At 47.9% G+C, this 121,896-nt stretch overlaps 2 protein-coding genes and 1 long non-coding RNA gene across 3 annotated transcripts; all 3 read left to right on the top strand.

Annotated features, from left to right (window-relative positions):
- Nucleotides 1-3,606: 3,606 nt before the first annotated feature.
- LOC144158753 (P protein-like) lies at nt 3,607-47,829 on the top strand. Its single transcript, XM_077689846.1, has 17 exons — nt 3,607-3,961; nt 14,211-14,499; nt 15,221-15,305; nt 15,910-16,159; nt 18,519-18,675; nt 19,636-19,707; nt 23,676-23,798; nt 25,356-25,480; nt 26,334-26,472; nt 34,225-34,360; nt 35,072-35,285; nt 37,712-37,866; nt 40,006-40,133; nt 41,864-42,028; nt 42,147-42,237; nt 42,793-42,886; nt 47,105-47,829. The coding sequence occupies exons 1-17, from the start codon at nt 3,681-3,683 to the stop codon at nt 47,190-47,192; spliced, it is 2,592 nt and encodes an 863-aa protein (XP_077545972.1). The 5' UTR covers nt 3,607-3,680; the 3' UTR covers nt 47,193-47,829.
- Nucleotides 47,830-62,551: 14,722 nt separating this feature from the next.
- Nucleotides 62,552-65,646, top strand: LOC144158752 (uncharacterized). The gene is made up of 2 exons (XR_013320179.1): nt 62,552-62,851; nt 64,250-65,646. It is a non-coding gene; the product is annotated as an uncharacterized LOC144158752 (long non-coding RNA).
- Nucleotides 65,647-70,614: 4,968 nt separating this feature from the next.
- LOC144157791 (putative thiopurine S-methyltransferase) lies at nt 70,615-103,809 on the top strand. The gene is made up of 8 exons (XM_077688550.1): nt 70,615-70,856; nt 72,290-72,382; nt 81,601-81,730; nt 83,784-83,836; nt 85,220-85,294; nt 95,654-95,739; nt 97,794-97,838; nt 103,670-103,809. The coding sequence occupies exons 1-8, from the start codon at nt 70,765-70,767 to the stop codon at nt 103,774-103,776; spliced, it is 681 nt and encodes a 226-aa protein (XP_077544676.1). The 5' UTR covers nt 70,615-70,764; the 3' UTR covers nt 103,777-103,809.
- The last annotated feature ends 18,087 nt before the right edge of the window (nt 103,810-121,896 follow it).

Genomic DNA, 121,896 nt, shown 5'->3' with positions numbered 1-121,896 from the left:
GCCCACATGAAGTGGACAAGTGGGGCGGGGGCGCCACAAAGGAGGCAATTCGGATAGGGATACAGAGCGGGGTAGATGCGATGGAGTACTGCCCGGAAAATGAGGGTATTCGTTTGCAGAGTCGCCAGAGGCGTTTCTGGTAGTTGGTGAGCCCTGGATGAGCGGGGGAATAATGGCGGTGGGCGAGACGGTAATGCATGACGATGTCGCGATAGGTGATTAGTCGGTCCCTCGCGTATCCGGCAGCATGGTACGGGGAGGAGGCTAGCCCCGGCACGGATAATGTAAGCCCCCGTGCCACATTATGGCACGCCTCGTTTCCTTCCAGGCCAGGAGGAGCAGGAGGAAAAAAAAAGAAAAGGCCCATCTCCCCGCGAGGGGGACTCGAGTAAATGCGTCGCATAGGGGGTGGGTGTATTGCGTTAACGTTTAGTGTTTGGGGAGTTGGTGGTAGTGAATGCGTTGTATCAGCAGCTTCTTGACGTAGTTTGAATGAGTCAAGGATATAAGGCGCGTTCGTAGCCTTTCATTCTGTGTCGGTTTTGTGGCGCAGTGGGAAGAGCACCATGTACCTCGCGTTCCGCCCACAGGTAGTGAATGCGTTGTATCAGCAGCTTCTTGACGTAGTTTGAATGAGTCAAGGATATAAGGCGCGTTCGTAGCCTTCCATTCTGTGTCGGCTTTGTGGCGCAGTGGGTAGAGCACCATGAACCTTGCGTTCCCCCCGCAGGGTCGTGGGATCGAAACCAGGCGCCGGTAAGTATTATTTTTTTTATATAGTGTAGGGGGAGGGGCGCGGACCTGTTGTTGAGAGCGAGGAGGGTAGCGTGATGCGGGAGGGAGGAGTGGGGGAGAGGGCGCACCTGGAACGGCTGTTGCGGACGCCGAGGCACGCCGACAACGTCGGGTGACATCGTGAGTTAAAGAAATGCTCTGCATTTAAAAACTCTATTCAGATGTAATATTAAGCGTCGAGAATCGAGAGTTATAGCAGATCAAAAAACGGTTGCGGTACGGTAACGTCTACCGTTTGGACGCCACCGCGCATGCGCAGAACCCTATCGTAAACCGGAGTGACTTGGCCGGATGGTACCGAGATGTACCGTGTCCGTCGTTCCAAAGCGGACGGCCGCTTTGGAAGAGTTTGGTAGACATACGCTTGGCTCACGCCTTCTCGAACGGATTTTAAATACCAGATCGTTTAAGAGAAATGAGGTTGCCACAAAAGAAATCCGCGCAATTCTGACAGCTCAAGCAGCAAGCGAAACACGGTCCTGACCCACCTGCCGTGGCTTGTGTCGTCGAACGACACATGTGCGATAGCTTGTTTTAGGTTAAATAAAGGCGATCCGGCCCCATAACTAGTAATAACAGCAACATGGGGCCCGTATACAAATCGGCGAGTGAGGAACAGGCGGTATCAGTGCGAGGGACTCTCAAATACATCTAAAAACTAGAAGCAGCCAGCCGAATGTATTGAGAGCCCAGCTTGCCCTGCTGGCGCCATCTATTGAGATGGAGTAGAGGTAAAATGTCCGCTTCATGTTCACGCAGTCGCTAGTTCGAATCTCCGTTGGGGCGTTGGATATATATCGTTTAATACTGCCTTTAGCGCTTTGGAGAACAGAAAACTAATATTTCGGCACAGGAAACGCCACAGACTCACGAAGAATTACCAAACGACGTACAACCCAAGTCGCTCCCAGTCACGGTAGCATGTCCGGAAGTTACGTTATTCTAAAACTCTTAAAACGAGCCTTCCCGGTACGGCCCGGTAACGGGTACCGCGTACCGCACTGGAACAGTTTTTTCCGATCTTCTACAACTCTCTAATGTCCCGGGCCAGGTTCACCAACGCCAACTGGTCCGTGAGCTGGTCCGAGGCTATAGCCAACTCCGCCACGTTGAAGGAGGAGGGTGTGGAAAATGTGGGGATCGAACTGCAATGGAGACCAGTGTGCGCCGGGGTCACGGTGTGGTCGGGGTCCAAGTGAGTTCGAACAAAAAACGCTCCCCGTGTACGGAATCGAACCTGGGTCCCCCGCGTTATGACGGCGGCGTCTATTGAGCGCTCCATTTCGACATGGCCGAAGCGGTTTTGAAAACTCAGGCGACCGCCAAAGAATTCGTCACGATAAAACTTCGCTTGCAACCATCGTCGTCGTTAGACGGAGGGGTGCATGATTTTGCATTGGGTTTGTTTTCTGGCCCAGGAGTATACGGGCCGTTTTGAGTCGAATTGAAATAATATGTATAAGTGGCTGACGATTAACGATTTCGTTAGAAAAAAAAACACACGTATATATACTCCACGCAGAAGAGCCACGTGTATTCATATCTTGTCATCCGCGGTTATATCAGAAGTAAAGCAATGGCAGAGCGCACGTGCCTGTTACCTCACAATGCTCACCGCGACCAGACAGAGTGGAGTATATATACGTGTGCTTTTTCTAATAAAATTCAGTTGAGAGTTCAGCACTGTTGTCGTCGTTCATCCTCCTTATACGCCGGATCTTTTCCGCTGCTTGTACTATCCGACCCGCTGGTCAGTTGGCACGGCCGCGCTGCAATTTGTACCGACTGTTCAAGTTTCCGCCGATTACTGGTACGACTTCAGGGGAATCGTCGTCGAATATTTCACGTCCTTGGGGGATCCCCATCATCAGCCTTGCGTCACAAAGGGACTTACGAGATCGGAGGCAACATTGCTGTACCGCATCCGAACGGGCTCAGCGAAGACCCCAGCATGGCTATTTAAGCTGGGCCTCGTGCGATCGCCTCTGTGTTCGTCATGTGCAGTGATAGGTGATGTACACCGCTATGTGATGTGTTGCCCACAACATGATGTCGACCGGACGGCAATGCTCTCAGCAATTCGAAAGTTGGCAGCCCCACACAACACCCTGGACAATATCGTCTTCCCAAGTGGTCATTGGATGCTGCGCAGAGACGTGTCGCGCCTACTACTAAGCTTGCTTCAGGAGACTGGACTGGCGAACTCGTGGTGAAAGGACCCCAACATAGACTAATTAGGAGAAGCTTGGACGGAGCAATTGCCGGCATATCCAGCCATGCTAGCACCACCTGATCCCACACAACAACCACCACCACCACCGCCACCTAGCCCAACTTGCCATCCTTCTGAAGATTTCATAATTTCTGTTTGGTTGCCACAACCACAGTAGCAAAAGCACGCCATAAACGAGAAGCGGCTATACAACAACACCAAATTGCAAAAAAAAAAAGCGAAAGACAACAAAGACAGCACGAACAGACACAGGGCAGTGTCTGTCGGTAATCTCGTGTTTAGTTGCTTTTGCGCTGTTTATTCTTCTTAACAATATGCAAACCCGCCCAGTCTTCTGTTTTAGCAAGTAGATTTTGCCTGTTTTTGGTCTGTGCTGTCGTAACTCCGTGGTCGTAACCATCGCAACTGCTTAAACGCCAGTTTTTGTCTGTTCGCTTATAAGGAGGCTACCAGTGGCGTAGCTGAAGATGGCCTTAGCAAAAGATAACGTCTGCGGAGCGGCGGAGCCAACAAGGCAGGGAATTCTCTGCGCATGCGCTCTTCTCCCTCAAACCGCGCTTTCCTTGCAAGCACGCGTCTCGCGGGGCGTTCATTTCGTTTTCCGGTGCCGAAGAGGACGCACTATTCAAGCTTAGTTTAACGGGAACCCCAGATGGCAAGCGAGCGGCGATATTCGACACAAAACGGAATGGCGGCCGCTCCACCAGCAGCTTCGCTGCCGACGTCCAAGTTTCCCAGGAAGGGAGAGGACAGCTTCTGCGGTGCCCTCAACGGCGTGGTGACGTCTAGGAGCGGCACGCCGGCATCGTTCGGCTCGGCTTCTTCGTTCGGCACGCCCGCCCCGTTCCTGCCAGCAGCGCTGCCTTCAGGTTACGGTAGCACCTCTTCGACGGTCATCGGCTGCAGAACGCGGTCTTTCACCAGAACAGACAGGTGAGTCGACCGTGCGACGAGTGTAAAACTCGGGGTTTGTTCCAAAAAAAAAAAGATAAAGCGAGTTCTTGACGGGTTGACCACTGCTCTATTACTGCGCCGTACGCGACTTAAAAACGTACCATTGTTCGAGGAATTGCAAGTATTTGCAGCGGAGCTGGGTTGCTCTAGGTTTACCATAGTGCTCGCGTCTATCAAGTCACGTGGGGCACAGAATCGTACGCGCTCGCTACAGCGCTAGTGCGAGATGCTCGATAGCTATACCAATCTATTTTCCTGGGAAACAATTGTGCTGACCTCGCAGAAGGCGACGAAAGCCCTTTTACGTTTCCTGAGTGAAACGAACTTGCCTGAAAGACTATAGTACCCGAAACGGGACTAGAGTGCGCGCTTTCCCACTCCTATCTCTTCCTCTTCTCCCCCCCCCCCCCTTTTTATTCCCTGAGCCCCATTCCCCCAGTGCAGGGTAGCAAACCGGGCTCTACGCCTGGTTGACCTCCCGGCCTTTCCTTTCTTTTTTCTTCTTCTTCTTGCCCCTTAGACGGCTCCAGCATTACGACGTGTTTCATTCATTTTTGATAACTAGTGCACAGAGAAGTTGACTTTACAGAAAGTCGCCTGTGCTGTCATGAGATGGTTGTGGACGGAAGGAGTATGGTCCCAGAAAACGCCTGTAACTGTTTTACCGGAACTGTGCCAAAAGAAATTATGAGAATTAAGTTAATATAATTCCATGGAAGTTGCGTATTTGTCTTTATTCGAGCAATATTGCTACTGTCCAACATTTGGCTTCGCTGGTCTTCAATCATCGCGATAGAGACAGGGCCCTAATTTTGTTTTTTCAAGCTGTGCCAACAGCGATATAACAGCTAGTCGGAATCAATTTGGCGGTTACCGCTTCAGCCTCGACCTATCACGACCACAGTGCCTTTGCGTGTATTTTATTTGGGATCATCAGAACGAGATGGCGAGCGTACCCATAAGCAGCGATTACGCAAACGTTTTTTTTTCACGTTGTTTGTTCTTCCTTCACACCCTTCACACAAGCAGGAAAGCTACATTGGCGCCCTGACGACGAGCGGTTTCTTAGTAACTCATGTTGAAGATGATGTGCCGTCGGGTAGCATTGTTTGCGGGAGTTCCAGTGGGTACATAAAATCAAACGCGGGTTGTCGGTCATGAACCTTGAAGTCGTTATTTTTATCCGGCGGAGACATTTTAGTTGCTGATTCGGCGACGTTTAAACCAACCAACACGAAGAATGTGAAATTGGGTTTGTTCACACCGCACATTATGGTGTCGTGAATTGGGGTCTTTATTAATGGCAACACAGCAAACCAGACATTGCATTTATTATTGCCAAAAGTTTGGTTTGATGTCACAATATCTAACTCAAACATTTGCCGAAAGCTTTAGTCGGTTTTGCAGCGTCCGAGAGGGGTCGTATCGCTGCTTCTTATCTTGCCAGTTGTCTGGACCGGGCCTTACCGCTGTCCGTGAAAGTCGCGCACAATAATTTTCCGTATTGGTGTCTTCGAGCAAAGTCGCCCAAATTTCTCAGATTTTAACGGTCGGTGACTCAAACTTAGAAGAGGCGGTATAAGAAACTGGCTTGTGCAGTACAGCTGTTAGTTTCTAACTGAAATAATTTCCGTATGAAACCTTTGGTCGGTGACAGGCCCTTTTTTGACTGATTCTACCCAATCGGACGAGGTTTAAAAAAAAAACGTTAGATTTAAAATGTCTTTATTTCTGGGATTTAAACCAATTGAACCAAGAGGGCCAGTGCGAAAAAAAGGCGATCTTCTACAGGCAATCTCCTTGAGGCCATGGCTAACATTGTGAACGCAGGGAATGACCTCCTTGTCTATCCTGCTGAAAGAACTTTTCCTGAGGTCTTCACGCATCAACCGTGACTCCAGCGGTCACATGAGGTCCTCTGGGTAGGTCATTTCTTACGATCACGGTGTTAGCCATGCCACCAAGAAGATTGTGAGTAAGGCGGGTGTACGGCTCGTATTCTCCGCACCTAACAAACTGAGCCGATTGTGCAGGCGTGTCAACGCTGAATTAAGCTCCGAAGGTGAGCGCATGCCTCAAAAAGCATAGGACGCGCTTTGTGGACTGCGTCGGAAAAATCGTGTACGAAATCCCATTGTCGCCGTGTGCCAATACGGGGCAGACAGGCGGCTGCCTAAATGATCGCCTGAGGGAGCTTGCTTGCAATGTAGGGTCGTCCACAAGTAGCACCTTCGCAACACACTGCGCTTCCTGCGGCTGCACTCCTTTCTTCCATGACTGCGCGATCCTCGCGCGGTATCCTGGACAGAGGGAGCGGCAAATATTTGAAGCCTTTGAAATCAAAAAGAAAGGAAACGCGTGTGTAAGTGAGCCGTCAGTTGCAATTCTGGAGGAGGAAATAGTGTACTTCTCATGAGCCGTAAATCCACGAGGTGGTTTACGTTTTTGTCACGGGTTATCATTCCTTTGCGATATGTTTTTGTTCTTTTTTCAGTATTTTATCTTATCCTATATATGTTTATTTTGCAAAAAAGCGCTCAGTTGTTCGTCAGCGAATGTGGTTTGTAGTTCTTTACTTCGTCCTGCCTGTTGGGCTGTTTTTCTTCGTAGTAGACTGTTGTAAGCACATTCACATAGCCAACCATGTAATCAAATATTTTTAATTAAAAAAAAGGTAAAACGGCTTCGATTCTTAAGATTTCGGTGCTACTTTTTTCACCCCAAAGCTCCCGCCTTCGGTAGGTCAATGACGCTTTGAAGCAAGAGGAATAAAAACTTAGTAACCCTTCCACTCCCTGGATAGAGATGATCAGCGAAGATGTACAAAATATACACCACAAACATGGTTAGAGAATGCACTACCAAGATACATTGAAATACGAACAACGTTGCGCGGGCCGCTTATGATCAGTAGGAATAAGTTACAGGAGTTGGTGTTACCATGATGTTGAAGGAGCATCGTTATCGTTTGGCGTGTGCGGATATTTTTTTGGGCACCACCAAATTCGGCGCCTGCGCGGCTGCCGTCATCAAAATTTTAGCTGCAGCAGGCGGAACACAGTGTCACAGTGCCACGAGAGCACGACAAAAATAAAAAGCGTGTCGCGAAAGGTTCACGAAATTGCCGGTACAAGATCGCTTCTCGGTAGTTGTGTTTTGGCATCGAAGCTAAATAACGATATCTTTAAAAGGCGTGGAGCGTGGCGGTTGCACGAATCAAAATGCTCACAATCCAAACAATGGTTCTTGCATACTGTGGTTGGGCACGAACTGTAACTCATTTCTACTTCGCACGTACGACGCGCAACGAGGACGCGCAGGATGTACTGAAAGCCACGCGCTCCGCTGTTCGTATTTCCAATTATCTTAATAGCACACGTGACTTTACCCTACGTATAGCACACGTAGGGTAAAGTCACGCGCACCAAGAAGCGTCCGATGACCTTCGCCTTTCGAGCCACGCAACTTCCCGTAATATGGCTTGTCATCTCAGGAATTGCGATCGCTATAATGCCCGTGTTGAATACCATAGCAGATAAAATGATTGAACAGAAACTTGGACGATTGAGGCAGTGCAAATGAACTCAGAAACGCGCACTACACAGTTCAGGCGGCCGCCATCTTGCATTGCCGCAGCGACGCCCAATCAGGAGGGCCGTTTGAACGCGCGCCAACCGGACGCCCAACCCCGCTTCAGCATCTATTTCTTGCTTCGTTTATGCGCATTTCTTTTTCTGCCATTCGTGCATTTGTGAATAAACAATGATAAAAGAGACGGTAAGGATCGGAAAGAGGATCGCTCGACCGTTCCAATGGTACCAAAACGACCACGCCCGGCGGCGCCGTTGCAGAGATACAGCGCTCCGAAAATTGCCGTTTCTTCGCCCATTTCCGCTGACATTTTGTGACCGCGGCTGGCAGAAGTACTCTTTATACCACTTTGCGGCAGTTTTCGGCGGACAAACTTTGCAAACGCACAGGATAGAAAACATAGAAGCCGAATATGTGGCTTTAAAGAAAACGTTGTTGTGGTCCCTTTTCCGAAGTTGAAACACATGCCCTCCCCTTAAAGTAATCAATCGAAATATTCGATAATAGCCGATTATTCGAACCCGTTCGAATATTCGAAATGTTTGGAATACAGTTTTTGAAGCGAATACGAATATAACATATTTAACATTCCAGTAATATTAGAAATTTTCGAATATTCGCACACCTTTAATTTACAGCAAAGCTGTATACCTATACCCCACAATGGTTTCATCTCAGTTGCAAAAACGTCAAGGCGACAAGAATACTTATACACTGCATGCTTCGCCCCTCACCAGGTTTCACGTTAGTGGAGATGGCCCTGGATTTTTAATCTCAGCTTCCGACGAGAGACAGGGGGCCCTCTGCGGTTATGCGGCTTAAGATGTGATCGTGAACGGTTGTAGCTGCGGGGTGGTGGTCAATATAAAGAGAAAAAAAAAACAGGGTAGTGGTCAGTTTGAGGGAGAAAGCGACATTGTTACTGTTTTAAAGTGTTATGCTATATTGTCTAGGCTGGACTGAGCGATGCAGTTTCACGTAGGGAGAGAGGGAAGATGTTGGTTGTGGAAGGAGTTGTTAGAGCATAGGAAAATGGGGTAAACAGATGGTAGAGAGCTCAAAGGTGGAACGAAAGCTCCTTTTTGTGCCCGTTCAGTGAGCTCGCGGTGATTTTAAGGTAACGAGATAGTACAAGCCACCTTCCACGTGTTGATAGAACAGGAATGTACCGTACTTACACGATCCTAAGAACCTCCCAATTCTAAGCACCCTCACCTACTTTCAAGAAAATATATGCGGAAAAAAAGTTTGCATATGAGTCTAAGCACCCCCGTTTTCTAACGAGGCATCGCAAGGTGGATTTTGGGTGGAAGCGGGCTCGAGTTGACGTAGTGGGCAAGTAATGTATGAAGCTTTCAGTTACAAACCACTTCAACGGAACGGAGGACGATCTGCTGGGAAACACTGAAAGTGGCGGCCAAAGCGGCACAAGCTCACTCGACCCGCCGCGGTGGTTCAGTGGCTAAGGCGTTGCGCTGCTCAGCACGAGGTCGCGGGTACGATTCCCGGCCGCGGCGGCCGCTTTTCTGATGGAGGCGAAAAGCAAAAACGCCCGTGTGTACGTGATTTCGGCGCACGATAAAGATCCCCAGGTGGTCAAAATTAATTCGGAGCCCTCCACTACGGCGCGCCTCATCGCCTGCGTTGCGTCGGTGCGTTAAACCCCAGAATCAATCAATCAATGAATCACAAGCTCACTCGAATGGTAGTGAAGATGACTGGATATTATACGAAAGCGGCAGGTCCACTGTACGTATTTTCGGTTTAATTTTTGTCAAATGAAACACTATTCCTTTCGCCTGTCTCGTCGAGATACGGCCGCGAAAAAATGTGGCGGGGGGGGGGGGGGGAGGGGGGGACTTCTAGATTTTTGGAATCTAACCACATCTCTCACTTTGGGCATCGCGATCTTGAAAAAAAGGGGCCGCTTAGAACTCGAGTAAATGTAGTTGGGTTGTCCTGCAATTAGCACGCACTTGGAAATGGCTAGGTTGCGCGGAAGAGGATGCATTTGTTTCCAAATTTAGCAGAGTTTAAAGCTTATGTTTCACGTTCACACCAAACATCTTCGCCCACGTAGATTTGTAGGTACTTGTGTTGGCTTGTCATTTACAGAGTTTGCGATTCGTCAGAATTGAGACCCCTTGTGGCCCAGTGAAGGATCGTGTTTTCAGAGTAGGATGAGGAAACGTTCGTAGTGTTTTTCGGGAATGGCTCCTCAATTATTAGCGATAACTCCTCGCTACCACGAATATTGCGGTAATCGTGGTCGCGAGGAGCTAGGTGGTGGTGGTGGTGGTGGTGGCCCGAAAAATGGCGCATACCCACTTAGGGGGATTGGCCAAGAAGAGTTATGTTTTCATTACAATAAATCAAGCGAGGCAAAATAATGGAGCAGAAGAAAGAATTTGGTCTAGGTTAATGAAAGAGAGAGCGAGGAAACACGAGAAAAAAAAAAAGAGAGAATAGGAAAACTATAGTAAAAATCACCCTAATCGGAATGTTTTTAACACTGCAGACAGGTTTGTGAGTTCACGTGCCTCTTTGTCGGTGCTTCGTTTTCTTCGACACTTCTACCCGGGTGTTCAGGTAGCGTTAACTTTATTGTGGATGGGAGTATCTTACCGAAGCGTTTAGGTGTTCTGGCTGCAGCCAATAGTCTAATGCCATTTGAGAGTCTGTAATAATTTTCACATATATATTCGGTACTTGAGCTAGTCGGAATGCGGAGAGGATTGCTCCAACTTCCGTTTCTTCGTTTCAGCATGTAGGAAAGTGAAGCAGTCAAAAAGATTGCCGGAACTGGTAACTATACGACAAAGGGTTTTTCGTACTTTTCTACATCCCAGAATCAGTGCAGTGTTACCTTAATTTTGAAATCCTGTTCTCATAATTTTGGGACGACTTTGACGCTATGCTTTGACCTACCAGAGAGTGGAAGCCATCGTGGACATTTTCGACCATCTTAGAATGTCTGTGGCAACCGCGGTATGTCGAAAAATACGCAAGGTGCCATTGCGCGAGCGGAACAAGCCAAATGGGCGGCATACCGAAAGGCTCTTTTCGAGCTATACTCGGGGACAACTTTCTGTGGCAATGCAGTCAAGGCTACGGAGCCTGACCACGTCTTTTCACTGCGCACCTGGAAGTAGTTCAACAAAAATAATTGGCTGGCGGTAACCTCAGCAATTCAAGAATATTTAGTTCTTATGTTTTAGACTCGCAGTGATAATGCTACTATATTGCTTGCCAGAATATACAAAACAGAGAGCATTTTTTTTACATTTCCGGTTATTTTTGGTTGCGGCGGTCGTCGCTGGCGTCGCAATGGTTCCCTCCCCCCCATTAAAACAAAAACATGGCGTTCTTGTCGACGGCTTTCGGCAGCTCGCCACATTATTCTCTGCGTAGGATTTGTAAGAAGCTTCGCTGTTTAAACAAAAGAAGCGAGCGGTTTGCAAAGTGTACGCCCAAGTGAGACTGATGCAACCGGGATTCTCCGCTGTTTTCGCAATCCGTTCGGTTAGCCAGTTTCCCGACGTAAGCGAGCGTGTGCGTAAGCATCTGTGCATGCTGCTCATTTGGTATACCGCGACCGCGCTAGGTAAGTAGGCCGCACATGCCGATGGTGCTGTCCAGTAGAACAGTTTACAGATAGGTTCATTCCGTCAAAACTGCAGCGCTTACAAACTTCACTTCTTTTCTGAACGATACAGAGTCCGCAGTCGGTCTGAGTTCTTCCGTTCACGGTTGCGCGGGCCGTATCCAGTCAAAGCGTTGGCCTGTGTTTACAAACAAATGAAGCGTGTGGAAGGAGACTCCAATATGCCTGCATGCTCGGTGATCGTTGTTCAGCGCACTCAATTACGGAACTTGTGCGAATAAATGAACTGTATCAAATGCGTATCGGTCACGCTGAAACTGAAACCGAAACCAGTTTATTCGGAACGACTTCGCGCAGTAACACAGAGCAGTTAGCTTCCCCTTCCCTCCGTAGCTTTCGCTCCATTGCCACGGAAAGTTGTCCCCCAGTATAGATGATGACCACGAAAAGGAAATAGTTCATGATGATGGTTGGATTTTTATGGCGCAAGGCTGACTAAGGGCAAAGAGGGAAATAGGTCATAATAATCGCAACAAAACATTCTCTCGGTGCATTGTTACTTATTATATCCATTAAATAGAACCAGTCAGTCAGTCAGTCAGCCAGTTACCCAGCTTTCGATTCAATCCTCAAATAAATCTCACTGTTCAACTCGGTACTATGTAAGCTAACTTCAGCCGAAGTTTAAAAATATGCCGATGCACTCTGAGACGACGCGACTAAAGGCATGTTGCTCTTTTTTTATATGTATTGTGTCGCACTGTTTTATGCATTTTGCCTAATCAGATAATCTGTCAAGTTTAATTAGCCATCTTATGAAGTAACGGGGCCAGGGAAAAAAATTCAGTTTCAAAGTTAATTGCAGAGCGGTTAGCAGAATGCCCAAATAAACATTTTCCGTCTGTCTATCTATTCGGTATCTTCTGCTTAGGGAAACAATACAAAAATTACGCCCACCTCCCCTCGCGGGAACCCTGGTGTGATGCGACGCTGAAGGGGGTTCCATTGGAGTCGCATCAAGAAATCTTCGGGTACGGCAAGAGAGCAAGCGCGGACGACCGTCGACTGAGAGACCGGCCGGAGCGCGGCACTCCGCTTCTATGCGCAGCGCAGCTGAAGGAGAGGAGACCGCGGAGAGAGTACTGCACATGCGCACAGTGCGCAGCCGTGCGCAGCGCGACCGAAGATGTTGGGAGAGAGTGTTCGCTATCGGAGAGAGGAGAGGAGGCGAGAGGGGAGACGCAGCTGTGCGAATGCGGACGACGGACGCACGCAGGACAGGGCCGCCGGCAAGAGATGATCCTCTCAGCGTAGCATCTAAAAAAAAAAAAAAAAAAGACGACGTGGCATGCCCGCTTCCGCTTCCTAATTGCAGTGCTCCCAAATGTTTCGCGCACAAACAGCCACCGGCCTGCGGCGGCTTGAAAGGCGAGGACAGTTCAGCGATGTAAGTGTTGGCTGTGCTATTTACGCCAGGGATGTGCTCCCCTCGCGACAGTTCGTTATAGCGATAAGCACAGGCAATGGTTATCGTTTGCGTCGCTGACCTGTCGCTTTTTAAGCGGCTGCATGCCTGTGGCTGTTTGTGCACCGAATTTTTGGGAGCACTGCAATGACGACGCGCAAGCGGGCATGTCACGTAGAGTTTTTTGTATACGTCATGCATGAGTAAGCTTGAAAATACTACGGAAACTATTTATTCGGAAGTTTTGCAAACCGCTGTGCAATTTTCTATTCGGATTTTTGTTGCCTAGCTTTGCTGCTTTAGAAGTTGGCTAAATATTCTTGCTAATTATCTAATTAGGCAAAATACAAAAATTGTTGCTCCAATCCACGCTACGAATGTGGTTGGACTGCAAAGGTGTAAACGAAACCCACAACGATTATCAAGATGACGTCACTCGAATTCTCACACAGGGCTCTAGAAAGAGTGAAACCAGAGACAAGTGAAATGTACTTAACCAAACTTTCTATTACTGCACAACGACATTCACGACTGCTTCTTGTTCTTCTTCTTCTTCTGGCTGCTCCACTGCCGTCTTTACTTTCCGTAGTCTACCTAACGTAGCCTGGGATGGCATTAAGGAGGTGAACGCACGCACGTACATGCACGCACACACGCACGCGTATGCATGCACGCACGCATGCGATCCCGCATTCGCATTACACGCACACGCGCACGCACGCGCGCACGCACACGCACGCACAACAGTGCGGGCGCACTCACACTCACACACCGACGATTTGTAAAAGCACCCAAAACTCTTACCACCACTTCACTTTAGCCTCACATCAGTTTCTTATCTAACGCACCTATAACGCGCGTAGCATAAAAAAACGAACTTATTTGGAACCCGGAGGGATACACCGACGAGGCAAAGCACCCACATAGTGATCAGCACGTCGTCTGTCTCGGGGACGACAGGAGCTTTCCCGCAATGCTTCAAGCTTCTCTGCAATACTCACTTTAAACCCTTCAGGAACCTTGTGGAACCAATATACTGAAGCCATGTGTTATATACTGGTAGTATTCACTCCCAACATGGCATGAGAAAAATATCGCAGAACATTGCGAAAATTGTGAGTAATCGTGTTGAAAAGATCGCCGCCCATAGAGTTACGCTCGTTCCTGAGCGCCTGGTGGCCAATGGCTGAACTAGGCGTGAGCCGGGAAGCTACGGATGGGAATTTGCGATAAAATTCACTTTGTCGCAATGCGTTTTTGTTGCCCCAGATTTTTTGATTGGAACAAAAAATCCACGGAACCCGAGCCATAAACAGCTTCGCTATGAAATAAACGGGAAAAAAGTCTCTAAACACGTGCCATGTGTACCTTATAAAGCTTCACTGGTTCCGCAATGTGGTGTTTGGACGTGATGTGGTTTTTAGCTTTAGGTAAAATCTGTTCACTTGGTCCGTAGCAAACTTTAGTGCGCAGTTTTTTGTGAAATTCGCGTCCACAACATTCCCAGGGATGACCTTCGAATTTTTGAATGTGAAGCTTTCTTCGCGCCATTCCCTTCCTCTGCTCAGCATGATTCCAGAGTGTGCGTCCACCATGGAAACGAGCGGTTGGTGCTCTTCGACGGACGAGAAGGCCCCGCTGATGAGTATGCCCCCCTCCTCGACGTACCGGCGTCGCCAACGCAGCGGCTCGGCCTCGTCACTAAGCGAGGAGGACGAGCCACTGGACCCGTTCTGCCCACCGCCCAAGAAGGACCTCGAGTCGGCGCACTGTGGACTCGGTGCTTGCCGTCGCCTGAAAGCGTGGGGTAACGAGGCCAAGAAGTGTTTCCTCGTCGCCACCCTGCTTGCCGCCATTGTGAGTTGTATACGGCTGCCGGGCCCTTTTAACAGCTAAAGCCTTAAATTTCTCAAATTCCAAAAGTGACCGTTGTCGTAGTCATCAAAACGTATGGTTCAAGAAAAGCCGCTGCTGTAAAGAGAAAATAAATTCGCTTCATGTGGGATTTGAACCACGGTCGCCAGTCCAGTAAGTAGGTGCGCTAACCCAGCACGGCTACAGCGCTAACACAGCACCCTGCCGGAGTGTAAAAAGAATGGCCCTGACAGGTGCACGGGGCGGCACGAGAGTAGAACGGGTGTACACGGAAGGGAACTCTCAATGTGGGGAAGCCTCCGCGTGATTTGACACTGCAGACTACCTGTTGGAGTAATTAGCGTGAAAAGACGCAGATATGGAAGCGAGGAAAACAGACCCAAACACGATGTAGCCCCAAAGAATTATTTGATAATCGCTAGGCTTTATTCTTTAGAGCACGTAAGCTGACTTAATTTTCCCAGAAATTTTTAACGCCAGAGCGTTTACATGGCGCGTTCTTCGAACACCTCCAAGTGTAAGCTGGCTGTCTGCTGTGGGTTGTTCCTTTACAAAAAATGATGTCGGGGTGACAAAGTAGCGTACACGATTAAAGCCAGAAAATGAGTCAACTCAAGGTTCTGGTTCGTTCTACCTTCGTTCTCGTTCTTCTTCCCTAGCGATGACACGTGTACGGGTGGACTGATGGGCTCATACCACGCAGGTTGTGATGGCCATCATTCCGGAAGCTGGAATCGACAGCAAGTGGCAAAAGTTCAACGTTACTTCCGGTATCGAAGGGTCCCATCGTATCCTTTTGGCAAGAATCGGCCCTTCATTCATACACAATCCTACGTACCAGCGTAGGGTTGTACTTGATGTAGAGTATTGCGAAGCAGTAAGGTTCTTATATAGAAACTTGCACACTAAAACAGTCGGGTAGCTGTTGGTGCTGTGTAAAGAACGAAAGCGCCATCAATCAGCTCCAAGACGGAAATTGTAGAAATATACGAAGTTTACATAGAGTTGCATTTCATGACCACGGTAGCTCAAGCACAGTGTAAATGTCTTAGGAAGTTTTTTGTCTTGAGGTAAACATTTTTTAGAACTTTCACCTTACCGATAGAAAATCGTTTCGAGAAGGATGTAATCAACTGTGGCCAATTGAGGTGCATTTGCTCAGATGGTTAAAAGTGAACAATGACGAATTAGCCGGGTAGCTTAAACTATGTTAAACCGTACAATAATAGAAGCAGATGAAGGTTGTTAGTTAAGCGAGTTCAATGATATAGCGTAGTGTCACCGTATATGTTAAAAATCAATGCCGAAACCTATCTGGGAATGCATCCAAGTGAGTCGTGGCTGCGTCCAGTTGGAATGTGAATTCCTTCACCCCAGCCAACCATGTGCTAGGCATCGGTCTGGACGATTGGGCCTCCCCCATGCGATTATTTCTTCGAGGCCCCTTCTGGGATCCTTCGCTGGGCAACCTGACGCACGTCTTCACGACGGTCACCCTCGTGGCTGCCGGAAATGGTTCCTCCCATGGGCTACCGCAGTCTCGTCTTGAGACCATCATGGTCCTCCCTACCGTACCAGTCGCCGGAGCGCAAGCCAAGACGAGTATTGTGGAAGAGAAGCTATTTTCTTGCAGGAAATACCGGTGAGCGGTTTTGTTGGGCAAGGGGGTACTGGGATAACGTAAGCATTGTTCCTAGCACAAAATGAGAACACAGAAGAAAAATGCCCCCCTTTGATGTCACACTTTTGTTGTCCAGATTCTTCTTCGGTGTTCTAGTTTATTTTGGGCTAAGAACTATGCTTAAGTTATCAAGTGATCACACGCTGGTGTTAAAAGGAAAATAAGGGAAACATGAATTGCGCCTGTATATAGTTCTGCAAAGATGCGATGGCTGCAGAATCTACGATATATTCCAGTGGAGCGGTGCCAGAGGCATCTAGAGGTGCACAAAGAAATATTGCAATTTGTATCTTTTACGGTTGCGTGGTTTGAACTTAAGCATCTCGTACAGCAGCGTAGTAGACAGACACGAGGGGAAAAGACGACAGGCGACGCGGTTCTCACAACTTTGCATCACGTGGTTTGATGTCTAAATGCTCGTGATGAATTTGCTCGATAACACTGGGATTCTTGGCGAAATTCTGTGGGGGGTATACTTCCGGTAAACTATTCACAAAATCACCGCATCGAGCCACCACATAAGTTGTGTTTGTGTACTACCCCACCCATACATTTTTGCTTTAAATGCTCGTACAGAACCGGCTCTTGACGTACATGCACTTCAACATCTCCGCAGTTTTGTTTTCATTATGCACAAGCTCGCACTGAACCATCGTTACAGGCCGTAGCAAGCGGCTTTGTAGGCCAACAGGGCCAAACCGGGGTAGTTTCCTTCCGGCAGCCACCCGCCGCGGTGGCTCAGTGGCTAAGGCGTTGCGCTGCTGAGCACGAGGTCGCGGGCTCGATTCCCGGCCGCGGCGGCCGCTTTTCTGATGGAGGCGAAAAGCAAAAACGCCCGTGTGTACGAGATTTCGGCGCACGTTAAAGATCCCCAGGTGGTCAAAATTAATCCGCAGCCCTCCACTACGGCGCGCCTCATCGCCTGCGTTGCGTCGGCGCGTTAAACCCCACAATCAATCAATCAATCCTTCCGGCAGCTATGCGTAAAAGCGTTCCCCATCGTACCCCAAGACGAAAATTTGATCACTTGAGGAAGTAATCACCCAGAGTGTGGCATGTTGCGAGAAGCGTGGTTCTCGCTAATGGCTTACTGTTTTACAATGACAAGCATCAGTTTCCTGCGTCAAAATTTAACTACACATGTTCCTTAAAATACCAATAAATATGGCATTACAGAATGCATGACATATGCGGTTTAAATTGTAATTTCATACTTCAGTTTCGAGCATATAGTGGCCGGGCGCAGTCACGAGTGTAAGAAACAACAGTACCGTTTTAACACTCAATTTGGCATGTTGCGAGGAGCGTGGTTCTTGCTGATGACACGGTTTTACAATAGGTACTAGTGTCCTACGTTAAAATTTAACTACACGACATCATGTTCTTTAAAATCGCGATTTCACACTTTAATTACGAGCGTATTGACCGGGGGCAATCACGAGTGTAAGAAAGAAGATAGCGCTGTTTTTAACATGAGGTTTAGTATTCTTTCGAAATAATTCGTTTAATGAAACTTGCGACTGCAGTAATATCGAAGCAGACAGACATGGGGCTGTCCATTACAAAGTGGCTTTCTCAGGCTGGTGGGACGGCTTAGTGGTGGTGGCTTCATGTTATGTGGAGTATGTGTAACCGAGATCGATATATTACCTAGCACCTGGGAATTGATAAAACTTCTCACGGTTACGTGGTCATTCAAGCAGTTCAGCAAATGTTTCGAGGTGCTTCCGACAAAACACGAGTTGGAGGCGTTTTGTAACCCTACTCACCTGGAACTGCGCTGCGTATACCTACGTCGAAAGATCACAAGAGGACAGGGCAATGCGTAGTGACTCGTCCTCAGCTCATCCACTTTCGTCGTAGTTATGCTCCCGCACTTCCGGCATACTATCGCAAAAAAAAAAAAAGATGAAGCATTACCAACTAGCCGGTTGTCCTTTTGGACCATATTCATCCAGCAATTAGCACAATTTTACAGGCGACGGGATATCCGAATGGTTTACAAACCCACCACCTGGCACCAAACAACGTTATTGATCCTTTTTTCATCTTGGTGTTGAAAACGCTCACAAACGGACGAAGGTACAAAAGACTACACGGCACTATACTCGCAGCTGATTTACTGACTTCGTCCCTGTTTTGTAAGCTTTTTCAACATCAACATGAACAGTTACCAACTAGCCCAATAGTCCGTTCTACTGCAGTTATTACAGTACAACGGACAGGGTTCTGCGAACGGGGTTCTACCTACTAGAACCGCGCTTCTTAATCGGAGTGGCACAGCTGCCGGCGAACGAGTAAACTGCCCCTTATCACGCAGCACCCGCTGCGAGCTCCTGGTCGAGGTCCACGGCGCACAGCCCGGGCTGTCCTACGCATTGCAGAGCCTCGTGGAGCCATCGGAGGTGGAGTTCTGCCTCAGCGTCTTCCTGGCAGCGGTCGTGCTGCTCGTCCTTTACTTCCTCATCGTGTGTGAGGTGCTGGAAAGTTTTTTATGTCGATTCCCTCCATGAGTTCAATTTCAATTATCTGGGCTCTCTTCCACGGTCTCAAATCAGCGTTACTTCCTCTTGTTGCCATGAGGCTGGTTCCGCAGAACAGAGAGAGAGAGAGAGAGAGAGAGAGAGAGAGAGAGAGAGAGAGAGAGAGAGAGAGAGAGAGAGAGAGAGGAGAGAGAGAGAGAGAGAGAGACACAGAGAGAGAGACAGAGAGAGAGAGACAGAGAGAGAGAGACAGAGAGAGAGAGACAGAGAGAGAGAGACAGAGAGAGAGACAGAGAGAGAGACAGAGAGAGAGAGAGAGAGAGAGAGAGAGAGAGAGAGAGAGAGATGGAGAGACAGAGGGAGAGAGAAACTGTGCTGCGTAGATAGCTCTAGTCCGGGCCGTCGCGCCACAGTCCCTTGATTAGGAGATGGCCGGTACATAGCTCTGCCAACATTGTGGGATACTTTGTGTGATACTGTTTTTGCATCGTTAATTATGATTTCATGGTTGTTATGAGGTGTTCATAACTAATCACAGCGCGACAGACAAGACAGACCGAATTTTAACCACAGTACGAGAGCTGATACAGCGGTTATTCTTCTGTCCGTCTCGTCTGTCGCTCTGTGATAGCTATGTACACATACCAACTCGCCGAACTTGCAACTGTTTTACTAGTAAGGCCAAGGAGGTTAGTTTTTAAACCTCCTTGAGTAGGGCCGATGGAAAGATTAAAGTAGTCCGCATTCTTTTAAATGGAAGGAAACGTAGAACACTTGATGGGCACAAGTTCTCAGTTTAGTCGTACAGAGGCCCGCGTTTGTTTGATACGCAGCACGGCAACTCTGCTTGGAGCATTTGGGCCCCGGTATGAAAGACCAAAATAAAAATTAGTTTTGGGATTTGAATGTTTCGAACACACTTTTTAATTTTGATTGCTTTTATATCTTTGGCAGCTCGTTCACCGCACGCTCGCCGCCCTGATCGGAGCCACGATGGCCGTAGGCTCCCTGTGCGTCGTTGGAGAGGTAAGCGGCGTATTTCGGACCTTGCAAAGACCACCGAAGCATGCTCATCTGTGTCTAGCCCTTTGTGAACGCATGAGAGCTTCATTTCTTGCTTACAGTAATCCAATACGTTGTTGGATGGATTTTCTAAATAGGAACTTCGAACATCTACACTTTTTGCAACTCCCGCCCCTGTTGGGCTCCCAGTGCCCGCCAATGAACGTGGCCACAATGCGGAGTTTTCTCTGGGTCTACCGCTTCGGTCGAGTGCAAATACGGGTGTTCGGTAGCGTTGCCGGGACGTTATTGTGACGTCGACAACGCGGTGGAGACAAAGAAACCGTTCGGCGCGCTGTTGCACTGGGATCCCGGTGTGGTTGGCTCAAGTCCTCCTGTTGTCTGTAGAAAGGGTCTTGAAACTTTATATGCCAATCTTCAGAGCGAAACCTGTGCGAAGGGCCACAGAGAGCTTGCTCCAAGGAATTTCTCAGTGTATTTCGCGCTTATTACGGTGAAAGCTTTAAATATTCCGTTCGGCGAAAAAGCGGCGTCCGGAGTTCGCATCAGAAAAACGCTGCTTCGGAGGCGTTCTATTACGCCATAATTATGTGACGGGATGGATGGGCATGTGGATAGAATGTGGTGAAGAGAGGCAAGTGGGACTGCGCAGTATGTACAGCTATCACGACAAATTTTGCGCTCATCAATTTCGTTGATCATTACCGCGACCGCAGAACAGGTACGCCGAATTGCACGCTTAAAAGGGTCGTTCTAATTGATATCAAGGGTAAAGGGCACATTTTCCTGCTCAATTTATCCATTACTGTTTATTAGAACGGGTCTTAACCAGTGTTGCGGAATGGGCAGCCCCATTCCATTCCAATTCCATTCCGTGGGATTACAACTTTCGCAATCTCATTCCTTTCAGTTGCACGGAATGCAAAAATTGTGCCCATTTCCACCCTTAGAATGGCCGAGAAGTCCGATTCCATTCACGTAATTGCGTTCAACGTAGACTCTAATTCCTGGCGGCTGTATGGAGCTACCTATGAATCCAATATGGAGGTGAGGTCATCAGACGTGTTGAGAACTGCAGAAATGTGTATACGCGTCGCCATAGTCGAGGAGTGGTAGCATCTTGATGACATATCGTCAGAACCACGTTTCTAATTCACGAAAGGCGGTATCCGCGATCCTTATTATAGTATTTACATCATCAGCATGTCTTAATGGCTTATTTTTGCCAGGCGCTAGAGGGTGAATTGATTGAATAATTAATGTACATAGAAAAGGACCTGAGGCTGCTTCTGTAAGAAGAGGGTGTGGAAAGGAGTTTGGCACCGACTTAAAGACACGCACCAGGCCGCTAAAAACACCATAGTGAGGAATGTAACTAGGTGTTGTGACTGCTCGAGTGTGTCCTTATGCACAACTTCAATATTTGAATGTTGAAAAACACCATGGTTGTGTCGGTGCAGATCAAAATGGAATAAGATATTGCCTGTTAGCTTCCACACGGTGTGGCAATATGTTCACATGCGAGGGGCAGATGCGTCACCTGGACGCCGGGGTGCGTAGGGGCCCGAGAAAAAGTGACGATTTGGTACAGGTTCTTGCCACCTCACAATTTGGAGTTCTGCTTGTTCATGTCCAGCCTGTCCTACAGATCTCCCTATCTATCCTACCACCTCTGTACGGTCTCGCCACCACGTGGTAACTTTGAAATGGCTCGAGTACAACGCCACCTCCAGTTCCTTCACCACGAAAGGCTGAAACTACCCCTCCAACATCTTTAAGGACTTGATTTTTAGGCGATCCCAAGAAATATTTGCCAACAATGTGCTTCCCAACTGGGCACTATCCATAAATGGCAGGTCCTTGCTGACTGGAAGAAGAAAATACGTTTCTGACTGCTTGGTTTGTTTTGCACAGCCTGCAACGTGTACCTGGCTATGCGCTTTAAGTATCATCACACCAGTTCCTCCACGCTGCTGTAGCTAACTCACAGGCGCGCCGTCCGTGCCTTGCTCACATCTACACGCAGTCGTAATCCTTAGCTTTGCAGTGCAGTGAGCAGAATTGCAATCGCGACAGCGCGAAGAACAGTAAAATACCTTCACGAAACAGCGCAGTTCAGCATTCATCGTACGAAAGTAGCTATGTCTTCCACATTAAACTTACTTCGCTTGCTGATTGCCTTGACGTTAACCTAACATTACCTGTTCAGTACAGTACATTATTTAGGACCGCTGTCGTTACCCGGACACCACTTGGCACATTTTTTGCGTGTGTACCTGAGGCTGATCATGCAGTGCTCTAAACAATACATGTCTCGAGGCCTTAGATGAAGGTTCAGGAACAAACTGTAGCATTCGGTTTTTGGAGCGAAGTTTTATATGGCTAGACAAGAGTAAAATCCGTCGGTCTTGTGCACGTGGAAAACTACTCCGGCGCAACCGGATAAACATACTGAAAACAGGTCGCAAAACAGTTTGAAGTAAGCAGAAAATAATGTGGCTGGGTTTTTGCACCGGATTCGCGCGCAGCTAGCTAGTGCGAGAGGCACAGCTCAAGCGATAACAGCAGGCAAGCTCGGCGGCGGTGCAGGCGGAGCAGCGTCAACGCAGCGATTGCAAACAGCCGCAGCCGCTTATTACACCAAACTCGTCCAAAGCGTCCGTTCGCGAGTGGTCTGTACACGCCATGGTGGGGAAATCGGAAGACCTGATTGGTTCCTTCTGTTTGCCGTTTCGCCGCCGCTTCACCGCCCACGATATTCTCTGCCCAGCTAGATCGGCGTCGAACGACTGTTTTTCCGCCGCATATTCGCTCCATGTATTCTGGAACTAAGGAGTTGTGCTGCTGAGCCGGAGGACACGGGTTCGATTCCCGGACGCATCGGCCGTTTCTGATGGAAGCGAAAGCGAAAACGCCCGTGTGTTCGAGATTTCGGCGCACGTCAAAGATCCCTTGCAGGCGGTCAAAATTAATCTGTAGCCCTCCAATACGGCGCGCCTCGTCGCCTGTGTAGCGTCGGCTCGTAAAACGTCAGTCAGCAGCTTATTACTTCCAAATGAGTAGGCTATGCGTCATACGTAAAAACACTGGCCGTTCATTACAGCTTCGCTGGTTACTCGTCTTTACAGAGTACATAGGCGCAATTTTATACATATGTTTGACTTTTGACAGAATTTCACAACCAGGGGTCGCAGGTAACCCCTTAGTGCAGATGGTTGCCCAGGAGCCTGATCTTCCCATGGCTTCCTCGGACAAAACCACACATCACACAATTACCGCCAAGCAAAGATCCTTAGTCGTCAACTCCTTTACAATCCCTATTTACCTACCTAGAAAATAACTGCAAATAACATCTATACAAGCTCTGCTGGTTCAAGAGCCAGCTTGGTTGTAGATACAGGTGAAGATATACTCAGCTCGCTTAAAAATTTAGCCCATTGGATGCCGGGAAAAAGGCGCCTAATGACATTACCATTCCATTCCTCTAAGCGTTGCCGCTATTTCATTCCCATTCCATTCTGGGGTCGCAAAAAAGTGTCATGAATCCGGAGTCATTCCGATTCCCCAGTGGTACCTCCTCAACACTGGTCTTCACTTAAGCTTCTGTTTCCTTCCGACGTTAACAAGGAGAAATGCAGCCACTGTCTATATTGATTCGTCCGAAGAACTGTGTGGATTTCGCGATAAAATGATGAGCTTGGAGGGATTGTAATTTTAGATGTCAGTGGGCCATCCTCTACTCTTCAGCATTATACCCTGCTACACAGAAGGCTCAGTCAACACGTCAACTTAAGTGTGGGACAGCTAATACATCGTATGCGTAATCCATACTAAGCGAAAGTTGTCTTTTTATTTACGAACTTGTAACATCATGAACTCATTCGACTTGTCAGAATTGGAATTTTTTGCTATGACGAAGTATTTTGTTAACCAAAGGCAAATAAAAACGTAAACCTTTCAACTGTTTGCAGCGGCCGAGCCTGGCACAAGTAGTCTCGTGGCTGGACGTGGAGACGTTGTGCCTACTCTTCGGCATGATGATCCTTGTAGGGGTGCTCTGCGAGACGGGGTTCTTTGACTACGCCGCTGTCCTGGTGAGTATTTTATCCTGCGCAGCAGACTCCACTTGTTACGTTGTCGAGTGGACCCCGCAGTGGCTGTGAACCATTACCGGGCTTAAGCGTTCTGATGGGGTGTTCAAGGGTTATGATGCTTTGATTCCGAAGGGGCCTGCGGCAACTCAAAGGGAAGTCTTCGCCCATCTTCTCCATTACTGGGAGACGACCGGCCTCACGCAGGGGCTGTCGCCCGGACAGTTGACTTACTGATGTGCCCGGACGGACAGCTTTCTAGGACTGACAGCTCTCTTTATACCTTTCTCTCTCTACTTTATCCTATCACTCCCCCTCTACTTCCCTTCCCTTGCATTGGGTTGTATGCAGGTGAGATCCCTGCCTAGCTCAAATTATCCCCAGTGCATTTCCTTTCCTTTTCCTGTCGCAAACCACAAACACCACTATAGGTATCTTCATCGAATCAAACTTTGGTAACTAAGGCAAGTGGAATGGGGATGCTGAAAAGGTGCTTTTCCAGCTAAAGCTGCCCTCGCCTTCTCTACATTATTTCCAACAGGAACCTATTAGACCGGAAAGTCTAGAAGCATATCTAGAATTGGACGACGTTATAAGACTCGTGAGATGCACCAGCCTCGAAAAAACCCGGATAGGACGCAGTGCTTTTTTCCAGCATGCCCTGTAATCCAAAGTATGCATTTCCGAGATGCATTCATGATAACTGTGTCATTTCTTGTTAACGTCTACTGGAACTGCCAGGAAGTTTAAGAGGAGTTACCGCTTTGTCAAATTCCCGTGCGCGGGCAGTAAACACCTATTTATTCAATCCTTGCGGGCAAGTACTAGACGTTCCTCTGCCCACAATTTTATTCTGCGAGCATTGCTCGAGCATGCCTTCGTGTTATTGGGCCAAAAAGTGGTGTTCAGTCCCCCGTGGCTATTTTCTGCTCTCTAAGTTTCCATCGGCGGCGCTGAACCTAAGACCGGCCATCAAAGTTGCCATTTGCCTTGACAACGTACCCTTTCAGGCAAATGCGCCAGCGGCGATGACAGCAGCCCTGAAAAGCTCATGGCCAATTCAACAGTTCTCTTTGGCAAATGCATGCACTACTCCCTTCACACGTCATCCGCTTCGCAAACGTACGAACTACGAAGGAACTTTAACATCAACGTAGCCACCCACACGCACGCTTTCGCAAATCAAGAAGTGAGGCTCATGCGTTCTCACGTCGTGAAAGAAAGGTTAACTGCTCCCGTCTCGAATGCAATGTGTTTCAAGCATGTTCATTCTTCGTTTTTCTATTTGTCATTCGGAGTTTCAGACCCTGCTCAAAAAGAATTCTGCAAGCAAACCCGTTTTTGGTTCTGCTACCAGCAGTGATTCTGTTGATTTAGCCATGGATTTACGGAGCAACATGTTGCATGTCTTGACTTTCTTGCTTGCATGGTTCACAGCTTTGCAATAGAGCTGAAGGTAAGGGCTGGTGGGCTGCGCCCGAAACAAACTCGCATCGTGTGCGTGATGACTACACTCCTTTTGACTGTTAAAGCTTGTTAATGCCCTTTTGCTCTTCCCAGGCCTACCAGTTGGCCCATGGTCGCATCTGGCCAATGCTGACCATGCTTTGCGTTTTCGCCGCTGTCATCTCTGCTTTCCTGGACAACGTCACCACCATCCTGCTGATGACGCCAGTCACAATAAAGTGAGCCCTTCGCTGGTTCCCGAGGTGTGCCGGAAATTCGCGGAAACGAGGGCAGCTTACCTAAATGATTCTTCCTCAGCTGTTTTCATTCATATTTCTCGTTGGTATTGTATTTAGCTATAATACACGCATTGTAAATCCCAATGTATTTCAACTGCACAAGGATTGATGTGCAGAATCTAAGGATTACTCCATAACTTAGCCGGCTAGTTTTGATGTCGCAAACAGTGGGGCTGTATCCGCATGTCTGTTGGTTAAAATATGTTAAGATTGTGGCGGTAGCTATAACAGCTGACCTGTTATAATTTGTTTTAACCAGTGAAAATCTTTGCATTGCGAACGGATGACAGATCGCGAATGTGGTCCTCGGGTGACATGAAATTGGCGGCACGACACCCTAAACGAAGGGGCGGCTGCTTGCGTCACTGTCAGCACAGTTCACATTCCGAAGGTTGTATGGATAGCTTGCACTGTCGCCACTGTAGCTGCCATGTTGGTGCGCTGCGTGCATGGTGAAAGCCTGCGAACTTATCTGCTGCCCTTATCTGGCGTAGCGCTGACAAAGATGAGATCAGTGAACCAGAAAGAGTGGTGGTGACGTGAGGTGAAAACTGAGTAAGCGAAGTCGTTTAAAGTGCAGCAAGTCCATCCCCCTCCTGTAATGTTCTTGCTAACCTCAGAGGAGAAAGATGACTTCTTTTGAGGGCGGTGTTGTCCAGGGATCACTACATTTGTTTAGAAGAATATAGATAACTTAATATTGAAGCTATGCAAACATTGAAACTGACAGTAATATGTTGCAAGCCTTTCTCCTGAACTCGTCGCCCACGTATGTTTGTTTCTTACCGGTCAGACTGTGCGAGGTGATGGAGCTGGACCCCAAGCACGTTCTGATCATCTTGGTTATCTACTCCAACATCGGTGGGGCTGCAACACCCGTCGGTGACCCTCCTAACGTGATAATTATCTCTAACCCCAGCGTACGCGAACTGGTAAGTCTCGTCTTTTTTATCGTTAGTACTCGCTCTTATGCGCCGTGCTTCTGTGAGATGTAATTGACGGGTTCTAAAAACTTATATTTCGCTTGACAGGGTTTTAACGCCCAAGTATACGAGATTAATCATTACGCTGGTACAAGGTGACAGCGTTGAAAAACGCTCCGCGGGAATTTCACGCGAGCTGGCCTTTTTTCCTATAGGTTTCAACCCTTAAGCGCCCGCTCCTGTGGTTTCGTATTGTTCTTTGCCGTTGGCTTCGTTGTAACCAAGAGAAAGGAGAGGACGTGTCCAGAAGGAAGAGTGAACAGGAAAGCGTAGGAGTAAATTGTGGCGAAAGTGTGAGGGGGAGGACGGTATGCCGAGGCCGCGCGAACATGCTCCGCGGGGGCGACGCGCTAAGACACAACGCCAGAGTAGCGCGTGTCATCGTGCGTTTGCTGATGACGCGATCACTTCCTGAGACACAGGAAGTCTTGCCCGAGCAGAGGGTCAACACCACCAACGCCAGAATGCAGAGGCGCCCGCCGACCACGCAACATCTCTGCTCCGCCTCTGGGAGAGAGAGAGAGAGAGAGAGAGAGAGAGAGAGAGAGAGAGAGAGAGAGAGAGAGAGAGAGAGAGAGAGAGAGAGAGAGAGAGAGAGAGAGAGAGAGAGAGAGAGCTCTTTAATGTGAATTGGTGAGGTCAGCCCTGCTAGGGACAAGGCTTGCTACACCAGGTGGGGGGTGGCTACGTTGATGAGTGGTGCATATCAGACGTCAGGGTTACAGCAGGAAGAAGACAAACATGAAGCGTTAAAAAAAATGAAAAAAATAAGGACAAGAAAAAAAAATTGCCCCCACCTCCCCGAAGGGAATCGTGAGGAAGTGCATATGCATTTCTTGCGCCGAGAGTACACGGCGTAGTAATTGTGCCATCGCCTTGAGAGGCGCAGTACCGGCGAGGGGGAGCTGTCAGGCGAGGGGAGAGGCGCGCGCGCAGGGTGAGTGCAAACCTAACGGGGGGAGAGGCGCGCCAGCTGCAGAGCATGTGAAGTAATCCCGGATCACGTACGGGCGGAACGGCGAGCAGTTTCGGTCGGCGAGCACGTTCATGATGACGTCGAAGATCCTGTTGGTGTAGATCGCGCAGGCAACGGGGTCTTCGTTCACGAGCTCCACGTGCTCCCAGGCCATCATCTCGGACACGGGCCGAGGCGTGCCGTCGGGCCCGACCCGCAGCCGCTCCAGGGTCTCGAGCAGGCGCTCCCAGTGGACCTCGGACGCGGACATGGTCAGGAACGCCTGCGGCTTGCCCAACTGCCGGATCATTGCGAAGAGTTCGCTCCTACGATCCTGCCAGTATTGGACCGTGTTTGGTACACCACGCATGAATTCGAGATCGCGATCCAGTACCTCCTCCAGGAACTTCATACCGCCCTTCTCGAGCTGCTCGCGCGTGATGGCACCCGTGGTCTCGTTCGTGCGAAACATCATGTTGCTTTCCGCAACGTTGTACCGCATCACCTTCGCGGCCGCATCACCTTCGCGGCGGACGATTCAGGCTCGCTTAAGAAGTGCATTCGCACTTATTCCTGGCCAATCTCCCACGTGGGTATGTGCCGTGTCAGCGGCCAGGCAGCGCGCGCCCATCTCCCCCCGTTGCTAAGGAAGACGAAAAGCGCGCGCACCCGCAGCTGTTGCTATGCGGACGGCGGAAGGTTCGGGGTCGCTTATAAAGTGCATTCGCACTTAAAACAAGAGATTGCTGCCAACAGAGTCCGGACAAAAAATACAATTGAAAAGAAAATCGCTAATGGAAACGCTGAAACAAAATGAAAAGTAAACGACGGGAAAAAAAGTAACAACACCAACCCAAGAAAAATAAATAGATGAACGCCACAGTGCGAAAGAGAAGATATCGTGACACACTTGCTCTGTTTCTGATCTAGAGAGATTTGTCCAGTTCAGTCTCTCGTAGGAACTGGAGCAGAACTTTTGTACCTAAGGTACTGTCAGCACTATTGGCCCAGGGCCCAAGAAAATGAAAAAGTTCGAGGCTGCCTCCATGACGTACACGAGAGAGGGAGCTCGCTGCAGTTTTTCGCGCAACAGCGTATCGAGGGCAGACGCACAGCAAGTGATTTACAGACTCGCGCACACCGGAAGTCCGGCACAGGGGGGAATCTTCCCAACCAATCTTAAACTTAAAACTCCGAGTAAACGCCACATTCAGGCGCAGTCGGTGCAGAACTCCTTCACACCGCTTGTTGAGGCCGCGTGGAAAACGGAAGACCTCTGGGAAGAGCAGAGTTCGCGCTGTGCAGAAATGTCGCATCCGGGAGTATTGTAATCGTCAGCCAAGCTTTGTTGTTGAAATGGTTGCATTCAACGCACTTAATTAGTCCTAAATATTTGACCACTGTTTTTTCGTCCGTGTTGTACGTTAGTTTGCCGTCCGAAACACACGTGAACTGCACAGCAGACAATCACCAAGGCAGTCCGATATTCGCTTTATGCACCGAGTTTCTGTATAACACGATGAAAGGAAGCGTCGGCCTTTGTCAAACGATTCCCACATCTTGTTTTCATTAGCCTATAGGGAGGCGAAGCTAAAGTTTGCCGGGCGAGGGAAGTGCTGCCCTCTCCCTTCCGGGGGAGTACGCGGCGGCGGCCGCCGCTTTGGCACGTGCTTTTTCCGCTGCGCACGTGCTGCATTTTTCGCGCTAGGAAGAGGGCCGAGTAAATTTTTTTTTTTACTTATAAAACCGTACGCGTCAGCACGTGCCCAGCAAGTTCGGTTTAAACGTAAAGTAGTTACTCAGTTCATTCTTGTCGACGTTTGTCTTGTCGTCTGCCACAGACGCGCCGCCTGCTTCCCGCCGCTCGACCGGCAGACTGCCTCGACGATTTTAAGGGGGGAAACGCGTTGTTCGGCGGTCGTCGGTTGCTCTTTTCTTCTGCAAGGCGACAGCTGTTCAGCTTGTCACAGCGTACTTTTCTCTTGTTTGTTACTCCCTTCGCGTGCTCGCGCTTCGGACATCCGGACTTTCTGGACTGCAGAAACACTGAGGCTTGCAAGAAATGTAAGATAAACGTGATTGATTATGGTTAATAGGTTATTTCTTACTCTTGAAACAATCAGCTGCATCTTATAAAAACGCATTAGAAAGGCACACGCTAATTAAGGGGTGCGCTGACACCGCCGCATTTCCATTTTACTTGTCCTTGAAGAAATTTTTGTTCGCAATGTTTGTCACCCGCTTGGAGTACAAGTATGGGTTAGCGTGACAGTTCGCGGAAACAACAGAACAGTTTGTGGCGTATAACTTTTAATTACTATAATATACAGAATTTGGTGTATACCTCTTTTAATTACCAGTATTTCTAAATGTGGGAAAAAAGCGAACAACGCAGCAATCCCGTCCAGAACACAAGTCACAATCGCAAGACGGACCAGAGCTACTACAGCCAGGTAAATCGCTAGAAACTATTTTTTTTTCACCCATGCAAAATGTCAACTTATTGTGTTATATATGGACGATATCGAACGGCACCAGCTAAACAACTCCGAAGTTCATTTATTATAGCGGAAAACAATCATTGGCAGCATGCATTAAAAAAAGTGTAGAGGGGAGGACTCGTTAGAACACTAGTTCGCATTTTCAAAGCCGGGTAAAGTAAACTGAAAGCACACATATACAAACAAAAATGTGTGAACTTGTTTCACCTTTCGAACCGCAGTGATCCATGCTTACCGTCTATCCTTTTGGTGCGCTTTCGCGGGGAATATGCAGAATTTAACGAATGGATCCTCTTTCGCCTTGTTACTGTCGTGGCAGCTGAGCATGCAACAATATGGGGGGTTTACTTCGCTTTCAGTTTAATCTTTTCGTTTCGGGCTAGTGAGGAGTGTTCCCGCCGCTCTTTGTACGTGCTGGCTTAAGTGGCTCGCGCAGTCGGCGGTCGCTTTGTTCGCATTCGTGAGTAGGAGGCTGGATGTCTCAGGCGGTGCGGGAGACAGCGCGAGCTGCGCGTGCACTTGCCAGACGCAGAGGTGGCTCTGGCGTACCGAAAGTGCACCACGAGATTAATTGTAAACAAGACGCTGGGGGCCCCCATCAGCGTGGAACGGTCGGTACGCCAGGGCTGTCCTCTGAGCCCACTTCTTTTCTGCCTGTATATCGAAACGCTCTGCTTAAATATAATTGAAAGTGAACACATTCGCGGGTTTAAGCTATGCGAGGCAGAGGTAAAACTTCTGGCCTACGCAGACGACATTGCTCTTTTCTGTACGACCAAAGATAGTGTTACAAAAGCGGTGGACATTGTTAAACGTTTTGGGTCAATCACAGGTAGTGGGGTAAACTGGGGGAAATGTTTGGGATTTTGGCATGGGGACTGGTCTTTGACACCGGATTTTTTTGCCAACGTGAGCTGGGAAACGAGTCCCGTTAAGTATCTAGGGACGCCACTGGAGTGTTACCAGGACAGCGAACCGTATTGGCGTGCCCGAACGCAGGACATACGCGACAGGGCAGAAAAGTGGAAAGGGGTTTTTCTTTCAATGTTTGCTAAAGCGACTGTTTGTAATTTATTTTTTATTGCCAAAGTGTGGTACGTTATGCAAGTGTTGCACTGCTCGCGTTTGAATGTACAGAAAATGCATCGTGCATTTGCTGTGTTTATCTGGTCATCTACATGGGAAAGGTGCAGTAGAGATAACCTTTTTCTACGCGTCAAGGAGGGCGGGCTTGGGTTGTCGCACCTGTTTGTCCGCCAGTTGGTGAATAGGTTCCTTTTTCTTCGCGATACAAGCGATCCTTTTTTGCGAACAGTTTGCCAGGTGCGGCTGTCTCAAGCACTGCCGGAATTTGTCGTATCCAGTTTGCACATACAGGGAAGGATTTCAGGATATTTTAAAGAAGTTGTCATGTCACTGAGGTTTCTGTCAACTCGTTTTTCGATGGAATATTTGAGTACAGTGTCACGTAGAAAATTATATAAAGATGTTTGCGACAGTCTGTTCCCGATACCACGATATAGAGAACTGTACAAAGAAGGCCCAGGGCAGGATGTACTGAAAAGAGTTAAGCGTATGGCTGTAAAACCGGGGGTGAAGTCTTTTTTTTTTCAAACTTCATTCGGGGACACTTACTGTGCAAACATGGTTAAAAGAAAAGGGGTTAGATACACCGTGGGGTACTGACTGTACAATTTGTAAACAACCGGATAACATAGACCACGTTTTTATACACTGCTGGATGGCGGTTCACTTTTGGGATGTTATGCAGCGAACTTTACACAAAGACTTCCCACTTACCCCGCATGGTATACGGTATTTACCCACACAGAATAACGAAGGAGTCCCCTACGATTTAATAATGCTCCTGGGCCTTCACAGCATATGGAGGGCGCGCATGGCGTGGCTCCATGGTGACGTGGATGCCCGACCGGCCCGGCAGTTTCTGCGGGAGAGTGTCACGCAGTTCGTTGAGGGGCTGAGAGTCCAGCAGCCAGTACCAGATTGGTTGGATTTTTTAGAGCCGTTAATTTCTCTAAAGTGATGATTAAATAACAAAGCCTAGCCGGAAGCACGGCTGGTATGTTAATGTCGGTGTTTGTTGTACCAAATGCAGTGTGGTTATTTTTGTGTTGTATTACGTGTGTGTTGATGACTGGTAATAAAGAAAAAAAAAGAAAAAAAAAAAAGGAGCGGGCCGGGGGGCGTTTGCTTAGGGCGCTGAAAAGCCGTTCACCAGACGCAGTCATTTCGCGATGACTGAGGTGGTTAGACCAGCCAAGGGTCGCCCACAAGAGCACTCTTTATCCCGTGAAACCGCCGGGGCGCTCGGCCGTTCGACTGGCGCGTAGCAGACGACGCGTCTCTAGCAGACGACAACACAAGCACTGGCAAAAATGGACCCAGTAGCTACTCTACGTGTAAACCGAACTTGCTGGACACGTGCTAATGTGTATGCTTTCATAAGTCGAAAGAAAATTTTACCCAGCCCTCTTCCTAGAGCGAGAAATGCAGCACCCCGGCGTACTCCCCCGGAGGGGAGAGTGCAGTGCCACCCGGCGATCGTTCCGGAGCCTATCACCTTCGAGGTGTCGTAGTTAGTGTTATGACGCGGAGAAGTTTCGACGAGTCAAATAACGATCTTTGTTGCTTACACCGTGGCATAATAGCTACGGCAACTTCAACCATATAGCTTACATCCGCAGAGCCTGAATGTGCAACTACTGGCTCAAGATTTACTTTTGATATCGAAGTACGAATTAGGCTACACACTAAACTTTCTTCCACCCTTTTTATCCGAAAAGAGTAAGAATCTTGTACCATGGCGAACACCTTTCAAAGATATTTCGGCTAAATAAGGGTGTAACGATATAAAAAGGGTGCTGTTGTGAACACTCTAAAAAGAGTGATGATTGACATTCTAAAGTAAATGTCTGGGCAGCGTAGTGGTAATGGGCAGCGCATTAGTGTGAATGTGCCGAGAGCGAAGAATGACATAGGCACATTCAACACGCACAAGTCGTACTTGGACCACAAATGAATGGAGCAGGAAAACAAATGGGATGCCTGGGGACAGCGAGTACATAGTTACATACAAATACATCTGCTCTTGCTTTTATAGCTAGCAAAGGAAAGCCCTCCGATAGAATCGATGGACTTATCGCAATAAATCAGATATTTTAGTGCTAATTTTAGAATTGTGCACTTGAATATGAGCGTATACAATATGCGGATATGCAAGAGCTTTCTAATTGCGAGGTAGTTATGTTTTATAAGTCATACATTTTAGTGAATGCCAAACACTTATTCCACATCATTTCAACACCCATTAAGGAGGGTGTTCATTATTCAACACACCTTTTCCCAAAAGGGTGTAAAGCTACAAATTAGGGTGTTGGATACTAAGAAAAGGGGTGTAAGAGAAGACCGCCAACTGAGAAAAAGGGTATAGAGTCCATATTTTTAAAGCGATGCTTTAGTGCTCTCACTGATGTCGTCTGTAAGCCCAGTACGCCCTGCAGGAAAGCAAACTTTCTCTGACGATCTTGATGATAGTGAGTGCAGGGTAGCAAAATTAACACTTCTCTGCGAGGCTCGGAGACGCTCCATTACGCCCGTTCCGCTAAAGCTTGAAGTGCTGCAGAGGGGGGACCTGACGAAGGCGTTTGACAGCGCGACGTAAATAGGCCTAACGTCAGTTTGTGAAGTGAACATCGCAAGCCGTTACCCACGGGTCTACGCAGGATGAGAAACAGGTAATTTTTATCGCTCCAAGAGCTGATTCAGGGGAGGGGTGGTAGCCGAGGGAGGAAGGTCCCCGGTGAACTTGGTTGCCCGAGCGACGAATGGCGTTGATCGTCGTGCCGGAACGCTGTTAGCCACAAGTAGTTATGTCTAACATCCTATTTTTATGTTTAGGGCGTTAGGCTCAACGTAACATTTCAGGGTTTAACACCTCAAAACGGTAACCAGTCAACAAAATTAGTGGTCACTGAACGCCAAGCAGCAGGTACCGATTCACACCGTACACCCCAAACCCAATCGTTAGGCCTACGAAGTACAAATCCGAGATTTGCTGTGTTCAAGAAAAGTGGTGCGTACCTCCAGAGTCGCCCGCACTCCCAAACTCGCAGTGTGAGATTTGCCAGCCAAAGAATCCATCACGAGAAAGCTTCGCGTTCAACCATCGTCGCCGTTAAACGGAGGGATGCAAGATTTGTTGATGCGTTTATGGACGTCTTTCAGGGCGTCTCCTTCAGTACGTTCACGGCGCACATGGTTCCTGGCGTGCTGATCTGTGCCATAGGCACCTACATCTACCTACGTATCTTCTACCGTGACGTGAGAAAGCTCCAACTGGCACAGTGCTCGGACTACCTAGGTATGTATTTCTTTGTGCTTCTTAAACGGGACAGCGTTTATTTTCTAAAGTGCAGTCGCTTGCAGCACCGTCAGGGTACGACCACGGCACTCATAGGTGACACCATCGGCTATGCACCAGATCTTGTGTTTAAAGGAATGGTTACGATAAGCTCAACAAAGTACCAACGGTTTTACCCGAATATTCAGTTTAATTACGTCAAGCAAGCGTTATAACTTCCCTGGTTGTTTTTCCGACATAGCAGTCATCGGAAAAAAACATAACGTAACAGAGTTTAACAAAGCGTCAGTACGAGCTAGTTGATATTCCAGAAAACTCTCAAACGCCAAAATATTTAGTCGAAGGACGTAAAGAAGACATGCGCTGCCGTGGCTGACGGTGGGACTCAAGCCGCTGAAACGAGCACACACCTCCTGCTGCAACAGTACAGTGTGCATGGCGCGCATATTTTCGTACTGTCTTCGGCGGAGACAACTGTCGCAGGAAGGGTGCTTTTTTCGATGGCTTGAGTCCCACCGTGCGCTATGGTAGCTCATGTCTCGGTCCTTTACGCCCTCCGTCTAAATATTTTGGCGCTTGAGTCCTGTCGCGTATATCGTTCTTAGGTGTGTATGGCGTATGCGGTATAGTTGTTTTACAAGACCTCAGAATTCCTTCCCTCCCTCCACTCCATTCCACTTTGGGTGCACCCTCTCCGTTCCCTTGTTCCAGAGATGGCTCACAAGATCGAGGTGTGGAAGAAGGCCGTGTTCTCCCTGGCCGAGTACTCGCGCGACGAGACCCACGTTCGCCACGTCCTCAGCCGCAAGGTGCGCCAGCTGGTGAGGCAGCAGAGCAAGCGCAGCCACTACGCTCGCTCGGCAACCCTGCCCAAGAACGTCAGCGCTGATGGGCACGCCGCCACCGGGAAGTCGGGCTCCTTCGCGTGAGTTGCGCAACTTCGACAAGACGACGAATGATTTTTCGATTTGCAGATGTTTGTGCGGTTCACACATCAGGCGGCATCGAAGCTGTGGCACGTTTGGTAAGGTAGTTGCGAATAATTTGTAGACATCCTTTGGATGGAGACAAGACGGGAGTTCGTCGACGGTACGAGTAACGTCTCACCTTAAGGGGTTACATCAAACAGTTTTTCATTCGGTGACCCAGTGTCCTTGGGGATGTCTTTAGGTGTTCTCTATTGGCTTTACACTGCGGTGTTATCCGAAAGACAGAATTCGGCTACGGTTGCGTGGTGAGGGACATGAGGCCTAAAATTTGAACTTGTTAAGCCTAAGCAATGACATTTGTGACCACCCCTGCGGCCGCATGGTACTTCGGGGCTAAACGGTATGCTGATACGATGACATCGGTAACTATTTCATCGAACATTACTCAGGCAGTTTCGATTTAAAAAGCTGTGTAACATAAAGGCCGCTACATTTCATTCGCTGGAGCTGGGGCAGTACACGTACGGCACTACACTACACGCCGCTTCCACTAGTCCCCACTACAGCGGGGACTACACGTGTCTTCTAAACTCGGTTCCACCTTAAGACTAGTAACGCTTATCAACTATTTCCACATACATGATCATTAGAAGGTAGTGTATTAATTTGATATTTTGAATTTCTAAAGCATCCGAAAGTTGCCAGACGTATCACTGGGTATTTGGCTGAGAGTGGATACGTTTTTTGTGCGTTTATTTTGACTGGTGTGACTCTTACAACAGTGACGATTGGGAAATAACAACTTTAGTAATAGTATAACTTTGTATTGGGCAGCCTCCTTATCCGCTAAAATGGCTTAGCTGGCAAGTTTACTTATGACTGGTACTTATTAGTACCAGTCAGAGCTTACACATCCTCAGCTCCAAAGCAAGCATGCGCCGACTAAGCAGGTATGGATTCAAGCAAATTCCCCAAAAGGCCCACAATGTGCTAAATGAACTAACACCTGCATTCAAATGCATACTAAAAGCTCGGCTCAATAATGGTAATATCACATTATTGGCCGTCTTTGATTACTCACCTTTTCAATTTATACCCGCCGCGGTGGCTCAGTGGCTAAGGCGTTGCGCAGCTGAGCAGGAGGTCGCGGGTTCGATTCCCGGCAGCGGCGGCCGCTTTTCTGATGGAGGCGAAAAGCAAAAACGCCCGTGTGTTCGAGATTTCGGCGCACGATAAAGATCCCCAGGTGGTCAAAATTAATCCGGAGCCCTCCACTACGGCGCGCCTCATCGCCTCCGTTGCGTTGGCGCGTTAAACCCTACAATCAATCAATCAATCAATCAACCTTTTCAATTTATACTGATTGGAAGAATAACACGGCAGGCGCATGCTATAATATGGGGCTGTTTACGGCCCTTCAATCACCTCAATGTGAACCGCAGCAAGCAATCGGCTTAAACGTTTAACTGTGACTCGGATGATGACTACGCTCCTGATTTTGGTGCCTCTAGATGCTAAGGTGGCGGAATCCATCCTCGCGAAACTTGCGGTACGCAATGAGACTGATTCACCGAGTTGCGAAAGCCGCATAACAAACGGCTGCAGTGACGCTTTCGAAAGCTAATCGAATATCATCTACATTCGGCTTCACTCCTTTTTACTTTGCCCTTTTCTATGCGCCATGCCGGTGAGTGGTAGTGGCACCCGCTGGACCCGAAACACTCTAGTTTTCGCGTGACACTAGCGGAAACAGGGGCCTAGCACTTGGGACTTTCGCTGAAGAAATTGACTGTAGACATCTCCGTGTGCTTGATGCTAGTGAATGCTCGTTCGGTAGCAGCTTATCTGCAATCGCGCAATATTAATAAAAAAGGTGCGAAGTTCACACTAATGCGCAATACTTTAAGGTAGCGAAGCTGTACGCAACAGTAGCGTTTTTCCTCTTATTCGCTTCACGGGGTTGTGGCCCCTCGCCACAACCCCAGCTGTGGCCCCTCGCACAGCCTCGCCGCTGTGCGAGGGGCTACAGCAGGATGTTCCTCTATCGCGCATGGTTCTGCGCCGCACGTGGCCTCGTTGCCATCCTTCGTGGCCCGTGTTTATCGCTGCTGCGGCGGCCTCCTCGCCTTCCTGCGCCACGTACCGCGCACGGGTCCTGCGCACGTCTCCTTTCCCTCCTCGCCTATCTCCTCCCCTTCCGGCTATCTCTCCTCGTTATTGGGCCGCTCGTCCGCGCTGAGCGCCTGCGGAAAAGGTTGTGGTTTACCTCTAGTGCTCAAGGACAAAGCTGGCCCTCCCTCGAAGACTGCCCGAGGTAGCGTAGTGCAGCTTGCGCTACAAAAATTATTGCATGCGAACATGTGCTTAATCGGAGCTTCTTCTTTCTGCGACTTGCATTTAGCCCGCTTTGCGCGTTCTTCAGGCTGGCCGAGGCGGACTTCCACGAGAACCTTCGGGTACTGAGCGAGAAGTACAAGATCCGCGAGCCCGTGCTCCTGGTGAAGGCCACCGTGGTCCTGGCTTCCGTCATCGTGCTGTTCTTCCTCCAGAGCATCCCGGAGATACGACTGACGCTCGGTGAGGGCACGGCTGCATATGGTTTCAATGTTAGCAGTACAGTCATGGAAAATTCAAGTACGAACCGCGGAGCGCACGGCAGAAGATACCGGTGCCGTCACCTGGCAGAGGCCGTGGAAAACGCACGGACATGCGCAGTTGACATGTAGGGAGCGAGGCTGGGTGTCCCACCGCGATATGCCGCCCTTTCCTCGCTCGCATGCTTGCCTTGTCGCCATGCCGCAAGAGCGCTGCAAGCACTACGACTTCTGCAGCTGAAGGTGTTGGTCGCGTTGAGAGCAATGCGGCGCGTAATTGCTCGCAGCTGCGACCAGTGCTTGCGTGGGAAACGGGTGCACGCTCTCGTAAGGCATACTGTTGAGCTCATCACGCTTTCTTGAAGAAAACCAGCGCACAGAAATGGAGACCAAAATTAAAATGCGGGCCGCCTAACTTCTGGTGGCACTGCATTGTTTTGCGTTCGTGGTGCAGTGGCTAAATAATTGAACAATCAGCTGGCCGCCAAAAATGCGTCTTTGTTTGGCGGAGTCATGGCTGAGTCACTTCGCAGATTCAGTGCTTGTAGCAAATGATAGATATACCACCAGAATTCGTCTCCAATGATATACATTAACTGCAAGCATTGTGTGGGCTGGGAAGTTTACTAGCAGAATTCTAATACTCACAAAAATAAGAATATAGGCAGGTCAAACCATTCAATGTGTGTTCCCCTGCACAATTATGAGGGCCTGATTTTTTCGTTTTTTATTGGCAGGGACCTCAGTGCTTGCAAAAATTCCCGGAGCGGGCAGCATTGAGTATGGTTTGAAAGTGACCGAGGTGTCCATCGTTATTTGTTGAAGTTACTGCATTCCACATGCAAAGCTATGTCCGGAATGTGATGCCGGCACACACGGCGGGGGCAGGCGTTCGTTTGAGCCGAGCACGCATTGCCCGCAGATGCTAGCTCGCGCCGCATCGCTAACAATTGTTTTCAGCGCTCTTGCGGCATGGCGACAACGCAAGCATGCGAGCGAGCCGAGGGAAACATATCGCAGTGGAACGCGCAGCCTCGCTCCCTACATCTCCACTGCGCATGTACGTGCGTTTTCCCCGGATGCTGCCAGGTGACTGCACCGGTATCTTCGGCCGTGCGCTCCGCGGTTCGTATTTGAATTGTCCATGACTGTACACCAGTAGCGGTCCCAGAGATTGGTTTTGGGGGGGGCGAATTTTTTTTTTTTGTGGGGGGGGGGGGGGGGGGCGAATAAGAACTGCTCCTCTCCTTGCGCCCGTTCTGCGGAGGAGGTGATAACCATGCCGGCGAGTGCGCGTATGTGGTGTAACCCGCTTGCGCACAAATCACTTAGCGACACAGTGGTTTTTGACTCCCCGTAGGCGGTGTAACGGCTGACTCGAGCCCGCATTTCTGACGGTCGCAACACGTTTTCAACCTCGCACAAGTGGGATTTAACCTAGCGCAAGTGGAATGCTTCGAAAAAAAAAAACATAAGAAGCTGAGGACCTCTTTGGGGGGGGGGGGGCGATCGCCCCCTTCGCCCCCCTTTTGGGACCGCCACGGCTGTACACTAATCAGCGGAGCATAAAATTACGCTATTTTCCCCTTTCTTTCAGCACTTCTGCGTTCTGATCTACTCATGCCTAATATTTGGCTTCACGTAAAAACCACCAGCTGCTACGTGAACCCTCAAATGTGCCTGCCAGAGATGGGAACAGAAACCCGTCATCTAGTAATCCTCATTCGTAATGTCTTTTTTTGTCGTCCCGACATCTATATCTTGTCGTCCCCATAGGCCATTCATTCTAATATGGTTCAGATATGGAAAGGATAAGACAAATATACTGTTGGAAAGATGAGTTCAAAACATTTAGGAGCAAGGAATAGCTTCGGATATCGCAGAGCATCGGTGGTTCGAAGTCCGTAAAAGAGGCCGTCATCCATCGGGCAACCTAGTGGTGTTGGAGACCGCAGTTAGGCAAACTACCAAAGAAGGCATCAATGGTTAGAAACGCGAATGCTTCAGCGTATTTCTTAACGCTTCTACCTGTTTCTTCGAGCAACAGTTTTTCATGAAAAGTAGCGATTTTTCCCACAGCACCATTCTGCACTGGGTCGCTCAACGCCCTATCATCTCGCAGGCTGGATCGCCATCCTGGGTTCCGTGATGCTCATGGTTCTTGCCGACACCAGGGAGCTGGAAGGCGTCATAGCCCGCGTGGAGTGGACCACGCTCATCTTCTTCGGGGCCCTGTTCGTGGTGATGGAGGTATCACACCAGACTGGCGGTTTTATATTTTTCCTAACAGCAATGTCCGCGGTTGCTACTATAATACCGCAATAAGTAATGGTGTGAACCATTTGTTTCTTTACAACAACCAAAAGGTACCTGCATTCGGTGGTAAACATTGTTTTTTTACCTTACTAGACCAACGCGTAATGTCTAGGCACTAATCTTTTTCCGGCTTCCATACATGCATTACTAATGAGAAATCTGCGTTGGAAAGTGGCGTTTTTCCCTCAGTCTTCCGCCCCCAAGCGCTTTCAACTGCGAAGGCACTTGAGTGTGTGCAGGACTTTAGTTGGCGGATTGCTTGCATGTTCGACATCTAATACCAGTGTCTGAGCAAACAAAAAGACTGTTTATCACAAAATGAACAAACATAAAAAAACTATGGGTTGAGCTAGGCTGAAAATTGGTTGACAAGCTGACACCCTTTGGTTTTTGCGTGGCTGCCGCGGATGGTGCATGTCTTCCCTTTCACCTCGTCTTACGAAGAAACTGGGGCGCTAGAATTCAAATAAATACCCAAATAGAGTAAATGAGTTAACTGCAGTAGACAGCCGAGATATAAACGCACGACTCCAGTTCAGTGTCCCTTCGAAAAGACACTTACCCCGAATGTGCGGGTAGTTCACATTTTTTGCGTAAAGAACTCGCCACTTAGAAATTCGGAAATGAAATAGATAATTTGTGATTGTAATTTTCCTTTCTTTTGCGCGACCTGAACCTCGAGAACAAAAAATGACCGAAGCAACGGCAGGCCTCTTTGGCAGTCTTTAAATCTAGATAAAAATGGGACACGCATCTTCACAGCTTGCATTGTCTTCTCTACTTTGAGGTACATCCAAGCTGGCCAACGTTGCAGGCCTTTAAAGTTGTATTATATGTGGCGTCATTTCTCAAGTGCATAATGTCCAAAAAATTGCGTGTGATGTGAAATACGGTATGTCGGAATCCAAGAAATTGGTTTGCGTATGAAGAAAATTCTGCACAAATTCAGATAATTGTCTACTAATGCTTAGCATTCTTATGCCGCCTGTGTTGAGTTTTTTTCAGCCAGTTTTTTTTTTCTATATCATGCCCGACCACTTATATGCCATAACGCTATACGATTACAGGTGAAGCTATCGTGAAATCTTCGTTATTGTAGAAATGCACCGTTGGCCATTTTCCGTAAATATTTTACATTTCTTAATTTCGAAGTTCAAAATTTTGTTCGACCAGTTATCTTAATTTACTCTATTATAACGATTACTACGCAGAACATTCGCCAAATCTGCATTATTGTGAAAACGCCATCCTGTATAAGTTTTGACATTTTCTGTATTTTTAAATATTTTTCTTATTAGTTCAAAATTCGTCCAACCCATTACCTCCATTTACGTTATTACGACTACATTTGAAACTGTTCAGAGATCTGCATTACTGTGGAAAGGCAGCGTGTTACATGGTTCGCGAATTCCCGTATTTATTTTATATTTGTCCTATTTTTTTCACTTCAGAATTTTGTTCGACAAATTAACTCAATTTACGCTATTATAACGATTACAGGTGTAACTTCCGCGATATCTGCATTTTTGTGGAAATGCAGGGCGTTACACGGTCCTGGCTGTGGGGGTACTCGGCAAATGCGACGCATTAAAATACGATCCGCCCGTGTTTTAGGACCTCGATGAACAAGCTGCAGTCGGAAACTTCAACTACCGCTTTTGCAGGCACTGGCGGAGCTAAAGCTCCTTCTGTACGTGGGCCACCTGACTCAGAACTGGATCCGCAGCGTGCATCACGACTCGCGCCTCATCGTTTCTATCATCATCATCACCTGGGTGTCCGCGCTGGTTTCCTCCTTCGTGGACAACATCCCCTTCACTACAGTCATGGTTTGACGCGTTTTTTTTATAAAAAGATACACCTTTTAGCCTAACATGCCCGCTTTAACGTTGGTCAATGCCATCGGAAAACAGACATGCATATGCCCTGTTTTTGCTTTCTGTTCAGATCAAGATCGTCAGCGGCCTTGGAGACAGTGACCTTGGTCTCAAGCTTGGACCACTTGTCTATGCCCTCGCTTTTGGAGCTTGTCTCGGAGGTGAGCATTGTTCAGGAGTGTGCGATCTCGTGCGCAGCTTGTCTTGGCGTGCATGACAATGCTCACTGTATGCCAGCTCCCTCGGCCCCACACTCAGGGGGCTAAGTGGTCGTAAATTGGCTGCAGAAAGCATACTGTCAGCCGTGCCTAATCATCAGGGAGTGTTGAAATTGATCTGTCTCAATTACTCCGCACAATAATTATCTTAAGCGAGAAACTTCGTATTTCGTGCTAAAAGCCTAAAAAATGAAAATGAGATGCACTTGGTCGATTCTATTAAAGAATCAAGAGCTGCGAAAACCAACGTACGTTTTGTGGTCGCGTAATATCTAGACTTCTCTTTGGGCTTACAAGTCTGACACTGGCTTTTTGTATTTTTTTTTCTTTTCACCTCTTTGTATATATGTTGTTTAGTAAATAAATTTCCAGTTGAAAGTAGCGCTTGTCCCTGTGTCATTCGTCTTTTGTCTAAATTTGTTGCGCTTTAAATTTGCACTATGGAGTACCAACTAGCTCGAACCCTCGCGTTGTTGGGTTGGTGTGTTCTGTTCGCAGGGAATGGTACCCTCATCGGGGCTTCGGCCAACGTGGTCTGCGCGGGAGTAGCGGAACAGCATGGCTACAAGTTCAGTTTTTTCGAGTTCTTCAGGTAAGCCGGGGTTAAGGCGGAGTCCCGATTGTTGTCGCATATACAGCAATTGGAAGTGCTCCCGTACAGGAAGAAAGTACCAAAACAGCTCTTCATTGTGGTGTTTTATCCCTTACGCCATAAAGACAACACCACTGCTTGGGTTTATACTGCAAAATATTACAAACAGTCTGTATCGCGGCACAGTAGGGACTACTTAATAACGTAATGACATGTTTTGTTTTTCTGTTGAGGGTGGGCATGGTATGTCTGTTTGAAAGACGGCCAAAACACCAAACAAAATGTTCTAACCACATTTATCTGTAGTAGTGCTGTTAGATAAGTAACACATTTTCCATTTCATCTAGATTCGCTTTACCGCAGTAAAGAGTAATGTAACATTCGTTCACCGACTTTGATAACAAACATTTGGCGGCAAAAAGCGCTTTGAAAATACAGCAGCAGCTACAGAGGGCAGACGTGTAGAGGACTTCGTGGCACCGGGAAGGGGGGTGGGGTTGAAAAATATGCGAAAGAGGCTCCACGAGAAGCCCGTGTTTAACAAAAAGCTCACCGGTGAAGTTGTTGGTAGACAGGAAACCCCGATCACATGTGCAGCGAAAAACAACTTTCATTACAGAATTCCTTTTGGTAGGAGTTCTAAGAGTGGCTGTGTGCATGTGCATTGCTTGAGGGCGGACTTGCCCAACAGATAATATCCCGATACTAATGACGTTTTTGGAGACCCCGCTTCACAAAGCCACCTCATTATGCGCTGGTCGAGTACGAGCGAAGTTCCTGTTGAGAACCAGTTGGGCTTGTTGGTACATAGTTAAAATGGTTGCAGCGCAGAAACGACGACGGACGAGTAAGGAACAGACGGGACGAGCGCAACTTAGCGCTCGTCCCGTCTGTTTCTTACTCGTCCGTCGTCGTTTCTGCGCTGCAACCATTTTAACGAAGTTCCTGCTTCGCGATGTTCTCCAAAATTCCTTCCAAAGCCACAAACAATAAAGAACTCCTGACGGGAAACGACTATCGTTCATAATCGCAATCTTACTCCGTTGAAATAGACGAGTATTTAACAGGTAACGCTCTGGATGCGAAGCTGTGCTAACTGCCGCTGCTGGAGTTACGCACACATCGTCAGCACGTTTCGAAAAACCAAAGTGTAAAGGAAAAGCCAGTCTGATCACCAAATCCTACGTTAAGCTCTCAAACAAAACGAGTAGTGATTTTAAGTTGTGTACCTAGCGTCCCCAACACGGCATGTTGGCTGTAAATTAGAAATCGGCACCACGGCACGTACGTAACATGACCAGGTGAAGTTGCGTAATAAGCCGCGTTAAGATCACCGAGAGAACGCCATAAGATACTGGATCCAATTGAAGTTTCCTTGAGTCGTGGGTGGCTGCAGGAACTACTGTACGGGGAAACACAGCCTGAAGTAACGCTACTTTTCGAAATGACTCGGCCGGAATGGTTACAATTGGAAGCAACTTAACTACAGAGGACTTGCCCGAACATTGTGACGTCGCTTCGGTTGATGCCTTGCCAGTTGGTTGAGCGCTGGTAGGTGTAAAACTAGTGAATCTTTTGGCCCAAGACAGAGGGAAAGAAGCGGGAAATTCCACGGCAATGCATCACACTTCCGGCCCTTAATCAACAGCCTTTGTCAACGGCTTTATTTAACTCTTTCCAGCACGGTGGTCACCCCAGGTAACCACCTTTTCTCGATTTTTTTCTCGTGTAGCAAGCGACTCCCGCGTATCGACTTTCAAACAGCGCGCATTTTTAGCTTTCCCCACTCCAACAGAGATGGCGCTACCTCCTTGCTTTTCCGAAGTCACGTGTTTTTTTTTTTTTCCTCCCGGCTGCCATCGTCCCGAAGGCGCGATACACGATGGACCCGAGAGATTTTTACAGAAAGAAAGGTAAGGCTGAAGTTATTAAGTTGACAGCTTTGGATGACATATTGCATGAGTAACTAATACTAAGCAAGCTTGAAGTTAAGTGCTGCGGTCGATTAGAACAAAGCGCGGTGTCATTGAAGTTGGTGGTCACCTAGAGTGACCACCGTGCATGAAGGGTCTGAGAGGGGCGGTAATATATTTTTTTTCTTGGTGTTTCAGCGGCGGAGTTTGTCGATATACCATCGGACTCTGACAGCTTCGCGGGGGGTGACAGCTCAAGTGACAGCGATTCTGACTATGAAGTTAATGATGCAGCAGCTGGAGCGGGCAAACAAAAACCTGGCGCGAGAATACCCATTCCCGCCGAGTGTGAGTCGTCTGATATAGACAGCGATGAAGACGATGCTCCGCGCATGACTGCCAAGGTGCCCGTGTGGAGTCCTTCCTACAAAATGTTCCCACCGCTGGACTTCTTATCGTGTAGTGGAGTGCCACATTGCATTCAGGACATTGAGAAACGAAGTCCTTTGGACATCTTCAGCCTGTTCTGGACACCGGACTGGATGGAGCAGCTGGTATTCCAGACAAATCTCTACGCTCAGCAGCAGGGCAAGCCGTATACACCAACTACGCTAAAAGAAATGGATGCCTTTCTGGGGCTGAATCTTCTGATGGGAATCAAAAGAAGTCCAAGTTACCGGGATTACTGGTCCAGTGCAGCTGACTTACATGATTCATTCATTTCGAAAGTTATGAGTGTGAACAGGTTCGGCTGGCTGTTATCTCACCTGCATCTCAATGATAATATCCTGCAGCCAGCGAGGAATCACCCCAACTTTGACAAGTTGTACAAAGTCCGCCCTCTCCTCTCTGAACTATCAACTAGGTTTGCCCAAAATTACTTGCCGACTGAGGTTCTCGCCATTGATGAATCCATGATAAAGTTCAAAGGGAGGAGTTCATTGAAACAATACATGCCGAAAAAGCCTGTGAAGCGTGGCTACAAGGTCTGGATGCTCTGTGCCAGCAATGGCTACAACCTGAAGTTCGACATCTACACAGGCAAATCTGAAGGCGGCGTTCAGAGGGAGCTAGGCGCACAAGTTGTGAAGAAACTCTGCCAGGACCTTCGAGGAAAGCAGCATCGTCTTTTTTTTGACAATTACTTTACAAGCTACAACCTCCTCAGGGACCTACTTCATGATGGCATATACGCATGTGGGACAGTGAATTCAAACAGAAAGAACTTCCCTAGCTTGCAGGCTGACAAGTCAATGGAAAGAGGCGACACAGACTGGAGTGTGAGCGACGACAGTCTGTGCTGTCTAAAATGGAAAGACAAGAGGATTGTTTATTTGCTCACAAATTTTCATGATCCTTGCATTGAAGTGGAAGTCAACAGAAAAAACAAAGATGGAACAGTGAGCAAGGTCTCTTGCCCAGCGGCTTTGCAGGACTACAACCAGCACATGAATTTTGTGGACAAATTTGATCAGCGTAAGGGCCAATATGAAATAGACAGAAAGTCGCGGAAGTGGTGGCACAGGATTTTTTTCCACCTGCTAGACTGCTCTGTGGTGAACGCCTTTCTAGTATATCGTGAACTCGAAGGAGTAGAACAGTTCACTTTGAAAGATTTCCGCAGATGTATCGTGACATCCCTCACTGCAGATGCCCAGGTTAGCAGGAAGCGAAAGTCGTCAAACACCGTATTGGTACAGATAAAGAATTCTAAGCCATATGTAGCCCCGGCAGTACGTGTACTTCACAGCGAGCACCAACCAAAAAGGTGCACAATGAGGAGGTGCGGTCTCTGCAGCACGAAGGCTAAACCCTCAAGAACGTCGTGGATGTGCGAGACCTGCAACGTTCCCTTGTGCTTGCGAGAAAACAAGGACTGTTTTGCGGCTTACCACCGAAAGTGACTGGTAGCCCCTTAATGCATGGTGGTCACCTCAGGTAACCACCTCATAACGTGTGAACCAAAAGTGCCAATTTTTTTTTACTGGTCATAAAACCATTTCTTCATTATGAGTTCCCCATTTTTACAATAAAACTTGGTTTTCCTCTCAAAATAGAGTTCTGTGCATGAAAGAGTTTTAAATGCTTTGGGCAACAGCTTTGGACACCATGCTTTGGACTACAAGCGTTGGTCTACATGCTCTGGTCAAAAAGGCCTTGGCCATCAGCTATAGCTAAATTCATTGTGCTTCACATGCATGATGCACGCGTACTGTGCATGTATAACAAACAAACATTTCTCGTTCATGTTTTTTCAAACGTGGTTACATGGTTTCTAATTTCCCTATCTTTCCGCGCCTTCCAGAATCGGTTTCCCGGTGATGGTGCTGACGACCCTTCTGTCCACCGGATGGCTGCTTCTGTGCCACGTCGTTGCAGGGTGGAACATATGAATTCGGCCGGAAAAACTGTGTCCAATCATCCCTGCACTTAGATGATCACAGAGTGAAGTTCTTCGTTTTACGTGGTCTGGTTATTTTAAACATTGCGCATCTGTTGTGTTATCTTGCATTCGCGCTGGGTTTTAGTTATATACGAATTCCTGTGTCGTTGTGTTTAAGCGATGCCATGCACGTTTTGTTCTTTTTAAATAAACGTTCTTTTTAAGCAAACGTTTTACAAGCTGGTCAAATGTAGTTACCGTAAGGCTTAGCGCAGCTGCCAGAAATAGCAAAAAGCCGAGGATGGCGTCCATCTTGCTAGATTTGTCGCTGCGCTATGCTTTTATCTCTAATCATGAGTCAACGACGTTGCTACCTGTTTTAATGGTTGGTTATCTAATTGGCGTATGCTTGGTGCTTCTAAATTTGGACAAGCTGAACGTTTGGGGCATTCAGATTTGTTCTGTTTTTAATTGTTGGAAGTCGGTGTTTCTTCACCAAAAGTGCAGATGTTCGTGATTTCTGCCTTCCCTTTTCTAGCATGGTATTAGTCCATTGCTTATGTCATAACAAAAGCTCACTCGGTCAAGCACCCGGCATCGGACAGCAAATATTTGCTAAGGCTAATAAAAAAAATATTCAAAGTTTATTTCTGTGTACTTTCTTTCTCTCCGAGGTTAATTATTCTATTATCTAGGTCTCATTTACACTTTTGTGAGCAACGTGAATAATAAAACTTGGCCTTTTAAATAAATATTTTTGCAGCGATGGTGTTGTTCCTGAGACGCGCTAGAAGACATTACCTCAGAAACTCGGACGGTGTGAAGATTCCTTCACGCCAATATTTTCGCGCTTAAAAAAAATGACGTGCGCTTCGGGTTTTCAGCGAGTGGCTCGTTCAACTGGACTAAAATCCTTGATTTAGTAAGTAGGATTTACGCTTCAGCAAATGGCTTCAGCTGTACCAAATGAACCTTCGAATTTTGGGGACGCCCTTGTTCCTGTCGGCATATTTTGAACATTACACAAGTAGAACTCATGCCCCCCTCCCCCCACGCAGATACGATTTACTTCAAGCGCCCTCGACGTATATTCATATTTTTAATGCTGTCAGGATATTATATGCGTTCCGTTCTAAACTAGAAGTTTCTGTGATTTGTCATGTGCCATGTGCACGCGTAGGTATTTTTCCCGGTAAGTATATATCGATAACAGGCTGGCATGGCTTTTGTTTTAGGCTCCAGTGTAATTCAGCACGTGAGGTCAGAGAAGCCTTATAGCCACGTAACCCCCCGCTCCGGACCCCCTCTTGGCTTTTTAATGTCCATCCCTCTCATCCCAAGCTCTTCGGAAGTGTTCACAACAAACATTATACCCGATGCCTGTCATGTCCCCCTACCTGGAGCCTAGCTTAATCCCCGGAGCTTGATCCGGAGCTCTTCGCTACTGCGTGTCTCGTAGGCTAAGTGTAGCTTTGGCGCGTTAAACCGCAAAACTTGAAACTCGCATGCCACTGAAGCATTCCTCAAACAGTAGGTACCCTTCTCGACCCTAATATTTCCCTACTGCTTTGCTCAATCTACTGAAAACCTCCCTCATCTCGTCTGTCACTGCCCCAAATTCTGTACCGGAGTTTTTCACCGGCTTTGCACTGTCCCGCTGTAGCCATCGAAACCAGATAATCTAGGCGCCAACACGCCCTAAAAGGTAATATTTTTATTTATTTATTTATTCAATACTGCAGGCTTGAACGCCCAAGCAGGAGTGGACAAGAAACGTACAAAATACAGGAATACTTGACTCGCAATTGTAAGGAACAATATAAGGTATAAAGATAAAAAAAAATTCCCCCGCATTTCCCCGAAGGGGAGTATGAGGAAGTACGAAGCAGGGGGTGATGCTATGAGGGGGAGTTTGTTGAAGTTTGGTGGCATTTTGCCCGTTAGTTACATTAACACCCCCTCGTGATCACGTTCGGCTTAACACGCCTCGTTTGTCGCTCTGCGGAAATCTTGGTGAATTAACGTGTATGTTCGAGAGGAGGACCGCAGCGCACCGCAGCTACGAAGCGCCGACCGGAGTGAAGGGAGAGGAGGCGCAGTCACGTGAGAGAATGCAGAACTAGCGGGTTTGTAGTATCACGTGTACACCACGCAGTTATCAAGCCGCTATAACGCCGCTGAGTCGCCAACGCACGCCGCTGACGACGTAGTTTGAATGCGTTAAAGATATAAGGCGCGTTACTAACACTGATATCAACGTCGCGTCCGTGGCTTAGTCGGTAGAGCGTCGCGCTGCGGCCGCAAAGTCCGCAGATCGAAACCTGGCGCCGGATGCTGTTTTTGTTTGTATAGTGTAGTGGCCTGGCTGGCGCGCCGAGAGAGGGTGTTGCGAGCTGGAGAGTAGTAAAGGGGCTTTAGGAGAGTAGTCGAGGGGGGAGAGGAGGCGCTATGCGAGCGCGACGATTCAGGCTCGCTTAAGAAATGCATTCGCACTTATTCCTGGCCAATCTCCCACGTGGGTATGTTCCATGTCAGCGGCCAGGCAGCGCGCTCCCATCTCCCCCCGTTGCTAAGGAAGACGGAAAGCGCGCGCACCCGCAGCTGTTGCTATGCGGACGGCGGAAGGTTCGGGGTCGCTTATAAAGTGCATTCAAAAAATGCATTTAACAAGGTTGACGCATCAGCTCAGCACAGTGGCATTTGGGCTAAAATAAGCTTCGAGGGATTCAACAGTAGAAAGTGCAGAAACGGGTAACGAATTCCATTCTTCAATAGTTTAGGGGAAAAAAATAAAAATTTGAAAGTGTTAGTCCTAGCCTAATATCTAAACTAATCTAAGTCGTAGCCTTATATCTAAGTACCAGCCTAATATCTAATATCTTAGGACTGACTAAAATGTTAGTCCTAATATATCAATGAACAGCCGCCTGGAGCGGGCGGTATGGCGCGCGTAGGTCTACTACTGCACCAAATGTTGCCATGAACGTCGCCATCATCAATTCCTCAAGCACTTCATGTGATTCCCTGCGGTACCATCCTCCTCGCAACCACAAAGGCGACCGCTGGCTGGAAAGTCATCGCGGGTCAGCATCCCAACGCTTTAGTAACCGAGCTACCACTCCGTGGAACACCGGATCGCAATACAGTTTTAAGTGCAATGCACTTCTTAAGCGACCCTGAACCTGCGTCCACCGGCGATGTCCGCGCACGTGGAGATGGGCGCGCGCAGCCTGGCCACTGACATAGCACATACCCACGTGGGGGATTGGCCAGGAATCTCCTCGTCTTCCTTGGCAACGGGGGGAGATGGGCGCGCGCTGCCTGGCCGCTGACATGGCACATACCCACGTGGGGGATTGGCCAGGAATCGGGCGTGAGAAGGGCTAATGCACCTGCTTAAAGGAGTACTGACACGAAATTTCAAAGCTGAGATCCGCTCTAGCAATCAAGTACAACGACAACACAAATAGGTGTCTGTGAATAAATGCATCTTTCTTTCTTTGTAGTTGTGTGTGTGTGTGTCATCTGTCTTTCGCGAACATTACCGAACCGCGCAAATTCAACTCGTGCATTCGCACTTTCAGATTCTTCCCCTCGGGGAAATGCGGGAAATTTTTCTACAGGAATCGGTAAGCAGCACTAAGCTCCCAATGCGGCCAGATCCCATGGCAGACCGCAGCGCGTTGGGTGCGGAGTAACATTTATTCGTGCAGCAATCATTGCCTACGTCCACAAATTTCACTCTCCGTCGTATGGCCGGAAGGACAGAGTGAAGCGAAAAAAAAAGGGTAGGCCAGACCTAAAACTAACCACTTTATAGTGAAGCCCATTGAGGGAGTGAAAGTGATAGGCTTCATGATATAGCAGAGACGGCAAGCCCAGCGCGCTACTGGTGGCATTGGCCGAGACATATTCGTCGGGACCACTTAAGTCTGCTTAGGTGCTTCGAAGGAGCAAGCCTGGCGACACTATTGTTGTACAGCTACATCGCATTTGCGTCGCCGTTTCGGCGTCCTATGGCGTCAGTTACGTCAGCAAGCACATTGACAGTCGCCACAGCTTACCTAGAAGCGGGGTTCTGCGTGGTTAGTGGGCACCTGTTTTACTCGCATGCCATCAAGTTCAGGTATAAAGCGGAGTAGAACCTCCTGCTGGGCTAGTTGGTAAGTAGTTCTAATGCTTGTGTGCGCGTGTCTTCTCGTATACAAGGTGAACGCGAAAAGGCCTGAGGGAAAAAAGTTTCAGAGACATCCACATTTGTATCCTAGGATGTAAGGCCCGATAGCCATACTTCGACTCCCACGGAGCGGTTTCGTACGCAGCTGGTGCATTTCCGGTCTTTGCTTCGCACAAGAGGTTATCGAAAAAAGAAAGACTAGCAAGCAGGCTTTCAATTCGCTATGTCGCAGGAAAGACAAAGGTTCTCTGCGCTTCTGTGGCTTAAAATGTGAGCGTAAAAGGTTGCAAATGCGAGGTGTTTGTCAGTTAGAGCAAGGAGGAGTGAGTGTACCAAATGTGTATTTCGTGATGTTAAGGCCAGGCTGAACGAACAATTTTGCTTTTTCCGAAGAGAGAGAGGGGAGAGGGAGGGACAGAGAAAGAGAAGAACTGTGTTCAGGAAGAAATAGTTGTGGTTTACGAGAATGGGGTAAAGAGATGGTAGGGAGCTCAAAGGTGGAACCTGAGTCTACGGCACCATATGCAGCAGTTCCTTCCCTTGCCCTCTCAATCATATCGCCTGGATCTTTAGGTAACGAGATGGCCAAGTCTGCCTCGCATGCTTCGCAGAAGTGGGATATGTTGTGTCTAAGTTGTTCTCCCATGGCCATACCCTTGGACAGGGCTAGTTTGCGCGCAAGAGGGTGGATGTTTCCGCTATTTCAGTAGAGTTTGAACTTGATGTCTGATGTTCCCACCGAACACATTAACGCACAGGGATTTTCAGATAACTGTGTTGGTTTTTCGTCCACAGAGTTTGTGATTTTTCGGCATTGAGGCCTCGTTGTAGCAAGGGGGAATATTGTGTTCCTAGGCATGGGATGAGGATTTGTGCTTAACGTTTTTTGAACCGGGCACTGTGGTAGTTGGGGTAACACGGAGCACGGTACGTGAGATCGTGTTTCTTGCATAGTGCGTCCTTCATTCGATCCGGCTGCCCAGGTGACGTTGTTAACTTTCTGCATTATGGGTGGAGGTATCTTACCGAGGCGCTTGGTATTCTGCCCGCAGAAAGCTATATAATGTCCTTTCTGAGTATGTAATGATGTTATGCTTTTATTGGATACTTCCGCTATTCAGATTGCCAAGAGGATGGCTCCAACTTCCCCTTCTTTGTTCATGTATGTTGGAGTGCCATGCAGTCACAAAGATTGGCACAGTAGTCAACTACGACAATTGGGGCCTCATGCTTTCGTACATCCCGGATTCGGTGTATACTGTGGTCTCATAATGTCGAAACTTTCCCGGAATGAACCTGAGCGTGCCATACCTTCCCTTCTTGTGTAAGATTGCAGCCATATTTTTGGCAGAGGAGAGTTTTTATGCGGTGTCGCTGGGTCGGTGCCATGTATATCACGGCGTGCGGCGGTTTCCTTTCAAATGGGTGGGGGTGCCTGTCTTTTCTTTTCTGTTTGGGGGTGCCTGTTCGGGGGTACCTGTTTCTTTTCAAAGGGTGTGTGATCCCACCTCCCGATTTTATTTTTAAATCCGCTTTCTTGGTGCTAAGAGGGTGCATTGTTTCTCCGATTTCTTGAAACGCGTTAGGAAGGCAAAAGGGCAGGACCTATTCAAGGTAATTATCACAACATCCTGTTTAGGACGACTGCAGCGTGAAGGCCTCTCCTATTACCTTCAGCCGCTGTTGTCCTGCGCTCCCCGAGTCCATCCTTTGCTCCAAATACTGTTATTTCATTTCTCCATCGAGTAAATGGCCGTCCCCGTCTTCTGGAACCGCCTATGTATGTTCATTCTGTTACCCTTGAGGTCCACGCTTTGTTAGCTCGTCTCACGGTCAAAATTGCGAGCTTGAGAGCTGCCTTATATGCTGTCCTAATGACAATGTTTCTTTCCCTTTCTTTGGGGCGGGAAAATTTGTAGTCCGGCAGGGTCTGCAAAATGCTGGTAATGATCAGTGGTCGCATGAATTATCGTTTCTTTTCTCTTTTTCTTGCTCTTTCTTGGTTGGAAGTTTTCCCTGTGGGGAATAATTGGTTAAAGATTTTCTGTATTTGCCGATCGTGGGTTGGGAAGTACCCGCTTGTCTAGGACCCCGCCGAGCTTTCTGACGTGGCTGTTCTCTGGGAAGATATTAGTGCCTATTTTGGGGGTGATTTTTAACTTGGTCGCGTGGCACCATCTGTAGTTTACCAAACCGAGCTTTCGGCGGAGACATAACCGCCGGAATATTGAAAAGTATTTTGAAAACTTTTGCGATTACACGCTACATAGTAAGCTTTATTTTAGTTATTTCCTGCTTTTAATCTATGCGTTAATTGATTATTGAGAGACCAGCGTTCATCCTTTGTCCCCTGTTTAAGTTTATGTCCTGGTGGAAAACACACCGCGGTGGCTCAGTGGCTAAAGCGTTGCGCTTCTGAGCCCAAGGATGGTCGTTCGATACGCGGCCGCTCGGTAGTTTTTTTCTGATGGAAGCAAAAGAAAAAACGCCAGTGTATCAAGATTTCGGCGCCCGCTGAAGATTCTAACGTGGTTTAAATTCTTCCGGAGACTTCTACTACGACGTGCCTCGTAGCCCGCGTGTAGCTTCGCGGCATAAATAACTGGAAATTTATATTGTTCATCTTCTGGTGGAAACAACCTTTGGTCTGATGCGCAGGTTGCGGGCACGGCTGGAGACCGTGTCTGCCGGTCATGCTACTACTGACTGGGCATAAAACTTTATCGCGCATGCAAAGAAGCTGGTGAAAACGCGTGCCGTTTCTTTCGTATCTGCTATTGTATCATTGTCCTCGTTTCCAAACTTATGTTGCCGTAGCGCCATATTACAGGTTCAGTGAATCCATCGAATCTTGCTGCTTCAGACGTACCTTCCAGGTGGCAGCGGTCACGTGTTGCCATGGACGCCTGATGAGCACGGCTGATAGCAGATGGCTAGGAGCCACGCGGGAATCGAAAAATGAGCCTAGTAACGCTATCGCGTTAAAAACAAACCGTTATGTCAATCGGGCTGTCGATGTCGTCTACGAAGTCCCGCTATCTTGCGAAAGGTATTACATTGGCCGAACGGACCTTTGTGTGAACGAAGGAGCCAGGGAACATGAGTTGCCTATTGGAACAAGTCAGGGCGCACATCTGCTTACCCACTGCCGTGCCTGCGGTTGTGAACCAGGGTTTAATGAAATCAAAATGCTGAACAGAAGCAAGAGCAGGGAGGCGAGGAAACCTGGCGGAGCGTACTATATTAGACAATGATCGTGTCAGCGGTACCTCGATTGGAGTAATACAATAGCGAAATTGGCTTTCTGGAAGATGTGCTATGAATATCTTTATGGTTTGTAGTCGCGTGCGTATTGTTACTGCCTTTCTTTCTCGCCCTCTCGATTTCTACTGGAATTTAAGCGCAAACTAGTTGGAAATTCGCGCCTGTCCTGTCAGTGTGTGTTCGTTGCGCTTCAAACCAAGGGAAGTGTAAGGCGGAATGCACTATTCAACTACTTTTACGTTTTTAAGTGATAGTTTCGTGAGTTTTGTGAAGGGGGCACATTGGCCGCTCAATGCTCCCGGTTCCCGGCATGTACCCCAATTGGGTATGCCCTATGAAGGGGGGAACAACAACAAATACCACTTTTATTACACCCCGGGTCTGGTGACATTCCAAGGTAGCACAGTGGTAGCGCATGGGGTTGCGACTGTGAAGACCCGGGTTCAAGTCCCATCGGGTCACACATTTGCATTTATTTACTCCTTACAACGGAGGTGATTTCTTGATTGAAAAGCAACGACAACGGCGAAAACAGTTTTTCACAGACAGTTGCACTATAAGTCTTTTACGTAACCCGTTCGGCCCTGGTGGTGTCATTTGTCGCCATCACATAACAGTCCCTCTAGCGCATAGGGAACGGACCAAAACTTCTATGTTCTTCAGTGATGCCTATGGCGATAGACGTGACCGCCATTGCGTTTTAGTGGAGCTGGACGCTACAAACAAGAATAAGCTCCGGTGGAGTCAAAATTCCGATGACGATAAAAAACAACAACAAGAGAGGTCTTAGTTTCATTCCCAAGCTTGTAAATATATAAATACGTTTACTGCAAAGCTCATTTTTGGTTTGCAGTCTCATGTGGTCATAAAGTTCTGGAAATCACGCAAAAAAGGTGTCTGTACTCAACATGAAATTTTTAATTTCCAGATGTTCTAATTGCACCATTATTAAATCAGCTAACGCTTGCACTAGCAGCGCTATTTCGTGTTTGTGGACTTATGGGGACCCATAATTTAGGAAAACACACGGAAAACATCGTATTGCTTGAAATAAAAATTAATGTGGGCTGAGAGGGTTAATAACGTCTCTCCAGACTCAGCAGGAGCGCGCATGCCTCAGCTCAGTTTTCCTTCACGCAGCGCACAGAGAACGAAAGCCGTGGAGCCAAGCGTGCAGCTCAAACGGCACATTGCTGCCCTCACCGCGCCCCCCCAAAAAACGACCTGAATAGAACCAAATAGGAAGAATTTACCATCCCCACCTAAAGAAAGTTGAGAAAAGCGCGGAAACTTTCTCGCGTCAAAACTGCGTCCAACCGTCTCTGAAAGCGCGTCCAATCGATCGTTAAACCTTCAAAGACCCACATCGCAACCGACGAAAGAACCCATGCGACGATTTTTTGGCACATTAAGTAAACGCATCTACAAACGATCTCAATGCATACCGTGAGATAAAGGTATACTATTGTACTGCTTCTTTATGATCGATGCATCCGTGTGCAGCTTTCCCGCTCATGGCAGTCCTTTCAACAGCGATTACTCTGCATTTTTGTAGCGAAATGAAAAGTTCTTTTGCACAGCTAATATTTGGGGTGAATACTTGCTTTGCGCACAGTTTCAAGTCGCGCACGTAGCGCGAATGGGTTCCTGAGCCATGGGAACTATCCCATAGAAATGCATGGGGAGTTAGATTTGACAGCGAATTACACAAATAAATATTCAGAAACCTGAAATCTTCTTTTAGCGTTTTAATCTTCACGTTGACGTCTAGCTTTATGCCAAATATCATTTTCCTGAAGTGTTTATTCTAGGTTCCCGAGAGGTTGTAATTTTGAGCGAGAAAGCTGGGTATGTATGGACTTATCTAGAACCGTTCTTCTTTCGCGAATTTCAAGTAACCGTTTTGTCACGATGGAAGCTCCGCTTCAAGCATGCGCCTTGTGTACAGAGATGTTTTCCGAGCTTTTCGGACGACTAACCCGTCTATGGGGAAATGCATTAGTTTTACGACAGGAGGCCATCGTTCCCGCTTAAATACAATTGTTGCAGTCAATATTGCGTGGCACCTCAATTCATTGCGATCGTTTCACGAAAAACTCCTCACATTCGTTGAAGCGGGCGGCTTCAGCCCTTGCCACACGGTTACGGCCCTTTTTATGAAATGCTTAAAAAAACGTTATTTCTGTTTCCATGCTTTCGGCCTTGGTGTCTGCGAACTAGTTCAACAACCGTAAATGTTTAAAAAAAACTTATTTCTCTTTCCATGCTATCGGCCTTGGGGTCTGCAAACTAGTTCAACAACCGTCGGCGACACCGGATGGGAACACCTGGCTTTCAACCCTTTTCACTACTCACCTGCACACGCGGTGATCACACGCAGTTCACGCAGCTGGAAGAGGTACGGCTCAGCAGCTCTGTAGCTCGGCAGCTTGGCAAGAGTTGACGGCAGCTTGAAGTTCGAGCGAGCATATGTTCGGCGCACAAGAGAACGACGGCAAGGAATACTGGATAAAATAGTGGGACCAGGGGCGCACATTTTGGCAAGACCATGGCGTTTTCAAGTATGTATGCCGATGCTGCGTCTATTGGTAATAAAGGAATACCCGCAACCCGAAACGTTGTTTCTTGACTCCTAACCGCGTACGTCTGACTCCGCATTTGGGGCCGCCGCGGAAGATACTGAATTGACGGACGTTTGTTTATCGGCAAGAATGATATTTATTCCTTGTTCATATCTGCCCTAACCACTAAACGAAGTGCTCCGCTTAGGTTGCTGCAGTGTCTTTGGCTTGGGATGCAAGGGCTTCCAGTTTTAAACTCGACGTACCGCGCCTATACAGTTCAGCAGGGCTGTAAAATCTGCTAGTCTTTCTCTCATTTTTCGTTCGCTTACGAACTAAATCTTTAGGGGATGAGGGAATGAGGTAAGGGCACCTGGATTGAGCTACTCATATTGTCACACCCTATCTCTCTGCAGTTGGCTAAAGCAGCTCCCCTAAGCACTATGTATGACACAAAAAAAAGACCAGCTTAAACTTTCGAAGAAAAGCTCTGAACTTTTGTTGCGAGGGACGTCATAAAGTAAACAGTATGTGGGCGCTAACAATATTTTATATAAATTGTTTTATAGATGCGAAGCATCTCTTGCTCGGGGGCATGTCCCGCGTCCGTGCCCCGTCCGCACCGCATCTGATGATGATTGTGGCAGGATGCCCTTAGGGATTGGCCAACCAAAGAATCCATCATGAGATAGCTTAGCGTTCAACCACCGTCGTCATTTTACCGTAGGGGAAGTGCTGAAAAAGAACAAGGAGAAGAAGACAAAGCTGCGAAGAGGAGGGCGTGTACGTTGCTCTCGCCCCGTCCGCAGCGCCTCTGATGATGATTGTGGCAGGATGCCCCTAGGGATTGGCCAACCAAAGAATCCATCACGAGATAGCTTCGCGTTCAACCATCGTGGTCATCTTCCCGTAGGGGAACCGCTGAAGAAGAAGAAGGAGAAGAAGACAATGCTGTGAAGAGGAGGGCGTGTACGTTGCTCTCAGCCGGTGCACCAACGTCAACAACCTTTACCTCACCAACGCTGACGGAGGCTACCGATTCTACCACAGAGACGGCAACATCGACAAGAACATGATGAACGAGTTTCGGCGCCTCGAGAACCACCGCCTACTCACCGTAACACAACAGCACTTGCGTGCCTTTGCCACCGGTGTGGACCCAGACGCGGAATTCCCCCTGGCGCTACTAAGCGCGAGATCACTCAAGATAAAGCAAAACAATGGAACCACACGGAACCACCATGATGCTTTGCATCCTCATCAGGGTTCCCCACGGGAAGATGGTGTAATTTTTATTTGACACATGGATTCCCGCTAGGGGCGAGGAAAGTGAAGATGCGCTCACATTGGCCTCGGTGAATTTGACTTTCCCAATGGTCTAATTTCATCTCAGGCTCATGTACATGCGATTTTTGAGAGGGCGGTTGTCTAGTGCACACCTCGACACCGATTCCCCCACGCTTCACGCGTGAGTAGACGCTCTACTGGGCAACTCTCGGTGGGTTAGTCCCAGGAGCTTCACCGGCTGCTTGCAGCACGTGAGCAGCGCGCTGACGTGGCCCCATGCTCGACGGCACCAGCCTCGCGCCCGACGGCACGTGCCCCATGCTGGAGAGAGAGAAAGATAGATAGATAGATAGAGAGAGAGAGAGAGATAGAGAGAGAGAGAGAGAGAGCAATTTTTATTTCGCGTATTTATGCGTGGGAGTGGCTTAACAAGTTCTTGGGCTACTTTCTTGGGCTACTTAAACGAGAAAATTTTATCTGTCTGTCTGTCTGTCTAGGACGACAATGCGAGCGCCTAAAGTGCTCTGCACTTAAAAGAACAGACCTGCTGCTTTTGCTGTTCCTGTTAGAACACGAAGCAAAACAAAATAATACGTGCTTGCCCAAAAAATGGCGTGCGTGAGCCGTGGTATACGGCAGGAAAATTTGAATGCATTGAACAAAGCGCCATTTAAATTATCATGAGTGGCGCGGGGGAGGGCAGAGCGTTAGGTGCGAAGAAGGAGTTACACACCAGGGACGGCAGGGGACTATCGTCTTTCGACAGCATTGACAGTGAAGCATGCCGGTAGGCGGTAAATTCTTTTACGTGTTCATAGGTTTCCAATGCTACCGATAGGACGATGAAGCTGATGACGCGTGAACGACATTTGGCTCTTCATTTCTGTTCGTTTCCACAGTCACCGAGATATTTCCACATAACTGCGAATATAGCTATATGCATCTATATGCAAGCGCACTTCGGAGCACCACAGAAACGCAAAACAGAGGCATGTTCACTATTGGTCACCAAAAATTGAGTTGTGTAGCGCGGTCTGCGTCCAGTAAACCTACAGTACAAAAGCTTGTAGTGTCTAAGCGGGCGGCTGAGAGCCTTATAAAGCATCCCATCAGATATAAAAATAAGAAACACAACGATGTTTGAGATTGAGACAATAGTTGATACGTTCATGACTGAGAGGTAACAGCACCGAATATTTGGCTTTAAACGCGGGTGTCTGTAGAAATAAACACGTGACTTCTCCCGTATTGTAGTACATGTGTAACACTTCCTGCTTATTGGAATTCGTTGCCAGGTGAAGGCAAATAAGATATTCCTATACCCGTCAGTTTAGGGGTTTTAGAGCATGTCAGGCTTAAGACTACGTCTTATGTACCAGAATTCAGCGAGGTATTGAATGTTGATGGGGGTTGCATGAGACGATGCCACGCTGTGCATGCAGTCTGCCAGATGATGCCGATGCACGAAGGATGCTATCGGAGGCGCTGAAGCTTGAAGTTGTTACTATTTAAGGCAGTCTTCGACGGCCGCAATAGTCGCACTTTATGGTATAGGGCCATTGCTGCAAAGGCATCGCGTGTCGGTGCAGCTGCCTTCCCAGCGCGAGACTAGAGCATCGAGGTGTGAATAAAGCCCAGTAAAAAAATTCTAGCATAGTTTTACGGTTGAGCCGGAAAGCCTGCGGGCAGCGTATGCACATCTCTTGTAGCGCAAATCCTATTTAGGAGAATATCTAACAAAAAACAGATGACTCCTAGAAGACGACCTCCTTCGTCTGAGAGATGCACTCATCCCGTCCAAAATCAGATATCAAACACCGTACGTCAATATCAATATGACTCAGGAGAACAAACTTAACACGCTTTTGCGGAAAGCCACGAAGATCGCCCTCGGCGTTCCTTTGTATGCCAGCACCAAACTCCTACTCTACACAGGCACCAGTGGGGACTGTGGGGACTGTGACCCCAAAAGTGGGGATTGTGCCCCTAAAGGAGCTTATATTATCGCTCAGTCAGTATACTTTATTGGTGTAGCAAAATCAATACTTTATACTTCGTGGGGGGCCAATAAATACTATACTTGATAGAGGCACAATCAAAACTTTATTCCTGGCCAATCCCTCCTGCCTACCCGAGTGGGTACGCGTCAAACACCTCAAGTGCATTATCGAGTTCATCGCCTTTAGAGCAAGTGGATAAAGTTGGCTTTGCGGCAAGGCGTTTTAGCATACGTCATCACCGACGGCGAAAGTCCGCCAATAGAAGCTTCGCTTGAGGAACTAACGCCTAAGGAAGTGCTGGAGAGGCGATCGGTAAGCGGCAAACTGTTCGTCTCTTTGCGTCTCTGACGCAACTTTGCGGCTATTCTACGCGAAGCAGAAACCGCGACGAAAAGACGCAAATGCCATACTGCGAAAGCGGGAAATTTTAAACGACGGTACGTGAAATTCAAGAGACTTTCCGGTTAATGAATGAATCTATTGAGGGCACTCCTTCACTTAATGGGTAGGAATAGTAGCGTTACATTCCGAGAAGTACCTACGGTACCCGCCGCGGATGGCTCGGTGGTTAAGGCGTTGTGCTGCTGAGCACGAGGTCGCGGGTTCGTTTCCCGGCCGTGGCGGCCGCGTTTCTGATGGAGGCGAAAAGCAAAAACGCCTCTGTCTACGAGATTTCGGTGCACGTTAAAGATCCCCAGGTGGGAAAAATTAATCCGGAGCCCTCCACTACGGCGCGCCTCATCGCCTGAGTCGCGTCGGCGTGTTAAACCCTACAATCAATCAAGTACCTACGGTATTAGGTGTGGATTGTGTTTGGGGCGTAAGTTTGGAAAGGTGCGGGTTTGGAGCTGCCGTCTGGACGGGCCGTTTCTTAAAGAGGGGTGGGAAAAGCAGGCATGCTCTGCGTTTGCGGTATTAGGCGAGAGCGTAGTTGGGCAGGTTATGTGGCTGGGTCATATAGATACGAAGACTGATACTTCGTAAGTAAACCGCATTGCGCGTGGTCGGGCTGCGACGGCGAGCGAGTGACCCACAATGGCGGCGCCAACATATACGTGCCTCCACCCTGTACGGCGGAGACGACCGTGAATTAAGGCACCACATCTCGCCCGCTGGTGCTCGGGGTGAATCATTGTTTATATGCGGTGGCGGATAAGCCCGTTCAACGCCGCCTGTATAAACATTGCCTAACGTATTGCCCGCTTTTCAATGGGAGTGGTAGGGATGCTTAGTTCAGGCACTCATCCGCTGTGTGGCGCGCGCCGGCGGACGTCCCGCCTTACGTAACTGCTCGCGAGTGGCGAACGCCGCACCCACTTCTACGACGTGTGTCTGTCAGCTTGCCTGCATGGTTTCAAGAGCCGTTTGGCTCACATCTTAGCCGCGATGGGGCGCTAGTTCGGGGGCGTACTGGGGATCTGAGGGGAGCCATAGGGGAGCCATTCAGGGGAGCCATTATTTTACTTATATTTTTATCTCTGGAGAATTTGCTGAAGAAACAATTGCGGGCACATCTTTTGTTCAAGCGCTCACTTCCACCATTACATCCCAGAAAGATATCACGTGCTTATAAATTTCAGGCGGTTACAGAAAACAAAAGGATAAGCAGGTGTGGGTCCAGCGACGCTGTCTGACCACTTCTACAGTACAGTTCTCATTTGTACAACTGCGTACCGGTGCGGAGTGCGAATAGCGTGGGTAAAACAAGGCCGAAACGCGGAGGGGAGAGAGGGGGATGCCCCACACAAAATTTCGCGGCACGGGATCCAAGTAAGTAAGCGCGCAAAGCCGGCATCAGCCTGTGGCAGCACAAGTGGTTTTGCGTCCGCCGTGGCGCAGTCGGTTTTATCAGCGACAGGCCAAGACAGACAGGCACGGTGCAAACAAGAAGGCATACGAACGCCGCCTGGGGAACGCTAGATAAACTGTCAACTAGTTTGCATAGTTTCCGAGAAGCGGCGCTGGCTGGCGGACATGAAAGCTCGTAGGAAGGCTGCGGCATAGAGAAATAAAAAATTAGAAGAGTGGACACACGGGCTTATCGCGGCCGAGTGGACTGATTCGTGCGCCGTCCGGCAGTCGGCGCAAGTTGTTAAAAACTATATATTTAAAATTAAGTTAACACACAATATTATACTTTTAAAATTTTGTTGCACATTAGACTTCACATTTTTATTTGTGTAATAAGTTGAATGGCTGTCATGTAAATTTTTTTGGCTTCTTTGCGCCAAGCCTGGCCAAGCCGCAAGCGCAAGCCGCCATTTGGGTCTTTCGGCAGCGTTTGCACGTGCGTTTCTGCAGCCTCGTGCTAACCTCTGTTGTTGAGAAGGAAACGCCTAGCGCTTTATTTGCGACATCGGTTTTGCATCCTGAACGAAAGGTGAGACTTTCTTTTTTAAAGTGCTGGTGTGGCGTATCATATTTACGTTTCCTTGTACTGCAAACGCTGCGAGCACTGCGTAACCTCAGGGAATCAGGCATAGCTAGTGCTGCGTCTTTAAGATAAGCGCTTTGGAAACGCCCCGGAAAGGCGTAAGACACCATTTTTTAGCTGGACGTAATGGTATTTTAGGCTGGTTGTGCCGTTTTATCTAGCGCTGAGGGATGCCAGCGGTACGCGCCCGTCGTCGCACGTAGCGTTTTACGTGCCGCGAACGACGGCTGTGAGTTGCGGAAGTGGCCGGCCGGCCGGCGGTCCGTAGGCGAAGCAGGCGTTGTGCGCTGTCGCTGCACTGAATTACGTGAGCCGCAGGCTGCGTTGTATTATACTAGCTAGCCATTGCTAGCTTGGCCAACTGTTACTGCTATTATGGCCGTGATGCGCTGCAAAGCCGTCCGGGCTAACGTACACGGCGAAGTAGCCGTATCTGCATTAATTTGGCTTATCTGGGCATAACCAGCAGCCGTACACTCATCGTAAGTTTTACACATGGGTGCATACCAAGCTGCCTGCGTACAAAGCGAACCCGCTCGCCGACGCCGATAACGCGCGCTCGTCGCTTCGCTTTGGCGCGCCAGGTACGGTAAAAACGCGTCTTTCGTCGGCAGATAACAGCTTTGCTCGAGGCGGGGTGAGCGCGCAGTGCATTGAAACCTTCAAATTTGGTCTTCTTTCTACATCGTATATCAATTCCGGTATCGCAGGCATTGCATACAACTGTTCCACACTTGCCGTTTCTTCAAGCGTTTGCTCTCTTTTTTCAGGTCATATTTTGGCTAGTTTCATTAAACACGTATTGCGCAGATTTCACCTATTCAGTCGGAACTGTGTGTTTCTTGTCATATCTTTTTAAGGCATGGCCTTTAGCGGTCAGTAGTACTCAGTACGACGCTCACTGCTGCTTGCCATGGTGCCCACACAGCGCCCAAATATACTTTCGCCAGGTGCCCGTTCTCGGGATGCGTTTCTTTCGCGAGCCCGTGGGGCAACAGGTTTGTTTAACGTTCAGCTCGCTCTCGCTCTTCGTCCTGATTTTACAAAAAAAGACAAAGGGATTCAGGCTATGTGAGCAGCGTTATCATTCTTGTTAACCCAAACAATAGGTGAATTGCATTGCATTGCAACCAGTGTTGCGAAATTACAAAGACCCATATTTTAAGTGTTGCTAATAGCTTGACCGCATGATTGCTGAATAGAATAAGAGAACTTGTGTTTTAAATAGGTGGCATGCACTGGAGGCAATACTTGAATACTAGTTGCAGTGAAATTTACAGACTATTCGCATATCATCTGTCATTGCAAGCAGTTTGTCTACTATATCACCTATCACCTGTGCAGGTCTACAGGTGCCCTCAAGACAGAGCCAACCAGCCAGCTGCATTCGTCATACCAAACATGGTTCAAGCACTTCATGGATCCTGCCCTCACAGGACTCACAAAAGTGGCCGTGCCAACTGTTCTCCCAGAGTTATTCAGTTGTATTGATGACTGCCTGCAATGCTTCTTGCTACCTTATTGATGCTTCTGATGGATACCGCAACTGTATTCCATCTACTGAACCTTGCCAATAGCACCTAAAATCTAACGCAAGTCTCGGCACTCAATAAGGCGTGACCACTGAAAAGACTATCGTTGACTCAAGGAACAAACGGTTTTTTATCACTGGCATGCCTCATATCATTAAAACCACTAACAGCGTATACAGTCTCCAAACTCCACTCGCAAGTTATTGTTGCTGCTAGTTGTAATATTGTGAAAACAGTACATTCACAAAAACCCTTTTACATTATGAAGACTGCCAGGGTAAGAGGTCATGCTAAATGTCGTTTGTCACCATACGTGCTGCCTGTTGTCGGACTGGCCTAGATGAAGAGAACCATGTTGGGACCTACGTTGTCAAATGCTTATGGGATTCTGTAATGTGCCACCATTGTCTCATACACGAGAAGCATATACTGCTTCCCTGTTTTTTATATTAGACTGTTCGTATTGACAGCGGAAGGCATGAATTTGTGTGCCTTAATCGAGCCTGGAACCTGTCGGTTGACTACGTGCACGTACCTAAAATATCCCCGCCTGGCCCTTTGCCTTTACTGGGAAGGCAACGCTTTCGGAAGGTAACCCGGCTTCTTGGGAAAATGCACCCTTGCAAGGAACCAATAGGAAGTTGATTTTTTTCCTCTTAACCTTTTGCGTGTGCATCTCCACATAAATGGGATTTCTGTTCAATTCCTGCTACTGATTTGGAGTTGCCCCGAGGCAATAGATCTCATTAGCGTTCATCAAATAAGCAAGGCCATCAAAGCCAAAGTTTTTCCCTTCTTTCACATTCTAACTGGAGAAATTGCCAGACTAAGAAAATTATCTGCGGAGATAGTGGTTGTAAACAGTTGCAAGTATCCGAGTGTCTAGATTATGTTATGGTTGATATTTTTGTATGACTGCAACAGCGCACAGAGTCTGAGGGTGTCGTAGATACAAGTAAACCTGTGGATGGCTGAGTTTCTGGGTTTTCTGCATTTTCAATTACCGTGGAGAAAAAATCCTTTGTGTGGTTGTGATACCTTTACTTGTGCATTTTTTTTTTCATTCCTGGAAACGTATTTTCCTGTCACTACTGTGTATTGTCTCTGTTGTGTATTACTCACTGTTTATTATTATATGTGTGTTGCAAAGAATGATGACAATTTGAACTTGTTCCGTTTAGTGCCATGCAATAAATATTTCTTCATTTATGATGCGTCTCTTTTATGTGTCTTGGCAACATTTGAACACGCGACAGAATTCTTAACCAAGTGTGAGTGGTACTGTAAATTGCAATTTCACGTTTTCAGAAAAAGGTTTTTTTTTTTTGTAAAAGCATACGGGCATTAAGCCTGAGAATGATTTATTCAAATAAACACTAATTATTGCATGAAAGCGTCCGAATACTGTACCGATGCCCGTCGCCGTGAGCAGCGCTTTCCAGTCCTTCAAACTACCCGCCAAAATCGGTGTCCGCGAAACCGAAACCGAAAGTGAACGAAAGTATGGTTAGTAGTTTGGCTCTCCGTCCGCTCGGTGCGCTACACTACAGTACAGTCATTCGGCCGCAGGGCTCTATGGGAGTGTCCACTCTTACCAGTATTTCTTTCTCTATGGCTGCGGAGCGGGAAAGGGTAGGAGAGAGCAGCAGGGGAGTGGCTGTTTGGCCATTTTTCGCTCACGCGTTAGGCAATGTTATACAGACGGCATTGGCCCGTTGCTCCGCTGATAGCCCCCTATCAGCAGCGCCGTTTTACGCATCATGGTAGTAGGATGTAAATGTATGTAGCAACGAGTATGTGACGGTACCGATTAATAGCATTAAAAAAACTTGAGCTTCACTGCCCAGTTGAAATAATCAACAGCCCCTTTCATCACGCGTAGGGCCACAGATCCCCCAAAAGAAGGCATGGATGGTAATAGCGTAATACCAACAGCAGCAAGGACAATTAAATTGCTTGTTTAAATGGCAGCGATCACAAGATGACAGTGGCTAGTTTTCTAGCCAGCCATTTTGGTTTTAAGCAAATAACGCTCCAATGACTCATTTTTCCCTTCTCGACTATGACGGGACACTTTAATGGGGGTACGGGCCCCGTAAAACGTTCCAAGGCGCGTCAGGCACACCTTACACCCCGAAAGAAATGGCACAGCTTAGAAAATTGAGTCACGATACCAACAATACACGCGAAACGATAAGGCTAACACCAGAGAAAAGAACATGTTGAATCCCCTGTAGCGACAGATTTTAGGCGCAGAGCAATGCGGTTGCAGTATTTCGGCAAGCCCAATTTTCGAAGGAGTGGTGACTGTGGCAATAAACGGAACATGCGCTGCACCAGTTTTAAATACAAAACAAGAAAAAAAGCTGTAATATTTCCACTGTAATATCTCTACTGGCTTGAAACAGATCGTCTTTCAGATACACTAGTAAATCATTGCCGTAGCAATTCTTTGTTAGTCACCTGTGTGAATATGTGTTCCGAGTCATGCATGTTCGTGGCTATGGGTTTCAAGCGGGAGCAGTGCGTACTTACTGAAGTATAAGGTTGAGCGGAATAGTAATGCCCACTTGGGTAGATTGAAATTGACAAAGATAGAGCAGAAGGGGGCGCATGGCAGGGCAATCACCGTTGCGAGCAATGAACACCAGCAATAAAATATTTAACGCCGCACCCTCACGCCTCCTTCTCTCTCTCTGTCGTTTTCGCGCCGTAGCCAAGTAGCACATGTATTTTCATATTCCTGCTGTTTAAAAGCGAGCTGAATTCTATCAAGCTAAGAAGAAATTTTCTTGTGCCGTTGAGCCAATCACATAAGGTCAAAACAAAACAAGCAATTATTATTCGCTTTGTGCAGTTGCCTGTGGCCGAGTAGTTGTAATTACTGCTTCAGGAGTATAGGGGGCCGGGTTTGGCTACGGGAGCGACCGTAAAAGCTTCTCGCACTTCAGAATTTTGAAAGTGATGAGACACTGTTCCTGTCTCATCGAGAGTGCCCCGGACCTAGCCCAACGTTGCCAGAAGCGAGACGAATACAGATGAATGCGTGGAGAGCAAACAACGTGGCATTCGATTCGCCGACGTCCGTCTGTGCACGTCACTTTGTTGACTACTTCTTTGCCGCTTATGTTTTGTTGAAGTTAATGCGGGCACAAGTTCGCTCCAGAAAACGTTTATTTGTACAAAGTCTTTTTTTTTTTAAAGCATGTGCCTCCGGCACTTCCACAATGACACCGGCCACGCGTGCACCGTTGTTCGGATACGGAAACGTACACACGGTTATTGACACGGGCAAACACACAGGGGGAATGAAACGTCAAAAAACGGCCAATAAAGCACCCCATGAAATAAACTATTGATAGGATTTGCTATAAATGGTGCACCAACTCCCGATCAAAGCAACGCCGTACTTCCCACTACGAAGCTATGAAAGGGGCCGGAAAAGTGTGCTTTAGTACCCATTTGTCAGTATTTTTCAGAGAACGCCATCGCAAGCCTTGGAGCGATTCTACTGTTTGCCCGCATCAATTTAATGAGCGCTTTTACAGTGCTTTTTCGGCATCCGCCGTACTTCCTTTCACGGGCGCTGAACCTGTTAATCCAGATCGCAAGGATATTTTATTGAACGGTGCGCTAAATTTCTCACTTCTCATATTAAATCTACACTCATCCCCAAACCAGGTGACACACAAAGCACTGACCAACAACCTAGTTGCGTTCGGTAAAATTTAATCAATGTGTTTGGCGGTTAAGGTCTCTAACTTTATGCTTGGATTAATAATTTCCGTCTGTGCCGCCGTTTCTCGAAATGTGAAGCCTCCCAAAATGCCACACTTGTTCCTATTTCTTGTGCATTCTTTAGTGGTAAAAATGAACATGTACCTAATGTCCCTGCTGGCTATAGTAATCTGGATGAACATCCTGTCGTACGGTTTTAGGTGCCCTTGTTTTAGGCCGTAATTTTCCATTATCACTCGGTGGGTTCAAATTTCTCACGCCACGTGTTATGGTTTAGGCAAGCCAGTGAACAATCAGCGAACCAGCTGACCAATAATCTCGAAGGGCTACACTTAACAACTGACTTTGCTATGTTGCAATAATGCATAAGGCGTTGTGAAAAATTTTGATGAGTCAGTTATCCTCACAACTTCTTACAAAAATAATACATTTTATTTCCGCTATTCGGGCCCTAATGAAACACAAGAATGACAAAAATAAACATTTTGAATAGGAGTGAACTTATCACTGACGTCTCGTCAACGGATTTTCAAAAACTGTGGTCTGAGACATGGGCTAAGAGACAACTTGCATACCCAACTTTAAACTATCTGCCTTTATCACTGTAAATGGTATAAGCTGAAATATGCTTCCATAGTTTAGAGCAATCACCGAAGAACCTACAATTATTGCCTAACTTGACCAAACATGAGGGTATGAGTTCTTTGCTCCAAGTATTTCAGCGGGGTTTCGGTTTCCAAAGGGTTGCCGTATTAAAAAATGCATTTCTCAGTGGGAAGGCATCTTCAATGTGTGATATTTCACTTTCACTAGTTGCCGGTAACATGAAGCTGAAGAAAAAACTAGGAAACCTTGCCCTCAGTCGCGCAAGGCTTGAACCGTAGCGAAGCTACCGGATCTCTTTCTACCTGAGCAATAAAGGACACATCATCACGCATTTATACAAGTTTGATATTGTTTATTTACATGTGCCGTCGCAGCCGCACTCTGCTAGTAGTAGTCATCATCATATTCATCGATATCGTCGCGTTCCTGATAAAAACCATTATACGGAGTGTCTAAGCATCCTGCAAGCTCATCCTCGCCATTGTAGACTGCCGTCAGTTTCTGCTGGGGAAATCGAGAGAGCGTTACCTCCAAGTTGTCTCGGTAAGGCGTTCAAAGCTCGTATACCGGGGACGCTGATCGGTCGCAACAAGGCACGCGCTCAATTGCCGCTCGCCATATTTTTGGTATTTTTAACGCTTTACGCGACATACATTACGGCAGGCTACAACAGCTCTGCTGTTAAAAGAATTTTATTTCGCATGGAACCTGTTCTTGGGCTGAAGCCCTCAAGGGGTGCGGTAGAGAGGACGTGCTCGTGTCAGCTCCCTCCTTATGGCCAGTTTTCACTAGATATTTTTCTTGTTGGGGTCCAGTTTTGTGCTAAAAGGATCTGTGAAGTTACAGGCTACACCAGAATATCAAAATATTTCCAGTGAGTCGACTATACGTGATTTTACTGCTTTGTTTTGTCTGTACCAGCCAGCCGGAGGTGTTAACCGTGAACCCTGGGCCCACCGTACTGGTGGGCCACACTGGCTTCCCGGTCGCCTGAAGCTCTTGTCATGAGGGAATATGGTGTGGAAGGTGAAGATATTGTTCGCGAAGTCGTTTCAGAGGATGCTGGCTGGAAAATTAACAGCCAAAGGAATTCTACGAGCATGGCAGGGCTACCATATGGAGGTACCTTATTCGTGTCCTTGTGGCTCTGCAACTGAGCCGCCAGTGCGCTGGATAGCGATTCGCAATCCAGAGTGTTTTTCCACAGCAACGTGTTGGCCGCATTAGGCAGCCAATGAGTTCGCATTTCGTAAAACAGCATCGTTTATGCGTGGAAAGTTGGAAACACGTTATCGTGTAACGATGTTTGCCTGCATCAAGAGATGTTCCTGAACGCCGTCTGGAAGAAAGGGCAGAGTAAAGAAGTGGGGAGAGGAAGTGTAAGCGAACTGTAAAGATGACCACGTGACGCCAGGGTGCGCTGAGGGAGGGCGAGCGGTAGTCGCAAAGCTTTGGCGCCACAGCACAGAAAACAAGCGCAGTGTGGCAGTGGCGAAATTTTTCATGAAATAACATATAGCCGGATACAGCAGAGCCGGGGAGTCAACGCCTCGTTCTATTTCAAGCGTGAACAGAGGAAGAAAGCCGCGGTATGAGTGGCCGAAAAAGTTCAGCGCCCTCCACACCGCTGACACAAAAGTGCATCCTCATAAAACTTACAACAAAACGAAGAAAAGTAATTATTTATTTCCCGTCTCACCTCAACCCACCCCGACCATGTCAGATCACTATCCACTGTCTCTACGGCGGTGTTGTTTCACTTCTAGCCTCCCATTTCCGGCAGTTGGAGGAAGTGTTCAACGGGATCTGTTTTTTTTTCTTTCCATTTCACAGCTTTTCGTTTTTGCTTTGCAAACTGGATCCGCCGCGGTTGCCGGCACCGGACGCGATCACCTGGTTTGCCAGCTTGAGCCTCACTATCCTCTCCACGCTCTGATCAGAGGCATTTCACGGCAGCTTCGAGCAGGAAGCATTGGAGCAGTCATGTACGGCGCACCAGAGAACGACGGCGAGGAATACTGGCTCAACGCGTGGCAGCAAGGACGCGCAGTCTGGCAAACCGATGGAGTTTTGGAGTAAGTACCAGTTTCGGAGCGAGCAACATTGATCACAACAGAAGTGCCGCTAAACCCACGGCGGTGGTTCAGTGGCTAAGGCGTTGAGCTGGATAGCCCATGGGCGCGGGTTCGACCCAGGCCGCGGTTACTGCTTTTCAGATGGAGGCGAAAAGCGAAAACGCCCGCGGGTTGAGATTTATGCGCACGTTAAGAATCCCCTGACGGTCGAAATTAGTCACGAGCCCTTTACTACGGCGAGCATCATTGCCCAAGTGTAGCTTCAACGCGTTAAACACCATAATCTAAAGTGCCGGTAACCCAAAATAGCGTTTTTAAGCGTCCTCCAAACACAACCTCTCTTTACATCGACCCTCGATACTGGAAACCTCCATGCTGGCTTTAATTCCGAATTTTTCTCTGAAAAGCGGTCTAGCGCGAGCAGTTTAAAGTCGTGAGCCTGCTCTCCTCACCCGATACGGCCTCTCCAGCCTTCTCAAGGAGCCCAGCTGTTTTGGGTCGAACTGTCCGCATTTAAGATGTCCCAATTTGCAAACACCCCCACCTTCTACTCTCCCTTTTCCCACTTGACGTATAGTCTTCTTGCCACAATAAAGGCTACCTCCTTCTCCTCCTTTTAATACGCAACAGCTCACCCACTTAGAAAGATTAGTAAATATTGAGCAAAAAGATCTAGCGTTCGCCGTGTGCATCGAGCACATGTTCGGCAAGCCAAACATACCCACTTAATTAAGGAGATTTGTCAACATGAAAAACTCCAGCGTTCGCCGCATCGTGGCAACACTTGCCCCTCGTTCGCCCTTCGTTCGTTCGTCCTCGTGTGGTCGTGCCCCTGCGCTCTGTACCGTTGAAGAGCCGCGACTTCGATGTCGAAGCTGCTGTAGCCGATCATTGACCTTCACAAGGCCCAGTCGCGGATAGTTCGCACGCCCGAGGAAGAGGACGCGCTTCGAGAGGCTCGGCGGGCAAAGCATCCGCTAGAAACTCTAAGTCGCTCTTGCAGAGTGGCGAACGAAAGCGTCGCCCAAAACGACGAGCTCAATGTGGCCTTGCCCAACATAGGGCCATTGAAATTTCCTGCCGCCGACATCAACTACGACACCACAACGATACGAAAACTCAACTTAGTGTCCGTCAGTTTTCACCTAAAACCGATTCCCCATTTAATTCTTGCGCGTCTGTGCTAGCTTGCCTGATTTTTTTTGTAGCAGGATCTTCTAAGGCGTAAAGCAGCTTTTTCCTCCAACCTATTGGGCATAGTCAAAGGCGTACGCACTCACGAAAAGGCGTGCCATCCCTTCCCACAAGTGACCCGCTCAATGCTTCCGTGGTTAAAGGTTGGTGCGCTTACAGGATTCGTTCCTTTCGTTCTGACTTCATTCTAACGTTATGCAATTACTTGACATTTGTGCGTAATTTTGAATTTCCCGCAGCCTTCTTCTGGATAACAAGGACGTTATACTGGCCGGAAAGAAGCAGGCGCGAGTGTTCATTCCCTTCTGCGGAAAAGCACACGAACTGAAGTGGTGAGTTGGTGCCCGTTTGGGGTAGATGCTGTTCCAGTAACGCGGCACCATTTGCGTTTATACCCTGCAAGCAGATCTTAGAGTGACTAAAAAGATAGCATGTAAAAAAATCATGGCCTCCTCTCTGTAACGACGACGATGGCTGAACGCGAAGCTTTGTCGTGATGAATTGTTTGGTTGTCGCCTGAGTTTTCCAAACCGCCCCGACCAAGTCGAAATGGAGCAACTCCATAAACGCCGGCATCATAACGCGAGGGACGCAGGTTCAATCCCGGCCACCGCGAGTGATTTTCCCTTTCACATCATAATAATAATAATAATATTAATAATAATAATAATAATAATAATAATAATAATAATAATAATAATAATAATAATAATAATAATAATAATCACCAGCCTATCTACGCTCACTGCAGGGCAAAGGCCTCTCCCATTAATCTCCAATTATACCGGTCCTGTGCTAACTGCGACCAATTTATCCCCTCAAACTTGTTGATCATCTGCCCATCTAACTTTCTGCCGCCTCCTGCCACGCTTGCCTTCTCTAGGGGTCCAATCTGTTACCATTAATGGCCAACGTTAATCTTGCCTTGGTATTGCATGCTCTGCACACGTCCATTTCTTCTTAATATCTACTAATACGTACTTAACACGCGTTTTTTCCCTGACCCACTCCGCTCTCTTCTTGTCCCTAATGTTACACCTATCATCTTCCGTTCCATTGCTCGCTGAGTCGTCCTCAATTTTAGTTGGACCCTCTTAGTGAGCCTCTAAGTTTCTGCCCCGTAAAGAAGTACCGGTGAGATGCAGACGTTCAATCTCCTCTTCAGGGACAATGGTAGGCTGCCATTCATTATCTGAGAATCCCGGCCGAATGCACTCCACCCCATTCTAATCTTTCTAATTATCTCGGCCTCATGGTTGGGATCCGGGGTCACCACTTGGCCTAAGTAGATATATTCGCTTACCACCTCCACTGCCTCGACACCTATCCAAACCTCTGCGCTCTCCCGAGGTTATTAAGCAGTAATATAGTTTTCCGCATACTAATTTTTAAACCATGATTCTATTCTGCTTGTCCAGTGCGGTAATCATACTTTGCAATTCGTCCCGGGCTTTGGGGCAGTGAAGAAGCAAATCGGCTGGAATCGTAGACTATACGTTCGTGATGGTCGTGAAGGTTTCGTACAGCTTCGCTACCTTAAGACTTACCCATTAGTGAGACCTTCCTTCATTTTTCACAAACGCTGATGTGCAGTAAATAAAACCTCAATTCGCTAACCTTTTTCGGAAAATGGTACGCTTCGATCTCGGCGTCAGAAGGAGAGCTACAAAATCTGCAGAAATTCAGAGAATAATGCGCAGCATTCTTATGCCACTTGTCAAGAGTGTCAGTTCCTTACAGCCAAATATGACTGTATTTTGAATACACACGCTTTCTGACGTTCTTTTGCGGACTTCTTTGCGCATTGTTTGGTTTTGGGGGGAAATGTATAGGAGGCATATGTTTTATCTCGTTGGGTGATTTTCGTAAAAATCTGTTTTCTGTTTTTTATGTTTTTGAAAACTCTGTCCAACAAATTATCTTCATTTATGCTAATATAACTTAGAGGTGGTACTTCCGCCAAATTTTCATCTTTATGGAACGCGGGGCGTTACACGGTCCTGGCTGTGGAGGCACAGGCCAATTAATAGCAACGTTTTTCGGCCTTTCCTCTGTAGCCAGATGGGCAGGCAGGAACTCAGTAACTGCATGTCTGTTCACACCAAATTTTTCCTCACTCACAAAATGCCAAGTCCATTTCAGCAGCCCACGACACGTAAAGGAAAGTGCACTGGTGATAATGCGGTGATCGTCCGTTCGCTGTCCAACGCCCTCCGACCACTTCCCCGGCTTCAGATGATGATGATAATGATTGCTATTGGTTTCCCCTTTGTAGCGGGGTGATGACATGTCATCTTACCAAAAAGGACTAATATGCCCATGTTTTACACTCTCTGTTTAATACTAGCGCTGCTTAGGCCAGGCATAAAACCCTATTATGCACAAAATACTTTTTTTTTCCTAGGCAATATTCCCCTCTCTGCTTTTCGTCCACCAGCAATCTAATCTTCTTTTCGTCCCCTGTACAGCCTTGAAGTTAACTTCCTCTGTGATACCCTTAAATCCTATATAGGGCTTGTGGAAGGGCAATATTTCCTTCATGTAGATTTGGATAAATACCCTCACATTCTAACACTATGTGCCGTATAGTTTCTGTTTCTTTTCTGTTGACCACGCATACCCCACCATTTTGTCAATACTTCCCCACAAAAATCTCAGTTCGCAGGCAACGTGCTCTAGCCTCAAAAAGCAAAGCACTGCCCTGGGAATAATCGTACGAATTTTCCTTTCTGATGTTCAATTCCTCAGCCCTGTACATCTCTGTACATCTCTAATTCCGATCACTTCAGCGCCGCGCCGCGGCTTCCATGGGCAGCACACCAAGGTCTCTTACAGCGTGACGGAAGAGATTCATGACTAGAAAAGCATTGAAGGAGTGTGCGTCTAGTCATGAATTCTAGACCTTAGGCGAGCGGAGTCATAGTGCCTCCCAGGCTCGGCTGAGAGCGTCGCTCTGCCCGTTCGAACTGTCATGTTGGTAGCACGCCAAAATGCCGCTACCCCTATCATCGCTGTCATCTGCTCGCCATGCATTATGCAGTTTTCTCTTGGCTTTCTATCGTCTAAACGGAGGCAACTCCCCCCGCAAGCCGCTCATTCATCGCGCTATGACTGTATAACGGACGTAAATTTTTTGGGCGCCTTCTGACAATGAAACGCTAAACACAAACACAAAAATTTGTTAAGTAAAATACTAAGTGAGCGAGTTTATTTACCTAAAATATTATACAACAGAGCCCACGCTGTGTAACCAGAGGTATTCAGGTGCTGAAGCAACAATCCTCAGAAAATACAGCCAAAATAATGTTGAACGCTTGAAGAGGGGCTGATAAAAATGAATTACATCGGCATAATTTGTACGGAATGCCCTGTTATGCGAAACTAATTTATCTCGCTTCGGGGGACATACCGAGTGCGTGCACACGAGAAATGCAATTCACCAACAGAAATTTAGTACGACTATATCATTCTCAATGCGATCGGGGGGTTGGGAAATCAGACGCACGGATAAGTGTCACGCGTCAGATAGAACAGTCGCTGCCAAAAGAAAAGTAACTATGGAGTGCGAGTTCAGCGTTTCTTCGGAGAGTTCTTTGGGGATTTCTTGTTAAGACGCAGCGGTGAGAGTGAGCACTTTATCGCATCTACCAGGCTCATAAATCGTCTGCTGTCCATCGAAGGCGAGAGCGTGGGATCAGCTTCTGCCAGCCTCGCGTAGGTGCCGTACTCTTGCGGCAAGTATTGGAAGCAATAGGCGGCAGAATACTCCACTGATGCGATAAGCACAAAGGCAAGGTCCTCGCGGTTGATTCTTGTGAGCAATGGCAAAAAAAAAGCCGACTGTACCGCCCAAGCGAGAGCCTACAAAGGACAAGCACACTGCAACGGCCCGAATTGGGGTCGGGAAGAGTTCGATGACGTAGACAGTGTTGAGAAATATCGTGGCGTTGGAAGTGGCCTCCGGCAGGACGAGCACGACACTGCTGACGACGTGTAACGATGATACCCAGATGGCGGCGAGTGCAGCAACGCTTCCAACTAGAGACAGGGTGCCAATGTTCAGGAAGGCTATGGCAATGAGCTTTGTCCTGTCAGTCAAGTTGCCAAACTTCAACACGAAGCAGTATGCAAGGACGTTGGCGCATATTGAAGCCCAGTCCATCCACGGAAATACTGTGCTCTTTCTGACCCGTAAAAGAAGCAACGAGCGGTATGCTACGATAACGCAAAACAAAGACTAAAACATGATCGCCGCTCGATGTCGCGCAACTTTTGCCATGTCCGTGGCCCGTGCTGTCCTTACATCCATGCCAATTTCGGTCTTGAGTCTGCGTTCAACCCTTTCCAGAAGGAGAGTGACGCCGTCGCTCTGGGCACGATTCAACTCTGTGGCTCTGCGCATGACGTGACCCACCGCTTCGAGCCTTCGGCTGGCAATAAGCCACCGAGGAGACTCCGTTGCGAGAAGGAGCAAGACTGGGACAAGAAGCGTGGGTGCCACAATGAGCAGCTGAATGTGAAACCAGTGGAAGGGCCGCACCCATTTCAGGATAACAGCCCAGGTATCGGCCAGCAAGTGGCCCATCAGGAGGGCCACGGACAATAAGGTCGATCGTCGTGCGCACGAGGCCGCCTCTGCCAGCATGGTACCTGTCACTGCGTAAAGCGAGATGGTGCACCCGGAGAGGAGGAACCTGGTCCCTAAGTACACGGGGTATGACGATGCAAAACAACTGGCCGGGGTGGCCACCATCAAAACAGTGCAGATCCCAGGACTACCGGCAATCGGCCGAAGGTGTCTGCGATGTAGCCCGAAGGCAGAAGGAATACTATGGAACCGGCCATGAATGCAGCGTGGCCGAGCAGCTTCACTGAATGCCGGTTGCACACCATGTTCCACTCACTGACGATACTTGTGTGGACCCGTTCGAGGTCGTAGTCCCAAGCATCGCACTCCATGACTTTGGTGTCGTTGGGGTCTTCGGGTTGGCGTAGACGGTGCATTGGCTGTACCGCCCATCCGGCTTGAGGGGAATGGCGATGCTTTTCCACGTGTTGGCGGAGAGATTCCAGCCAGTGGGCTGCCTGCACCAGTGGTCGATATCGGTCGAGATGAGCGGGAAGGCAATTGCGTGGGTAAGCATGACAAAATTGGCGATGGCTGTGAAGAGGACAATGCGGTTTTGGAAGTGACCGCTTCCGAAGGCCTCTTCGCAGTCAAAACCTTCGCTGGTTTCGATGTCGACGATCATGAAACTCTTCGGGGAAAGGCATGGGAACAGTTTCTTCTCGGTCAGTTGAGGCATATTATTTCGGGTGGCGAAAAACCAAGGACCATGGGCACACGTTCGTTTCAGTCTGACGCCGCTTCTTCTTTGCGCGTGCCTTACTTGGCGATGATGATGATAATCTTCCTGTTTCACCAATGACACATTCCGAACACAGAATACGGCAGTTAGCCTGGTTGTTTGCCATAAGTTATGAGTCGACGTTATAGGAACGCCTTACAAAAAGTTAAATGGCCGACGACAGTGATAAGTCGGAAGAGTTAAACCGAGAAAGAAAAGGACTGGTAGCGTGGGAGAAATGCGGGCAAGAAATTCTTCTTCCTCTTCCGTCTCCACGTCTTATCTAGGAAAGTTGTCACTAAAAATAGGTGAACAGACGTACAGCACATCAGTTTGGACCACCCGCCAGCGGAGATATTTGGCAACGGCAGGACGTGCATTTAGAGACCACGTAGTCTGCGCCTACTCGCCGCTGTTTGTTTTGCGGGGAGAGTCTTCTTGCACGTAATTCCGCGCAAGTGGTGTATAAGAGTTTGAAACATTACTTTGAATCAGTGTACAAAGGCGATTTCAAAGCCTAACCAAAGGCCTGACCTAACAAAGCCTGACGTAACCTAAACAGGAAATAAGAATAATCTTGCCTAACCTTTGGTTAAAACCCAGCCTTTGATTAACTAATATTTCCAGATAGCAAACTTTAAAAACTCTGGAACAACTAATATGAGCCAAGAAAATTGTTTCTCTAACTCAAGATAAAAAACTGAAGGTTGCTTAGCCGGACACGAACCACCGGTATTGGCATCTGCAAGTTAAGGGAGAACCTACGCAACATAACGGCAGACGCTCAGCCCAGTGCTAACATAGTCTTAGATATTAAAATATCGCAGGACGGCGCCCTAGACACTTCGCTTTAGAAAACACAATTTATTATCAACAGGCGCTTCAGCAGAGTTCTTGGCCATAGGGCTTCTATGATAAACATGCGAACTCGTATATGCTAGGAAGGCAGGCCCCGGAAAGAATATTTGTGCAAGGTTTTGTTAATATTATAGGTAAATTGAGTTTTACGAATATATGACTGTGATTCATTCTTAACTTAAAGAGAAGCAAGCAATGAAGAACTACTTTGATCGCCGGTTACGATCAATCTTCCTTCGTGTATACGAGCCACAACGTTCTGTTGAAGAAGAAGAGGAAGAAGAGAAGTAGGAAGAGGAATAAAATGGATGAGTTTATTATACGGGGAGGCCAATAGGCCTTCTTGCGGGACATGGGAAAAAGGGTAAGGGAAGATGGTTCATATAAAGTCTTTTCACTGTAGTGTGAGCGTTCACTTAGCACGATATGAACAGTCAAAGTTGTGGCGAGGACACTCTAATACGACCATCATCGGGGTATCCAAAATAATCCGTACAGGAGCGACAAAGGGTCTGTTTCTGGGGGAATCTAGAGAGTGGCTGAACGATCTACCATCATACTACTTTATAGAGACCTGTGTCAAGACCGAATTCTGTAATTGGCTGTAAAATTTGGCGGTTGCTCCTGAGATGTTGAACATGTTCTTCAGAAGTCGTCGGGCGTACTTGAATTGTAAGTCGCGGTCGCGGTCAGTTGAATAAGATGAACATGCCCAGATGAAGTGGAAAAGGTTCGGTGTATTGTTGCTGCCACAGTAGGGGAACAGATGACTACCAAGGTGCCTATGCGTTGTCCATTTGAAGATGACGTCCGGAGTGTATGCCGAGTCAGGGTAGGCGTTATTGGCAGAGATTTCTGCTGTTCTTGGCGGGGACTGCAGAGGAGCAAGAAAACCGAGTGGTGAGGAGTCGGCAAGCCGTCGCCGGCTGAGGTTCCTAATTCAAAGGTATTTTTGCTGCTAGTGCAATTGGCGTGCCTCTTGGGGTTAGGTCGTTCTTGGATGGACGTGGGAACCATGGCAGGATTGTTGAAACACTCCCTGGCAGCATTATGCGGCGAATGGTTTCCGTCCCCTCCATGTGTGCGAGCAAGGAGTCCAGCCAGACCACTGGTATCTTGAACCCTTCGTGAGGGAGGTCTCGAATTTTGTAAAGAATGTTGGTAGCCATAGAATCGGGTAATGGAATTTCCATATTCATGCTTCGGAATGTTGACTTCAGCATTTCGGTTGCAAGAATTAAAATTGAAATAGGGAAGCTAATGAAATAAACCTCATCGCACCATAAAAAATGGGCGCGTATCTGGTCACTTCGCTGCAAATGTTCTCAAAAGACAATATCCTACCGCCGCCGCTGCCACGTAAATGCCTCTCTTCTCTTTCCCGCGCACCGTTCACGCTGTTCCCTTCCCGTCTCGCTCCTACCGCGATAAACACGGTGGACGTTAAATCATCATCATCATCATCATCATCATCATTCCCATCAGGCTGCTCAGGTCCACTTCAGGACGAAGGCCTTTCCCAATGACCACCAACCGCTCTTCTCCTGCGCTACTCGAGTCCACAGTTTAGCCCCGAAGTTCCGTATTTCATCCCTCAGTCGTGTTATTTGCCTTTCCTTTCTTCTATACGCATCTCTTGGTATCCGATGTGTTACCCTAATTATTGTCTATTGGTTCATTGGTTGCCGGTTCGTTTCCAGGTGCGGCGGCATTCGTTGCAGATAATTCAGTTTTCCCGCGTTCCACTGCTGGTGTGCTATATATTTCAACCTTTCAGTACTAATGAAGTTGGAATGCCGCCACGAGTTCCCTCTTGTGGCCTCGAGCACTTCTGTATTTTTGTGTCAAACATTGTTTTCACCGCGTATTTTTTTTAATTGCTACCGCGAATATCAAGCACACATCTTTTGTCTGTTAAACGAGCAGTGCAAAAACCAGTTATATATTGATGGTTCGCCCCCAACAGGCCTAATGTATTTTTAAATGCAGAGCCTTCTTTAACTGACGATGTCACCCGTTCTTGGCGTCCGTAGTTGTCTGCATCGCTCGCCTCGACATGCCCGGCTCAGACGTTTCGCTATCGGCGCGATCAACATTCGATAGCGCGCCCAGGCACGTTTCAAGGACACTCTCTCCACTCTCTCGGACTCAACGTGCGCCGAGGCTGCCAATTTGACTGCTGACGAGCGCCCTCTCGTCAGCAGTTGCCACAAGTGCAACAACATTAACGTAACGCAAACTACTTAATGTCGTGCGCCCCCGGAAATGCTCTGCATTTGATCGTGCCCCTCGCGAGGGGGATGTTTCACTGCGTCGTTATGCGAACAGTTTGCCACGCTTTAGTTTCAGTTTCGTATCTCCCCGCCGCGGCCATGGAGAGAAGGCGGCCGGCCGCGACTCTCGCCACCGCGGCGCTGCGGTTGCGAGTTGCGCTAGGAAAGCGAGCGTCGTCTGCTAGCGGGGAGCGGAACGCGTTCCGCTCGGCGTATCCGGTCTTCGCCACTTCTGGCTGCGCACTGCAAAAGAAATAATTTAATACACGCTTGACGGACGCCTACTGCGTCCATTGGAAAACGCTCCCCGTGCTTCTCCCGCAGGCATATAACGCGCTAAAAATGCGAAAAGATTGCTTTTTTTACTCAAGAATTTTGACAAGTGAGAAGTGTGGCACCACATTTAGTGGTATAGAAAGTTTTTTTTCTATATGAACTTGTCGTTTGAGAACATTTGTAACTCTCGGCAGGGTGGTTTAATCGAGGGACAGACAGGCAGTAATGCAGACAGACCAAAATTTCCCGGTTTAAGTAGCCCAAGAAACACTATCGTATTATAAAATCTGTGCGCCCCGTACAAAGCATTTTAACTGCCCTTACATGGCACCACTATTAACGCAGGCTACTTCTCCGTCGATATTTTACCTCGGATCCATCACGTGAGCGATCGACGCCTGTGGTCCCTAGAATTTTGCAACCATTCTGGTGCCCTTTCTGGTGTAAGTGTGGTGCGGTAGCCGTCAGGGATGTCTGCTGCAAACGTTTCACACAGCTATTAGTTCGATATAGGCGTGTCGAATATCGACACTAATGCGGTAGGCTCCTGGGAATATACATGAGAATTTGAAAAGCGTTACGCAAGCAACATTTGGATGTTAATCGGCACCAACCGTAGCTCTATAAACAAGCTTGAAGGTATCTTCATTAAAAATTTTCAAGTTTAAGTGTTGTGATGCTGCGGAGCTTTTGTATCTCGGAGGCGCAAAAACAAGAGGGATAGCTTTAGACTAAACAATGTAGTTTTAAGAGCCAAGCTGATTAATTGTTGCTTTGGATGTCTTGAACGAGCAGGTTTCTGGACCTTGGCCACAATGTGGTCGGCGTGGAGTTCGTCGAGGAGTGCGTCCGGGAGTATTTCTCGGAGAACGACCTCGAGATTCAAGAGACCACGTGTCCGCACATCAACTGCAAGATCTTACAGGTAACTGCTGCGTTGATATGCACATTGCGTGCGTGGTCTGTAAATTAGTGAATTAATTCTCTGTCTCGTAACGATCGCCCGTTAATCTTTACAGAAGCAGTGACTTTGAAAAAATAAACCCGTAATGTCACTGAAAAGCTTTTCCTTTTATCCTATCAGAACTTTCATGCATGACTCCAGATGTGCGTTGGGTTGCGTACATGTTTTTTTATGCATTTGTGTATACAGAACGCTTGGCTAATAAATAGCTGCATCATTGAAGATCACGTTAACACAATAACGCATTGACAATTCTGGTTCATGTGCATTAGCCTACATGCAGTGACCTTGGGTTTGGGGGTACATTGTACGACATTTAATGCCATAACACCGTCTTTCAAGCCAGTGATGAGCAGCTGCGCGGCTTGATCAGCAACTGTGTTCGACGACAGCCTTGGAGTAAGCTGCTGTCCGGAGGTAATCTGTTGTAGTTAAAAACAACATTATAAGCAATCAAAGCTGCATATAATGATGTTAGGTAAATGTTACATACGTTACAAAGTAAAGGGGTCCTAGAAGAACTTTCATATATGTCTTAGATTTGGCGGCCCGCGATCATTTCCTTGATTAATGGCTCGTCACTCCTCATACTGACCTTGCACAAAATGCAATATTTGTAGAAGTGTAGCTTGCTGGGCCAGTTGGGGCAGCCAGACGCTCTGAAAAAAAAAAAAAAACTAGCGAGTGTATTGTCCTTTCGTTCACTTGTGCCTTCGTGTATTTTCGCTGTTTTTTTAAACGCCATCTTAGTGAGCACCATACTTTCTGCAGCTCTCTGCCCCCGCCCTACTCGAGTAGCAAAAATTTCCAGCTACAATGCTAGTGACCTTGCCTTCCCTTCCTGTATTTCCCGCGCCACTGGGAAAGGCCCCATTCTGGCGTGCTAGTAATCTTTCCTGTTGGAAATTAATATTCCGCCAGTCTTTTACATGGGAATGATATCTTAGGGAACCCCAACAGGTTTATGCGTCGATTTCTTGCGTGTAGTCAAATCGTTTCCCCGCGCTGGCACGAGCGGTGGGAAACACGAGAAAAACAAACGGAAAAGACAATGTACGCCAAAACACCAATCAATCTAGTTAGACAGCACAGCTGTAAACGACACCCACAACGAATACCCATGCGACGTTACTTAGATTCACACACGTGGCCCTACAAAGAGTGAAACCAGACAAGTGAAATGCACTTAACCACATCCTTTATTACTTAAAAAAGGTATTCTTTGCTAAGATTAAATCAATACATGCTTCACGAACGATGGTTGGTTGAGTTGTATTGGTGAAACACATGAGTGGAAACTCTTTTTTATAAAATCAAAGGAAGCTCAAACCCAGTGTTAGATGATCTCCCTTCTCCGTCTCTGCCGCCGCCGACGAAGGCGGCGGGATCGGCGGCAGGGACGGCGGAGAAGTGAGAAGCCATGCATTGGTGTGAGCTTCCTTTATTTTTACGGACTCCTAGCGCATGCACAAGGCTCGCACATGGCCGCTACGCCCGCCGTGAATGGAGTGCACAGCGGCGTTAGAGGTCGCGTGACTCTATCACGTGGCATCGAGCGAGAACGCAGGGGGTAAACCTGCACATGGGCTCAGCGAGTGTACCGTTTGTCTCCCCCGTCGGCGCCTGGGCTCCTAGCTCAATCGGTAAGACAACGGGGTCTCGCTCCGTTTCTGTATTCGCTCCAGGTTCGATTACTGGTAATGGCAGTAACTTCTTTTATTTGTTCCCGGAAATTTTCTGTTGACACCAACGGTCGCGACAAACTCCTTAAGGGGCAGGGGTAAAAAGCTTCGCAATACTTTGGCGGGCGCTGTCGGCTAGGGCGAAATACCGATAATTACGCTTGCTCGAACCTGGACGCTGGATATAACGCTAACGTGACCCACGGTAAAGGTGCAGGAACTATATCCCATTGTTCTTGGAACTGACGTTGTGAGTCTTCAAACATGCTTCGCATATCTTAGAAAACTTGGGTAATTGTTTCTGTGTAAATTTCGTACTGCTTTTTACTCAGACTCCTGACCAGCGACTGCGAGTATTTGTCTGCAATTTCTTTGACTTCAGAAGGTAAGGCAATACCCTGGCTTCCAACTCTGCCCATAGTGATGGCTCTGCTCACAATGGCGTGACATTTGAGCCTGTTCAGGGCAATATCTCCTGCTCAAACGTTACTGCAGCAAACAAAATACCAGCAGTTGTTCCTAAGGCTGCTACTCCGCCAGCATGTGTGAGCGGAGGATAACCAGGAATCACTACTCGCTGTAGTCTTTGAGTTACGATAACGCTGCTTCTTTTCATCAGCATACCCCTGTCCGACAATTAGCAGAGTTTGGAAGAGTTCACACCTATTCCCGCAGAAAAAAATCTGTCTCCTTGTTGTGTTGCAAGAGGATTTTAATAAAGGCGGGTGTAAAGGAGACAATCTGTTTTACTTGGATCTATCTACACATAAGATTAAGTAGATGAGACCCTTTCTGCTCGGTCAGTAGACTGTAGTCCTTGACGGACAAAGTAAGCGACAAATCGAACGAACGCGGGTACAGATTTCCTGTCATGCACACGAAAAGCTTCCCGGAGCAATATACGGAGGAGGGCTTCGCTATTACGGAAAGGCATAGTTGCGTGTGGAAAGACCATCTCCCCCACCTATTCACTGCGAAACAGTGCGCTGGGCCCAGGAACGTTTTGTCAAGCGCGTTCAAGTAGTAGGGTTACTTGCAATGCGGACTTGTGGTCCGAGTTGGCGGAAAGAGGGAAAAGAAATCCCTATTAAGAAATAATGTAAGTGTGGTTCCTTAGTCCAGGAGTTAACGTGCTGTCAGGGCTACCATTGCCCTGGCCACAACCACGAGGTGGTCCTTAGTTCGACAGCTGGACACGAGTATCTCCCACTGCTCGCAAGATTCGGTGCAGTAACCATAGGATGGTTAGGTGCAAAGTAAGGCTAAATCTCAAAAGGTAAAGAAGGAAACTTGAAAAAGTAAGAAACCCAGCATCAAGTCAGTCAGAGACAGAACGCAGGAGTTAAAAAAAAAAACCATTAGCGCAAATTTGTGCTTTCAGAAGGTAAGAACGAGGACAGTGTTGACACCCTAAATGAACCCCTAACAACACCAATCACTGAGTCAGCAGCGACTATTGCAGAAGCAGAATGTAGGAAACAAACTGGAAAATTAACTCAATAACCAAAGGAGCTTATCGCAAAGCGCCAGAACATAATATTTTGGAGTATGGTGGATCAAATCGAATTAGCGGAGCTATCAAAAAGTAAGTAAGCAGTAAAAAAATAACCAATAAAGCAAAATAAGCAACAAAGAAGTAAACAGGAAGACGGCAGCTTTGCATGTCACAATTAAGGAGCCTTCCTACGAAAGAGGAATATATGTATAACCAGTTTTTTACGACCTAAACACCACAAAAGACCGTAAATGAATTTTTGTTCGCCCTTAGGGAATGCGCCGGCCTCTTTGACATCGTGTGGGACAGATCTGGATTTACGGCCGTCCCAGAGGACGACAGGGCAAAGTAAGTCAATCTTGTCAATCTTAAGCGTACTAACTTATGATCCCCTCGTACGGCTTGAAAGCGTTCACTGAGGGTAATAACGGGCGCAACGTTCTATGATGATATGTAAAGTCGTGTTTCATATATTATATCCCTACATAAAAATAAATTACAGCCGGACCTTGTTACAATGGAGTAGTATCGGGGCGGTAAATTAGTCCATTATGTCCGATATTCGTTGGAACCAAAGAGGTAAAAATCGGCTCTAATAGGTCGGAAATCTGGCTCGCGCAACAATCCCCGATAAAAAACGCAATGTTCTAGACTTAGAACCGACTATAAACGAGGTAATCCTTATCTGTCTCCTTGTGCAATTTCAAACTAAACAGACAGGAACGTGAGATCGTGAAATTACAACAGAAAAAAGTTCGTTCCGCAAGACAGGCCTGCGTACTAATTGGCTTAAAAGAGGATATGGCCCTTGCCTGGTGGCTTTTGACAGTCTGAGCGGAATTAACTTTTTCACCGTATCCCCGCAACAAATTGTCTTCTCTACTTGTGCAGTTTTTCAAGCTACTTAAAAGTGGTTGTTTTGTCCCACTTTTTTTAATTGTGCTTTTTGATATAATAGTTGTCGCGTTTTAAGCCTCGCTGGAACGAAATATTGCTTCGTTGTAGCCAATATCGCGTGGTCCTCGAAGTTTCGGTTTCGTTATAAAAGAATAGCTGCCATAGAATTGAAGCGTGAGAAAGCAACTTAGTATTTAGTTCTCTATATCCGATAATTGGCTTAATCAGTGTTCGAAAGAAAAAGGTTCAACTGTATTTGACAATCGGCTGCTACACCTGTAGCTCTTGTTTCATCAAGACTATCTCAAAACCAATTGTATGACAACTGGCCGATAAGACTACCCCTTCATCATGCCGATTTTCAGTATACTTGTCAAACATTAGTTATGCTCAAAGTAAAGTAGTGCATGTTAGGCAATTATTGTGTGCTCTCCATACATAGGAATTGATGGGAGGAATGTGGTTACACAAAACGGTTGTAACTTATCTTATCGGAACCTCCGCCGAATAAATAGATGACAATTCTAAGACCACAGCTGTTTAAACTTTTAGTTCCGCCGTCGATCGTTACATAAGAAAATACTATGAAAAATACCGAGCTCATGTTAGCGTGGGCCTCGTGAGAAGCGCCCGTAGTCGGCCAGGCTTTCGCATTCATTTGAGCCATGTAAGGAGCTCGCAAAAATACTTAGAAAAAATTGGCACAGCTTGTACTCGAGGTTCTAGGGTGTAGAAACAGTATAGCTGGGGCTCGGCCTAGCTTCTCTCCCACGCTGACAGGGGATCCCAGTAGAGAGGGAGTAGCCGGACCCCAGCAGTGCAAAGCCGTTTTAGATGGCACTGTATAGCAAAGACCACCAAAATACATAAAGTGATTTATTCAGTAGCAATCGTCATCATCCCTTTCGTCCTTGTCTTCCGACGGCACAGCCACGTAGGGCAAATCGTTTTGTAGCACGTCCTCGTCTTGGCAGTCCTCCACTTCTTCGTAAGCTGGTCCTGTGGCCTTCTCCACGCGTGGATTGTTAAGGGATGGCTTGACAGATTCGTCGTCATCGTCTTCGGCTTGGCGGCCCTTTTCTACTCTGATTGCTACACGACGACCACGACGAAGGCGGGACCCACGCGCAAACCTAGACAACGCCGGGCTGTCTCCGCGAGGCACGCGCTCACGTGCACTAGGTTTTCGTTTTGCTAAAGCCACTGCGTAAGGGTCGTGCCAGGCTCCTCGGGTTTTTCTGTGCTCGCCGGACGAATTTGTGTCTCCTTAAATAGCACTGCTGTCAAAAATAGCGTGCCCACGTGGGCGTGTGCCTCGTGAGGAGCGCCCGACGTCGGCCAGCTGGACCTTCGAGAGCACTCTGCCCGGAGTTCGTGGCGTCGTCTCTCGCATCCTCTGCTGCTCGCCCGCTCACGTGCGTTAGCCCCGGATTTGAGAAGCACAGACGCGTTCACGCTGCAGACGCCGAGTTCGCGAAGGCGGTGTCCGCATGTTCTGGCGCGTGCTAACGCGGTATACTTTGGGAGAAATGTGAAAGGCCTGCGGACAAAACTATCCGGGCCTGCCAGTCATAGAGAACTTTTAGCGGCAAGTTCGGGAATTCGTGTGAGGTGGAACAGCAGTGTCTCCGACGAAGGGAAAGAGAGAGAGATAATTTTATTAACAGAAGGTGCCCCTAGTCTGGGACTCCGGGTACGGAGCTGATGGCCGACCCGCCGCGGTGGCTCAGTGGCTAAGGCGTTGCGCTGCTGAGCACGAGGTCGCGGGTTCGATTCCCGGCCGCGGCGGCGCTTTTCTGATGGAGGCGAAAAGCAAAAACGCCCGTGTGTACGAGATTTCGGCGCACGATAAAGATCCCCAGGTGGTCAAAATTAATCCGGAGCCCTCCACTACGGCGCGCCTCATCGCCTGCGTTGCGTCGGCGCGTTAAACCCCACAATCAATCAAATCAACGGAGCTGATGGCCAAGTCTGCCAGTTCCACCAGCTGTCGCTGTCTTAGCGCGTTTGAGTCGCCCAGCCACTCCTCCCACTTGGCGAAAGGCGCATGAGGTATCGGTGGCAGGGCGAGATTTTATGTGCGAGTGAAAAGTGTGACACGTGACCGGTTATTCTTCGCAGTGTGGGCATTGTGGGGTACCCTCCATTTTACGGAATTTGTGTATGATGTCACGAGTGGGAACTGACCTGGTCTGTATTTGTCGAAGTATAGCTGAATGCCGTCATGTTAGTTTAATGTGAGGTGCCGGACACAGTTATCTAACACGTCGGAACCAGCTCTGATGTTTCTCCAGTCTTGCACTACTAGTGCAAGCTGGGTGTTTTAGTAGCCCAGGAAAGACTATCACCTTTAGAATGGGGTGAATACACATATGCCATTTGTGCTCACCCTCGAGCAGGCGCGGAAGTGGCGCCTTTGAAAGGGGCCAAGTTTCTTCGTTGTATTTTTTTTGCTAGCACCACCGGACTAAACTCAGACTTAAACAGCTTCACTGATAACAGCAGGTACAGAAACTTGAGCCTGGTAATGTGCGGTTGTTTCTCGAGTGAAACTAACTAGAGCTTTTTAACCAGTGTGCCGAACGGAAGATAATACCGGTTCAGTTACGATTCTGGTTCAGGCGAAATCATTTCGTTCCGCATAAGTTCCGGTTCGACAAAATCACGTACAGAACCGGTTCGCGAACCGGTTCGATGAGTTGAATTGTCACTGAAATTAGAAAAAAAAACATTTAGTAGTTTAAATCTTAAAACGACCTTCAAATCAATATACAAACAAAAATTCAAAATGCCGCTGTTCCCCAAGGAAAGTGGCGCAATCGCAATGGAAACTTTAAACAATTACAAGATATTAGAAAAACAGATGAAGTGGCGACGATTTACCACCTACTTTTCCGCCCAGACTTTATGTTGTCCTAGCGACTATTCATAAAGGCACCGCCCAGAGATATGATGGTGGGACATATTTTCTGCCCTTTCCTTTTTTGTTTAAATCGCAATCGTCGCTATGGAATCGTTGATCACGCTAACCTTGAAGCCTTAAATTTATGCTTGCGTAATGGCGCGTTCAAATACCAGCGTCTAATACCAATGGCGCCCATTTTTTTTATATTTGTAACACAACAGAAAAATCCTACAACAGGCACATAAATACTAAAAATGAATTAGAATATTTGGTCGCCCTGAATAATTTGTTAGCTGTCACCTTATCGAATGTGTTAGCCACACTTTTGTTAAAAGAAAGCTTTTGTTAACGCTCAGTCACTGCATTATTGCTCTGACCACTGCAATTGCTTTTGCGATAGCTATACCGGATGTGTGCATTACAATCAGTATGTCATCGTACCGCCTGACACCCGCCCATCGTTTGGTGTGCTACATTTCGGAATCTTATAACAGAGTATGCTGTTACAAAATCAAAGGGAAATTTGACGAGCGGAGCGGGAGATGGGACTTTTTTGGGCAGAGGCTCTTTAATTCGTCCACACCAGTACTCCCCTCGTGAACGAGTAGCAGTAGAAGTAATGAAGCGAGTTGGGAAGTCAGTACAAGAGCACCTTCCGAAAAAACGCAGATCTGAGACAGGCAAAACTGCAGAACAAGCCGAAAAGATGATCGCTGGGCGAATGGGGCAGTCTGAAATACCGGCCTGCCTTTCTGCACGTGTCATCTGCTTTTTTACTGTTTCTGCTTCCAGAGAAGGTCGATGGCTGCAGTTTTTTGCCAAAGGATTAGGTGCGCACCTTTACAGTTTTCTATGACATATCTGTTGTTATTTGTATCTGTAAAAAACGAACGGAACTTATCCACTCTACTCTACTCAAAAACTGACCATGGAACTCACTTCCTTCGCATTGATGATACGTTTCGTTTGGAAAGGCAGGGCAAAGAAACGTATAGAGCAATATCCACTGCTTTTTTTACTTATTCGGTTTTCCTTACTTTTCGCGTAAAATTTTAAAACAACATGATTCGCCTTTTCTTTTTTGTTGTTTTCCGTGTAAACACACTTAAAAAAAACTGGCGCATTCGATACCCCGTGCTATATCTATGCTTGGAGTCGAACTTTTAGTTGTAGGCCGGCAGACTTATTTTAACTAGCTGGTGATATTAAACGGGGATTAAAATCTCGACACACGGACGTTCTCGATTTACCTCTACTTCAGAAAAACGGTTGTGGGGAAGGGAGATCGAGGCCACTTGTGGTCAGCAGCAAACGGCTTAGCCACTGAGCAGCTCCTGCGGTCACACTTGTCAAATATTAACAATTTGAAGGTGTTGGACCTTTTAAACAAATTATTAAATGCAAAAACATTTGCACACATCGGGTGTGGGCTTTCGCTGTTGCGCAGTGGAGCACTCCTGCAGCCTGATTGCTCCAATAAAGTCGCAGCTAGGGAAGGGCAAAGTCGTTTTATATCCGCTGCAGGCTACCGAGAATGACATTTCGTTTCGTCAGCTTGTACTACGCTCGCTCTTCGAGCAGCAATAGGCCATTGCAACATTGGTGCTGATGCTTTCCCCTGTTGTTACATAAAGCGTGATAATGTTCAATTGTTTGGAGGGGAAAGTGCGCGAGTGGGCACGAAGTTGATGGTACACGAAAGAAAAAAAAGGCCTAAATTGCATTGACTGTGCAATATCAACAACGGAGGGTCGAACCGTCTTGGCATGAACCGGTAACCGTTATTTCTTTTTTCTGTTCAATTCCGGTTCGGCTTCAGCGTGCTCAAAAAATAACGGTTCTGGTTCGGGATCAGTTCCAGCAAAAATACCGGTTCAGTTCCGGTTTTCGGTTCGGTTCGGTTTCGGTTCGACACCCTCCTTTTAACATGTTCTTAATAGATCATCTGACTGTGTGAACAGAAAGAAATAATCACGCTGCGAGCCGTTGGAGGTGCTCTATTTTTGCAACGTGTTTTGTGTAGTGTGGATCCCATACAAGTTATCCCTACTCGAGTAGAGTGAGTAAAACACTTTATTAAAGGAGAGGCCATGGGGTGGGGGGGTGAGCAAGGGTGAGGGGAAAAGGGGAAGGTCAACGCTCGCACAATGAACACGGTTGCAGTCTTGGGACCCTCATCGCAAAATTAACACATTAAAGTCAGTCAGTCGCACCAAAATACACAGTTCACACATAAATGTACAGCCCACACTATAGACAATGCGGTTCACACTGAAAACAGTGCACGCTGCAGACAGTTCACATTGTAGACAGAACGGGGAAGCCGACCAGGGCGTTACCCCAATTTGTAGAATACTCGGTGATTTCTTCTAGTGTGGCGGGATCGTCCCGGACCCGACTAACATGTACCTGTTCAGTCGCGGGTGCGGGACCTAGAGTTAAAAGCCGGTGGCGATTACGGTTGAATAATGGACAAAGCAAAATTAAGTGGTAAATATTTGATGTGCCTCCACGACTGCAGGGGTGGCAGTCATCGTATTAATGAGCGGTATGCCTCGAACGTTTTTTGTGTGACTGCCTCTGCTTTCTGCGCAGAAAGCTCTTCTAAGGCAACCGTGTCATTACGCCGAGTTTAGTGTGCTTGTCATAATTAGTTTACAGTGAGGTTTCAAACGTGCAGAATTCCGCGACCGGTAAAACGCAAATGAGGATTGGCAGGGTGGCTGGATGCGTCTCATAAACGGTGTGCGAGAAACGCCGGGTTTCGGTCCTCTGAAACGGAACCAATACGAAGGCCGAGCCACGTGGATGCATAATAACGATGTAGTTCTCTTAAGCATGCGTAGAAGACGCGTACATTGCGAAGCACGCCGAAGGTATCGGTGTGCACCTTTTGCACCGAAGCATGCGCAAACAATATATCTGCACATTGCAACTCCGCGCAGTGCACGCTGAAGCCGGTCCAGCCCGCGCGTACGAAAGGACGGCTGGTGGGCCGGCGGAGTTGGTAGAGAAAACGGAGCTCGGAGTATTCCCTATGCTTTTCTGCCCACATTGAAAAGAAGGTGGCCATGAAAAAAATTCAGCGAAGATTGCAGTCACGCCAAAGTCTTGAATAGCGAAGCCATTGTAGGTGAGCATTGCCAAACACATAGTGAAGTTTCAGTATCAGTGTTTATTTGCATAGTTGCGGTCCAAGTAATCGTCGTCATACGCATCGAAGAGGTCGTCGTCTTCTTCGCGGCCACTGGTGGATGCAAAGTCATCCACAGCATTGTAGATTTCCACCAGCTCTTCGTCATCGACCCGATGCAGAGGTGGCGGGATCTGCAAGTCGTCTCTTGAAGCATTGCCTCACTCGTAGCCATGCCTCCAAGACGAGCCTCTCAAAGCGCGACTTCTTCTTTGACCGTGTGCACTACCCGGGGCTTGCCCCTGTCCAGAAGTGCGCAGACGCTGCTGCGTGCGATGTCTCTTGTAGGGTACCAAGCGCATGCGCACGACCGCACGAGGGCCAACGAACCAGGGCGTGCGCTCTTACGTGTCTTACACGTCTTACGTGTCTTTCACGTTCAAGCAAGTGTTGCCACGATGACGGCGGACGCTGCAGTTCTTGTTTTTTTGCTAAAGCCACTGCACGAGCCGTGGACTCGGCAGTCGCCGCGAGACACGCGCCCACGAGCGCTCGGTATTTTTTGGTATTTCTTCCTGCAACGCGGAGCGTACGAGCACTAACAACAGCTGTTCTGTCAAAAGAGGTCCTGGTTTTACCGTTATTTGTGAGGATTGAGTCTATTTGTCAGAAATAGTGAATAAAAGCTCCTCTTGAAGCCGGTACAGTTGCATTGTGCATAGGGCCGTACGGCGGCTCTCCACCGTCACGGCAGCTGTAATGGGAGATAAAAAAAAAGCACTTTATTCAGATTTGAAAGGAAAAGGCTTCGACGGCAGAGGCTAAGAGCCGCCTCATTGTAGGCAGATACTGGTGGCATGCATGATGATGCCCGCAAGGCTTCTATGCTCCTCCAACTTCGTTGCGGTAGACGGCCACTGCACAGGGATGTGAGCCCTAATTGGTGTTTGGGCAGCCTCAGAGGATGTGGGTTGGACCCTGGAGTACTTTGCAGCGTGGAGAATTTTGGGGCGGGTGTATGGTTTTAACGGCAGAGCTGCTTAAGTTTAGCCTCGGTCCGTCGGCGTTGGCCAAAGCGCACGCGATCATGCGCTTCATGAGGAGTGGCCGGCGTAGTGCAGCTCTACTTTCGAAAACACTGCCCAGTGTTCGTGGCATGATCTCTCGCCTCCTCTGCGCCTCGCCAGTTCACGTGCGTTCCCGCCTGAGGTTTGAAGCCCACAGAGAGAGAGAGAGAGAGAGAGAGAGAGAGAGAGAGAGAGAGAGAGAGAGAGAGAGGGAGAGAGAGAGAGAGAGAGAGAGAGAGAGAGAGAGAGAGAGAGAGAGAGAGAGAGAGAGAGAGAGAGAGAGAGAGAGAGAGAGAGAGAGAGAGAGAGAGAGAGAATTTTATTCTGGAACCGTTGGGTCAACGACGAGGGGTGAACGGCGCTCGGAGGTCGCCGATGACCAGGGCTGCTTGTTCAGCGAGTCCTTGCTGGACTTGAAGCACAGAACCGCTCCGTCCGGTTTGGGCGTGATACGAAACCCTGCACACAAAATTATCTGGGCCTCCCAGTCATTGAGAACTTTGAACGGCAAGTCCGGAAATCTGTGTGAGGTGGTACAGCCGGGTCTCCGACGAAGGAAAAGGACCCACCAGCTCCGCTGTTTCTCCATGCCTGGCACAACCAGTGGAAGCTGCGCCAATTTTTTGTAGAGGTGAAGTAGAACTGCCGTGAACAGCGTAATGGTTTGCGCTTGTCGAATAGTTCCTGCCGGATCAGTCTGGGGTGAAGTGACGGCAAAATCCTCGTATCCAATAAAGAGGCCTTGAGCGTGAGGGTTCCGGACTTGGCCACTGTTGTAGCGACCCCGAAGAAGAGTTTCGCGGGAGCGCAGGTCAGCTCCTTCATTCCACGACATACGACTGTGCCAAGGAATCCAGAACACCTTAACTGGTCCTTTGATTGCAGAAAAAATGGGTGTCGCGTTCGAATGGCTGGTAATTTGGCCCAAAAGATCAAACGCTTTTTTCGAATAGATATAAATATTCGGGATTCAGCTAGGGTTGGAAGGATGAGCTGCTGCAAGGGCTATTGCGAGAGCTCCGGGTGTCACTGTTCGCTTACCCTTTGGTGGTCACGTACCGAGTCGCACACGCGTTGCATTTTTTGGCCCTGTCTGTGGAAACATGCTTTTGTCCGGTTCCTTTGCGACCTTTTTTGCAAAAATTGCTGGCTGTTATTTTTCGACCGGCTGGGGTTTTTTTTTTTTTTTGCCACGGGCAAATGCAGTGAAAATGTGGCTAGGTTGCTCGCCCTCGCCGGCGGTGTACGCGGCAACACGTGCTTCTCTGAACGCTCTGTGGTTGGTCCTTTATCTGAGGCCGATCCTCAGCTTCGCGAAGGAGAGGAATGCAAGGGTAACGCCTTTTTAACCATACACATATAAATATTTCGATTTTTTTCTGTTCTTCATCAGACAAAAAACAAAAAGTATTGTAGGATGGAAGAACAATACGTTTACGTTCCATGCAAAGGGAGGGGTCGCAGTCACAAAAAAAAAGTACGGCTGATAGGTCTACTTAAGCTAAAGTGAGGTACGATGAAAAGACCAGTGCGCAAGTTTGATCCTATGGATAGCTCCTAAAATCGGCGTTTCTAGGTTTTGAAATTAATTTACTAGTGCTAAAAAGGGTGTTAGGCGGGGCCCTCTATTGTTAGTTCCTTGAGGTTGACTGACGTCCTTACAGGTTTTATATTTCTCCTAATTCGGGTTCTTTATTGTAACCACTTTGTTTGGCACGTGACAAAGGGAAGTCCCAATCAGGAGCGATGTATTATCTGCAGCTCCATTCGGGTATACAATATGCGCCTTGGGAAGATTCTTTAACTAGTGCAGACGCTGTTTCAGATTTGTATACCGCATTCTTGATTTACTTACCACAACAAATTGTAACTGACAAGCATTATCTTCGTTAAATAGAATGTGTGAAGTGCTGAATTTTTGTGTTCAATACCGGACACATCCCAATATACCGCTTTACACAAGAGACAGTTTGATCAATGATATCTCCCACACGTGGCTGGCAGTTGCTTGCGATATGCTGCATGCGGAAAGTTAACGTAACATGCTAGTTCACATCATTGGCGTCACTGCTCTGTAAGTGATTCAGGGCACCCTTACAAGCGAATGGGTCGAACCTTAAATAACACATGGTTTGCAAAGCCATGTCTCTGCTCTCGTTCAAATTGACTACACGGTTGAGAAAGCGAAACTGTGTCGGTTATATCAACAATTTTTCTCCATCTGCCGTTGCTAGAACACTACCGTCGAGTCACGCAAACCCGAGGCACCGCGCCCCACCACAAGAGCCCACATTCTGGCCCCCCACCCTCTACTTCTCCAAATTCCGCTTCTGCGAGGCTCCGGGCGCCCTCTATCATATGTAGTGAGGCTTCGATGAGGACCCCCATCTCCACCTTGCCCTTCCCCTCCCTTGAGTATTGGGAGAGAACACTGTCCAGCTGGGACCCTGACGACCAGCTTTGGCTGGTGCAGCGAGCCCAAGAAGCCGGACAGTCTCAAGGGGTCCTGAATAGGGATTCTTCTCAAGGCTACCGTAGAGACGTTTATTCCTCTTACTCCTCTCCGGCTGCGTTTTTTTTTCTTGTGACTTGGGCAGCGTTATAGCACCTCAGCAGCGTTCTTCTCTTCGAGTGCAATGTTCGTCCCTTATGGGACCAGTCCTCATTAGCGCCCTGGTCTTGTTTGTGGTTACGTTTTTCGTTAGGTATGCATCCGTGCTCAAGCCCCTCCTGGCTCCTGGCTTCTCGTACGGCATGTGGACACCTGTCTACGACGCCCCCTGGTACACGGGTAAGTGCACCGGCGTTGCGTTTGTTCTAAATACAAAGTTTACTATACAACAGGGTTGCCAGTCAGGGAAGGAGTTACATTGGTTACTTAAAAAGTAACAGCATTTCGTGCAAATTTTGGTCATTTCGCAGCGCCCATTAAAAGGCGGCTCGTTGTCGCGGCCGTATAGCTACACGAACTACGCAGTCGCCCTCAGTAACCGTAACATCAAAGGCAGTGAGGAAGGGGGCGACCGAGTTAAGAACTACAACGGTTGATCGTGGCTTACTAAGCCGCGGACATACCTCGGAACAACTGAACCAGGTTTCCTCCCTTCCTAAACACATTGGCGGCCATTTAAAAATTGCCGTGGTTGTTACCGCTCTCCGCACATATTACTATCTTATTTTCTCAAGCATGCGTGCGCATTTCCCTTTTTGAGCCTCTATAGGCTGTTTTACGGGTGCTTTTTTTTACTTTCTATCATTTTTATTTGTATTTTTTGAGGAGACTACTCTGAGGTATTACATAAGGGGGGGATACGCAGGAAAATACAACATTTTAACACATTAGTTTTAGCAACACAGGTGAGTTGTAACCTTTGCTACGAAGGTTGATGGGCAAGTGGTTGAATTAATGGAGAAAGGAAGGTCGTTCTAATCTTTGGCTTCGTGGGAAAAAAAAGCGGAAAAAATAGCAGTTGTGGTACGATGACGGGAGACTTATAGTGAATGGTCGCTGCGATGTGAAATGTATGTCGGGGGGAAGCTGTAAGGGTTTAAATTGAGGGAAGAATGAACAAGTTTATGAAAGAGGAAAAGGGTGGCGATACGGCGGCGAACTGAGAGTTGTGATAAACCGAATGCTCCTTTCAAGGATGAAACACTGATGTCGTACGGGTACAGGGAGTGAATGAATGGGGGCGGCGCGATTTTTTACGCATTCTAAGTCGTTCGTTATTAGGAGAAAAGCTCTTCTTTATATATTAAAAGATACGATTCACAATTCGCTACTATCACGCCGAAACGGAGCCACGGAGGGGCGTGCGCGAAGGCCTCCGCATAAAAACTTCACTGACAGTTTTGGAAGGCGGATTAAGATTACAGCGTTGGAAGACACGTTTAATTTGACTGCCAAACTTGCCTGAACAGGGTAACGAGGTTTTTAAGTTTCAACTTATCGCCAAACGCCACACGCGACGCCACCGCTCCTGGCACACGCACTAGAACAGACCGGCAGGGATGCTCCACCTTGCCGACACTCAGCTTCCGGCTGCACCTTGCGCGCCTAATGTTGAACTGCTTTAAAACCTAAACCTCGCGCTCTCGAATCACGAATTTAGTGACTTTGCCAACGGTGGCAGCACTTTCGTTATCGTCCAGGAACGCTATCTCTGCCTCCACACTTGCTGTCTTACTTGCTCACAAGCTTCAAACCAACACTTTCCCCCACGCAATCCGGCTCCATTCTATGTACCCTGTACTGTGCAGAATGCCACTTTTTCAGTCAACCAGGCACCGTGTCTCACATCATCATAGGGTGCGCACAAAACCCAAATCTTCCCCCTTTCTTCTCTCCCTTCCCTCTCTCTCTCAGCTCTTAGTGAACCTGTCAACCAGAAGCCCAGATTGTTTTCGCGTCCAGATTACAGACTGCCCGATTGTCTTACGGATCCCTGGATAGAGGACAGTCCAAAGCTCCGTGACACTCGAGGGCACGCTCACCGAGAACAGCTCAATAAATGTTTCCACCATCACCACCACCATAACCTCAACAGGGTTGGTGGAGAGAGTATCATCCGCACATCATCACTTGGACGCGCAACGCTTGATATTCATCATCGTGGTTTGAAGACCCTCCTCGGTTTCGGGCTGCTGCTTGCCAATTAAAGGGCCTTCTCGCCTTCAACAAAGCCGTCTCGCCAAAGCCTCTCAATGTATATATATATATATATATATATATATATATATATATGTGTGTGTGTGTGTGTGTGTGTGTGTGTGTGTGTGTGTGTGTGTGTCAGCTCATCTCCAGATATGTCTACATGGGGAATCGAATTTTCTGCATTTTTCCAGCTCCCCCACGAAGTGCAGACGAGACCACGTTACGGGAGCATTTCGGTAAGATTGCATTTTCTTTTGCACTGTTCCCCTGCGGAATAAAAACTCTTCGAAGGAGGCGGACTTTCGCTGTTAGTATATTTCGAGGCCATCGTGCGGAAGGTTTTTATTTCGCTAGAAATTTGGGAGCCAAAATAAGGGAAGTGTGGAAATTTTGGAGCTTAATATTTATCGTACCTCGGGTACTTTTTGACGTTCATAAGTGTGTCCACTTTAAGAACAGGCGTACATCAACCTGTGCTCGAAATTAAAAACTACTAGAGTTCTATAAAATAATCTTCACTCCTTGAAGCAACGTCCGCATGAAGCAACTCTGGGGGGTGGAGTAGCCTCTTGTTCCGCACCAAGGGCGTTATAACAAATAATAAGTCACCTCAGCGAGAATAAAAGAAAATGTGAAGCATCTATGTTCTGCATCAAATACGTACACTAGATGTTATTAATTTTTGCCTCTTTAGATAGAGTGAGTATATGACAGCCCAGCTTATTGCCACGAGCTTTCACTGAAGTCAAACCATATTCGCAACGAGCGAATGATGACGCCCGCACAAGTAGGAGTTTACCGTGAAGGCCCGGTCGGGGATTTTCGCTCGAATTTTTCCAAAGCTGGACCGTAGTTTTTCACCGCTTTGCCATGCATCACGTCCCCAGGTTTCCGTCAACCTCATGAACAAGCACGGTCTCGTAAAGGCTATTCAACAATGCACCATATTCACATAATCAATCAGGCGATAGAGAAAGGCGCGGAGTATTTTCAATCCCAATATATAGTCTTCATAGAATATGAGAAAGCATTTGACTTGGTCGACACCTCAGCAGTCACTGAGGCATTGCCGAATCAGGGTGCAGACGGCCACTACGCAAGTATACTATTGTATATCTACAATGGGTCCACAGCTACAATCGTCCTGTTTTATGAGAGCAGAAAAATACCTATAAGGAAGGGCGTCAGACAATGAGACACAATCTATCGAATTTTATTCGCACCATATTTACAACAGGTATTCAGAACATTGGATTGGGAACAGGTGGGCGTAAGGGTTAATGGAGAATACCGCAGTAACCTCAGATTTGCTGATGACGTTGCCTTGCTAAGTCACTTGTGCGACGAATTGCAAAGTATGCTTACCGCACTGGATGAGCAGAGAAGAATCGTGGGCCTGAGAATTAATATGCAAAAAACTAAAGTAATGCTCAGTAGCGTCAGGAGAGCACAGCGGCTTGAGATAGGTGGCGAGGCAGTGGAAGCGGTAAACGAATATATCTACTTACGCCGAGTAGCGACCCAGGACCCCAACCATGAGGCAGAGATAATTAGAAGGATAAGAATGGCGTGGAGTGCATTGGACAGGCATTCTCAGACCATTGGCCCTGAAGAAGAAAGTGTATGACAGGTGTATGTTACCGGTACTCACCTACGGGGCAGAAACTTGGAGGCTCACTAAGAGGGTTCAACTTAAATTGAGAGCGACTTAGCGAGCAATGAAACGGAAGATAATAGGTGTAACATTAAGGGTCAAGAAGAGAGCGGAGTGGGTGAGGGAACAAGCGCGTGTTAAGGACATATTAGTAGAAATTAAGAAGAATAAATGGACGTGGGCAGGGCACGTAATGCGAAGGCAAGATAACCGTTGGTCATTAAGGGTAACAGAGTGGATCCCTAGAGAAGGCAAGCATGGCAGGGGGCGGCAGAAAGTTAGATGGACAGATGAGATCACGAAGTTTGCGGGGATAAATTGGTCGCAGTTAGAACAGGACCGGCATAATTGGAGATCTATGGGAGAGGCTCTTGCACTGCAGGGCGTAGATAGGCGGGCGATGATGTCACCGGCACATTAACGAATTCCGGTTACCACATCACCAAAAAAGCACGTCTGCTTGGCTGATAGTGCGGGTGGCGCCTGGCAGCCTTGTTTAATAAGGCGAAGCATAGTACGCTTACGGGAACCACAATCCGCGTGCTGCTTTTAGCCGTACCATCTTATCGTAGCCAGCTAAAAAAAGACCTGCGGGCAAAGCGTTCAGCGCACATGGAGTTCCCTTCCGCATTGGCGCTCGGCCATCCCGACGTCCGCATCTGGGCGACGGTTTGTTGTCTGTGCTGTATGTTTAGAAATAACAATAGATGTCACGCCTTGTGCGATTAGTAGGAATGATCAAGTGGGACAGTACCGATGGCAGAATGTCGAAGTTTTGCAACGTACGCGCGCCGCCGAAACGGAGGAGCGTGTATTTTGGCGTTGAGTATATCTTTCTTGTGTTTAAACTTGTGGCATGGTCCGGTAAAATGCGGGATGGTGTCCGTCGCAGCTCCGCATTTGATTTGTCTGGTGATGTACCGCTGCTAGGGACGGCCATTCTGTGCCCGCTCAATGCAATGGCCCGGACATGTGTTTGAAACAGGGTCGTAACGTTGACGCTTCAAACACGTGGGTCTAGTTCGGGGTGTACGGTCTGGTTTTGGTTGTCGGTTCTGCCTTTGTTTCTGTAAAGTTTTGTTTTAAGTAAAGGCTCCTTTATTAGATTCTTGTTGACTGGATAATTGCAATCTATAAGTACAACGTGTCTTGCAATGCAATTTCTATGGCGCGTTATCATGATGCGTTAAACAAATACTTCCTACTCTCATAGGATTTTCAAGAGGTCAATTTCCATGTGATTCGTGAGCTAATTATTCATAGTAAACCCTTAAACTTCGGTTTTTTGTTATATTTATTTACCAGACCTCTCATTTCCTGCGCGTTTATAGATAGTTAGCAGATTGCCAATTTCGGTGTGTTTGAGGAGGTTATGGACTTCGACGACGACACCTCCGGAAATGTTGTTTTGCGTTGAACGGTTCCGGTACGGTAACGTCTACCGTCTGGACGCCACCGCGCATGCGCAGAACCCTACCGTAAGCCGGAGCCACTTGGCCGGGCCGTACCGAGACGTACCGTATCCGTCGTTCCAAACCAGACGGCCGCTTTGGAAGCGTTTGGTAGACGTGCGCTTGGCTCACGCATAGTCGAACGGATTGTAAATATGAGATCGTTTAAGAAAAATGAGGTTGCAACAAGTGAAATACGCGCAATTCTGACAGCTCAAGCAGCAAGCGAAGCACGGTCCCGACCCAACCGCCGTGGATTGTGTCGTCGAGCGACGCATGTACGATAGCTTCTTTTAGGTTAAATAAAGGCGATCTGGCTACATAACTAGTATTAACCCGACATGGGGCCCGTCTACAAATCGGTGCGTGAGGAACAGGCGGTATCAGCGCGAGGGGCTGTCAAATACAACGAAAAACTAGAAGCAGCCAGCCGTTTGTACTGAGAGCCCAGCTTGACCGTTAGGCGCCACCTGTTGAGATGGCGTAGAAGTGAAATGCCCGCTTCATGTTCACGCAGTCGCTAGTTCGAATCTGCGTAGGGGCGTTGAATATATATATTGGTCGCGGGTTCGATTCCCGGCCGCGGCGGCCGCTTTTCTCATGGAGGCGAAAAGCAAAAACGCCCGTGTGTACGAGATTTCGGCGCACGATAAAGATCCCCAGGTGGTCAAAATTAATCCGGAGCCCTCCACTACGGCGCGCCTCATCGCCTGCGTTGCGTCGGCGCGTTAAAACCCCACAATCAATCAATATATATATTTTTAATTCTGCCTTTAGCTCTTTTGATATCTGAAACCAAATATTTCAGCACAGGAAACGCCACAGACTCACGAAGAATTGCCAAACGACGTACAACCCAAGTCGCTCCTAGTCACGGTAGCATGTCCGGTAGTTACGGTCTGCTATAACTCTAAAAACGAGCCTTCCCGTTACGGCCGGTAACGGGTGCCCCGTACCGTACGGGAACCGTTTTTCCGATCTGCTATAACTCTCTACTGACTGAACTCGATTTACTTAATCATTTGAAATTAGATAAGGTTTTTTTTTTCTTTTGTGAAGGGCACTGCAAGTGGGCAGGGTGGGGGAGAAAGTACTTTGTTGATGACCTTATTGGGGGCGCAATGTTTCTTGGGGGTGTTGGAAAATACCATATGGCATGGTATAAAACATCATGAGGTCACGAAGTTAAAGACTAAGCAATAGTCTTGAAGAAAAGAATTCCCCCACATTTCCCCGAAGGGGAGCATGAGGAAGTGCGAATGCACGGGTGATGCTATGAGGGGGAGTTTGTTGAAATTTGGTGGCATTTGCCCGTTAGTAACATTAACACCCCCGCGTGATCACGCTCGGGTCGCGACAGCCTCGCCTTTAAACCCTCGCGCAGCGCGACGGCAGGCGAACGAAGCGGGAGAGAAGGCGAGAGCGCGCAATGACAGGCGAGTGAAAGGGGAGAGGAGGCGAGAACGCGCAACGGCAGGCGGGCGAAGGGGGAGAGGGAGGCGAGAACGCGCAAACGGCAGGCGAGCGAAGGAGAGACGGAGGCGAGAGCGCGCAAACGGCAGGCGAGCGAAGGGGAGAGGAGGCGAGAGCGCGTGACGTCACGGCGAGCGGAAGGGGAGAGGAGGCGAGAGCGCGCGACGTCACGTGGCGTACTACGTCATGGCGCCGTTGCTACGCACGCTCTCCCCTCCGCTCCGCGCCGTTGCTAAGGGCGAGGAGGCGCGCGCGCGATAACACCTGCGGCTGAAGACGGACGGCGGCAGAAGCGTGACTCAGGGTAGCGTAAGAAGTGCATTCGCACTTAAAACAAGATTAGTGAAGCAAATTTCTGCTCCCCTGACAACTAAAAGAATACTCAGGAGGCGAAGCAGCAGTCCACAAAGTGACGGGCGCAGGCGAGGGTCAGCAAATTGAATACCACCGCGGCTGCCCAGGCAGTACTTATCTTTCGGCGCGGTTGTTTCTCGAAACGTCGAATTACAACAAGATCAAAAACGAATGTTCTAGGCTAGTGACGTCAGGGCCAAACGCTCTCACCATTAAAATAAGACAGCCGATGCGGCATTCAAAGAAAAAGATATACGCACTTTCCTTGAAACAGTGATAATACAGCCTGGCGCCGCCGGATGGTGAAAACAAAAGAGGAGTATACAAACAATGAATGCTTCGTGGCAATAGGTATCCAGCCGAATGTGCTTAACGTGTTGCTCTGCAAGGTCCCACCGTTTCTTGCCTGCTGGACGGATAAGCCGGAGCTTGACGGCCCTTGTTCGAGGCTTCTACCCTTCACCTCAAAGCGCATCACCACGCAGGGTATCGGGGTTCGGAATTAGCGCCCAAGGTGCTGGCAAACAATTTCACAACGATGTCTTGTAGATTAGCTTGAAACCTTTCAACTGTGCAGCGTGTCTCTTCGGTCTTAAAATTTTTGTGTAGCATGTGGTGATTTTTTCATGAAGTGTTTTTGTTTGCAAGCAGCCCATGGAACGCGCATTGCAGATTGCCTGTCGTTGCGTTGAAGTCTGCTCCTTAGGGATTTCCGATTACTTTTGGATGGGTAAAACAGAGTTGTAACTGACTTAATTTCATTTACTTAATCATTAGAAATTCAGAAAGTTTTTTTTTATTTTGTGAACGGCACTGTAAGTGAGCGGCACTGCAAGTAAGCGGCACTGCAAGTGGGCCCGTTAATAACAGGCACCTTTGAACACGCCATGGCAGTGAAACCTTAATATTCCCAAGATGGAGAAAATGTTCCCCTCACAGTCAAATCATGCTGTAATTGCTCGCTAGATGCTAAGTTCTCTTTGTCCATACAAAGTGGTCTGAAAAGGTCTTCCTACCTTGAAATTTGCACATAAAATAGTTAATACCAAGGTTACCCGCCAGAAAGAAGGAGAAATACTGTGGAGACACGTTTTAGTGGCTTTCTTGAATACATGTAACGCGCCTTCTGTTTCAGGGGACTTCGCGAAGGTCGTCCTGGTCGACAGCCAATCAAAGTCCCACCCGGTCTTCCTCAGTGGTAGCGCTCCTGTCACGTTTTGCCTCTGGCGCTTGACGGCGTAAAAGACACTGTTCTCACGTGCAAAATAAACATCTGGAAACAAATGTATTGGCGTGCTAATAGATCACCAATGACTGCGACAAGACAACGCAGCTGGCGACGCTTGGATGCCCATTTGACTATCCAATTCTTTCCCTTTTTACTCTTATCCTTACCGCTAGTGGACCAGCGACCTCAGTTACCAACATATAAAAAGTCATTGGAACTATAACCATAAATCTATACAAAAACATAACACAAAATAAAAAATAAGTGAATGACACGAGTTCTCATGATGTAGCGGATAACGACGCAAAGCGAACAACGGCAAGTGCTGCCATGGCAATGGTGAGTTACTGTGATGGAAGTTCAAATACGATGTGCAATAAAACGCATGAAGGTAAACATTAGCCATAGAAATTAGGGCATAGTTAAAAGGATGAATCTAGCCATCTAAAAAACCTTGCCACTTAGTCACTGGCTTGCGTCAGGTCACGGTGTCTTCGTCTGCAGCAGCAGTTTTTGCGCGTTGGAAGGAATTGATACAGCGTTTTAAGATTGCTCACACGACGCCGTTTGGTCAATTTACGAGAAGCGTTCCGCACCATTTCTCGTGAAAATCCTCGGCATTGGACTATGTTCCGCGGCTGCAAACCAGCACTGCAAGTACTAGGGTACCGTATGAAGCGAGGTGCATATGACAAGCTGACCACTCGTGTGACTATCCTATTAAAGATTTTAGTGCCACGGTGGTACTTCAGGGCATACCAAGTCAATGTGGCATCGTTGGAAACGAGTTCCCGGATGCATAAGCACAGCAGGCACACCACAACCAAACTTTCTTGGATGTACCCATCACAAGACAACATACCAATGCAATACTCCACCGAGCGCGTAAACAAGCTGTATCCTTGAATTCCGCTGACCCACAGAATCGACACGGACAGCTTCACAGGGTCGATCCCGAGAAACGTTTTGGCTCACCAATGCTTCTCGACTTCGGAGAAGTCAAAAGACCTTACTACACAGGCTGCGACTTGGAATAGCATGACCAGAAAGTATCTCTACACAATCTGGTGCGAGGACAGCCCGGACTGCTTTCTGCGTAGTTGTCCAGAGACTGTTCAACACTTGCTTAGAGTTTGCCCAAGGTGCACTAGTGAGCGAAAGAACCTTGAGGCAGAAATACCACACCTTGGACACTCGCCCTCTGTCTGAACAAAAGCTTTGGACACGTGGGCTGACACCAGGAAGCAAAATCTAGCCGTTCAAGCCTTCTTTATATTCCTGAGCAACTTCTCTCCACTATTGATTCTTGGCATTAGGTTGGAAAAATTTAACAGACTGTCCAACAGTTTTTGTTGTTGGAAAACGTTTATTCAGAAAAAGGGAGAGGGGAGAGGGAGAAAGTTAGGAGCGGTGGGAGGCCATCCTATTACGGTAGGCCGCGCAGGGTCGCCGCCGCCTTCGCCCGAGAGATCAGGGCTTCCTGGTCCTCGAGCTGGAAACTGCGCTACGCACTCTTCCATCGCTCTACACAAGGGGGATCGGGTGGTTAGGGGTTCAGTGGGCACATCCAGACAAGTTGCAGGGTCGTGTTGGAAGTGTCGCAGCGTGAGCAGTTGGGGGCATAGCAGGTGGGGGAGGTGCAGTGGAGGGCGACGTGGTTGTGGCATGTGTGATGTTTGAAGTCTTCGTCAGATGCGGGCGTCGGAAATGGAGAGAGAAGGGTGAGGAGGGGGATAAGTGCGTCGGGAGGCCCTGTAGTGGTAAAGGATATCGGCGTAGGTTTGTTGTAGGGGGGTCAGAGCAGGGGGACCGTCGTAGAGGTTGGGGCGGCAGGCCTCGTCTGGCAGGGCCCGGGTAAGAAGGTCGCGGGCCGTGGCGTGCGAGCCACTTCGTTCCCATGGAGGGATGTGTGGGTCGGCGTCCCCACGATGCGGGTAAAGGGTAGAGTGCTACTTTGGGACAGGATGTGGAGTGCCAGAATGGAAACTCTGCCTTGAGCGTAGGGGCGGCAGGAGGCTTGGGAGTCCGTGAGCACCGTGACAGTTGGAGTCGTAACATGAGCGATATGCGAGTCGTCAGCGTAACGTGAGCGTAACGTGAGCGAGGGCTATAGCGGCTTTTTCAGGCGTGCTCGTTGATGCTGTTTGCAGGCTGGAAGCAACGAGGGTGGTGGCGACGGAGCGCACTACGTCAGCTACGTGTGCTCGTTGTCTTGGGTAGGGAGTGGCGTCGGTGTAAAGGGCAGTTGAATCACTGCCGTATTTTCGAAGAAGGAGGCGGGTCCGATGCTGTCGTCGTCCAATGTTGTACGTGGGGTGCATATGGCGTGGGATGGGAAGCACCCGTATGTTCGCGCGTTGAGCAGTGGGTATTCGTTGGGGGTATCGGGAGTCTGCTCTACATGCCGACCGAGCTTATGTAGCAGGTGTCGGCCCGTTGGGGGTGAGCTGCAGTCGTTGCAACTGGTTGTTTATGTGGGCCTCCATCAATTTGGTGAGAGTGTTATGGAGACCGAGTTGCAGTAGCCGTTCGGTCGAGGTGTACACTGGCAACCGAAGCGCTGTCTTGAAGGATTTCCAAAATAAAATGTCAATTTTGGCCTGTTCTCGCGGTTTGAGGGCGAGGTATGAAGCTTCGTATGTGATCCGACTGCTTAGCATTGCTTGGAGAATTCGGCCGGTGTCGGCTTCTCTGAGACCGTGTTTCTGTTTTTCAAATTGTTATATGAACCACAATCATATGATAAATACTGGACTGCTATAATTCGATTCGACGCCCAGTTGCATGTGAGACCTTCCCTGATCCTACGGTATTTCCATAGTTTCGCCGATTTCATTGTTATTTCTCATACTCTCTATATTCATTTCTTTGTCTTTTTGTCCCCGCCCCCTCGGCCAAGTTGGAAATAGCAGACCCAAGGCCAGTTTCTCGGCCGATCTCTTCTTTAAGTAAACTTTACTGCCACTCAGGTAATGGTGCCAAGTGAATTTATTAGTGCACGAAAAAAATTTAGAAGTGTATATATCTAGCTTAAGTAAAATATTTTATGTAAGAAAACATGAAGGAGGAGTAAATTTACTATGCCGACAAATTTAAAATAGCAACGGTATGAAATGTATGTATTGCAATGTATGTATGTATGTATGTATGTATGTATGTATGTATGTATGTATGTATGTGTGTATGTATGTATGTATGTATGTATGTATGTATGTATGTATGTATGTATGTATGTATGTATGTATGTATGTATGTATGTATGTATGTATGTGTGTGTGTATGTGTGCATATTTCTTTAGAGTGGCGTTGTATCTCGATGTTGGACATCTGGCATTCAATAAATATTTGTACGGCTGATAGCTACTCCCCTTAATAATGACAGCGTGGCTCTTTGTGTATCCTAGAAGTACTGTGAAACATGGTTAAGTAGCGCGGTAAGGACGGGAAACAAGTAGGGACCACACAGGACTAGCGCTAGATGTTCACGCATGCGCGCTCCTGTATATATATTTCGATAAGAAAAAAGTAGCGCTAGTCCTGTGTGGTCTCTACTTTTGTCCCGTCCTTGCTGCGCTACTTAACCATGTTTCACAGTTCGAACCAACTAGCCCACATTTACGCTTTGCCTAGAAGTACGATTGTGTGATGTGCGCGTTGACAATTACATGTGTGGATGAGGCTACATCGATTGAATCTGGGACATTTCTCAGGAGGGGACGTTTTTTTTCAGGTTTAACGACGTCTAGTTTGTTACTTATTTCTTTGACCCATTTTTTGCAACCAACCGCACCGCAGTTTCGTTTTTAAACAAGGTTTGAGGACTTAACATTGCCCCCTGGAGGGCTAATGTCGCGGGTCACTCCTTGTTGCATTTTTCTTGTCGTATTTTTTTAGGTACTCAAGCAGCCACGTATTTTTAAATAAAGCAACACTACAAATATCACATATATTTATGTTTTGACTGAAATATGAATAATGCTTGTTTGCTCAATAATGTTCACAAAAATGAACATTGCCACCAGATTTAAAAGTTTATACATGCTTTGTCTGCACAAGCGCCTCGTTCAACAACTCTCTTAACTTTGTCATTGCGGGAGTATCGACCGACAGACAGACAGAAAGTCAGACAGACAGACAGACAGACAGGCAGACAGACAGACAGACAGACAAACAGACAGACAGACAAACAGACAAACAGGCAGACAGACAGACAGACAAACAGACAGACAGACAGAGAGACAGACATTCCGACAGATAGACATACCGACAGACATACCGACAGATGGACAGACAGACATACCAGCAGATATTCCGAAATTTTACTTTTAAGTAGTCCAAGAAGGCCTGTTTAAAAATCCAAACATCCCAATCACGACGCCAGCTTGTGTCTAAACTTCGTGCGCTGGCTGGGTAACCTCAAACTAAGTTGTCCCTGTATTGCGTAGCTGCAGCGTTTACCCGACAAATCTATCCTTCTATTGATTCATCTTAAACAGCGCATTTTGTTCGGACTACTTTGCTTAATTCTTTTTTTATTTCCAACGAACAGTCACAATATGGAGCCTCGTGTTCATTCATTGCCTCCAGACATTTGACAGCTCTTGTTTGGTTACTTTGCAGCTCTTTAATATCTGACTTTTTAAATGTGTAGCATTCTTTGCCGAGTACCCCCTTAGTGAGGACCGCGAAACGCCTCGCATTTCCTCCAAAATACACATTTCTCGGAGGTAACACCTTTAAACGTTACAATTAGGTAACAGGAGATATTTCGTCGGACAGAATTCAGAAAAAAAACAAGAAGAGTAAGGCAAATACCAAGAATAGAATATTTGCAACAATTATCTTACAAGATGAAAAATATGCATCTTGTAAATCTCCCCCCCCCCAAAAAATGATGAACAAACAAAAAATCGGGCCATCTTCACTAACGTAAAACTTGAGGAGGGGTGAAGCATGCAGTGTATAAGTGCATTCAAAAGTTGTAAGTCTCTCTCTTACCAGACGGCGTGCGCTGGTATACTAGACATCCTGAAAACGAAAACGGAGAAGAAGTGAGTTCGAGATGGTGAACTGCTAATTTTAAAGTTAAAGGGAGTATGGAGCGAAGTAGCAGCATGTAAGCAAGCAAGCGCGAACAAAATATTGCCACCCACAGACACGTCCTCGCCCGTGTTTAGTCGTTCGCATTCTCATCAAGCGAAAAAATGCCCGGGCCATCTCCACTAACGTGCAACCAAAGGATGGGTGAAGGATGACGTTGCCTTGCTAAGTAACTCGGGGGACGAATTGCAAAGCATGCTTTCCGCACTGGGTGAACAGAGTAGAACCGTGGGCCTGAAAATTATTATCCAGAAAACTAAAGTAATGATCAATAACCTCGGGAGAGCACAGCAGTTTGAGATAGGTGGCGAGGCAGTGGAAGTGGTAAGCGAATATATCTACTTAGGCCAAGTTGTGACCCCAGATCCCAACCATGAGGCAGAGATAATTAGAAGGATCAGAATGGGGTGGGGTGCATATGGCAGGTATTCTCAGATAATGAATAGCAGCCTACCATTGTCGCTGAAGAAGAAAGTGTATGACAGCTGCATCTTACCGGTACTCACCTACGGGGCAGAAACTTGGAGGCTCACCAAGAGGGTTCAACTTAAATTGAGAACGACTCAGCGGGCAATGGAGCGGAAAATGATAGGTGTAACATTAAGGGACAAGAAGAGAGCAGAGTGGGTCAGGGAGCAAACTGGTGTTAAAGACATATTAGTAGAAATTAAGAAGAAGAAATGGACGTGGGCAGGGCATGTAATGCGAAGGCAAGACAACCGCTGGTCATTAAGGGTAACAGAGTGGATCCCTAGAGAAGGCAAGCGTTGCAGGGGGCGGCAGAAAGTTAGATAGGCAGATGAGATCAAGAAGTTCGCGGGGATAAATTGGTCACAGTTGGCACAGGACCGAGGTAATTGGAGAATAATGGGAGAGGTCTTTGCCCTGCAGTGTGCGTAGATAGGCTGGTGATGATGATGATGATGATGATGATGATGATGATGATGATGACGTTCTAGCGCGAGGAGTTGAAAAACGAGTAGTATCCCTGTGTTTTTAGTACCGTGATTACATGAGACGACGAAATCAGATGACGACGACGTAAGACGCCGAAACCGCGATCCCCTATGATGCTTTGCCCCTAAAATTCCGGAAAATAATGTCGCAAATAAGAATAAGGAATAGCGAAATGGCGAAACGCGTAATGCCCTGCTTTTTCACGGAAATGCTGATTTGGCGAAGGTACCACCTTTACCGTTATAAATAGCGTAAATGGACATATTTGGAAGTTCAGTATTTTGACAAACAAAACAATAAGAAAAAGGGATAACCTAAAAGTTTTCTGAAAATCATCTGACAAAATAAAGATAAGGCATCTTCGACATATCCCCCCCAAAACACAAGAAAAGCCGAAAAATGTCCGCGAACGAACGTGGAAAAAAGAAAACAAATTAGTGAAATTGGCGAGCCGTGCATCGCCTCGATTTTATACAAAACTGCATATTTGGTGGAACTAACCCGTTTAATCGTTAGAACAGCGTGAACTGACACAATTAGTCGGGCAGTACTTTGTAGAACCAAGAAATAAAAATAGAAAAAAAATTTCAGAAAAATACATGGCACTTTCAGAAGCCATAGCGCGCCTAATATTTGGCGTAGCCTCATGCGGTTAGTATCAATTTTTTCCGCTGTCAAAAACGGGGGGAATGTTGCGGACAGATTTTTCATCTAGGTCCTTGATTTTTTACAAACGAGTAAGGAACATGAGCAAAAACATAGGTTGTCGGGGTGCCCGTTTTTCTGCACGCCGCATTGAAAAAAATCGCCCAGTATCAAAATTCTGTTCCCAACATTCACTCCCTCGGCCTCTTCTGATTGCTTACATTCCGGTAGAATCCTTCTGAGGCCCATAGTTTTGGCGCTAGGCGTTCTGAAAGTTCCGCAACCTGACAGCGCCCCCAATCGAATTTCCCACCCTTGTTAGTGGCTCCGTCTTTTGTAATCAGGAGGAAACACTATAAGACTCTACCACTGACCGCGTACACGCTTTGGTCTTGCTATGTTACTGCGCCGATCGCCGAACATTTGGGCTCATGCGGCGCGCGCGCGGGAAAAAAAACTCCCACCTCCCCTCGCGGGAACCCCTCTGTAGATGCGAAGCATAGGCGGAGCGGCGAAGGGACCGCGTTTTATAGCGCGCATAACGTTGAGGGGACTGCGTAAGCCGGTTCCAGTCGATGACGACGTTGGCGTACTTGTAAAGCGGCGTGGACTCTAGGTGTTTGAGCCAAGCGTGGATGTTGTTTTGGCGGAGAACGGCAGACCGGTTATATGCGCAGCGCGCCCGAAGGAGAGGAAACGGCGGAAGAAAGAGTACTGCACATGCGCCGGCCCCAGCGCGTCTGCCGCGGCTATGACGCAACACAATCCGCTTTAATCCAATCCAATCCAATTGGATTTAATCCAAATCCAATCCAATCTACTCCAAGCCAAGCCAAGCCAATCGAATCGAATCCAATCCAATGCCCCTCGCGACAGTGTTCGCTATCGGAGAGGAGAGGGGGTGAGCGGCGGAGAGCGCAGTTGGCGCGGCGAGGAGAATGGGAGAGGGGCGGACAACGCCGACGACGCTGGAGGGACAAGGCGAGTGAATCAGATGCTCTGCATCTAAAAGATTGCCGACACTCATGCGGGTGCCACCATTGCTTTGATAGCAAGTATGCATTGTTGCAGCGTCATCTCTTGCGAGGCGGGTTCCACGCTCTATGGCGGGCGGGGAACAAGTTTAGGCGAATGGCGCGGGTCGAAGTGGTGCATATTTTGCTTTTTCACCGAAATATGGCTCGCTTCCATAGTAATGCTGTTTAGTTATTCAACTATGAGTCCTAGCGAAGACGGAGGGCTTCCCGGAGTGATGCTACCCCAAATCTTACCGGTGCATGTGTTGCGTGTCGTGCATTGCATGGCGGCATCACCTTGAAGAAATTTTTTTTCTTGGAGGTTGGAATGGGCGAAGTGGTGGAGGGGATGGTTTGGGACTTGAGTCGCTAAATAGTGTCTTGCGGCTTCCTGAAGTAAGTATGGCACCCGTTTTTTTTTCTTTTTGATCATTAAAACGTTTTGCCTCCTCCTCCATCTCCTTTCTCTCTCTCTTTCTCTCTCTCGCTCACTCGCTCTTTCTCTCTCTCCTTCGCGTAGCAGAAGCAATAGGCATTCCAAGAGCCCCCGTTTGTTCAGATTACGGGGACAGTTTTTAAATGCAGAGCATTTCTTAGCCTCGTCTGTTCCTGCGTCGGACGGTGTAAACAGTTCCGCGTCCGCAGCAGGTGCGCCTCTCCTTCCCTCCTCTCTTTCAGCAGCAGCTGGCGCGCGCATGCGTCGTAGTCAGCCCGTTCGCTCCGTCGCGGTCTCGGCGTAACAGGTGCGTGATAGCAGCGCGGTGGGGCGTGGAAGGGCGCGCGCTGCTTGCGCATGCGCGCTCTCCCCCCCGTACTTCTCTCCCTGTACTGCGCGCGCTGCAAATATAGCGGCTAGCGGTCGCTCGTGTTTCAGTCACTGCGTTGCTCCTTCCTTCCTTGGTTGACGCTCGTGCCCACGTTTACTCGTGTCTGCTACTCCAGCATCACGGAAGAAGCGATGGAAGCAACACTGCCTTCAATCAGTACTGAGGCCCAATGCTCTGCATTTACTCGTGTTCCCCTCGCGGGAAGGCGCGGGAATTTTTCTCTTTAGCTTCAGCTTCAACAGTCGTGCGAACGGAGATTGAGGTTCCAAAGCCACTAGCGTCTTCACACGCGTACCTTAGCGGAGTAATGTGTAATGTAAACTCGCCGACTAGTGCGGTAATTTGAAGCTGGTGTACCACTTTTCGTAGCAATCTACCCAAATGTCAGGGTGCCTTTCTAGAATCCGTAAAATGTAACGTTTCTATTACTTGTATCCGTTCCAGGCGTAAATTGCTAGAAGGGGCAGGTAGAGGTAATTGTGCCGACGCATAGAATGTTAACCTTAATGGAAATTACGGATGTTAAAGTGAAAATATTTCTCTCCGTATATTGAAGTTAATAGTTCTTCAGGCAGTCCAATGAGTTATTTTTAATGTCGGTATGAAACTTAATTTTTCTGCAGTTTAAATGTGCCCTTCCACAATTTCTACCACAATTCCCATTCTCACCGTCCCATTTTCATTCAACAAAGAAATGCGCGGTGTGCTGTAGGATACATTGATACCGCGTAGAGGTATATAAGAAATCCACGCTCGGAAGTTTAGATTAGTCTTTGAAAGAAAGAAATCCGATTTGTTTTCCTTTTTCCTGTTTTTTTATCCTCCATTTTTCTTTACATCCCTGCTTTGGCGGTCTTTCCTTATAGTGACTTTGTCTTTATTTCCGTTGGTTTACAGCGAAGTTTTCTGCCTCTACTAGCCAGCGGTTCCTTCGCGGCGTGCGGGACAATAAACTCCCAACGCGGCGGGTGCGAAGGGGGGGGGGGGGGGGGGAGAGTTTCTGGAGCACAGTGTAGATGGCGTGGCGATTTTACCCAGCGTTCCCTGCACCGAGGTGCCTGCCTGCCGGCGGGTGCGTCGGCGGCACGGTTTTGTCGTCTGCTTTTTTTATTTTGGGCCTGTTTTGGTTGTTTTGGGCCTGTTTTGGCACAGCTTCGCCTTCAATGGGCGCTTCCTTCGCACGCGTTGATTAAGTTGTTCGACAGCCCCTCCAGGGTTGCCCGGACACGACGAAATTAAGTGATAGTACGGCAAAGATACGTCAAGAATTGGTTTGAAGGGAAGAAAAACAAAATGACTACATACAGACATCTTGCCACTGGAGAAACGCTACCTTTTTCGTACTGCTTGCCACTAATGGAATTCCGTTTTCTAAATTGATGAACACCAATTCGGTTGGGTTTAAAAAGGGATTACAAAAGGTGGCACGAGCAGCTGGTCTTGCTAAATAGCAACTATAAAAGTTCCCTCAGCTTTCTCGCATTTCTCAAACTTACTAAACTAACTAGTTTAAAGCGGTATAAGTCAGAATCACTAAGTTCACATGCCGCATTGTTTCTGTGTTTGCGCTTGTCGCGTCCACGTCGTAGCTCGAGCGAAAATGACTTTCCAGGAAATTTCTTTGCAGCATGGCGCAGTTGGCACCCTGGCAGCGGCGTTTTACAACAATTTCTGACTCACGACATGCATCGTTCGTTGTCGCTCGTCGCCTACGTTATGACTCGCGCGCACGCTCGTCGAATGCCGCGTTAGTATCCGCAGGCCATCGAAATTTAGCCCTGTGACACTCTTGTCACGCCCAGTCGGCATAGTATTCTTTATGACCAGGCTTCCGTGGAACGCACGCAATATGAAAAAAAAACAGCTTACAATAATCCAGCTTGGCTAATCCTCTTAGAGTCAGACATTCTCCAAGGGCAAGATAAGCCATCTAAAATACAAATATAAATGCCCTTGAACCTTATCGGTGTAAGCTCTGTCTTTGTAACCTCGCCAAGCTTACACCGATCGTCCTAATGTCGGCTTATGTCGGCTTCACCTCTAGACACAAGCCTTGCTGAGAAAAACTTTTTTCCGGGGCTAATAAGCCGTCTTATATAAGCGTTCACCAAGAGAAAAAGAAAACATTGTTGTGCTGTTCCCTCACCTGCCATTTTCGCACTTCAGAGTACCGTGGAAAGACTTTTCTGTATGTCGGTATATTCTTTTGCAGCATTCCGCCTAGGTCTTGAAACACGCACCAATCACTCCAGTGCATGAGTAGTGGTTATTGGCATCCCGTTCTTCTCCTGGTCATCGTGTACGGGCCATATCGCAGATGGTTCTGATAAAGCTCAGTTAACTTCCAGTCCCATCTTAGCGGTACTTCCATCATTAAGCTTAATCGCATATTTTTTGTCATACCAGGCATTAGGTGTTTTACCATACATCCTTCCTTCAGCTTGACTTACACTAGTATTCGGTTCTGATTTTTACAGCGAAGCTGTTAGGGTAATCCCATGTGAAAGTGTCGTGTCCATGAGCGAAAATTCCCCGTGCTACGCTGATGGGTGCAGGCATTGTCTTCAGGTTGCGAATCATCTGGTGTCGCGACTGCAACGTCTTCGGTAAGAAGAAAGGACTCTATTTAGATTAGGTTACACAGAGAACACGTCCGATCACCGCCATCACTCTCCAACGTCTTTTCCCACATCGGCACTCACTCCTTTTCCCTCCAGAGAATAAAATTCCAACATCTATCGCCAGGTTTTGACAACTGTCAGCGTTCGGCGCGAAGCGGAATGATGGATGGGCGGGCGTACGTACGAGCATCACCGGCGGGAATGCACGAAGGGAAGAAAAAATTGGCGAACCCTTTCCCTCCGGCAACAGGGGTGCACGCAAAGCTTGGCCTCAGTTAAAACGTAAACGACCAAAACCGAAACGCAACGACCGCAAAACGAAAACGAAAACTCGTATGCCAAAACCAATGGCCGAAATGAAAACACAAGACCACGACGATCGACCAAAACAAAACCATTTCGTTTCGCCGGGCTTTAACCGAGCGTAAATATTTGGCATGCATGATTGTAGGTCATTGCTCTGCGATTGTCTGGAACGCCTGGGTTCTTCAATTGATTTTCCCGCTTCCGCGGAGCGAGACCATTGAAGTTTCGCACATGCGCACTTGGGGGATTGGGCAGGGATAAAGTGGGGACTGTGCCCGTGAAGGAGCTTATGTTGTCGATCAGTCAGCAAACTTTATTGGTGTGGCGTAATCAATACTTTATACTTCATAGGGGAACAATCAATGCAAGGCTTGATAGAGCCACAATAAAAGCTTTATTCCTGGCCGATCCCCCCGCTCCACCCCCGAGTGGGTTCATGCCAGCCCTTTTAGTGCATCGTCGAATTCGTCGTCTTAAGAGCAAGAGATCATCATCATCACCCAGCTCCGACGGACAAGTCCTCATCGAGCTCCTGCTTGTTTAATGAATTTCGTCAGTTATTATGCAAACTAAACGCCGAAAACATCACCAACGCAAGGAGAAGCCTATTCGACCACCTCCGCGGCGAACGTTTCTTCGGTGAGTGGATTTTACGTCACTTTTTGTGAACACCATGCCGCCGCTGGGAAGGCCTCACCGGCTACGCCTAGCTGCGCAGCGGCAGAGGAGGCTTCTGACATGCCGGTAATCTACGACAACATAGAAATTGTTGAAGGAGAGACAATTTCTGAAGAGGAGGCCCGCCTGCCGGGATGGAAGCAGCAATTACAGAAACACAAGCGCGATTTTGAAGAAAATAGCAGAGCGGCTTCTACAATGAGCCACGGCAGGGACCCGCCGTGCCGCAACGGCAACCCCACAGGCGCGCCCAAACGCCTAACGCCCGAAGCCAGGCTCCTAAAACTACCTGCGGACCATTTTCGGGTCATCGTCCGCCAGAGGGGATGGAATCGATGTAAAGAAGATGGACAAAACGACCTTCATGAAAGCGATCGCTATGGCCACCGCCGTATCATGCGAGCAAGGGAAGCACGATATGCTCTGACCGAATTACGGGCAGAACATTTGCATCATATCGACGCCAAGGATGGAGAACGCCAAGAGGCGCAGTTGAAGCAGCTGCAGATTGAAGGAAAGACTTACGGAGCGGCGGCATACCTCGCCGCCCGAGAAAATACATGCAAAGGAGTTGTGCGAGAAGTGGGCCTAATCCACATGGACGAAGACCTCGAGAAATTGTTCGTGAACGAGAGGAACCTCCTAATATTGGATGCTAAAAAAATCAAGAACTCGAAGACGGCGGTCCTGCTCTTCAATGGAATGAAGGTTCCAGGATATGTCATGATTGGCAACTGCCTGGTGCAGTGCTCGCTATTCCGTGAACAGGACGTATGCTATGCGTGCGGAAAGCGGGCCATCGGGCAGATGTGTGTATCAACCCCATAGACAATGCTTGCAAGCACTGCGGTACGCAAAACCCGCAGGAAGACCACCAATCTACACCGACATGTAGCCTATGCGTAGGAGCGCACGCCACCGGAAATAAACGGTGCAAGAAAAGATTCCAAGTCCCCCTCATTGTGCGGTAACGCCGCAAGCAGCGCAGATGGGAGCGGCACCAGCGTAGAGAGGCACGTGATCAGCTGTTCGAAGGCCAAACAAAGCAAAGAGACCGCTCTGCGACGCCGCATAGCAGCAGGCGACGCAGCTCCCGACGTAGCCCCAGCCATGGCCAGCCCCGCATGCTAAGCTTCAGCGATCACAATCCACCGCCTTTAAAATGCTCCAAACTGGTACATTCTCCTCGAGAAGCGTATTTAGCCACTTAGCACACGACATCCACCAACACTGCACAAAATGTAGTAGCACCACATGCTCCTTAAGCCACATGCTCTGGCAATGCGCTTCGTTACCCCGCAGTGACTTTTTTACAAAAGAAGAATTGGAAGACGCCCTCCAAAGTGAAGAGTACGTGACTCAACTCCGGGCTCTCCAGATTGCTTGCGAGAAAGTGGAGGAACAAGGACTTCGAGTCATTCATTTCCGAGTGTGCAAGACTTCCGAGTGTGCAAAAGGACTTCGAGTCTGCTTCCACAAGGCGCGCTGACGCTGCCGCGGAACAACTCGCACGCTCCGCGCGGCGCGCCCGGGCAGCAGCAACATGGCGGCGGCTTCGGCCGTGAAGAGGTGTCGGGAGCTCGAGCGACCGCTTCTAAGCGCTCTCTAAAATGCCGCTCAAGGAAAGCACGAAGTTGCTTGTGCGGTAAAGGAGCCTATTATGTGGGCGAAAACGGTACATAAAACATCATCCGCGCCGCTAGTGAGAGCGCCCATTCAATATCTGCCGGGGTGGTAAGCCTACACATCCCCGGCAGAGCCAGCCGGCTGCCTCTAGCGCTTCGACACCGGTACCATGAGGCGCGCGCCTCCCCATTGGCGCAAGTTGCCAGGCTCCTCCCACTGTCGCGCACGACGCGCGTCAATTTCTAGCCAAGGCAGATGCTGCTGCGGGCGCGGAATCGTCGACAAACCGCGCGCGCAACGTCGACGCGCGCGAATCTTCTGGACAACGAATTTTCTGGACTTCAATAAAGTTCTCTGTCTGTCTGTCTGTCTGTCTGTCTGTCTGTCTGTCTGTCTGTCTGTCTGTCTGTCTGTCTGTCTGTCTTAAGAGCAAGTGAATGAAGTTGGCTTTGCTGGAAGACGTTTTGGCATACGTCATCACCGACCATTTAAGTCCACCAATACAAGCTTCGCTTGAGGACCTACCGCCCAAGGACGTGCTACAGAGGCGAACCACAAGCGGCAGACTTTTCGTCTCTGCGTCTTTCTCGGAAAGCGCGACGAAGTGACGCAAATGCCATACTGCGAAAAAATTACACCATCTCCCCGAAGGGAACTATGTGGGGATGCAAAGCGTGCCGAAGGGGCTTCGCTTTCTCGCAGTGTGGGATCCGCTGCTCGACGCTGGCGTTTCGAAGCGGCTTCACATTGTCCAAGTTTGGCATCCGCTGCTCGGCGTCCACGTTTGCGTTCTGAATCTCGAGCTTTCCTCCGCGCTGCATTGTCTTTAGAGGTGCTCGCGGTTCTGGGAGTGAGCTGGCTGGCGCTGGTTGAAGGTGTGCCAGCCAGAATTGTTGGCAGTGTGACAGAATTGTTGGCGTCCATTCAGTTCATCAGACAAGCAGCAACTGAGGGAGCGCAGCGTGGAAAGGAGGAGAGGAGGAGCAGCATGCGTGCTCTCGTACAGCTGGCGTGGAGAGAGAGAGAGGAGGGGAGGTGCGGTCGGACGCCGACGGACATAGCCCCGAGCAAGAGATGCTTTGCATCTAAAAGGAAAATTTCAAACGATCGTACGTGAAATTCAAAAGACTTCCTGGGTCAATGAATGAATGAATCTTTTGAAAAGGTAACAGAAAGGAAAGTCCACCAGCAGGAGGGATTTGGCAATCTAGGAGTGGAAGCCGGAACACCAGCTTGTCTGAGGAGGGTAAAAAAGGGAATGACAGGCTGATACAGAGGAGAGACAAAAGATAGAGAGGCTATAAAAACACAAGAAGAGGAGACAACATTAGCTCCAATCCACGCTGTGAAGGTGTTTGGAAAGCCAAGATTTAAACGACACCCACAACAATTGCCCATTCGACGTCAATTGAATACACACACGTCGCTCTACAAAGAGGGAAACTATACTTTGTGCCAGCCGCTAGAGATTCACGGCCTGGCTAGATCGGCGGACGCCGCCGCTCAAGCCCGGCCGTGAGTAGGGAGAAAAAAAACGGAGGTGAGCGTCTTTCGAAGGGTGAGACAGCGGAACCTAGCCATCCTGATGTGCTAGCTCAGGCTACACCACCGCACGACCCAAGTGCAGTCACCGAAACAATTCCGAATGTGAGCTTAGGTATTCACATTTATACCGATTTAAACTAGTTAGCTAAGTATGAGCATTGAGAGAAAGCTGAGCGAACTGTTATAATCGCGCTATTTTTCAGAACAAGTGGCTACTTTCGCCTTTTGTAACACCTCTTAAAACACAACCGAATTGGTGCCAAAGCAGACGACAACGCTGGTGAGCAGGCACTTCCGCGCGAGGAATGCTGGGTAAATTCGCTGCGCCATCTTATAGTGTGCTCGGGGAGTGAAACCTGGTCTTCCCGCTGGTCTTCCTGCTGCGGTAAAAACCGCGTCGCTTTATAGAATACATTTCGATTTTTTTTAGCATGTTCGCTCCGAATGCTATAAGTATACCTGCGCATTTATAGCGTCGTTGATCAACCACCTTCGTAGGTCACAATACCCAAGAATTTTTTGTCACCGAATGCTTTCTAGCTTACCCGATATTTTGCTTTGTCTTCCTGTGCTTCCCAAACACCTCGCTTCACCAAAAGGGCACCTTGCAGGGTTCAGCTCATTCTGCTCTGTCAGTATGACCCCATCAGCCCCTTTTGGTGTTGATCTTTTCGCTCGTAAAGTGGTTCCATTGAAGAGGTAGCCCTAGCGCGTGCTTCACTTTTAGTCCTCGTTCGTTCTCTTGCGCTGGAATGTCTCCGTATGTATCGGTGTGTGAAGGTTCACTTGCAGGCGTCTGCAGCCTACACCTGTCGTCTATTCTCTTAAGGATGTTGTGTGCCCTATCATACATTTTTTTCTATTTTCACTTGTGAAATTTAAGAGCATGCAGAATAAGTTCACTGAAAATGTTGGTCCATTTTGTCGCAAAATATCCTCTAATAGAACGCACGAATATTGATTTTAGAAGTAAGAATCATTTGCAACTGAAGTTTTTTTTTTCATCTGTTAACGTAAATGCATTCACATTCAGAGTTTTTATCCAATTGTTGAACTTATATTTCTGTCTCCCGCTGCACGCAGGCTTTTGCCGACAAAAAAGGGCATTGTCATGGCAGGAAAGCAGTAGGCACGTGTGTTCATTCCACTCTGAGGAACAGCACATGCACTGAAATGGTGAGTTGGAGCACTTGTTTGTGGCAGATGCTGCTGTCAGAAATAGCCTCATTTATTGCTACCTTTGGAGCGCACCCTCAAGCGAGGAAAAAAACCGACGCACGGCGGAAGTCGACATGTTAAAAATTTGCGTACGTGGTTACTACAGACCGGATTTTAGGAAAATAACTGTTTTGTTCACTGCGCAGTATATCCCCTCTTTGATACATGAAGATGAACTAGAGGTTAAGAAAGGGTTCTGGGGTGTTGTTATAGTGCCTAGTCCATTTTAGCGTTGTTGCCTACATTAGACGTTAAGAAGAGGTTATACGGTTTTTTTGCATTGCCTATAAATGCCCGTTTTACCTTTGGTGCCTACACCCCTATAAGTCCCTAGAAATGCCTACTTTCAAAATTGGCATCATCTATATGAGCACTAGTTTTCACTTTCGAGCGCAGCTTGATATCGTTATTCATGTTACGGGGACACTTTGATTGTCCTGAACTTTGCGGGGTCCAACTTAGACCAACTCACTTCCAGAAAACAACAGCTAGTCGCAGTGACATTCGACACTGTCAGTGACAAACGGAACAATTTTGAATCCAAAAATCCGGAGATGGTGGCAGTTTGCTATTGCTTCCACAATTTTCATAGGGATTTATAGAATGCGTATCGCGTGCTCTTCAATCGACTTTGTTCAAAATGAGCAGTCGTATCGTGGTTTCTTAAGATTACTTAAACCCAACTATTTTTTCAACGCAATGGCTGAGCATCAAACACGCACTTTTATCAAATAACTCCTATATTGAAGAGCCAACGGCGAAGCATCACTGCACAGCTGCATATCCTTACGTCTTCGAACACACGCTGTCGATGGGCTCTAAAACGCGGTTTTCCATCAAAACACCTTTGGAAAAATGCTCTTGGAATGCGTGAAAGTGCATTTAGCAGTGTTGGGACGTCTTTTCTGAACAATTAGGATAATATCATTGTATATGAGCAAATTCCCCCAGTTTCATTCACACAGAAAAGTGATTCGCACAGAAAATTCACACAGACCATGTTCACTTGTTAACAAATAGTCGTCTCTGTTGCATTTATTACTTGTGTCTGTTCTCTTTGGGTCATAACTTAATTGCGTAAATCACACATAAAGTAGCTCGTTTTTGTGTGACTATCCCCAGCTTTTGAGTATTATCGTGCATGGATGTTTCACTCATATAAGTCACTCGAGCAGGTGACAGTGGCCATTTACCATGCTTTTGAGCAGTGCGCTTGTTGATTAAGCCATTGGACCGCCATTAGTCCGGGAGTTTTGCGGAACAATTCAACGGCAATGTTTATTGTTGGAGTCTTTGTGCATTCGTAAACAATATTAGGTTTTCTTTTCCTGTCGTAGATACACGTCGGGCACGTCTTAATTTGAAATTATTTACTTTTATGTAAAAATTTATGCCTATATTTACGATGTTGGAGGCCTAAAATGTAGTTTGGTTGACTATTTTTGCCGCATAACGTGCTTTTTAGTGCCTACGAATCTGACCTCTGTAGTTGTAACAGTAAATTCGGGAGGTGATTGGGTCACGGTTAAATCTGTCGCCATCGCGCCTTATTTTGACACGCTGTTTGAGGCTTCTGGATGCTGGCCACGCGTTGC

Source organism: Haemaphysalis longicornis, unplaced genomic scaffold (genome assembly GCF_048455015.1).
Source record: "Haemaphysalis longicornis isolate Haplotype H1 unplaced genomic scaffold, Haemaphysalis longicornis Haplotype H1 scaffold_10, whole genome shotgun sequence".
Classification (NCBI taxonomy): Eukaryota; Metazoa; Arthropoda; class Arachnida; order Ixodida; family Ixodidae; genus Haemaphysalis; species Haemaphysalis longicornis.
This window is presented reverse-complemented; position numbering and strand designations above follow the sequence as displayed.

What these genes read in the sequence shown, in the direction of transcription:
- LOC144158753 (XM_077689846.1), top strand. Translation starts at nt 3,681, where the DNA reads ATGGCAAGCGAGCGGCGATATTCGACACAAAACGGAATGGCGGCCGCT. An exon ending in ACAGTGCTCGGACTACCTAG is followed by an intron (nt 34,361 to 35,071) that starts GTATGTATTTCT and finishes CCCTTGTTCCAG; the next exon opens with AGATGGCTCACAAGATCGAG. An exon ending in TTTTGGAGCTTGTCTCGGAG is followed by an intron (nt 42,238 to 42,792) that starts GTGAGCATTGTT and finishes TTCTGTTCGCAG; the next exon opens with GGAATGGTACCCTCATCGGG.
- LOC144157791 (XM_077688550.1), top strand. Translation starts at nt 70,765, where the DNA reads ATGTACGGCGCACCAGAGAACGACGGCGAGGAATACTGGCTCAACGCG. An exon ending in TCAACTGCAAGATCTTACAG is followed by an intron (nt 81,731 to 83,783) that starts GTAACTGCTGCG and finishes CTTTTTACTCAG; the next exon opens with ACTCCTGACCAGCGACTGCG. An exon ending in CACGTTACGGGAGCATTTCG is followed by an intron (nt 97,839 to 103,669) that starts GTAAGATTGCAT and finishes CTTCTGTTTCAG; the next exon opens with GGGACTTCGCGAAGGTCGTC.